Source organism: Caretta caretta, chromosome 4 (assembly GCF_965140235.1).
Source record: "Caretta caretta isolate rCarCar2 chromosome 4, rCarCar1.hap1, whole genome shotgun sequence".
Taxonomy (NCBI): domain Eukaryota; kingdom Metazoa; phylum Chordata; order Testudines; family Cheloniidae; genus Caretta; species Caretta caretta.
Genome location: NC_134209.1, coordinates 19,308,436 through 19,452,614, shown reverse-complemented (window position 1 = coordinate 19,452,614; position 144,179 = coordinate 19,308,436). Strand labels below are relative to the sequence as shown.

Here is a 144,179-nt window from a genome sequence, read left to right as displayed (position 1 = left end):
GGACAACTACAGAGAGGACTGTTGCATTTGCTTCAAGGACACTAAGTAATGCTGAGAGGAAATATTCTACAGTCGAAAAAGAAGCACTTGCTTGTGTCTGGGCTACTGAAAAATGGAGAACTTACCTGTGGGGCTGCACGTTCAAGTTGCGCACAGACCACAGCCCTTTGACGAAGTTGCTTACCACAAAAGGACTGGGAAGAGCAGGATATCATATTGCTATATTGTCTGCAAGACTACTCTCTTTCAATTATGAACTGGAATATAAGCCTGGAAACCAAAATGTGGTAGCTGATGGCCTTTCTCTCCTGCCTTTGCCTTCACCAGATGGTCCACTGGAGGATGAGGACGTAGTAGTTGCACTTATTACAAGCGCTCTCACTGCAGTTACAAAAAAACAATTTCAAGCCGCTTGTTCAGCATGCCCAATTCAACAAAAACTATGGGAATTTCTGACAAAGAGATGGCCTAGTAACCCTAAAAACCTTGACCCAGTTTCATTGCCTTATTTTAGAGTTCGGGGTGAACTTTCTTTGCTCAATGGCTGTGTGCTACAAGGTACACACACTTGTGCCAGAAGAATTACAGTCAAAACTCCTACACCTGGCACACGATACTCATCAAGGAATTGTCAGAACCAAACAGTGACTACGGGATCTGTATTGGTGGCCAGGGATGGACTCTCAAACTGAAGCACTCATAAAATCCTGTGTCACTTGCCAAATGCATGATAAGACAGCAGTGACATGTACCCCTCCATTACAGCCTGTTCCTCTTCCTGAATCTGCATGGGAAAAAGTGACAATTGACATTGTAGGACCCTTTGATACTGCTCCAAGTGACTGCCGTTATGTATCCGATGAAGTGAGCTGTAGCTCACGAAAGCTCATGCTCAAATAAATTGGTTAGTCTCTAAGGTGCCACAAGTACTCCTTTTCTTTTTGCGATTACAGACTAACACGGCTGTTACTCTGAAACCTGCCGTTATACCATCACTTTAATAGACTATTTCAGTAAATGGCCTGAGGGAGCGTTTACATCGCAAATCTCTTCTGCTACAGTAATTAAGTTCCTCTCTTCAGTTTTTAGCAGGAAGGTAACCCCAAAGAAGTGGTTTCAGATAATGGTAGTCAATTTACTTCCCTGAAGTTTGAAACTTTTCTCGCAGAGAGGGACATTTTACACAGAAGGTCATCCCTATATTACCCTCAAGCCAATGGGGAAATCGAACAGTTTAACAGAAGTTTGAAAGAGAGTTTGCAAACGGCTAAACTGGAAGGGCGATTGTGGATAACCTTCACTACTGATTTCTTGCAAGCATACCGGGCTACATGACATGCCACAATGCAAAGATCACCCGCAGTTACTGCATGAGAAACAGATGAATACTAAACTGAACATTGCTGGATTGTTAAAGGCACAACCTGATGCCCCAACCGATGTGAGGAAAAACAGTTGAACAGAACCAAGCAAAGTCTAAGGCTTTCACAGACAAGTGGCGGGGTGCTAAGGATGCAAAGTTTGAGTGTGGTTCCTTTGTTAGAATACGGAAACCTGGAATTTTATGCAAAGGGGACCATAAATTCACAGCTCCTCTTAAAATCATAGAGAAGAAGGGACCTTACACCTATCGACTTTGTGATGGGCGGGTATGGAATGCTTCTTATCTTGCACCTGCCGATGCATCAAGAGGAGATTATGCCAACTCCCAGTCTGCATTGGATGACTTCACTGTAGTATCAACACAACAAGATATTGCACTGGAATCGGGGCTTCAAAGACAGCCTGTCAGACCCAGACGACCACCTGTCTGGACTAGAGATTATGTTATATAGTATCTACAGTGTTTTCAGTGTAATATTTCTGCCAACAGTATAGTGTCTTGTTTCATATTTGTTCCTGTGGTTAGAACAACAATGTTTATTTTAATTAAAGTTTCTTAAGAGAGGAGGGAATGTGGTGTTTAGATGCTGCTTGTAATTATTAGAACTGGGAGCACTGGCTGTTGGGAGTCTGAAAGGACAGGAAACAGGAAGGGGGGGGGAAGTTGAGGAGGCGGAGTGAGAGCTACCGAGTGTGCAGCAGCAGCTTGGTAAAGAGGTTTCCACTCTAATTTAAAGTCCTGTTGAAGTTTGTTAGTACCTTGCCTGGTTGCTACAACACAAACAAAAAGGAATCCATTGCTTTATGGAACTCATCCTTTTTAGGACCTTATGAATTAAAATCACCACCTACATATTCCCATGGTTTTAAAGAACAGAAGGTAGGAAAAAACTTGACTGCATGGAATTCCAGGGCCAACAGCTAACTGAAAAGCCAGTATGAACAGGTGTATCTTGTAAGGGACTTTAAGGACCTGGATCCAGCAAAGCACTTAAGAACGTGAGTTGTTCTTTTTGTCAGTGGAACCACTTGCAGGCTTAAACCGAAGAATGTGCTTTGCTGGATCTGTGCCTTACTGTGCCCAGGTTTTGGCTTAGGCATACATAGAGCAGGAGTAGATCTTCTTGGAGCACCAGCTTCCAGGAGCTTTCCCTTTGGGACAGGGTGATGGAGTACACCCAGTGCCTGTAATTGTGGTGGTGGATAAGAGGAGAAGAGGGAGGTGATGTACAGGATGGTGGGAATTACATATTCTGAAGAGTGTAGTTGTAGCTGTGTCAGTCCCAGGATATTAGAGAGACAGGGTGGGTGAGGTCGTATCTTTTAGTGGACCAACTTCTGTTGGTGAGAGAGACAAACTTTCAAGCCACACAGAGCTCTCCTCCAGGTCTGGGAAAGGCACTCAGAGCTGAAGAAGAGCTCTCTGTGGCTCAAAAGTTTGTCTCTCTCACCAGCAGAAGTTGATCCAGTAAAAGATACGACCTCACCCACCCTGTCTCTCTAGTATTGGGAGGAGGGTATATGAGAGTCCAAAGGTGTCTGAACTAGAATAATTTACAGAGGAAGGAGGTCTAAGGAAGAGTGGAGTAAAGCAGAGGCCTACTTTACCATACGCCTGTTTGTACCCTCCTGCTACTGCTTGTCCTGATACAGCTCTTGCTTCCATCCCCTTAGTGGGTGAGTTACACCTGTGAGACCCAAACTGAGTTGGCCAAATTGTAAAACCAGCTACTGTGTGAGAGGGAGTAAATTACACATTGTGAAGTGGGCGTGAGTCTCAGCAAGCCTGGCTTGGTTTAATTTACATGTTGAAAGGGCTGGAAAAAGGTGTGAATTAGATGTGGTCTCTCCCGACCTAAACTCCCCTCTGAATATGACCCACTTTGCTAAAACTTGGGCTTAAGTCATTTCGGCCATTCTAGTTGGTGGCCAACATTTTGAACTTTACCTGGAAATGGATTTGCAGTGAGGGCAGGGTATGAGCCACTGGGGAAATATGCTTCCTCCATCTGCCTCACTCAGAAGGCAAGTATTGTAGCTACATTCTGCACTAGCCAAAGCTTTCAAAGGGCCATCAAGGCTAGTCCTAGGCAGGGGGTCTTGCAATATCAAGTCCCCAGCAATGTGGTGGTCCTATTTTTATCAAGTTTCATAAAGCAATGGGACGATATTTTTAAATATAGTTCCCTAAAGTTAGGTTCCTACGTCCTTATTTAGACAGGTGCTGGGTGCTCAGGTTACTTAGATATCTAAATGAGGACTTAGAAGTGGACTCAGTCAAAATGGTTTATTCAAAGATTTTTTTCCCTACTAACATGGTCTTTTTTTGTTTTGCTGAAGATTTGGGCTTTAAAAATATGTGCATATCCTGAAAACTTTCTAGCTTTATAAATAAAGGTTCTTTATTTTTTTTTAATTTAGGATTTTTTCCTTCTCCAGCCTTTCTTCCCTTTTGCCTCTTTTCCCTTTTACAATTGGAAAAACACTGCACATGTTAGTTTATATTTTTTCATTACACAAATAGAAGTTCTACTTCTTTCTTGGTGCCTAAATTTCAACAACAGCAAACATTTTTGTGGAGGGGAGGGGATTTCCCCCCTGAAATACACATACCATTTTTCGACAAGCTCTACTTAGGCACCCTAACGTTAACTAACTGAATAGTTCTTGTTTCTCTAAAAACATGGCTACTAATCTGTTCTGTCACAATGAGGGCTCCCTGTAGAGGTGAAAATGCTATTCTGCATGTTTCAGAGTAGCAGCCGTGTTAGTCTGTATCTGCAAAAAGAACAGGAGTACTTGCGGCACCTTAGAGACTAACAAATTTATTTGAGCATAAGCTTTCATGGCATGTGTTACTCAAATGTGACAAAAGAGTATCCTGTTGACCCCTGCACACAGCATGGAGCTAGACTGGAATTATAACCCCAAACAGCAAAACCAAATGCCTCCCTGCAGCTCAGCCACCCGGGGAAATGTGGCTGAACAATGGAGGAAGTTGGCATGATGATGACTGATTTATTTAGCTGTTGAGTTGGAGGTTTATAATACACTCAACTTTCAGTATAAAGCTGTAGGATATAACCGAGTTGTGGTTTTACAGAGACTTGATGCACACTGTACCCTAAGAAAGACAGTAACATGCAAAAGGCATCATTTCTTTATTTGTGTCTTAAGTTCATTCAGTATTTGGGAAAGTACTTGAATATATGCTTAAAGTTAAGCACATGCTTAAGTGTCATTGAAGTCCATGGAACATACACATCTGTTTAAAGTTAAGCATGTGTTAAGGTGCTTTTCTCAGATGAGATGCTGTACCGAATCAGGGCCTTAGTCAGTTACCTGTGTTTATATAGGTCTCTCACTTAGCAACAGGGGAGAGAAAAATAGTCACAAAAATCAGGGAAATGTAATTTAGGTCCCAGAGTTAGCAGATCCAGTGTGGTATCTGAAACTACTTATTAATCAATTTTTTTTTGTAGTTGCCATGATTTCAAGTTGACAGTGTTCCTTTAACTAAAGCAATACATATCTCCAGAACTGCAAATATACACCCAATAGTTGCCTTAGTTTACAGTTCTTTTCAATTTCTTCTTCTTCTTTTTTTTTAATGGAAAGTACTTTTCCTGATGACATCCATACCAGCTGCTTTTTCATTTTCCTCTTGGGTTATCAGGGAAACATTCCCTTGCATACAAGAGAGCCTGTGGAAAAGGTACCAGGAAGGATCTTTTTGCAAAAAAGGGCAAAAGCAGGTCATTTGCCTGCAGGTCTAATGGATGCCCCAAGTGCAGCCATTGGACTGTTCACTGGAGCAGGGTCCCAAGTCAGTAGTGAGAAGAGGAAAGACTAGAAAGAAACTTTTTGGAACTGACCTGAGGCTCTGTTCCAGACAAATTTGTTACAGGAGCCCCTGCAAATGTATGGCTAGAAAAGATGCACAAGAAACCCAGGTATAAGTGGAGACAGAAAATGTAAAATAAGCTAAATGGCATGAAGAGCAATTACCAATAAATTGGGATATCAGATCTGGAGTGTATGATTGAAATGGAATCTTATCTTGGTTACACAGCTGTAAATCCAGAGTCATTCCACTGACTTAAAGAAAATTAAATCAGTGGAATGACTCTGGATTTACACGGGTATAACTGAGATCAGAATCTGGCCCTCATAAAAGCCTTAAGCGGTCCATAGTTGATATCCCAAGAGGCAGTTGTTTAAAACATGCCATCAACTGGGGGGAGGGAAGAATCAAACAAAAAACTGTGCATGTGTGAATTATGATTTTTCAAACCCTCACAACTAGACTACATCAAAATGAATCTTCCCAGGGATACTGAAAACCACTCTTCTCCAGTGGGCTATTTCCCTCCCAAATTTCAGCTTCTCACCTGCACCTGCTCTGGAGCTTCGGCTGTTCAAAAAACAAAATGCAAAATGTTTTTATAAAGGGGAAAGTGCAGTTAAAAAAAAAAACAAACCCTCTCCTTGTTCCCCAAAGTGTCTGACCCATTTCTCTCGGAATTTGTGAAAACATGCATTGGCCCAGAAAACTTCAGCTGCAGGGTGAAAGTTTTAGAAAGTTAGTTTTGAACAACTGAAAGCAGGGAATAGGAATGGAAACACCTAGGTGACCTTAACAGTGGCTGCCACTAATCGTACTGCTGTCATGAAGCTATAATGCAATGAAGCGTCTGTCAAATTGGTTGCATTAGGGATAAAGATCGTGGTTGTTTAAATCCTGAAGTAAAATTCCCTCTTCAGGAACTAACATACTTGATTAGTGTTTTGTCCTCAATGGCTGACACACCAAGGAAGCATCCAGATGAACTCTCTACAGCAGTGCACAATCGGATTATACCTGATTATATTTCTTTGGGAGTCTCTTCCATTTGATTTCTGATGTGCTTGTGATCTCCTTTGTGCATAGTCTGAGTGAGGACTACTCTTTCCTGCCCTTTCAATTAGGAGAGGTGCAGGCCCCCGGTGGACCATCCTACACTAGTTGTGTTTATCTGAGTTCTGCTGAGGATGTTCTCTATTTCTGGGCTGCCTGAAGCCCACAAATTGTTGCTGTCACCCTCTTTCCCTCCATTTTGTTTGCTTAAGGCAAATGGTGTTGCTGTGGAGTCATTACTGGCTGGCATTAGCAGTGTCTCAATTAGTAAAGGGGGTGTATCTGCTTCCAGAAAGCATGCAGAGGTCCCTCCTCACTCAGGGATCCATCAGCTGATGCCAAAATGCTTTCCCATTACCACCCAGCCTCCATCTTCTCAAAGAGAAAGTGATTGAGGAGGCCACCAGCTCAGTCCTGGCTTAAGACGTTGCTTTGGAGTGGAGAACTCACTTGTCAAACTTCCAGATGATCTGCTCCTGGCTACAGCTCTTGAGCAGTTCCGCACTGAGACCTCTCAGCTGATTTTGATGCATCCGCCATGGTATGATGCCTTGGCAAATAAGAGGCCTTGCTGAGATGTCTGGAGCTGTTCTCTGAGATGGAAGCTAATCAATGGGGTTGGCCAACCATGTGTCAGCAATAAGGTATTTAAGATGGGATGTTCCTGAAGAACAGGTTTCTGTAGACATGCAACCTCTTGGGGCACGTCTACAGGGCAGTTGGGAAGCATGCTCCCAGCTGCAGTGTAGATACACTCTTGGGGAGATCATTTCTAAACAGAGGATAGATTGTCATCAGTACGATGATGGTGCCCAGCTACACTGTTTGCCCTGTCCATAGCCCATGGTGACTGTACAACATCAACACACACCCTTCTCACTATGGGAGCCTTTATTCCCTTCTCTTGTGATCCATTTTGTCCCCTTTATAAACTGGATCCATTTGTTTGTAAGTGTTTGTAAAATGTCACCCTCTTAAACTTTTTATTAAATTATGTTACATGGGTATATTCTCTTGTATGTAGTACACAGGGAAATGGAAGCTATCATGTGTAATTAATAACACTCATAATTGGTAATTAATATTTTAGTATTACTTTCAATTTAAAAGCTATAAAGAAAGCAATTGAACCAAATGATTAGTTACATTTTATAGTGATAGTAGGAAAAAAAGACTCAGAACAAGCTCTAGATCCAAAGGAACCAATAGGGTACAAAAGAAGAGCAGTTTCCGAACCCGAATGTGGAATAAATATATCTGACACTGGTTGGAGATATAGGACCAATGTTTGCAAGTCAATAGGACTTGTGCTCCTGAGTCATTTGGGTGCTTTTGAAAATCTCACCCACATAGTTAAGTGGGTTTTGGCAAACTTCCCAAAGGGAAGTTCCTAGCCTTTTGCCACATCCTTTGGTAGATCCTGCATCCTTAGGAATTTCCTTTAACACCTTTGTAGTGTTCCATTAGACATTAACAGAGTTATTAGAAGAAAGAACTAGTACTGATGTCTTGATGTAATTCTTAAAGGAGGAAAATTAGTGATAACATTCAATGTGTGGGGGAAAATGCCCTTTCACATTCAAGTGTGGAATTACACAAATGAGAGACAGAAATCCAGTACTGGCCTTACTTGCTTACACTGATTGCTCAGGTTTGAAATGTTCAGTGTCTGTCATAATTGGGAAAGGAACTAGGACATCCTGGGTATCTCTGGCTGGATCACCTGATCTCTTTTAGTCTGAAAACAAAGACTTTTTTCCAATGGTTGACTCATATTCAGGCTAGTTTGACTCTTCTGTATGATGCAAAACAATGATTCATCCTCTGTCTATATTGGCAAGTCACAGATTTCCTGATCGGTATTTTCAGATACTGCTCCAGAATGGGGTGTATGTAGGGAGGGTGGAGCTGAGCATGTTATGAGTCCAAATTACCCAAAACCAAATGAGTTGTCCAAGCTGTCAGAAACAGAGGCAAGAAAACAAAGGATAATAAGGAGGCGCCATATCTGGTGGTATCAACATGTAGAAGTGCTCTGAAAGGCTGATGAGGCTTTCCCAGTACAGTTAGCAGTGATTCTGCCAGCTGGGAGTTGATGGCTTTTAAATAGATGGACAAAAGCTGAGAGAAAATATCTATACATCTAAATGTTCTAGACATTTACACTGATGCGGGTGGGGATGTGTGTAAAGTCTTTGAACCCGATCCTCATCTGGCGTGAATCAGCACAGCTTCTTTGTCTTCAGTGGAGCGGTATTGATTTACACCAGCTGAGGATCTGGACCTAACTTCTGCAGCAAGGCTCCCAGGTGTCTGTGCAGCACATCAGTGCCGAATTCTGCATCCGCCTCAGACCAACTCAGGATGGAAGGGTTTATGGAATCTGATATGAAAGCAAGTAATCCAATGCGTGCAATTTCCCCTGCACCATTTATTGTGTCAAATTTGAGATATTCTGTGCTGACCCCAGGTTTTCAGTTGACAGCAGATGGCAGTTTTTGCTAATGACGGTGCAGAAATTCATGGTAGAAGGGGTCTAGGTGGAAACCTGGAGGTCTGGATAGCTACACAGGAGATAGTCATGGTACTGGGGCACTCGGAAGGAGTGGGGATGATTTAGGATTTGGACAGCCCAGAGGAGATTGAGGGCTCTGGCAGCAGGGAGGAGATGTTTTTCTCTTTTCTCATTGGCAGAAGAGATGATCTGACATATTTTGGAGGGATTAAATTCCTAGCTCCCTACCCCAGCAACACTTGACAGCATCTAGCCAACCCATTGCTATTAGTCACTGTATTATTGGTATTGCGTAGGCACCAAGAGATTGCACCCAAGACTGAAGCTCCATGGTGCAGGGCACTGTACAAACACTTAGCAAGAGAGGCCCTGCCCTACAGAGCTTCAAAGCGTAGGATCCACCATTACACGCAACAAAGCTGGCTCAGCACCTCAGCTGCCTGTTTCTACTAACATGATCAGCAATGAAGCAGTTAACATGTTAAAGGTTTTCTTTCCAACCATAAGGGCAAGAAACATAATTAGTCAAAAGTGAAGGTTTAGTTTATAGGGCCCAATTCTGCAGCAGTGGGATGGCTCTGTGGAAAAAAAAATCTCTGGCTGCAGAATTGCAGGAAATGCAGCCCCTTGCTATATATATGCAAATCCATCCTTCATTTAAACTGTGGTGATAAGCAGGTGATGAACTGCAGAGCTATGTGATAAAGTGCGTTTAGCATACACCTTCAATTGCCTCACCTGTGTGTACTAATCCATCTCCTGCTGAACTACTGCTAACATTCCAAACCCCTGAGCAACTTCCAACAGCTGCCACTAAAAAAATAAAACCACTAAAAAACCTGCCAGAAAGTATTCCTCGTCTTTCCCCCAAATGTGCAGTTTTCACCTCAAAATTATGCTGGCTGAGTACAGGCAATATTCAGGCCTGCACCAATGTCAGATTTAGTGTCTGATAGCTCATGACAATTCAGCTAGGAACAGGAGCTTTATATCCCTGAGTAGGAAAGATCCCCAGCTTTCCAGTGGGGCACATAGCACTTGTTTCTTGACCTGAACGGTTCCAAGATATCAGACCTTTAAATGTTCTTTTTGTTCATTGTTCTTTTTCTCTCCTTTGGCGGGCTGTACAGTTAGACATGGTTCCAAGCTAAGACATGGTTTAGCTTGGAAGGCTAAAAGATATGAAAAATCTTTAATAATACACAGTCTTAAAACTCTGTGAAGCATTTGTAAAGCAGTTTTTCTGTAATACATGTGGAGAATCCATAGTGGTATGAAGGCTTTATTGGTACTTGTGTGATGACCTGCATAGGTGAGTCGAGATGCTGGATTTATGGCTTATATTTATGGATTTATGGCTTATACAACCATCTATAACCCACTAACAACGCCCCCCAGCCAAGCTGTCTATCCCCCCTCCCTTCCTTTCCCCCCATGACGTGAGGGGTATTAACAGACCACTTCACCTAAATGAGCCCTTGAAATATGTGTTAACTGCATATGCTAAACAATCTGTTCCACCTTGCATTTTGCTGTGATGCTGGGAGTATCTTTCCCAGACCTGAAGGAGAGCTCTGTATGACTCGAAAGCTTGTTTCTCTCACCAACCAAAGTTGGTTCAATAAAAAATATTACCTCCCCCACTTTGTGTCTCTGATATCCTGGGACCAACATGGCTACGACAGCACTTCACAGCTGACTGATGGCTTTGCAACTTCTGAGTAATGCAGTGATCCTGAACTCATGCTGATCAGACTTTGTATCAGGCCACATTGTAATATATGTGCTTGCACTCTCTCGGGCCGGTCTTACGCTACTGCCCTTTTCAACCGCACAGGGCCCAAATGTAGGATGCAATGTGTGACAAACACCAGCAAACATCACATTTTGTGGGATTGTTTCCTTTAGTGTAAATAAACCTCTGATGTAAATAGTTTTTGACAATAAAAATGAAGGGGCAGCAGGTTGGTGTGGAAGGCAGGGACGTTGTGTGTGGGGAGGGCGTCTGACTGAAATCAATGGGACTTTGGCCACTGCCTTCAGTGGGAGCTGGAGAGGCTATTCTTTCAGGACAGTCACTTGTGTGTGTGGTCCTGTTGGGATCCAGGAAGCCTGCCCACTACTAAAGGACCTCCCCCAGCCTAAGGGGAGGATCCACAGGTCCAGGATTCCAAATAATTGCGGGGGACAACTAATGAGATAACAGGAACAGGAGTGAGGTCACAGGGCTAAACGAAGGGAACTGGACGGGGACACTGAACAGAGAACCCTGGACAGTGCCCACTGCTCCTCGAAGGTGTCAAGGGAGCCAGCGGACGCCGCCCAGAGGAACTCCGCCCGGATGCATGAACGGACCGAGGAGCGGAAATAGGCCCCACAGTCACAGGAAACCCCATCGGCCAGCCTTCTCTCCCTGGTTTTGTAGATGGCCATTTTGGCCAGGGCTAGGAGGAGGTTGACAAGGAGGTCCCTAGAATGCTGGAGGCCCTTTTCCCTCTGAGCTGAGAAGGGGTTACCTCAGGTCAACTAGAGACACCTGAGTCCAATTAAGGGCTGCCTGTGACCTTTACATCTGTCTTCTGGTGAGAGAGGAGGAGAGGTGGGGGACAAGGTGCAGCAGGGAGAAGAGGCTTCTCCTGAGGGGGAAGGCTGCTCTCCTCCCTTTAGAGGAAACAGCGGAACTAGGGACTGGCACCCAGAGGGCAGCATAATGGGATGACACCCCCGAAAAGGGGCAGGGAAAGATATTCCCTTGTTGTGTTCCAAGTTTGTTTCTTTGTTTGGCTGAAGAGTACAGCTTGGGCTTACCCTGAGGCCCCCCGGTACACACTGGAAAATAAAACCCGAGTGAGGAATAAAAACTCTCCGGAGTGGGACTGATTTATTCCAGGACCCCCACCGCCATGGCCAGAGCGGGAGCGTTGAGCCCAGCGAAGTAAAGGAGGGGCCTTGCCACACGTGCATGTTAAGGGTCAGGTAAGCACAGTTCAGTCCTTGTAAAGGCACTCTGTAGGGCAAACTGATCTTAGGAGGCAAGGCTTGCGTGGATTGCAGCACTGTGTGTGATGTAGGAGAGACTTGCATGTATCTAAGAGCCAGGGGATAGCAGTGGGATGGTACTGCAATCACTGGAAATTTTTAAATCAAGATCGGATGTTTTTCTAGAAGATCTGCTCTAGTCCAATCAGGAATTGGTTCCAGGAAGTCCTGTGGCCTGTGTTCTATGGAAAGGCAGATGAGATGATCGGAACTCTTGCTTCTGGTTTTTTATCTATGAATTTGTGAATTGTTACATGAGGAGGCAGCAGGCCTACAGCTGGATACTGTTATAACAGAGTGCCTTGTAAACACACACGCTCCGTTTACACTGAGTATTTTTAACTGGTTTTTTTCCTCCCCTTTCTTTCAACAGATAGACAAGACATTTCAGAATTCTGTTTTAAGAAAAAAATATATCCGGTCACGTGTTATCAGACTGAGGTATGTAAAATTACAGCCAGGAAATCCAGGAGAAGATGTAATGGGGTGTTCATCCTGCCCCAACATCCTGTTCCAGCTCAGACTATCCTGCTGAATAGCCAGTTGTGGGGCCCCCCAAACCTACGGTAATTGCTGTTGCCTGCTAACCCTTGCTCCAGTGGGGCTCCTTGCTGGTGCAGGGGTCTGGCCACACAGAGCTCATTGCAGGACTGTGGCCGTAGGAAGTATGGAGAACAGTCTGTCTAGCTGATAGTTCACCATTACTATGCCTGGAGTTTCCAAGCGTACGATCTGAGTTGCTGGAGGAATTGGAGGGATACACGCTTACATCTCTGGAAGTCGATCCTGAAAGCGCAGTTCATGATGGTCTTTTGACCTTCGGTTAAACAAGGCAGGAATGTAATCTGCTAACCACTAAACCTCATTTGAATTGGTTGGTTGTGGCCTGTAGATGACGGAGAAGATTGGTGAAATTTATGTACACCAAAACTAGGTGCATTGTTTTGCTGGGATCTGCAGTAGGCAGTAGCTCATACTGCAAGCACGCCACTGAGCTGTCCAAAACTGAAAGGGAGAGAGTCAAGCCTTTATTCCTTCATTATAATGTAGAATTTTATTTTTCATTTTCAGTTCTCTCCTTAAAGTGTACTATAAGGACTAGGTGCCTGGGCAGTCACAATATTACACTCACTCACATGTACTAAACCCTCAAGACAAACCAAAGCTACTTCATGATCGTATTGGTGTGGGTGGGTCCCTCCTTATATCTCCAGTCTTTGTTATTATCCTGCCTCAGGCCTTGATCCAGGAGACCGCATCAGCGGTTTGAACTCTAGTACTCGTTTATGTGTTTAGCCTGGAGGTTCTTTGGGACAGGGCAGTCATTTGTAATTTGGCCAGGAAGTGCCATGCCTCTCTGTGGTGCACTATAAATCATACCAATGCTCATCACTTACTGAGACAGGCGACACGTCCCCTGTCTCAAAGTGTTTGGCTCTGGATCTTTTAATGTACGTTTCCTGGAGTGTGAGGTGGAGCTGATAAGAACATAACATAAGAATGGCCATACTGTGTCAGACCAAAGGTCCATCCAGCCCAGTATCCTGTCTACCGACAGTGGCCAATGCCAGGTGCCCCAGAGGGGGTAAACTTAATAGGTAATGATCAAGTGATCTCTCTCCTGCCATCCATCTCCACTCTCTGACAAACAGAGGCTAGGGACACCATTCCTTACCCATCCTGGCTAATAGCCATTAATGGACTTAACCTCCATGAATTTATCCAGTTCTCTTTTAAATCCTGTTATAGTCCTAGCCTTCACAACCTCCTCAGGCAAGGAGTTCCACAGGTTGACTGTGCACTGTGTAAAGAAGAACTTCCTTTTATTTGTTTTAAACCTGCTACCCATTAATTTAATTTGGTGGCCCCTAGTTCTTATATTATGGGAACAAGTAAATAACTTTTCCTTATTCACTTTCTCCACACATGATTTTATATACCTCTATCATATCCGCCCTTAGTCTCCTCTTTTCCAAGCTAAAAAATCCTAGCCTCTTTAATCTCTCCTCATATGGGACCGGTTAATGCCAGTATATCTTTTTTGAGATGAGGGGACCACATCTGTATGCAGTATTCAAGATGTGGGCATACAATGGATTTATATAAGGGCAATAAGATATTCTACGTCTTATTCTCTATCCCTTTTCTAATGATTCCTAACATCCTGTTTGCTTTTTTGACTGCTGCTGCACACTGCGTGGACGTCTTCAGAGAACTATTCACGATGACTCCACGATCTTTCTCCTGATTAGTTGTGGCTAAATTAGCCCCCATCATATTGTATGTATAGTTGGGGTTATTTTTTCCAATGTGCATTACTTTACATTTATCCACATTAAATTTCATATGCCATTTTGTTGCCCAATCACTTAGTTTTGTGAGATCTTTTTGAAGTTCTTCACAGTCTACTTTGGTCTTAACTATCTTGAGCAGTTTAGTATTGTCTGCAACCTTTGCCACCTCACTGTTTACCCCTTTCTCCAGATTATTTATGAATAAGTTGAATAGGACTGGTCCTAGGACTGACCCTTGGGGAACACCACTAGTTACCCCTCTCCATTCTGAAAATTTACCATTTATTCCTACTCTTTGTTCCCTGTCTTTTAACCAGTTCTCAATCCATGAAAGGATCTTCCCTCTTATCCTATGACAACTTAATTTACGAAAGAGCCTTTGATGAGGGACCTTGTCAAAGGCTTTCTGGAAATCTAAGTACACTCTATCCACTGGATCCCCCTTGCCCACATGTTTGTTGACCCCCTCAAAGAACTCCAATAGATTAGTAAGACATGATCTCTCTTTTCAGAAACCATGTTGACTTTTGCGCAACAATTTATGTTGTTCTATGTGTCTGACAATTTTATTCTTTACTATTGTTTCAACTAATTTGCCCAGTACTGACGTTAGACTTACCAGTCTGTAATTGCCAGGATCACCTCTAGAGACTAATGGTACCCATCTCAGTGATTGGAGAGGTATGCCTGCAAGAATTTACCATAATTTCTGTGTGGTTCAGCACAGGAAGTAGGGGTGGGGAAGGAAGAGGAAAAACGCAGTGTGACACGTGTGATAAGATAATCACTTGATGATAATAATAACCTTGATGCTGATGCTAAACAAAACAGCTTGCTGGAAAGGACATTTATAGCTACGGGGTCTAGATTGTGGCAGGGACCATGTGACTGTAAAATGCCTGGTGCCTTTTGAGTGGTTACTGTAGTATAAAGTAATGGGGCTCTCCATTGCCCAGCACCAGCAGATAACAGGAAAACCCAATTCTGGTTTTGAGAAGTGTTCTGCTTGCTGCAGATTGTCATTGTGAGGCTGATTCAGTGAATTCTGTATAAGCCGTTTGAATCATGTTTTTTTTTTAATGTATTTCCCTTTTCTGTCTATTATTTATTTATATTAAAGTAGCACCTCGAAGCCCTAGTTTTGGACCAGGACCCCATTGTGCTGGGCACTGTGATGGCCAAGATGTCACAGAATTATCAGAAGCTCTCTGTTTCCAATCAGCTTCTCCTTGCAGTCTGAGTCATCCAGTGATACTAAAACACAAAGCTTGTGTATCACAATTCATGCACAGAATCCAATGTGAAGTAACTGATGTCACCAACTGTAGGTTGCGTCATCACTTAATGAATTGGGAAGGAAGAAGAGGCTGAGTGGAAAGGAGATAGTCTCTTGACACACCCTCTCTTTTTAATTGGTCAGCAGTCATGGGAAAGTATATACACAAAGAGATTGGTCAGCAGTCATGGGAAAGTATATACACAAAAAGAAAAGGAGTACTTGTGGCACCTTAGAGACTAACCAATTTTTTTGAGCATGAGCTTTCGTGAGCTACAGCTCACTTCATCGGATGCGGTATGCATCCGATGAAGTGAGCTGTAGCTCACAAAAGCTCATGCTCAAATCAATTGGTTAGTCTCTAAGGTGCCACAAGTACTCCTTTTCTTTTTGCAAATACAGACTAACACGGCTGTTACTCTGAAACCTGTCTATATACACAAAGAGCATGTAGGAATATAAGAGTTACCATACTGGATTAGACCTATGAGTTAGGTAGTTCAATACTCTGCCTCTAGCAATGGCTAGTAACTGATGCTGCTGAGAAAGTAATAAATAAATAATGATAATGAACAAATTCAGTCCTTGTATAACTTTCCTACTTTCAATGGAGTCTATACCTGGGATCCTTTGCTGTCAATTTAGCCTTCACCGTCATTCATATGTGGAGGAGTTTCTTCCTAATCCTCTCAAGTGATGAGTTTATACCCTGGGGAATAAGTTTTGAGTACCTTACTCAGTGAGCTAGTTTCCACACTAACAAAGATCATGTACATATCAGTTCAAAATTATCCTATTCATTCTAAAATCTAGCCACAGTATTAGTCTGGCAGAACACTGACGTTATTAAAGTTACATTACATGTCTAAATGTTGGCTGGATTAAACCTGTGGTTCTTTAGCATTAACTCATTACTCTTGCCTTTTCCCAGTCTTAAAAAGACCACTGCAATAGTCATTGCAAGTTACAGAGGTGTCTGTATGTGGAACCAGTTATCCACCCGTTCTTCTTAATGATACTGTTATGTTGTTAAAAGCCCCTTATGGGGAGTTGGGGGGAACTTTTCAGTTGTAACTAAAGTGGGCCCTTGATTTGTTGGAGAGTTTCAGTGATTACTATGTAGTTTCTGCAGTCCTACACTGCTCCAGGGTTCCCAGGCAGAGACACTGAACTCAGCCTTATCTCCATCCAAGTCTGGGGTGGCAGAATGGTTTTAGTCAGCCCCTCCTCTTCTGCACAGGTTTCCCCTTTGCTAAGGCCTGTAGATTCCTTTATTTGTGAGTTACTGTGGCCCGGACTTTCAAAGCTGGGTGCCTAAAATTAGCCCCCTAATACCATATATAGGCTGCTGGCACCTACACTAACTGTCTGATGTTTTCAGAATTGCTGAGTCTCCACGCATTGAAATCAAGGGGAGCTGCAGGTGACCAGGTTATTTGGGTGCCCAATACAGAATGACTGACCCGTCTCTAGGCACCCAGGGTTGGGAATTTTGGCCTGGCTGCCCATTCATAAGAAGGGCTGCTTCTCCCTGGGTGTAGCTTTCTTGCATAAATCTGTTTAGTCCTGGCACCTGCTTCTCCCTGGGTGTAGCTTTCTTGCATAAATCTGTTTAGTCCTGGCACCTGCTCAGATTTTTCAGCACTTCCCTCTCTCTTTACACAACCTATGGCAATCTACATAATCCCTTAAATTAATTTGAAATCACTGTAGGATCTAATGAAAAACCAGGATGTGTAGGAAGAGAGAAGCAGGTAAGTCACTTACCTGTGTCTTGTTGGTTTGCAGCCCTGACATTGGCGGAGTAATGGCACAGGTTGTGCTCACGTTCCTTTTCTCCGCCACTGATAACAAAGCAGCATTCCTGGGAAAAGTCGATAGTGTCCTACAGAAGAAACTGAATAAATATTCTGGGCCTGTGCGAATAGATCTTGCATCTTCTACAATCTCAGGTAAGTGTCTCATGGCTCTGTTTTGTTCTTGGTTTGTTCTTTGTGCTTTGCCTCTCTTTGTATAATGCACATTATTTTGCGTTGTAAATGTGAGTTGTTTCCTTTGTATATCTTTTCTCAGAGGAACTCTGGGTGAAAGTCATCCCTGTGCCTAGGGCTAGAATAAAGCTTGTGTGCCCTTAAGCCTTCTTATAGTGCTTAAGGGGGCCTTCAGTGGGCCATATGCTTTGTGCTGGCCTTTTCTGCACAGGGAGGATGAATTTCACCCCTAGGGCAATGCTGGTAGCTGTGGGAATGGACAGCCCTAGTTGGTACTGCTGAACTGCAGCCGGCAGCAAAACAAATAAGCACACTCCTTGGCTTCCAGGGCACTTTGCTTCTTCCCTTAACCTTAGAAACGTGACACGGTGAGAGCATCTGAAAACACATTCCAGCTGTGTCGCCATGCATGGGTCAGGCTCTAAAACATCCTTCCTGACCTCCTTTCTGGGGTTGTTTTTTTTTTGTTTTTTGGTGAGTTTCCCATCATTCCCCCATCAAACCCAGTGAATGTTTCCACTTATTTTAAAAGTTTCAGCACTGTCATTTTGGTACGGTAAAAGTTACAGAACTGTCGCTTTAAGGATCAGTTCCCTCTGTGTGCTGCTGCCCAGTTAGGAAACTTCCATGTAGATTTACGGCCTTTGTTTTGCATATGAATAGGCGAGCTTCACTTAGTCTCTCTTCCTTTGGAGGTGGGAGTTGGTTTAGACTATCCAAGGGTAAATAGCTGGACAGAAAGAAGTAAACACCTGCACCTTCCAGCACTGCAAGCTTTCTTCTTGCGCCACTTCTAAGTCACACAATCCTCCCTGAGACGATATAATATGCTCCTGGGCGTTGTACTGCCCTGTTTTCCCGTAACAGTGCATTTAGACTATCTGTTGCAGATAAGTGCAGGCCAGACGGATATGTTGAAATTTCAAGATCAGTGCTGACAGTGCAGGAGCATTTGGTCAGACTCCATGTTTGCTGGATCCAGGGTTTCTCCCAGTCACAGATGACAGCAAGCTGCCTCTCCTTCCTTCTCTCAGCTCTTGTAATGGATGGGCTGCCTTGCAGGAATGGAGTAAGACCTAAATGTGAGCTGGCTCATGCCAAGTGTTTCCTCAGGAACGAGCCATTTGTAACCTGTGATGTGGAGAAGTGGAAGACTCCACTGGTTTAAAAATCAGACCGATCACCCCCCTGCCAGTGAGCTTTGTAGCAAAAGTTCTGCTTTGTATTATTATTTATTATTATTCATATTCCAGCAATGCCTACAGATCCCATTCAGTGATCAGGGCTCCATTGTGCTAGAACATGTATAAACAAAAAAACTAAGGTCCCTGACCCAGAAAACTCACCATTTGGGATTTCAACCATATGCAGCAGGTGAACAATGCGACAGATGGTGGTGGAAGGGGATGAGGGCGGACTAGGTAACAGAGAGAGAGATTTGCATAAATTAGAAGTCTCTGTGGTCTCCGCAGTTGTGGGAGGCTGCCAGCCTATCTGACAGCAGGGAGGAGTCATTTGCAGGTTTAAGGCAGAGGTAGGTTCTAAGGAGGGATTTTAGACGAGCAAAAGGTGCTGGCTTTGTGAGTTTTGTTAGCGAGTTCTCACACTTCAGGAGCTGCAGAGGGGAAAGCACAGTGGTTGCCTGATCAGCTGCGTATAATCAGAATCTAGTAAATGATAGGAATTAGATAAAATGATGCAGAAGCTTTGTTTTTCTAATCGACAGATGCATCATGGCCAGGACTGTTAGGATACTATAATTGCTTGCAGTAACTCACTAGTTAAATGGAATCAGATTGTTCATTAAATACTCTATTACAGCAAGATGATGTCTCAGAATAGGTTTTATCAAGTTATCTGATTACTTATAGGATGAGAAGTACTGTGGCTAATCTTTGTGTTGCTTTTTCTTGTCTACCCTGATCTGAATGTGAAACAATGATGACAGCATAGTTCTAGTACTCCATACAATGTGCAGTTTACATATGTGATGCAAAGACAATGTAAACATAAAACAATGCCCTGCTCTTTCTGGGAAAGAATAATAAGAGTTTCCATTTGGGATCCACGCCTCGGCAAATAAATAGATTTTAAGCAGTTCTATCAATCCTTTAGAGTGTCAGATGGACTTATCCGAGCCTTCCAGACCTGAGTATCCCTGTGCTTTGGAGGGAGCTAGGTGATCTGGAATGTTTGCACCCAGATCCAAATGTTTTATGTTTCGGCATTATCCCTGCAACAGGCAGAAGTGAAATCCTTCAACTGAACTTTGGGGTGTCTGGGAGTCCCGAGGAAGATCTCAGGTTTGCAGTTTAGGCCTAACTATTTCAAACAATATGTAACACAAAGTGCCCTATCCAGCATCAACCTTTAGAACAAAAAGGACAAGTAAATTCTGAGGGCACCAAGCTTTTGCCCCGGTTATGAGGTATCCTTACCAACTTCTGCCTCATTCCATCTTATTTCTTGTGGCCCTTACAAAACATAAGGGTATTCCTACGCATATTCTTAATGGCTTCTTAAAGCCATCATAGACCCTTTCACTGTATGTCATTTACCAAAAGCCTGTGGGTTTGTGCCATAATATGTAAAAAAGCATCACTAACTGGCTGAACCCTTATTGAAAATCCAGGTCAGGTACTCATTTGCATGGCACACTAGGAGGTTCCAATAGGGAGAATGAGTAAACCTTCCTCCTAGTATCTAATCAACTTGTTGTTCAACACTATGTCTCAACTTGTACTTGGTTCAAAACTAGTGATGCTGTGGAGCAGCTGGAACAAAGTGCCCGTGAGTCTGGTGCCCCATCGGTGATCCTGCAGCCGTGATCAAGGGCAGCTTTGCAAAGCTGGGGTGAAAATTCACCAGCTCGGGCACAACATTTGGTTTGCCCTCCCATACCAGAGTGGTGGAGACAGATCTGTTGGGAAGACTGACAGTATTGTGCTAGTCTGTTGACAACAAAAACACCTTGCACCAAGTCAGCCAGGAAATAGGAATTTTGCAAAGCTGAAAAAAGGGACAAATACAGCAGGTGTCTATGTTTTTTCTCATCATTACACACTGGAAAGGAAATAGTATTGACAGAGAGATCTGCAGAAACAGATTAGATTTGATAGATAATATACTGAAGATACTACAGTTATACTTAATAATTTGTAATTGTATTTAATATTTCTGCAGCAGAAAGATAATGGTGTCTTTGTACACCAAACACAGTAGAAAATACAGAGATGTCTGGAATCTCTCATCTGCTTCTGTGAGCTCCTGGGAGATATTCCAAAGCTTCCTGTGTCTTCTCAATATTATGCCTGCTTCTGCAGGTGCAGCTGGAAGCCAGTCAAGCCCGTATTCTTTTGTGGGCTCCAGGTAGGCTGCAGTAGCTCATAGTACAAGTTCTCCTAGAAGAGAAAGTAGGTCCCATTTTCACCAGAAAAGTCCCATTTTCACCAGATAACAATAAGGCAGCAGGAGGGGAAGATAGCAATGATAGGTGCCTTAGAAACACCTGAGGTAATAGATTCATTCTCCTATTGACAATTGGTGTGGAGAGGGATGTGAATCATGGCCCAGTTTCTTCTTCCTTTGCAGAACTGGTACCAGAGGAGAAGGCGTACATGGCCTAATTTCTTTCCCTTCCTCCCACCCTTTCTCAGTCAGCAGGATTAGAAGGGGAAGCAATTCACAGCCTGATCCCTTCCCCACTCCAGCAAGGGGACCAAAAAAGGAAGGCAATAACCAACCCATTTTCCCCTCTCTGCCAGGTCGCAGGCCTTGCCAAGTGCAAAGCTGCCTATTTGCTTCTGTCTGAAAAAAAAACAACTAGTTGGAAGATCATTGGCGCCACACCAAAGTAAGCAGAACGTATTCTCATCTGTCCCAGAGCCAGAGGTTTTGACCATGAACAACATGGGTCACAAATTGGTTTCATATAAGAAGACATCTATTATTATTTTTATTTATTTATCTACCACCCAAAACTTGCTAGATGCTTTACAAGCACAGAGACCAGCATCTAGGAGGTAGATGGTCTCACTTGTCCTGATTGGACCCTCCTTTGTTACCATGCAGATGAGTATCTGACCTGGATTTTTCCTGAATACTTAATTGGGTTATGTCTCAAATAGTGTATTTGGCAGCCTGCATATTTCCACTTGGATACAAGTGACAACAACCTGGAGGAGAAAAGTAGATCATACATCCCCACTCTGAAAAAGCACAAGACCTGCTGCTCACATGCCCTTGATCTGGCATTGCTGATATGTTTCAGTATTGACCCCTGCACTGTTTAGAAAGGCTGGGTGGGCTGGAGTGTAGGAGTCTGAACAGAGGCAAATTTCTTTTAACATTTTATTCTGTAAGGATTTGCTGCATGGTTAAGGTGCTGTGCTGGAACTCAGGAAATCAATTGGGCAAGTCACTTAGGCACATTGACACTGCAATACGAGACCTGCGGCACAGCCGTGGCTAGCCTAGCTCAGCTGGTTCAAGCTTGCGTTGCTTGGGCGATGGGGCTAAAAGTCACTGTGTAGATGTGTGGGCTCAGTCTGAAGCCCAGGTGATGGGGATGGGTCTCAGAGCCCAGGCTCCAGCCCTAGCCCAAATGCCTAGACTGCTATTTTTAGCCCCGCAGCCCAAGGCGATTGACCCAGGCTCTGAGACTTGGTGCCACGGGTTGTTTTTACTGCAGTGCAGACATACCCTGAAGCTCTCTGTGTGCTTCCTGTCTCTGCCCTTTGTCTGTCTTGACTATTTACTTTGTAAGCTCGTTGGGATTACATGTTTGTGCAGTGCCTGGCACAATGGGGTCTTTAGATGCTTCTGTAATAATAATAATTGCCTGTTGGTTGCAGTCAGTAGTGGTCATAGAGCCTAAACTGGTGGTTAGTTTACCACACTGAATACCTATGCTCAAGTGGCCAGTCTCCCAGAGCAGTCTGAGTCAACACCAGAGTCGAGTGAAGTACAGGGCTCTGCTTGACACTCTGCTTTCTCCCTGTACCCTCCCTTCATAAACATGACGGACTGCTCTGGAAGTGTGTTGTTGTAGTACCCAGGCAAGGTACTAACAAACTTCAACAGGACTTTATTTTTTAAAGTGGAAACCTCTTTTCCAAGCTGCTGCTGCACCCTCAGTAGCTCTCCCTCAGCCTCTTCAACTCCTCCCCCCTCCTTCCTGTTTCCTGTCCTTTCAGACTCCCAACAGCCAGTGCTCCCAATTCTAATAATTACAAGCAACATCTAAACACCACACGTGTCTCATTTACTGATACTTTCACTTTGTCAATCAGACACGATGCCAGGAGATTCCATGTCTTAAATTACAGATTCACTGAGAGGAAAACACAATAGCTTGTATGACATGGATGGCAAATAGTACTTATGACCCAAATGCGAGACCAACGCATAGGTCCTAAAGTGATAGGTGTTTTAGACACACAGACAGATAGACGTATAAGAAAAACATGGGACAAAAATTGCACAAAGGATAAGTCAACTTTGAAATAATTCAAGGAACTTTTATTTAACCATAATTAAAGTTTCTACAGCCTCAATTTCAGATATACTTGACAAGAGTATATCTGATGTACACTATTTTCATTAATAGCCAGTGAAATAACACCCCATACTGGGTCAGACAAATGGTCCATCTAGCCCACTATTCTGGCTTCTGACAGTGCCAATGCCAGACGCTTCAAAAGGAATGAATATTACAGGGCAATCATCAAGTGATCCATCCCCCTGTCATCCCGTCCCAGCATCTGGCAGTCAGAGGCTTAGGGACACCCAGAACATGGGGTCGCATCCCTGACCATCTGTGCTAATAGGTATTGATGGACCTATCCTCCAGGAACTTATCTAAATACTTTTTTTGAACCCAGTTATAATTTTGGCCTTCACAATATCCCCTGGCAATGAGTTCCACAGGTTGACTGTGCATTGTGTAAAGAAGTACTTCCTTTTGTTTGTTTTAAACCTGCTGTCTATTAATTTCATTGCATGCCTCTGCTTCCTGTGTTACATGAAGGGGTAAATAACACTCCCCTATTCACTTTCTCCATACCATTCATGATTTTATAGACTTCTATCATATCTCCCCTTACTCATCTCTTTTCCAACCTGAACAGTTCCAGTCTTTTTAATCTCTCCTTATATGGAAGCGGTTCCATACCCCTCATCATTTTTGTTGCCCTTCTCTGTACCTTTCCATTTCTAATATATTTTCTGAGAGGGGGCAAACAACTGCACGCAGTCTTCGAGGTGTGGGTGTACCATGGATTTATATAGTGGCATTATGCTATTTACTGTCTTATTATCTATCCCTTTCCTAATGGTTCCTCACATTTATATTAGCTTTTTTTGACTGCTGCTGTGCATTGAGCCAATGTTTTCAGAGAACTATCCACAGTGACTCTAAGATCTCTTTCTTGAGTGGTAACAGCCAATTTATGTCCCATCATTTTGTACGTATAGTTGGGATTATGTTTTACAATGTGCATTACTTTCCATTAGTAACATTGAGTTCCAGCTGCCATTTTGTTTCCCAGTCACCCAGTTTTGTGTGATCCCTTTGTAGCTCTTCGCAGTCTGCCTGGGACTTAACTATTTTGAGTAGTTTTGTATCATCTGCAAATTTTGCCCCCTCACTTTTTCTAGATCATTTATGATTATGTTGAACAGCACAGGTCCCAGTACAGATCCTTGGGGGACCCTGCTATTTACCTCTCTCCATTGTGCAAACTGAACATTTACTCCTACCCTTTGTTTCTTGTCTTTTAACCAATTACTGATCCATGAGAGTACCTTCCCTCTTATCCCATGACTGCTTACTTTGCTTAATATTCTTTGGTGAGGGACCATGCGAAAGGCTTTCTGAAAGTCCAAGTACATTATATTCACTGGATCACTCTTGTCCACATGCTTGTTGACCCCCTCAAAGAATTCTAATAGATTGGTGAGGCATGATTTCCCTTTACAAAAGGGACTTTTGTTGACTCTTCCCCAGCAAATCGTGTTCATTTATGTGTCTGATAATTCTGTTCTTTACTATAGTTTCAACCAATTTGCCTGGTACTGAAGTTAGACTTACCAGCCTGTAACTGCCAGGATTGCTTCTGGAGTTGTTGTTTTTTTAAATTGATGTCACATTAGCTATCCTCCAGTCATCTGGTACAGAATTTGAGTTCCTTCAGAACTCTTGGATGAATACCATCTAGTCCTGGTGATGTATCACTATTTAATTTATCAACTTGTTCCAAACACATCCCAGTCTGGAACAGATGCAATTATAAACTACTTATTATGGGTGGTTTAATAATTAATAGATATTTCCAGTAAATGGTTAATTCATTGTTATAGAGTCTATCAGGTCAATAGATTGCTTATAACTATAACACCTTTTGATGTGCTTCTAACAATCTGTAACACGTGATACTCATGTAACATGCTTGTGAAATCTAGAAATCATTTAGTAACCCTTTATAAACCTTTCACACATGGAAGCTTAATATAAATTGTGACCGATAAATCTGAGTTAAAATAGGGACAGCCTTCCTAAATAAAAGTTGAGAGGGACAGGATTACAATTTTGTTGACAGAAAAAATCATAGGTCTGTGTGCAACTCCCACTGACATCGGTAGGGGAGTGAACGGGGCACCCAGAGAAGAAAAGCAGTGATATTTTGTCTTAACTTTCACACCATCCTCTGCCTGCCTCAGCCCTGCTCAGTGCAAGTGGGGCATGTGCTGAGAATTATATCATCTGCAGATAAATTCCCTCAGGCAATTGTCACAAAATTGCTCAACTTTCAGGAGGAAATTAAAATTCAAACATAGTCAGCAGAATCAGAAGTGTGTTTTCAGGAGAGAGTTTACTGTGTTTATTCCATAAGTATGCAGTGGGATGAATTTATCCCAGCTTTGTCCAGAGTCCCTGCCCACCCCCAGGAAGCTGGTCTCTGTGTTTTCTGGTACACTCCTAGAACACCACAGTAATGAGAGACCCCAACTTTCACGATACTTCCATGTACCTTTATTAATGTAGCTCCTGAGCAAGTCTCAATCTTTACTGTATTCATTCTCACAACCACCTGTGAGGCAGGGCAGTGCTGTTATCCCCATTGGGCAGATGGGGAACTGGGGCACAGAGAGACTAACAGGGGAACTTGCCCAAGTCCGTAGTGGAGCAAGGACTGGAACCCTAGTCTTCTGAGTGCCATGTCTACACTACCACTTATGCTGGTAAAATGTATGTCACTCAGGGGTGTGAAAAAACGTTTTGTTGATGTAGTTTTATTATGTTGACGGGAGAGCTCTCTCCCATTGGCATAGAGAGGCTACACAAGCGATCTTACAGTGGCACACCTGCATCAGTACAGCTGTGTTGCTGTAAGTTCACTCGTTTAGACATGGCCCCAGGCTAGCACCCTCACTACTGGCCCATCCTTCCTCCCTACTGATCTGCTGAGAAGAAAACGAGATGAGAGCTGATTTCTGAAGCATTGGTGAGAGATTGTTGCACCTCAACATGTCTCTGGATGGAACTGGAGTGCAAAAGCAGTGCGCCTGCAGAAAGAAACAACCAGACACTAGTCAACGTGTATGCAAAAGCTGGCTGGAAGATACATTAATAGACTGAATAATATTTAACTGTGTGATGGGGTGAACTCACACCGCACTGGACGGGGAAGGGTTAACTCCTCACTGTGGGCAGAGGAAGCCACACCCCCACATCCCTACTGGGCATGCTCCAGCTGTAGCAGCAGTATAAGAGGGAGCAGCCTGGCTGGGCTGACTGCCGGAAGCTCCTTGCCAGCTCCTGTCCAGGAACCACTGGGGACCTGGACCACAGAAGCCAGAGGTGCTGAGACGCACACAGATGCCCAGCTACCTGTGGACACCCCAGGGAGGTCAGAACTACAGGGAGTTGCACCGGCCGAAGAACCATTGTCCTGAGTGTTGCGGATGGATCCCCGCTGACCCAGTGACAGACACACTCGCCACTGCCAAGGCCCTGGGCTGGGACTCAGTGGAGCAGGGATGGCCCAGATCCCCCTACTTGGCCACCATGCCCCTGCTTGACCATACAGCCCCGCTCAGAGGGCAACTTTAGTGACTCCGGCCGCTGGGCCATACAACCCCGCCCAGAGAGCGACTTTATTGACTCTGGCCACTAGGCTATATAGCTGCGCCCAGAAGGTGGCTCCGGCTGTTAGGCTATACAGCCCTGCCTGGAGGGCAACTTTATTGACTCTAGCCAGTAGGCCATGCAGCCGTGCCCGGAGGGGTATCTTCGTCGACTCTGGCCACTAGACCTGGCTGCTGGTGAATCCAGAGTATCATTAATGACTCTGGCTGCTAGGCCTTACTGCCCTGTAGACCCAGGGTATCTCTGTTGACTTTGGCCATTGGGCCTTACTGCCTTGCAAACCCCGAGATACCCCTATGGACTCTGGCAGCTAGGCCTTACTGCCCGGCAGAGAAGGGCTGCCCCCCCCCCCCGGATGTGGGTCACGTGACCCTATTGCCCTTTGGAGCAAGGCGATTCCATAGATTCCAGCCATTGGGCCTTAAAACCCTACGGATCAAAGCATCTTACGGACTCCTGCCCTTAGGTCTCACGTCCTGGAGACAGAGGGCAGCTTGAAGGACAGGGTGAACTCACCCCGCGCTGGATGGGGTCTCCCTATCCTGTCACAAACTGTTATTAAAGACTGCAAGTTCTGGTCCCCTTAAGGCAAGGCTTAATGTTGCAAGGTATAGTTTGTGGTCCCCTTTTGAGGAGTTTATTGTGGAAATGGTTGGAAATCAGAGGTGTGCTGTTTGTTAGAAGAGGTAATGTATAGTGGGCCAGACCTTCCCCTACCCCCCCCCCCCCCCCCGTATAGAGGCCGTGTTGTACAGAGGATCTAAGAAGTATTGTAGAGCAGGAATCTTTCCACCTAAGCCAGTGGCTTGGCATGGACTGGTTGTGCAGTTACAACAGCGCATGCTGCGTTCTTCATGGCCTGTTTTCCTTGTGCTGCAAAACCACATACTCCTGCTACAGGTATGACATTTGCTTCCCTGCTTCTGCAGCCATGGCTAGACCCTGAGCTTGTTCTTCAGAAACACTCCTTCTCCTCACACTATAGTGACAGATTGGGCTTGGACTCGACTTTTCCTACGCAACACAAAGGTGAATAAATCTCTAGATGAACCTTGAGAGTTTGCCTAACTTTTTGTCTTTCTATTTTTAACTGATCACGAAAGGCAAAGATGAAGCTTTATTTCATTTCAGAGTTACAGCCTGTTAGTCTGTATTCGCAAAAAGAAAAGGAGTACTTCTGGCACCTTAGAGACTAACCAATTTATTTGAGCATAAATAAATAAATTGGTTAGTCTCTAAGGTGCCACAAGTACTCCTTTTCTTTATTTCATTGGGTGTCTGGGGCTTGCTCAGCATGACCAGACCTCAGTAGTGGTAATCAATTGTCTATTGCTTAGTGACAGGAGAAATTCTAAAAAGGGCAAGAGGGTTGGCTCAGTTAAGCACCTACAACACTGGATTTCTTATCACACCCTTTTAGAACTGTCCAAACTGTTTAAGGCCCTAATCCTGCAATGGGACTACTCACATACTTAAAGTTACCCAAGCGCTATAAAAGTTTGCAGGATTGGGATATACGCCTGTAAAACTGCATAGTCTGTCATGAGATTTCCAGTACTCTTTATTGTCCATCTGGATCATCCTAAATTTCAGGACCCTACACCCCAAGAGCTGTAGTGTGGGGTCAGTTTGAATACTTGGCAAAGATTCGGAGATTTGTTGTTTTACCCCCACTAGCTAGCCTATCCCTAGTGCCAATTTCACTTGCCAACAGAAATATGTGGTCTTTGTACAAATGTTTAACTGCATCTGTGCATCTTAAACAGTGAAGAATTTGCCACTTAAAGAAGGGCTGTTTTGATTGGAATTAATACCAATTTCACTTTTACAGTGCCAGAAAACTTAGCTTTTGAGGGGCTTACTTTTATTTCAGATAAAGAAGCACAAATATCTTTGATTCAGTCATATGCCCCAGATGGCTTAGTGATGGTTTGGGTGTCCATATTTTTCTTTCTTAATATTTTTCATTTTAATCGTCACTACCCTGCACGTTTGGGTGCAGTACCTGGAAACACTTTCGAATATACAGGAGCAAGCTATATTATTAGATTGCCTTTAAAAGCACCAGTTCTGTTCATATTTATGCAAAAATTGCATGCAGAAACTACTGGGGAAAATAAAAGTTCCTAGTGGAACTGAAATGGGAAATTCGTGTGCCTAGAAGATAATGCAGTTACCTGTGCAAAACTGTTGACATGCATGAGTCTTCCTAGTTATGCATACATTTGCACTGTGTAAACTACCTGAGTGAAATCCAGGCTTCATTTATGTTAATGGGGATCTTACACTTTATTTTTTCCTTCCTTCATACAAACAATGGCCCCTGCAACCAAAAAGAAAATCAGTAAGAGGTAAAAGACTAGCTTTTCTGATACTGACACTGAAATGTTGTTTAGCAACATGAAAATATGAATATATTTTTCTCTATATATCCTCTCTGGACATTCCTAGTGAGGAGCAAATCACATTCATTATACAGTGTTAGTTTATGAAACTTTAAATCTCTGAAACATTCATACCTCTGAAATTTTAAAAAGGTAGGCTGGAATGCACAAATACCCAACAGAAGGTGGGTACCCAGCTACCTTCAGCTCCTTGGAAAATTCCACCCTTCGTTGTTGGTCTGTAATACCCTATTAACAATCTAAACATATTCTTTCACTTTCGATATCTGCTTAAGTACATATACTTGCAATTAAAAATGAAATTTATACCTCAGTTATCTGATTTATAGGAGACTGAAACTAATAATTCACAAAGTGGCTTTCAAGATTTCTTAATTGGTTACATGTGAGGGCAACTGTATTACTTAAAGGTCTTTACACATTTAGGAAACTATTCCCAGTTCAGAAAGACTGAATGATATAAATAGTGTTGTTGTAGCCATGTCGGTCCCAGGACATTAGGAGACAGTGGTTTGGTCTTGGCCCAAGAAGACAGGACAGAACAGCACAGTTGGCCCTAATTGCTAGCCTGATCAGCAAGGTTACGGAATAAATAAGCACCCTTTGGAGACAGGGCTGAGGCATGTTGGCAGGGAACCATGCGGAAGTCCAGCTGTTGACGATGCTGTGGATTCACCTTGTGAGGCTATCCATCCAGTTCCTTTTAGGGCCTTAACTTCACTCAAAATACATTAAAAAAAACCACAGAGAAGGGGGAAAAACTAAGGCCAAACTTTTCAAATTATGCATGAAGCCAAGACACCTAAATCCATATGGAAGCACAACAATAAGGGCCGAGTACCCAGCAGCTCCCATTGTTTTGTTTTTTTGTTTTTTTTTTTTAAATGGGTGCTGCTCATGCTCATCACTTGTGAAAATCATGCCACGTATTTAAGGCTTCTGAATCCTCACAGATGCTCTAATTTTAGGCCCCTGGTTTTGGCCTTTGTCACCTAACTTTATAAACCCATGTTTGAAATTTTTGACCTGAGCTCCAATTCTCTACAGTGCAAAGCCTGCTTTGTGACACGCTAGTGGCTCAAAGCAGTCCTGACGCCAGTGATCTGATCACATGAGGGGTCCCTTTCCCAGTCCTAGAGGGACCTTTGGTGGGGATGAGCTCCTGCAGTGTTTCCTATGCACTGCACTTCACTCCCAGCCTTCAGTGTAGGGGGCATGGGCCAGGCCACTGTGCAGCTGTCCCCTCCCCCACAAAAAAGTAACACTCCTACCTTAGGACATACGCTCATGTACTTTGCAGGCACCTCCCATCATGCTGCCCGCCCCAGTGGAGGGTTGACATGACTTTGCATGATCTGCACACACCTAGTTTATATGGAATATCATAAAACATGCTAAAAATGAAGCTGTACAGACAGAGGGAACATACATTAGTTTCCTTGTAGACCTTTACACCTCCCCAAAAAGGCAAAAAGTAAGTGGCCAAATTCTCCTTTCAGTTACATCCATGCAACCCCCCTGAAGGCAACAAGTATAAGTCACAGCTGAATTTGGCCCAGTATAAGGTATGTGCCACTTCCAACATAAATAACCTAGGCAACTATCAGGTGCTAGAAGGGGAAGTAGAGAGAGAGAGAGACAGCTGCTTAGCAGTACAGATGCGAGACTCACAGCAAAACTCAGATCAGTGAAAACATACCAACTGAATTGCTTCTGGCACTGGCTGGAACAGGCTGGCTGATTCGTTTGTCTCCCCGATTGGTTTTGCAACCTAATGTAAGTGATGGTAATTAATTGCAGGCTTTATACTTAAGCTTTTAATAGTTACATGTCTTTCCATCCCAAGAGTGGCAAAAAGAAAAAGGAGTCCGTTGTCAATATTTGAGATTAACAAAGAGGGAATGCTGAAAGCTTCTTATATCTTGCAGCTGTAGAGAAGAGGTGCGGGCACTTCTTTGCTGTTAATTGCATCTGGCTGGAAATTAGTAAGAAATGAATACTCCCATTCTTCTCATTGCGTAACCCATGAAACAACATTTTCAGTGGGAGCTGCTGAGGGCTGAGCACTTGTGAAAATCTGGCTGTTAGTGTTTTAAATCAGTAAATTTTGAATGACTATATTTTGGAAATAAACATCAATGTTATCCCTCAAAATCCATAACGTTAAAATCAAACCCTTCCGAGCCTAGTTATGGATTTATCCTTTGCAGTGGAGTGTGTACAAGAGTGAACTCTTATACTGTGTTTGGAGCCCACAAGTGGCCACTTGATCACTGATCAAAATCATCTACCTTGATTATGCCAATAATCTTCCACTACAAAGAAGAACAGTGAATCATTGTTTAAATTCAGTCATAAATAATTTCCCCCATCCCTACAAAGTAACACAGCAGCTGCACAATGACAGCAGTCTATTTCTTTAACATTATCCTTCCCTCTGCTAATGCTCGCAGAAGTTAAGACGTGTGTGTGGACAGGTGGGTTTTGGTTTTTGTATCATAACATACCTTTTTTTAACTTAATGTAAAGAAATTAATTAGCCTAGATGCAGTAGTTGCTGACTGCAAACAAACTGAATTCACTGAACATATAGAAAGGAGTGTCAAGCCTAGAAGCAGAATGCCACTGATTATTAACACAACAGACAAGGCGTGTGATCCAAAGCCCATTGAATTCAGTGGAAAGATCCCCACTGATTGGTGTTGGTTTTCGATCAGAACCCAGATAGAGTAAGGTAAAGAGAAGGCAGAGGAGAGGGACATGGATGAGGATAGGCATCGGGTGATACTAGGTGACGGTAGAGAAGGCAGAGGAGAGGGACGTGGATGAGGATCGGTATCGGGTGATACTAGGTGTTGGTTGCTGTTCAAGAGTCACTGGACAACTTCAAAATTTTATTGAACAGGTGCGTTTTTCCACTGGCCTGCAAGTAACCAGGAATGGGGCTCCGGTTAGAAAGGGGGTGTTGTAGCCAGGGGACTATATTGATGTTTGTGGGCCTGACCCTGTGCCCATTAACATCACTGACAACCTTTACACAGACTTCAGCGAGTGCTGAATCACACCATAGATATGATGTAATGAATTGGGGGAGGAAAGTATTTCAACAGTGCCATCAATGCCCCACAATTACACACCAAATTATTAGTATTAATTTTATTTATTGATTTCCGCCTCCAAAATTGTGCCAGGCACCTCCCAGTCCAAATAAGAAGCTGTGGGAGCAGATCCTCAGGTGGGGGAAGTTGTCTTAGCTCCATTGAAGTCAGAGCCAACGCTGACGAACTACACCCACTGGGGAGCTGCGCCATGGTATCTGCCCTGAAGAGCTCACAGTCTCAGGGCCAGATTGTGTCTGACCCTTATGCTGCTGCAGAGTGTGGTGGGGGGAGCATACGGAGCCTTCTGCAGGGCCCGGGCAGAATTTCAGACCCTGTGCTCTGGTCCATAGGAGATGGCTGGCTCTTTCGAGAGAGACCAAGTTGTACCCCATCAGGGGATATAGTAGTGGATGCACAGCGGGAAATATTCCACCTCCAGATGATTCCTCTGTAGCAAAAAGAAAAGGAGTACTTGTGGCACCTTAGAGACTAACCAATTTATTTGAGCATGAGCTTTCGTGAGCTACAGCTCACTTCATCGGATGCATACCGTGGAAACTGCAGCAGACTTTATATATACACAGAGAATATGAAACAATACCTCCTCCCACCCCACTGTCCTGCTGGTAATAGCTTATCTAAAGTGATCATCAGATGGGCCATTTCCAGCACAAATCCAGGTTTTCTCACCCTCCACCCCCCCACACAAATTCACTCTCCTGCTGGTGCTAGCCCATCCAAAGTGACAACTCTTTACATAATCAAGTCGGGCTATTTCCTGCACAAATCCAGGTTTTCTCACATCCCCCCCACCCCCATACACATACAAACTCACTCTCCTGCTGGTAATAGCTCATCCAAACTGACCACTCTCCAAGTTTAAATCCAAGTTAAACCAGAACATCTGGGGGGGGGGGGGGGTAGGAGAAAACAAGAGGAAACAGGCTACCTTGCATAATGACTTAGCCACTCCCAGTCTCTATTTAAGCCTAAATTAATAGTATCCAATTTGCAAATGAATTCCAATTCAGCAGTTTCTCGCTGGAGTCTGGATTTGAAGTTTTTTTGTTTTAAGATAGCTACCTTCATGTCTGTGATTGCGTGACCAGAGAGATTGAAGTGTTCTCCGACTGGTTTATGAATGTTATAATTCTTGACATCTGATTTGTGTCCATTTATTCTTTTACGTAGAGACTGTCCAGTTTGACCAATGTACATGGCAGAGGGGCATTGCTGGCACCTGTCCTCTGTAGCAGTTCAGCTCCACCCCACCCTTTACTGTGGGCTGGGACTAATTTAAGCTGCATTAATAGGTTAAAAAGCCCTGGCTGTGCTGAACTCACTCTGTTTGTTTGTTTATTTCAGATCTGAGGAGAGAGAGAGCTGAAACCCTCTTCAATGACTGTAAGTGAAAGCACTGCATGGTTGGCAATTCCCTGACTATTTTAAAAAATAGTCTCTGAGCATTTTTCTGGCCCTTTAAAAGCTTCCTCTTTTTCTCTTGAATGATTTGACCTTACACTTGACACAGAGCCGCAGTGAACTTAGGAGCCTTGCACAGTCATGGGGGATGCATCTTCCCAATTCCTTCTGGTTTTACTAGGGTGACCATATTTCCCAAAGGGAAAACGGGACACCACACGGGGCTCACCTGAGCCTCCCACCCTGTGTGAGGCTTGCCCGAATGAGGCGTCCACATTCTCCAGAGTCTGGCGGATCTCAGCTGATGTGACTCCATTACACTGTTTTCTGCTGTGCCATTGATGAAGTTGGATGCCTTTAGAATTGCAGAGGGAGTCTTCTCACCTGTTCCAGGTACTCAGCCTTATGGCACAGAGCGCCAGCCTTCCCATTTCTGACTCCTGGGCAATAGGGAATTATGATGTCAAGCTGGATGAAGAAGAGGGACCAGTGGATCTGTTGTTGGTTGAAGTATCTGGCTGCTCGAAGATATTCCAGGTTCTTGTGGGCTGTGAGCACTTGGACAAGAAACCTGGCCACTTCCAGTAGAAACACCATTCCCCTCTCTCTACTACATGGGTTTCCAAGGACTAGGTGAACCAGACTCCTTTTCACAGAAGAGTGGTCAGAGGAGCAACTAGGGTGGAAAATCCCTCAATAAACTACCGGTAGAAGTTAGAAAAACCTAGGAACCATTGGACCCCACTGGTGTCCTTTGGTGCAGCACAGTCGGAGGTGACTACCACCTTGCATGCGTCCCTGGTTATTCCCTCAGAGGAGATAAGTAACCAAGGAATTCTATTGTATCCAGGTCAAAAATTTTGCATTTTTTGGGCTTTGGATATAGATGGCATTGGCAAAGTCTAGGATGCCATGGACATGCTGATCATGAGAAGCCTGATCGTCAGAAAAGATGAGTATGTCATCCAGATAAATGACTACATGGCAGTCTAACACATCTCTGAAGATATTGTTTATGAAGTACTGAAATGTTGCTGGGGCATTGCACAGGCTGAATGGCATGACCAGGCGCTCAGTGTCTGTACCAGATATGGAAGGAGGTCTTCCACTCATCTCCCTCTCTATTCGGGACAAAGTTATAGGCCCCGTGAAGGTCCAGCTTAGTAAAAACCATTGCAGAGCGGAGTCTTTTGTAAAAGCACGTTAATGAGAGGGAGAGGACATTGATTTAGAATTGTGACTTTGTTTAACACCTGATAGTCAACACACAATGCCTTATTGATTCATCTTCTTTCGTCTCAAAGAAAATTGGAGCCCCAGCTGGAGACATGGAAGGACGGATAAACCACTTTTGTAGATATTCCTGGAGGTAGTCGTGGAGAGCCTGAAGTTCTGGCTCCGAAAGGAAGCAGATGTGGACAAAGAGGATTGGAGTGGGCTGAAAGATGATGGGACAGTTATAGCTGTAATGGAGTGGCAAAACATCTGCATTCTGTTTCTCGAACACATCGGGAAAATCTTTACATTTAAGTGGTAACATGGAGGCAGTGTAGTGGACTGCAGTGGGTAATAAGACTCCCTGGGGATTAACTTGCTCAGACTCGGAATCTCAAGGAAGGCTCCCAGTCTACGATCCCCATATTTGGATTCCAGGGACAGAATTGTTGGCAATGTGGGGAGCCAAACTGTATTTTGCCTGCCCGCCAGTGAATGCGTGGATCATGAGTAGTGAGCCAGGGCATGCTGAGAACAACTGGAAAGTGTGGTGCTCAGATAAGTCCAAACTGAAGGGTTTCTTGGTGACCCTGGAGAGTCATTACATTCAGGGGTGTGGTCTGGGGGGTAACTGGGCCTGATGAAATGAGCGAGCCATCAATAGATTCTACCAAGTCTGGAGTGTCCTTGCGTTGGATGGGGATCTGATAGACTCATACAAAGTCCTGATCCATGAAGTTGCCAGAGGCATCAGAATCCACCAGTGCCTCCAGGTGGACCTTGGAGATGGAGAGGTGTGGGCTTGCAGAGGGAGTTGGAGATGTCAGTACACACCTAGTCATTCCCAATGTATCGGCAGACAGGTATGGATGCTGGGTACCAATAAGAGGCAGGTACCCTCTGGGGGCTGCAGCTTGGCATTCCCTGAGCAGGGTGCAGAGTGGACCTTCACAGGGCAGTCCAATGCGAAGTGCCCTGGTCTTCCACAGTACAGGTATAGTCCCGATGCTCGATGCTGCATTTTCTCTGTTGAGCTGCATGAGTTTGGGCTGTGGGGAAAGCACTGAAGGTTGGTGGGCTGGAGACAGGAGGACTGGCAGGAGCTGGGAAGCTGAACTACTTTCCTGGCTGCGTTCCATCAGGCAGTTGTCAATCTTTATACTGAGGTCAATAAGTAGGCGGGGAGTCCACTTGTGGGAGCTCATCTTTGATGTCATCATTTAGGCTGAAGCAGAAATGATAATACTGCGTGGCCTCATTCCATTCAATCTCTGCTACCAAGCAGCGGAGCTCTGGCATACTTAGCAACATGCTGAGGTCGCTGCCGTGATGCCCGAAGGGTGCTCTCGGCTCTACCCTCGAAGATCATGGCCGTGGTTTGAATGAAGTCTTCAAGCTGGCCCAGGAGTGGGCTTGCTTTCTTTAGGAATGGGAATGCCCAGGCCACAACTTCCCCAGTCAGCCGGCTAATAACGAGCCCCACTCTGCATTGGTCAGTGGGGAACAACTGCGGGCACAGCAGAAATAGGAGCAGGGAAAGATTGGCCAGGAGGGATCTGTACTAGCCACTGATCTGGAACCTTGTCAGCCTAGTTCCCCTGTTTTAGAATTTGGGCTGCTCGAACTGTCAGGAGACCAGGTCACAGGCAGTCAGGCCTAGCGGTTGGAGGCTGAATTCCAGAGCCTGGGGTCGAGACAGGGTCGGAGTCAGGAGCCAGAGCCGAGGATTGGAACCAGATTACCCCGAATCAGGGAACACAGGAGCGGGGCTGGGACAGGATGGGAACAAGGCTGGTCAGGATCTGGGCTGGAGCTGTGGCAGAGCAGAGCAGGAGCAGGGCTCGGAGAGATGAGCACAAAAAGGCAGAGAGTCCGTGGACATGTGTGTTGAGCAGCCAGCAAGCTACTGCCGCTGCTAGGTTTAAGAACTGGCCTTCTGGCTTTCTCAGCCAATCAGGCAGGGCAGCCCATCAGGCAGCCTAGCTGGCTCATTAAGGTATCAGGAGTACTGAGTAGGTGCAGCTGAGGGCCTTACACCTGACAGACTGTCAGCTACTCCTGGATTTCCAGGTAGTAGCAGAAACCAAGAATCTTGTCTTTGTTTCCTCTTGGCAAAGATCTTGTCATCTTTCTTGCTAGATGCACACCTCACTATGGTTATCCATGCCTTTGTCACTTCTGGCTTGGATTAGTGCAACGTGCTCTACTTGAGGCTACACTCAAGGACCATTTGGAAACTTCAGTTGGTGCAAATTGCAGCTGCCAGCTTCTATAGTAGTGTTTCACTGAGAGAGCGTTGCATGCACGCTCCATATGTTGCACTGCCTTCCACGTCCTGTCTGGCTGAAACTTAAGGTGCTGCTTTTTCTGTAAAATACTACATGGTATGGGTCCCGCCTATCTTAGAGAGATGCTTTATCCCAGCAACTGAGACCAGCTGCGACATTCAAACTGACAATCCCTGGGGGTGGGGTACAGGGTGAAGGGCTCCTGACTCTAGAATTTGCTCCCCTTAGTCATGCAATTGAGCCTGAGTTGGTTGACCTTCATGGCTCTCCACAAGACTCATCTGTTTTCTCAGACTTTTACTTGAAGGGGTGGGTGTGGACAGCCTCCATTTCAGGGAGCGTTTTGAGTTTGACATGTCATTACAGGGTCTAATTGCATTTTCTCTTATGGTACATTTTGTACATGTGCCTAGAGGCATCAACAAGCACAATTAGTACATTGAGAAATGACTTATTTTCTCTCTCCCCATTTTGACAGTCTGCGGGTTACAACAGAATAGATCAGCAAAATCAAAATCATCCTCAACATCAAAAAGAATAGTCGGAGGGGTGGCATCTGCAGAGCTTGGGGACTGGCCATGGCAAGCGAGTTTACAGCAGAACAACATCCACCGTTGTGGTGCAACACTGATCAGCAACACGTGGCTTCTGTCCGCAGCTCACTGCTTTAGAAAGTAAGTTCCCAGCTCTGAAAGAGGCTGCAGTAAGATGTGGTATGTACCGACCTTCACATCAAATGGTGCTCCATTCAGAACCAATGCCAAGCCTTGGAAGGGCTATATTAAAGTTTCAGGGTTTCAGGCAGAGAGCGGTGACCAATCTTTCTGAAGCTGGAGAAAATAGTCCCTGAGGAAAAGGCTCTGAAAGATGCTCCAAAGGAAGCTGCTCTGCCTAAGGTCAGGTAGAGCAAGAGGAATGTCTTCATGCTATCACAGCTTGGCTCAAATATACATGTTTTTTTGAGCCATTAGGCCACCTTATCCCTTTCCTTCTATGGACAGTGGTGTGAGTTGTTCCCTGGAGCAGAGGTTAGAATTTGATGGTTCCATCACTCCTTTTTTGAATAGCCAAGGAGATAGTGAAGACTGATTGCTTCTGAAGGGTGTGGCAATATAAAGACTGGAATAGATTAAGAGTCAGCAAACGACAAGGCAAACACCTCTGGTTACCTGCTGTAGTGTGCTGTATGCACTTTGTGTATTGGGAAGCTACCTGGCCACATTTATTATTTGGCTAATGAGTAATACAGATGGGATGGTGTAGGTCCAATTCCCCATTCCACCAAGATCTTCCAAGGATTCTGTGGGGAAGTATGGGTGAGGTTTTGAGCTACCTACACTGGACCAAGTTTAGAGACCTTTATCTCCATGGCTTAAATATATCTACAAAGTTCTTTCATCTTTTCCAGAGCAAATAACCCACGTGTATGGACCGTTACCTTTGGAACTCTTTTAAGACCTTCAAGAATGAAACACTTTGTCAAGGCTATTATTGTCCATGAAAAGTACCGTTATCCAGCACACAACTATGATATAGCGGTCGTGAAACTCTCGAAAAAAGTTGATTTTACAAATATCGTACATCGCGTCTGTCTGCCAGATCCATCTCAGATTTTCCCATATAATTCTGACGCTGTCATCACAGGCTGGGGAGCACTGAGCAACGATGGTGAGTGCGTCCATCTGCAAAAAACCCAAACATCTGACGTTTTACATTAATGATGAGTCCAACTAACTGTTTAATTGAGAGCAGCTGTGTGGTCACATCTTGTTTAATACTTGCAAAAAATGAATAGATTTGTGTAACTATTAGAAACACATTCCGCATTTACTTGCTCTCTAATGTTGGGTTGGAAAAAGACAAAGCTGCCAGCCACTGAAACAGAAACTAGGGAGGAGTCTGACATTCTGTTTCTGTCCATAACATTTTAGATTGCAAGCTCTTTTTTCCAGGCACTGTTTAGCAATGTGTTTGTACAGTGAATATGACAACAGAGTGCTGACCTTGACTGGGGTTTCCCAAAACCTTTGTGAGATATGTATTATAACCTATGTAGCAGAGGTGCAAACTGAGCTGGAGATAGGTGCTTACTCAGGTTCATGCAGTCAGAACAAAACTAGCCATAGAACTAGCCATCTTGGCTCCAGGTAACCTGCTGAAATTATTAGCCTGTGCTCCATTGTATGGTACTGTACTTAGAAGTAAATAGACTGGTAGGCCTCCTCTCGCACCTCAGTGATACTACCCTTACGTCCTCATATGAGAGTGTGTCATCTTCTCATAGCTCTTTACTGTGGAACCCTTCAAGCCCTTCCTATAAAATAATGTTGATTAGAAATTATGTACAACTCCTCCCGTATATTACTTCCATCTATGAAAAGTGGTACAAACTGGAGCAGCTCTTAACCCAGCTCAGCACTCTCACCCATGAACAGATGCTAAATGCTTCTTCCACATCTTAGCTAGTGCAAAGGATTTATATTTGTAGAGTCATTTTTTCCCTTCAGGCTCGAGTTCTAATGTTCTCCGGGAAGCAACAGTGAAACTCATAGACTCAAACACTTGCAATAGGAGAGAAGTGTACGATGGGGTCATCACACCTGGGATGTTGTGTGCTGGATACTTGGAAGGAGGAGTAGATGCCTGTCAGGTAGGTCAAAGCTCAATACTGAGAATTAGTAGGGAAAATGACTTCAAATGATTAAATATAGTGATCCCCAAATCTTAACTAATACTGTGTATGCTCCTTCCCTGGGTTTTTTGTTTATATGGGTTCTGATTCAACCAAGACTCTCTGGCTAATAGGTTTGTAAAATAAAACATTTATTACATGCAGTTTAGCACATAAAACTCATATTAACAGAACTAGGATAGTACTTGTAAAATTCCAAAAGTGCAAGATTGAACTGGAGCCCGGTAATTCAAAGTTGGCTTGTGCCTGATCTTTATCTCCCCTCAATGGCCTGCACAGTTTGTCACTCCCCATCAGCTCCCACAAGTATTGCCATCTCCTGGCTTCCCCGTGTTGGTGCTTCAGCCTTCCTCCATCCCTGCCATGCAGCTAGTGACTTCTTGTTGTCAAGTGATCTATTTTCTGTTAGAACGTGGGCCTGATTCTCATTTACACTCAGGCTCTGCTGAGGGGCCTTAATGTGGGCCTTAAAGGGGCCTTAATGTGAGAGTAAATTGTTATGCCAGAGCTAGTCATGACAGCATAGTTAAGATTAATTATAATTATGCCTATTTTAAGGCCCGTTTACACCGCTGGAGTGGCATAAAGTGGCCTTAGTATAAATGAGAATCTGTCCCATAAGGAATAAATTACTTTGTACTGTCTCTGCTAGATTTGACTCTGAGTGATACCTGGACCTGCTTTTTTTCAGGTGATAAAAATGGGGCATCCTCTGACACCGAAGTGTCAAACATTAAAAAATTCAGCAGCGGCAGGCAGCCAGGACCAGACAGTAACCATTCAAGAATTCTGAAGGAGTTTAGGGATGAAGTGGCTGAGCAATCGCTCATTAAAATGCAATCACTCATTAAAATCAATTTCTGGTCTGGAGAGCAGCAAACGTACCTATCTTTTTTAAAAGGTGCTAGGGCTGATCTTTGGCATTACGGAGCAGTAAGACAGCTTCAGGACCAGGAAAACTGGTTGAAACAATAATTAAAGATTGTTATAAAGCAACAAGATGTACATGGGATGCTGCAATGTTTGACATGCAATGACTGCCAGGAACATATACAGACAAAAACTGTCTCCATGGCACTATTTTTAAAATTTCTATTGAGGTTCTGAATAGTTTGTCTAAATGTTGGGTCTAACTACTTAACAACTCTCCACTATGGCCCCAATCCTGCAAAGAGTTTTGCATGTGCTTAACTTTATGCATGTGAGTATTCCCATTCAATTCAATGTGCACAAAATTATTATATGCAAAAGTCTTTGCAGGATTGGGGCCTAAATATCTTCAGTCCAGATAACCTAGTTCCTGTGTTCCCATTCTGCTCCACATAGAAAAGGGCTGAAGGGCTGTCATTTATATTTTTCGGTAAAGTTGGGGAGGGGACGGGAATATATTCACTGTTATACCAGCACTAACTTGCCTGAAATTCTGTAAGCTTCCCAGACCAATCTGATTTATGTGTGATGCTATTTACACAGTGTCTGAATTTAAAATCTGAGAGGGGCTAATGTGTTTAACATTTAAAGAAATGTCATCAACTTAAAAACTACAGTTCTGACTGAAAACTTAGTTTTAACCTATTATAGTTACAAGTAACACCTAGATTATTTAGAAGGAAAAGGATGGCAGGAAAAATATTGTTCTTGTTCCATTTGCTGTAAGCGTTTGACAGCACTTTGTGTACAGCTGTTTTACTGTTTCCCCTGAAAGACTCCCTCTGATTTCAGTGGGCTTGAGATCAAGCCCTTAGTCAGGTTCCCCTGTTCAGAGAGAGATTTAAACAATTATAATTGGGAAATGGGATTGTAAAACCACAGAAACTGGCAGGGGGACTCCATGGCTGGCAAAGAACCACAAACAGCTTATCATGTAGGGCAGTGGCTCTCAACCTTTCCAGACTACTGTACCCCTTTCAAGAGTCTGATTTGTCTTGTGTAACCCCAAGTTTCACCTCACTTCAAAACTACTTGCTTACAAAATCAGACATAAAAATACAAGTGTCACAGCACACCATTACTGACAAATTGCTGACTTTCTCATTTTTACCATAGAATTATAAAATAAATCAATTGGAATATAAATATTGTACTTACATGCCAGTAAAAAGAACAGGAGGACTTGTGGCACCTTAGAGACTAACAAATTTATTTGAGCATGAGCTTTCGTGAGCTACAGCTCACTTCATCCTCCCCACTGTATTTTCCACTGTATGCATCCGATGAAGTGAGCTGTAGCTCACGAAAGCTTATGCTCAAATAAATTTGTTAGTCTCTAAGGTGCCACAAGTACTCCTGTTCTTTTTGCGGATACAAACTAACATGGCTGCTACTCTGAAACCTGTTACATGTCAGTGTATCTTATATAGAGCAGGTTAAACAAGTCCTTGTCTGTAATAAATTTTAGTTTGTACTGACTTTGCTAGTGCTTTTTATGTAGCCTGCTGTAAAACTAGGCAAATATCTAATGAGTTGATGTACCCCCTGGAAGACCTCTGAGTACCCCCAGGGGTATGCGTACCTCTGGTTGAGAACCACTGCTGTAGGGCATATCTGCACTGCAAATGAAGGTGTGAGTGTAGCATAGGTAGACATGCCCATGGTAGCTTTAGTCTAGAATCATAGAATATTGGGGTGGGAAGGGACCTCAGGAGGTCATCTAGTCCAACCCCCAGCTCAAAGCAGGGCCAATCCCCAATTTTTGCCCCAGATCCCTAAATGCCCCCCTCAAGGATTGAACTCACAACCCTGGGTTTAGCAGACTAATGCTCAAACCACTGAACTATCCTTCCCCCCACCCAAGATGTGGTGGCATGGGCTTTGGCACAGGCTAGCCATTTCAGTGCAAGCCCACCAGGGACTCTGGATACCTACTCTGGTTGCTGGCACACACTGAAATTGGTGTCACCACATCTTCACTACTGTTGTTACCCATGCTAGCTAGATTAAAACTCACATGGGTATGCCTACCTGTGCTTCAATCACACCTTCGTTTGCGGTATAGCTGTACCCTTGGTTTTTGGAAAGTGACTAAATTCCAGGTTGATGGTGTTCCTTTAAATCATGCTCTCTTCCCATCTTTCATCAAAGGAAGCTGTCCCTTTCCATACTCTATTGCCTGTGAAAATAGCTATATTTTCCTTTCTGGTACACTAAATTTCTTTTTTCCTCCTCTCGTAGGGTGACTCTGGTGGCCCCCTGGTTAGTCCAGATTTGAGAGGAATGTGGTACCTCGCAGGAATAGTGAGCTGGGGAGATGAATGTGCTAAACCCAATAAGCCAGGAGTCTACACACGAGTGACGTACTATCGCGACTGGATCACCTCAAAAACTGGCCTCTAATGCAGCAGAAGTCACAACCAGACTAAGCTACACAGGCTGTATGCAGGTCATACTCGTCTGTAACTCTACAAGGTGTCATTTAATCCCTATATCCCTGTCCAAAGCAAGCACTAGCTTCACTGCTGCAGATGCCATAACCCCTCATGAATTTACACTGAATGTGTGAGATCACCTGCCTCCTCTCCGAATCACTCTAGCCTATTAGAGGAGAGGAAAGCAAAGCACCCCATCAAAATGCAAAAAGCTGCTGATTTATTTATTTTACTAGTTAAAAAGTGTATGTACTTTTCCCAGGAAGGGGGAGTTACCTGTCCCAAGGTCTGATGATTCCCCCAGCCTTGCTACCCTCCTCCTCCTCCATTGGGGCCCAAAGTCTTAGCTACTTTTATTCTAGCCAAGCAAGCCTGGACAGCTCCCCCTTTCAGAGCCTATCAGCACAGTTCATCAATCACAGGACACTGGCTGCAATTAAGACTTAGGGCATTTCCCTCCAGTTGCTGAGAGCCTGGCCTCCCTCTCTGCTCCAGAACATGGAATGAGGAGGACTGGAAATAAACCAGAGTACACAGCATGTAAGTGCAGGGTCCTGGTGCTAGGCCACCAGACTTAATCTTAAACTGCAACATCATTGCTGACCTCAGAACTCTGTTGGACTCAAAGGCAGGTAGCACTGTCTTCTCCTGCAACAGTAAGTAGCGCTGTGCCAGTGAGTACATAACTTTGATGTGACGCCACCTTCAGCTCTCTTGAGGAAGCCAGGGGCTACGGTGAGGGGTCATGGCTGCTGTGTAGAAACTTCAGAGGGAGTTTTGGAGCTCACAAGAGAATCTAACGGCCCCAGAGGCCACAGTCAGAGGTCCGAAGAGGTAGTCAGAGTCTGGGGAAGTCACAAGAATCAGGACTAAGGGCAGAGCCTAGCTAAGATGAGGGAGGATTTCAGTGACTCCAAAAGTAGGTTCCTGGGGGAAAAAATCTGTCCTGCGGCTATGAAGTATATTTTTAATAGCCACTCAATGGATTCAGTGAAGCACAGATTATCTTTAATTTTAAAAAAATCTTTATTACAGTTGTATGCTGCTTCTTCATTAATGTACCTCTAGACTGACTTCTCTCTGTCCGCACAATGTACTTGAATTGCCTCAAACACACAATGTATCCTATCTTGGTGTTTAATGTGCAATAGCAATGCAGTTTTTGTTGTTGTTGTTTTAACAGAACAGGAAGGAAAACTGGATAGCAGAAAAGAACCCACACCTTTTTGTTCAGGCTCTCATCTAGCTGTTTGTGAAAGGCGAACAAATGCTCACCATAAATTAGTGCTTTAAGTAAAGATATCATGGACATTTCTGAGCCTCCAGCTCACTGAAAAGAAAGACCTGGGTGGTTTGCTTCCTACTGCACTGGTGGATTTATTCCTGCCAAGGATGACCGTTATCCTGACTCACAAGGCTACAACTAAAGGGTAATTTTAAACATTAAAAATAGGCTAGAGGGGACATTCAAAAGGAAATTCCCTGGGGATGACCCCTCTGCTCCAGAAAGAGAACTTTACCACCCACCACTTCAAATGATAATACACTTTTTAAAAAATGCCATGATGAATAACATTGGTAGTAAAGGATCCCAGGCGCATAATGCTTACCCTCCCACTTCCAAATCCCTCTGGGACCCACCACTGCCGCACCAGTGTGAGACACCAAAGTAAGGCTGGTTGCTCCTCCTCCTGTCTCTGATTGGTCAGGAGAAGCAGCTGGTGGTGTAAATACAGAGGATCGGCATTAGGATTGGGAGAAATTGAAAATCTACTGCTGAAAAGCTCTTCAAAGTTCCCTGCTTCCTTTTCTGCCCACATCTTCTCACCCAAGCATCACAGTGGCCCTTGATGACAGAAGCTGATGGGAGTTTCAGAGTGCTCAGCGCTTTATGATAGGCCAAACCTCTCACTTGGGTGTCAAAATATGGATTTAGGAGCCTAATCCTAGGCCCCCATTTTTTTGAAAATCTTGGCTTATTTTCAGATATTTTGGTTTTCCTGTATCTTGAGCCATCGTACTTTGGGCTGAACAAAATGGGTCCAATGTCTGAGGTGAATCTCCACTTTTTAAATGGCGGCATTTCTATTCCAATGTTCCATGTCATTTTACATTATTTTTCTTCCTCTGCCAGTAAACTACAAAAGAGATCTTGGGATATTCAAGGTTGGGTCAAATCCAACAGGTCTGTTCCCTTCACTTATTGACAAAGGTTGCTAACCATGCACTTTTGTGTTGCTGCTGCTTTTCAGCGGAGATGTCGTTCTGGGCCAAATCCAGTACTCTGTGGAGAGATCCCAATGGGATTTTGATCAGGATCTCTATAAATAGTGTTCTCAGTCAGTGTGCCTTGACCCCATTATTGATAGGGAACAAGGGAGGGAAGCAGTTTCTCAGCTCCAGAAGGAACATCAGGTTATACAATAAAATAAGGTGGCTAAAAAAATCATTAATCACATTTTCCAAAGGGCAGCCTCCTTTGTCCTTTTTGTGCCTGCAAAATTTTCACCTGTTTTTCTGGGCCTGTAATTGAACTGCAGGTGCAAATCAGGGTACTTGTCCCTGTAACTACTGGAGTGGAAGTGAGAAGAAGGTGGTTAGAAGGGCAAGGGCTTTGACTTGTACCTGAATTTTTTTTTTTCTTCCTACAAAATGCGTGGCCAAGCTCAGCTTATATAACCCATAACGAACTGGTCCCAAACTTATACTGAAAGTGACATGTGCGTGTGTATCTATATCTATATATATTAGGGCTGTCAAGTGATTAAAAAATTAATTGTGATTAATTGCGCAATTAAAAAGATTAATTGCATGATTAAACAATAATAGAATACCATTTATTTAAATATTTTTGCATGTTTCTACATTTTCAAATATATTGATTTCAGTTACAACACAGAATACAAAGTGTACAATGCTCACTTTATATTTATTTTTATTACATGTAAAAAGCAAAAGAAATAGTATTTTTCAGTTCACCTAATACAAGTACTGTAGTGCAATCTCTTTATCATGAAAGTGCAACTTACAAATGTAGAATTATGTACAAAAAACCCCAGCATTCAAAAATAAAACAATGTAAAACTTTAGAGTCTACAAGTCTGCTCAGTCGTCCTACTTATTCAGCCAATCGCTCAGACAAACAAGTTTGTTTACAGTTGCAGAATATAATGCTGCCTGCTTCTTGTTTACAATGTCACCTGAAAATGAGAACAGGCATTTGCCTGGCACCCTTGTAGCTGGTGTCGCAAGATATTTACATGCCAGATGTGCTAAAGATTCATATGTCCCTTGATGCTTCAGCCACCATTCCAGAAGACATGCGTCTATGCTGATGACAGATTCTGCTCAATAATGATCCAAAGCAGAGTGGACTGATGCATGTTCATTTTCATCATCTGAGTCAGATGCAACCAGCAGAAGGTTGATTTTCTTTTTTGGTGGTTTGGGTTCTGTAGTTTCTGCATCACAGTGTTGCTCTTTTAAGACTTCTGAAAGCATGCTCCACACCTCATCCCTCTCAGATTTTGAAAGGCACTTCAGATTCTTAAACCTTGGGTTAAATGCGGTAGCTATCTTTAGAAATTTCACATTGGTATCTTCATTGAATTTTGTCAAATTTGCAGTGAAAGTGTTCTTAAAATGAACAACATGTGCTGGGTCATCATCTAAGACAGCTATAATATGAAAAATATGGCAGAATGTGGGTAAAACAGAGCAGGAGACATACAATTCTCTCCCAAAAAGTTCAGTCACAAATTTAATTAACACATTATTTTTTTAACGCGCATGGAAGCATGTCCTCTGGAATGATGGCCGAAGTATGAAGAGGCATATGAATCATTAGTGCATCTGGCACGTAAATATCCTGCAACGCCAGCTACAACAGTGCCATGCGAAAGCCAATTCTCACTTTCAGGGGACATTGTAATTAAGAAGTGGGCAACATTATTTCCCATAAACGTAACAAACTTGTTTCTCTTAGCGATTGGCTGAACAAGAAGTAGGACTGAGTGGACTTGCAGACTCTAAAGTTTTACATCATTTTGGTTTTGAGTGCAGTGATGTAACGAAAAAAATACATTTGTAAGTTGCACTTTCATACTAAAGAGATTGCACTACAGTACTTGTATGAGGTGAATTGAAAAATACTATTTATTTTATCATTTTTACAGTGCAAATATTTGTAATAAAAATAATATAAAGTGAGCACTGTATACTTTGTATTCTGTGTTGTAATTGAAACAGATATATTTGAAAATGTAGAAAAACATCAAAACTATTTAATACATTTCAATTTGTATTCTATTGTTTAACAGTGCAATTAATCGCGATTAATTTTTTTGAGTTAATTGCATGAGTTATCTGCGATTAACTGACAGCCCTAAAATATATATATACAAATATATATATCTCCCTTTGGAAGTAGGAAAGGCAGCATTTACTTCAGATTTTCCCTGTGAGAAACCAAAGCACCCGAGGGGAGCATGACTCTCCACCTTACTCAGGGACTTGCAAGCTAGACAGAAGCATTGTTCTTCACATGCTACTAGTGAACTGTCTGGCCTGGTTTTGTCTTTACTGCATGCCAGTGTTTGATTTATGAAAGCAGACTTTATTAGCTGCACTAGAACAGAACAAAGAGAACGTTGTATAAGTGAAGGAAAGTAGACAAGACCCCGTATAGTATTGTTAAAATTAAGCTATGTCAGAGATTTAAACATGGTAAAATTATTATATGTCAAGTGTGATTAAATATATTTTAAAAATTCTCTTTTGGTTATTGTCCATTTTTGGTTGAATAGTAACCAAGCCCAAGGTTTCCTGTTTCCAATATTTCACATTAATCTGGTTTAGTCTAGTTTTCCAACTCTTTGTGGCAAAACTAGAACCTTTGTTTTTCTCTCCCTGATCTCAGAACAGTTTGACTTGCATAATGGTTGTCCAACAGAGACTTCTGCAAAGACATAGCCACAAAGTCCACAACTCAGCTCAAAAACTAAGAGGTGGATTTGTGGGAGAGATTGAAGAACTACATAAACGGAGACTCCACCTGAGCTCCTGTCTGAATTTAGAACATTTTTAAGGTTTGAACAAGTTCAGGTTCGAAATGTCTTGCGTCTGGGCTTGGAAAAAGCTTGTCCTCGTATTTCCAGCTACTCTGCTGTAGGGAGTTCCATAAATTTCACAAGAGATTTCCCAGTTTTACAGTTCCAAGAGGTTTGGCTAAGCTTCCAAACTTTGTGTTGTCCTCTCTGGAATCAAGTACAGAATCCTCAAGCATGCACATTGGCCTCCAGCCAACTTGAAAGGCAGCTGCTTAAACACAGAATTTCACCCATGGTGATGTAAAGGATATTTGCGGCTCATCATCAAAAGTGCAGTATTCTTATAAACCAGCCTTCAGCTATCACAAAGCAGATTTGCTCAACCCCTAATGTGCTGTAAACAAGACTGTATAGTACCTTAAAGTTCTGTTATGTTACCTCAGCAGCTGCTTGATTGACTTTCCAGCCGATGTTTTTATTTACTTTCATGAAGCCAAGTACTCTGTTTTGTTGTGTTTTTAAATTGAAGCTTGTGCTAGCCTGTGAAACATTAGCACTTACATAACAGGATTTTTATGTCTATATCTGCAACAGGTTGCATCACCAAAAACTTCACATGTTCCACCCCACCCTGCCCCGGCCACCCCAATCCTTTCTGGCACGCCATCCAGGACAGGGCAGTGGTATATAAAGTAAAGGGAGGAAAGTCAGATGTGTACAGGGTTTTACTGGATCAGTATCAGAGAGCTATATGAAATACATGTACAATTGGGATGTAAAACAAAAATGATACAAATGAAGCAGTAAAATGTGTGATGTTTATATTTCAGGCCACACTTGATTAGTAAATTATTGCAAATGACAAAGGTTAGTGTAATATAATCTGACAAGGATTAGACCTAGATCTCTTTCTAAATAATCAAAGGAAGAAATTAAAGAATGCTGATATTAATGATCTGCTACTTGGTAAACATGCAATTGTCTCTACATGCCAGCTCAGTGTTGCTGTTATATTATTCTCCCATGTTCTTTTATTCCCCTTCCACTTAACCATCATCTCGTGCCTAAAGCACTCCCTTTGCACTCTCTTCCCATGCTTGCTTCACCATAGGCCTGAACCCTCCCTGAGGAGTGGCAAGCATCCCAGACTCTCCTCCTTTAAAAACCTCCTCCACTCCCACTTCTGTGAACTCCACCTGCACAAGTGCTCATATTATAACTTTAAAATCCTGCCTCTCTGGGTGAGGGTTCCCGCACTTTGTCACCCAGTGCTTTGTGTGTCTGAGTCATTCATCTTCGGTATGCCTGTTGCAGTTTGCACACGTTGCACACACAAATTGCACTGATGCAATTTACATCATTTTAAACCAGTGCAACCTTTGCGTGTGCACTTCCTTATATCAGTTTGGAATTGGTTATACCACTGTAGCTGTTGCCTGTAAAATTATAAATGCAAGCTAAACCACTACAAGCCAAGTTTAACCTCCTCTGAGTGGCCACGCACAAAGTTGCAGCCGTCTAATCAAACCAGTATAAAATCACACCTTCAGTTAAACTGGCACAACTTTGTGTGTAGACCTAGATTTCAATGTGCTCAGGAGAAGGACCGTGTCTCTTTCATTTTGTATATATAAATATATCTAAATATATTCACAGTGAGGAGGAGCACCCTGGTTCCAATCCAAGAACAAAATATTTTATCCTTGTATTTTCCGATTTTTAATATATGCTGTTTGAAGCAAGCAAACAAATATAATTCTTACGTGTACCTTTCATTTCTGAACCTCATCCTGAACAGCTGCATTGTTCTCTCACTTGCTCTCACCATCCAGTCACACAATTTAGAATTTTGGTGTCCTCCAGTGGTCACATAAAACTTCCTTTCATCTTCCCATTCATTTTGCCTCAGAAATAAAGGATTTGGTGGCAGGAACTCTGACCCTGAACGTGCAGACTTATTCATGTGCTTAACTGTCCCCATTGTGAGTAGAGCAGTTGCAGTCATGGGTATCACAGTGCATAAAGTAAAGAACATGTAAATCTTTGCAGGGTTGCAGCCCCGGTTTCCCCAGTGGCCCTCTTTGACACAACGTGGCACAGAGGACGTGGCTGCCATCCAGGCAACCCACTAGAGAAGAAGACACTTGATTTATTTGGGGTTGGTCCTGCTTTGAGCAAGGGGTTGGACTAGATGACTTCCTGAGGTCCCTTCCAACCCTGCCATTCTATGATAAGACGGCAACAACCCAGACAGGAAGGGCAGCAGGGGCTCCTGAGGCTCCAGTGAGAGGGCAGTACGAGGGTCCCACTGATTGGGGAAGGTGGACGCCCTGGCCTGCATCGGGGGTTGGGCTATTGGGTGTGTTGGGGGCTGCAGCACGCCCCTGCCCGCTCACATGACCGTGTTTGGCCTTGCTGAGCCTCGTAGCTGTCTGGGTTTTCAGACCCTTGGGTGGGCTGATGGTACAGCTTGGCCTCACTCGGCAGAGATATCGAACAGACGCCCCACCACAGGAAGAGCCGGGAGATCATGCAATGGGTCTCTGCATGGGCTTCATTGCAGCACAAGGGTCTTAGACTCTAAATTAGTCTATTTTTAAAAGTATTTACTATTCCTGCTGGTACATACTGTAAATTCCAACCTTGCATTTCGGTCATAAGTATCTTTAAAGGCTTACAGCTAGTATGTAACTTCACACTTTTATGCAATATATTCCTTAGATGTATATGTGCAAAACTAGTTCATGGGAGTTACGTGGCTCCATCAAGGGTGAACATACTTCTCAGATTCAGCCTCTTCATCTACACTGGCATTTTGGGCCTGATTCTCCAGTGCCTTACACCTTACACAATCATTTACACCTGTGCAAATGAAGTACAAAGTAGGGTTATTCAAAGGCTTTTTACACTCATTTTCCAAATTATGCCAGGCTACACAAAGGGCCAAACAGGGCAGAACATTATCCCTACATTTACAATACCCAACTGTAGCAGGATGTATTTCGTGCCCTGGAAATAGATCACAAAAGGAAGAACTATTTCAGTCAATAGAAAACTTAACAATACTTTAACTCATCGGCAAATAAGCTGTCATGCTTCAGAGCATACTCCAACCACTAATTGATGGGGTTTAGAAAGAACTTCTCCTATGGCAATTATTTCTAAATTATTTGCTACGTGGCATTTTGCACCTTCCGCTAAGCATCTGGTCACCATTAGACACAAAAAACAGACTAGAGTGACCACATGTCTGATATGGCAAAGCAATTCCTATAACCAGTAACTTCAAAGGGAACTCAAAGGGGTTTCTCTGCCAACATGGTGGAAGGGATGCAGTTGTCTCTTCGCAGAGGCTGAAGGGGCAGATGAGATGTGTGTGTCTAAAGAGAGGGTGCGGGAGATTGAGATCAGTGTGTCAGGTCAGGATAAGAGTGAATTTGTGGACAATGTAGGGGGGCTGAGCTGCCTGGGCATGGAGGGGTCTTTGTGGGAACATTGTAGTGGAGAGATGTAGAAGGTTTGAATATCTCTTCTACAGGATAGGGTAGCTGTGGGCAGAGGAGGGTGTCAGGGACTGTGTTGTTTATATAAGGGTGAAATGTATCTTTATGGGGAAAGGGAAAGACATAAAGTGTCCAGGATGCAGGTCTTTTCTAGGGGGTGTAGGGCTAAGGTGCTTTAGGAAGTAAAGGGCTGGTGGATGGGTAGGGCTGGGAGGAGAAGGGAGTGCTTCTACAGAGGATGAAGATAGGTGAAAGTACCTAGGGGCTCAATGGAGATTGGAAGGTAGGGTATCTCTATGGGGTGGGGAGGAGGTGAAATATGTAATGGTGAAGGCTGTAGGGCTGGGTGAAGGAGTCTCTCTGGGGGGTAACAGATGGGTGTCTATGAGGGATGGAAGAGATGAAAGTATTGGACAGGGCATTTCTATGGGGCAGGAAGGGTAAGGATAGTTCTGAGGAGGCAGGGCAGCTGTGTATTGTTATTGCAAAGCATAGCAGCTGGGGTGTATCTGTGAGGAGGAAACTGTGGGATTCAGGTGGCCGTGTAGCAGGTCAGGGGAGGTGTGGCTGGTTCTCTAGGGCAGTGGTTCTCAACCAGGGGTACGTATACCCCAGGGGTACTCAGAGGTCTTCCAGGGGTACATCAACTCATCTAAATATTTGCCTAATTTTACAACAGGCTACATAATAAGCACTAGCAAAGTCAGTACAAACTAAAATTTCATACAATGATTTGTTTATACTGCTCTATATACTATACACTGAAACGTAAGTACAATATTTATATTCCAATTGATTTATTTTATAATTTTATGGTAAAAATGAGAAAGTCCGCAATTTATCAATAATGGTGTGCTGTGACACTTTTGTATTTTTATGTTTGATTTTGTAAGCAAGTAGTTTTTAAGTGAGGTGAAACTTGGGGGAACACAAGACAAATCAAAGTCCTGAAAGGGGCACAGTAATCTAGAAACGCTGAGAGCCACTGCTCTAGGGAAAGGCTGATGAGAGGTGAGGGCAGCTGTGTATGATGAGATGGGGAGGTGAGGATGACTGTATAGGGGAGAAGCCGGGACAAGTGTGGCTCTGTGAGGTAGTAGGGAGGTGGGTGGTCCCTGTGGAATGTAGAGGCTGGACTTCATACACAGGGCTATGATGGAGCACAGGGACAGGGGTTAGGGTAGCCAACTCTCTGATTGCAGAAAACCGAACACCCTTCCCCTGCCTCCTGCCCTGAGGCCCTGCCCCTTCTCTGAGGCCCCGCCCTTTCTCACTCCATTCCTCCTCCCTCATTCACTCGCTTTCCTCCACTCTCGTCACTCGCTTATTTTCAGCAAGCTGGGGCAAAGGGAAGAGGTGTGGGGAGTTAGGGCTCCAGCTGGGGTTGTGGGCTCTGGGGTGGGGCTGGGGATGAGGGGTTTGTGGTGTAGGAGGGGACTCAGGGCTGGGGTTGGGGTGCAGGAGGGGGTTGGGGCATGGGCGGCACTTATCTCAGGCAGCTCCCGGAAGCAGCTGACATCTCCCTCTGGCTCCTAGGCGCAGCGGCAGCCAGGTGGCTCTGCGCGCTGGCCCCGTCTTGCTGGCACCACCCCTGCAGCTCCCATTGGCCCCGGTTCCCAGCCGATGGGAGCTGCGGGGGCAGCGCGTGGAGCCCCCCGACTAGAGTGACCAGATGTCCTGATAAAATCAGGACTGTCCTGATATTTAACTTTCCAGCGTCCTGACCGATGTACAATCGGGATGCCATTTCTCCTGATATTGTAGGGTTGCCAGGCCTCCGGTTGGCGTGGGGCTGGCAGGCTCCCTACCCAGCCAGCTCTGCGCAGGTCCTCGGAAGTGGTGACATCTCCCCCTGGGTCTGAGGTGCAGGGACGGTCGGGGGGCTCTGCGTGCTGCCCCTGCCACGAGCGCTGGCTCCACAGCTCCCATTGGCCGGGAACCTCCCTCCCGGAGCCAGCACCTTGAAATCCCTCTTGCGTGCCCCAGCCCTGAGACACCCTCCCCTTGCAGTGGAAGCCATAGCCATACGCCCCTGACCCGCGGCATGCGGTGGGGGCTGTAGCTGGGGCCGTGCGCCCCTGACCTGCACCTTCCCAGAGCTGTGAGCCCCCTCTCCCATTGGCTCCGGTGGGGGCTGTGAGCCTGTGGCTGTCTCCCCACCCCCCACATGGGTCCCGATATTTTACTCTTGCAGTCTGGTCACCCTACCCCTGGCCATCCCTGCGTGTGGAGCCAGAGGGACAGGCCGGCTGCTTCTGGGAGCCATTTAGAGCTGACCACTGAGGCCAACCGGACTTTTAGCGGCCTGGTCAGCAGTGCTGAGCGGAGCCACCACGATCCCTTTTCGACTGCAGGTTCCGGTCGAAAACCAGACACCTGGCAACCCTATGTGGGGTATCTCCCACTTAGGGAGGAGCCATAGACTATAGGTGTGGGAGGAAGATGACAATGGGGCTGTAGAGGACAGGCATGGCTGAATAGTGAATGGGAGAGGTAAGGGCAGTTCTGCAGGTGGGGCTGGTGGGAGATGAGGGTAGTTGGGCCGCAAAGGGCATCTGGGGGTGAGGATGGCTCTGTATGGGCTGGGGGGAGGCCAGGGGACTCTGTGGAGTACGGCTGGCTGTGTAGGGTAACGGGCTCTGTGGCTGGGCTTACATGGAGGGGCACCTCTATGGCGTGCAGCAGGCTGTGTGACATAGGGGGGCTTCTGTCGCCGGGGTTCTATGTGGGGTTGGGGAGGCAGGAGGGCTCTGGGAGATCCTACATGATGAAGTGTAGGGGCTGGGGGCCCTGTTGTATTGGGCTCTCTGTAGGAGTGGGGCTGCGCCAGGGGCTGAGGCTCTGTACTGGGCTGGGTGCAGGGCCAGGGGCTGAGGCTCGGTACTGGGCTGGGTGCAGGCCCGTGGCTCTGTACTGGGCAGGGGGCTGGGTGCAGGGCCTGGGGCTCTGTATTTCGCTGGGTGAAGGGGCTGGAGCGCTGTACTGGGCGGGGTGCAGGGACGGGGCTCTGTACTGGGCGAGGTGCAGGGCCCGGGGCTCTGTATTGCGCTGGGTGAAGGGGCTGGAGCGCTGTACTGGGCGGGGTGCAGGGCCCGGGGCTCTGTACCGGGCAGGGGCTGGAGCGCTGTACTGGGCGGGGGGCAGGGCCCGGGGCTCTGTATTGCGCTGGGTGAAGGGGCTGGAGCGCTGTACTGGGCGGGGTGCAGGGCCCGGGGCTCTGTACTGGGCGGGGTGCAGGGCCTGGGGCTCTGTATTGCGCTGGGTGAAGGGGCTGGAGCGCTGTACTGGGCGGGGGGCAGGGCCCGGGGCTCTGTACCGGGCAGGGGCTGGAGCGCTGTACTGGGCGGGGGGCAGGGCCCGGGGCTCTGTACTGGGCGGGGTGCAGGGACGGGGCTCTGTACTGGGCTGGGTGAAGGGGCTGGAGCGCTGTACTGGGCGGGGTGCAGGGCCCGGGGCTCTGTACTGGGTGGGGTGCAGGGCCTGGGGCTCTGTACTGGGCTGGGTGAAGGGGCTGGAGCGCTGTACTGGGCGGGGTGCAGGGCCCGGGGCTCTGTACTGGGCGGGGGGCAGGGCCCGGGGCTCTGTACCGGGCAGGGCCCGGGGCTCTGTACTGGGCGGGGGGCAGGGCCCGGGGCTCTGTACTGGGCGGGGTGAAGGGGCTGGAGCGCTGTACTGGGCGGGGGGCAGGGCCCGGGGCTCTGTACCGGGCAGGGGCTGGAGCGCTGTACTGGGCGGGGGGCAGGGCCCCCAGGGCTCTGGGCTGGGACTGGCTGCGGGGTGCAGGGGCTGCAGCTCTGTAGTGGGCCGGGGGCAGGGCCCGGGGCACTGCACAGAGCTGGCAGGGGCCGCGCAGCGCGGGGACGGATCCGGGGGCCGGGCCGGGCCGGGCCGGGGCGGCGGGGATTGGCGGCGGCGGGAGCCCGGCCCCTTTCTGTCGCGCAGGCGGGGAAGCGCTGGCTCAGGCACCGGCCCGGCTGCAGCTGCTGCTTCACCCCCCGGGCCGTTGGCGGCGCCCAGGCCTCGCAGCGGGAAGCTGGCAGCCGAACCCCGCCACGCGGTGAGCCCCGGGCCGGGCAGCGGGCCCCGTTGGCGGGCAGCTGCGGGCAGTGGGCCCGGCCGCGCCGGCGGGGTGAGGCGAGGCCCGGGCCGGTCGCATCCGTATCCTCTCCCCGCCGCGCTGCGGGCCTAGAGGAGGGCATGGGGGGGGCGGGGTATAGGTAGGTGGGTGGGGGTTGTGGGGGGAGGTTGGTGGAGTATGTGGGGCTTGTGGGGGGAGGTTGGTGGGGTATAGGGGAGTGGGGGTTGTGGGGGGAGGTTGGTGGGTATAGGGGGGTGGGGGGAGGTTGTGGGGGGAGGTAGGTGGAGTATGTGGGGCTTGTGGGGGGAGGTTGGTGGGGTATAGGGGAGTGGGGGTGGGAGGGGGTTGTGGGGGGAGGTTGGTGGGTATAGGGGGGTGGGGGAGGTTGTGGGGGGAGGTAGGTGGAGTATGTGGGGCTTGTGGGGGGAGGTTGGTGGGTATAGGGGGTGGGGGGAGGTTGTGGGGGGAGGTAGGTGGAGTATGTGGGGCTTGTGGGGGGAGGTTGGTGGGGTATAGGGGAGTGGGGGTGGGAGGGGGTTGTGGGGGGAGGTTGGTGGGGTGTGGGGGGTTGTGGGGGGAGGTTGGTGGGGTATAGGGGAGTGGGGGTGGGAGGGGGTTGTGGGGGGAGGTTGGTGGGTATAGGGGGGTGGGGGAGGTTGTGGGGGGAGGTAGGTGGAGTATGTGGGGCTTGTGGGGGGAGGTTGGTGGGTATAGGGGGGTGGGGGGAGGTTGTGGGGGGAGGTAGGTGGAGTATGTGGGGCTTGTGGGGGGAGGTTGGTGGGGTATAGGGGAGTGGGGGTGGGAGGGGGTTGTGGGGGGAGGTTGGTGGCGTATGGGAGGGGTTGTGGGGGGAGGTTGTGGGGGGAAGGGGGTGGGACATGCTTGACACCGTCCCCCATGGTGATTCAGGAGTGGCGTGTGGGTGCGGGATGGAGGTTCTGGAGGGTGTAAGAAGGGGTGTGTCTGGCGGAGGGACTCATGGCTGGAGTGTGTGAGGGGTTTTGGGGGGGTGAGTGTTGGGGTTGGTGTGTGGGGTGGATTCTGGCGGGTGGAGACGGGTGGAGATATGAGCGGAGAGGTATAAGAATGAATGGGTGGTAGTGGATGGACGGGGTTATAGGAATATGAGTATTGGGGATATAGAGAGGGATATGGTTGTATGAGGCACTTATTTAGGTCTCATTTTTTCCATATTGGATGTGTAGGATCCTTTATTTTCCATATAAAATATCACAACAGTTGTAGCCCTTTTTCCCTTTTCATTTCCCATATTTCCCTCCCTTTTCCCCTGTTTTACTGTCCTTACAGGTGTGTGCATTACCTTTACAGTCATTGGTCATCTCTGAGATTTTTCATATTCATACAAACCACTTTCCCCTTCATCCATCCTCTCCTTCAATTTCTTGCTGCAGGGAAGCCCTTCTGAACTCTTACCAGCAACCAGAAGTGGCTGAAACAGATCCTGCTGACCTCCCACTATATCTGAACTAACCAAATACCAGAATATTTGTGTGCTCTTCCTTTTGAGTAAGTGCCACAGTTTCATACCACAAATCTTACATATCATTTTCCCTACCAAATGATTAGGATTTCAATCTAATTTGTAGCACATATGTTCATATAGCAAGTGACAGCATAATTGTCTTTGCCTTGAAGTAAAATGGATACTTGCAGAAGTCTTTTAAACATTAGGCAAATAGTGCTGTTGGAGTGTGAGATTGTGAGCTTAATGGGGCACACATTTCAGTTGTGTAGGACAGCAAAAATCCTGTAACTGGAGCTGACTGGCACCCTTGGTGGTCTCAACAAAATGATCAGATTATTAGACATAGAGACTGAATTACCATCCTGCCCTGGATGTGATCTAGAATGGGATAAGGCAAACAGGATGTGTCTTGGCTGTAGTTTTTGTGAAGTGGTGTCATTGTTGGTGCATAGCACTGATGCTAGCAATGGTGGGGGCACTAGTGCAGACTAGCTGCAGGTGTTTTTATCAGTCAGGCCAGCCATACCTCTAGTATGTCTAGTCTAGATGATATGGTGATGGTAAACCTAGAAGTCAGTATGTGTTGTTGCTTCTACTGTTAGTGTTGGTGGAGCTCTCTTGTGCTGTAATGACTAAGGGAGATATTCACAGTGTAGAAAAAGCCTATTGGTGCAGAGTGAGGGGGAAACATACCAGAGGCAGAGCATTTGTGAGAAGTGCCATCTGCATTTATAGTTCTGTATAAATAATAAATGCTTTATGGATTAGATGACCCTAGTGTCTAGAGCTGATCACTTTAGATAAGCTATTACCAGCAGGACAGTGGGGTGGGAGGAGGTATTGTTTCATGGTCTCTGTGTGTATATAATGTCTTCTGCAGTTTCCACAGTATGCATCCGATGAAGTGAGCTGTAGCTCACGAAAGCTCATGCTCAAATAAATTGGTTAGTCTCTAAGGTGCCACAGGTACTCCTTTTCTTTTTGCGAATACAGACTAACACGGCTGTTACTCTAAAAGCAGCATTTTCTTTCTTTGCCTATCTGTCAATTTTGATTATTATAGATGGAAATATTTTTTGGCCGGTTTGTGTGTGTATATGGTTAAATCGATGTTCACCACCATTTACTGATAAAAATTGAATTCTTCCAAGCCTGGATATGTAAGAAGGTTCTCATGTCTAATTCAACCTTACTGTTCACACAAGACTGGGAATTTACAGGTGGTAGTACATTCTCAGCTGCATGGTGAGTGACAGGGAGGTGAGTCAGCCACCAGCAGCAGCACACCACTACAGTACAGGCAGCTGGGCTTTCTGTAAAGGAGGAGAATATGGATATATGTGACATCTTGTCCTTAAAAGCTGATACCTGCTGGCTCATGTATAAAGTTGCATGACATGGTCCTGTATGCATAAACTGTAGAAACACTTTAATTGGTAAAGTGTCGTAGTTCATTTTCCACTATAAACATATTTTTTACCTCTGCATTACACCTGCAATTTTTTTACTTTCAGTAAAAATTCATTCTGCCTGAAATGTGACATGAGTTGTAGCTGGCTATGGGAGACATTTTTTGGAAAGTTTGAATTGATCAGGCTATTGTTTTCTGGGATACTAGACTTTATTTTGCTGGTGTGAGGGAAGAAATGTTTTTTCATTTGAAAAGTCTTAACAATTTTTTTAAAAACAAATATCAAAAACGGCTTGGCCTAGAAAGTTCTTCTTTGCTCTATTCTTCAATGATATCTAGATTACAGTATCAGAGGTGAGGTAGACATCTTAAATGTTATTGACCACTGAACTAAAAGGCCAGATAAAATAGCATTAAAGTATGTTAGAAAAATAAAAACCATGAATCAAGAAATGTCTGGATGTTGCAAACAAATGTGGTGATGGGGAAAATAAAAATTCTGTTTACCTTTAAAGTATGGTGTGATGCTCATGTATTCTCAGCTGTTTGCTTGGGGGTTTGGAGCAGTTGCTTTGTTTTTTGAGCAATCTCTTTCTTTTTTAACAGGAGATATAAGACAGAGTATATGGTTTTGTTTATTTTACTTTTGTTAGATGTCATGTTAGGGTGCATTTCATGAATCGAATAAATAAAAAATTAACCTTTGAACCTAACAACCGTGACAGACATTTCTTTAAAATGAAGCTATTTCTGCAGCATTTGAATTCTCATCAGGAGAACTGTTCAGACCTTCTGGGTCTCTACCTTCAATCTGTTGATAGAAAGAGCTTGTAGCCTTTCTGTTGGACCTCTTATCACGATATTCACATCTTGCACTCTTAAGTGTAGTGCACTTTAAACACTCTCAGAGCTTAGGAAATTGGAATTGAATGTGTCATCTAATGACAACTATAGGAATTGCCATTTTGGATCACACCAGTGGTCTATCTAGTTAAGTACCATGTCTCTTATAGCAGTGGTTCTCAAAGCCGGTCCGCCGCTTGTTCAGGGAAAGCCCCTGGTGGGCCAGACCAGTTTGTTTACCTGCTGTGTCTGCAGGTTCGGCCGATCTCGGCTCCCACTGGCCACGGTTCGCCGCTCCAGGCCAATGGGGACCGCAGGAAGCGGCGCAGGCCAAGGGATGTGCTGGCTGCCGTTCCCGCAGCCCACATTGGCCTGGAGCGGCAAACCGCGGCCAGTGGGAGCCACGATCGGACGAACCTGCGGACTCAGCAGGTAAACAAACCGGTCTGGCCCGCCAGGGGCTTTCCCTGAACAAGCGGCAGACCGGCTTTGAGAACCACGGTCTTATAGGAACCACTACCAGATCTTTCATAGGAACATGCCTTGATTCCCAAACTGGACAATTATGGAATAACCTGCTCAGAGGGGAAGTTTCTTCTTAAATTCATCTCTTAGTGTTGAACTTATGCTCTGAATCCAGTGTATTTTTGTTCTATCTAATGTAACTACATGTTTATATTCATAAAAATGTCTAATCCTTTTTGAATCCTGCCAAGTTCTAGGCCTTTACCTTGTGGTTAAATGTGATTTTTTTAAAAAAAGCCCTGTCATAAACTTGAATTTAGGTAAAGGCATTCAATTTTCAGTATTTCCTATTCCATTCTTTACACATCCTAATATTTTGGGTTTTTTTAACTTCTGCTATGTATTGGCTTTCATGAAGTGGTACCAGTATCTTTTTCCCAGCCATGTAAATGAATGGTTCAAATAATTCTTTCCAGTTATTATTTCTTCAAATCCTTTGAACCTATTTGAATAACAAAAATAAAAATGTACAGCTGTTAATATATAGTGAAATTTTACATGCTCAAAGCCAGGAAATTCAAAATTTTGTGTCTCATCTGGCATAACTTGGACATGTTGCACTAAGTAAGTTCACATTTAATTCTGCATTATGAAGATGTCAGTTTCAGCTCCATAGTTAGGGTTGAGTTTTGCACTTACATCAGGGATTTCGTCTCTTTATTGTAACAGGACAGACTTAAAATGGCATTGAGATCCTTAACTTTTGGTTTCTTGAATCTTGTGTGTTTCAACTTTTGGGTATATAACACTGCATCAGTTCATAGATATATTTTTTTTAAAAGCTGGAAGGAACCATTATTATCTTGTTTGACCTTCAAATCAGTGTTGTTTTTTGTATTTCATCTATGCCTAATTTGTTTCTGATGAGACTAAGAAAACAATAGTAGGTATTTATAAAGTTGTTTCCTTTGTTAGCGTGCTCTATTCATTTTGTCATCTTTTTTTCCCCTCTAGCACAAACAAATTATATCACATCATGGCAACAGACTCTATGGAGATCGATGATGCTTTATACAGGTAAGGATGCTTTATACAGGTAAGAATGCCATACCCGATATATCGCTGTAAGATGTATCTTTGATATTACTGCAAGTAGATACACTTTGCTGCAGCATTAATACCGGATTTGAAATGTATTTGCTGCCTATTAGCCAGAGTGAAAATACCTGTGCTGCTGTGTCCCCTGCAGTTTAAAGGAATAAAACATTTAAAAGTACAGTACACACAAGTAACATTGTGATTCTACTTTCTATTTAATACAGTCTTTCAAAACGTGTGACTTGCTGTTGGCAGACTATTTTTTGTATACTTAATTAATTTTACTGGTACTTGCCATATAAAATATTTGTCCAGCTAAAGAACTGGTCAGCTACTGCAGAGTAAGTGCCAAATTATCTGAACAATACTAGTGAAAATTATTTAATACTATTTGTCAAATTACTGTATGGTCAGCCATACATAATTACACCCCTTATGTTTTGTATATTTTCTCTTCCTTCCTGATGTCAATCCACATTCACTGTTTTTCTTTCCTAAAATAGACTATAGTGTATCTTTTCTTCTATTGTTTTCTATTTATTTCCTCTTCTCCTTCTCTCTCCCTCCACCCCTTATCTTTCTTCTGGCCTTTTCCACACTGTATTCTGTGTTTTTCAAAACATAATTTCTGTCTCTCTTTATTTCTTCCCCCTCCAAACCTGTCTGTACTACACTTCTCTTTTCTAACTTACCCACTCAGTCACTGTGCTGAACCCTGCTTGGGGACTGCTGACTAGTTCAGGGTCTGATAAACTTGAAACTCCCTGCCCAGGCTGGCTTCTTCAGCTCATAGAGTTTTTTCATCATTCTTCCAGTAAAAATGTGGTCCCTTGGAACAGGCTGGGAATTCAGTGCACCATAAATCCTTGTGATCCTCTCATAAAAAGCTTCATAAGACATCTTAACAGGATGGTGTGCTGATGGGCTCATTGAATTTTGCTGTCCCCAAAAACCTCAGCTGTGCCCCTTCTTTCTTCCTTGGAAATGAGACTTCTATAACTCTACTACAGAGAGAGACAAAGCAAGATATTTGAATATGATATGTTAGAAGAGTGGGTTCAGCTCCACATATACTGTAGAAATTAAAATCCTTCTTCTTCATGTTTGAAAATCATGACAAATGTGTTTTAACTAAACAGTTGGTAGATTTTAGTATCTTATTGTTATACATTTTATTATTGTCTTTCACAATATTTGATGGAAGTTCTAAAAGTCAAACTTTGTCCTCAAATGGCAGAATTGGATCCTCAGACTTCCATTTGCAATTTGTAACCCCTAAATGACTCCTACAGTATGACCATAACAGGACCTGTCTATATTGGAACACAGTAACCCTGAAGATGGTGAAATAGGGAGAGAAGTTTCTTTTTTGGAAAGATGCGAGTTCTCAGTTAATAATGTTCCATGCACCAGACTTGATACTCTAAACATACTGAATTCCCTTACATTTTAGTGGCATGGTATTTTCACACATTGTATACACTTACATGTTTGCCTTTCTTGTGATCTCCTGCTGATCCCCTCTGCCCCAGGACTTCTTCCTCCTGTTCACCCTGCCAAAAAAAATGTACGCGACAAATCTTTGGGTAGACTAATTTCTATAGTACTGATATTCTTAGAAGCATATCAGACAAACCTAATTTCTCTCTCTCTCGCTTAATTATTTACAAAATAAGTCATTGCTCTTGATACAGTAAATGAAATTCAAAATGATTTAAATAATTTGATATACTGAGTTGAAACCAGATGGTTGGAAACTTTAGAGAGCTGAAGATCTTTAACAGTTCAGCAGTTGGATGTACATGAGCTGCTTTGAACTCTGATTTGGTGAAGAAAATTCCCAGTTCTGAGCATGCTTGTGCCTGCAAGAGATGTAGTTCCAAGTATACCCTGATGTATCCTGAAGAGATAAGTCTTGAACTACATTACAATGAATACAGGCCCCACAATGCTAGATTTTAGGGTAGAACCGCACTAATTTTTCTTTGTATCTCACAGATTTCCATATCAGTTATGCTGAGTTTGCAACTAAAAAATGTTTTCTAACTTGCCTTGGGGCCTCTGATCTTGCCTTGGCCTCTGAATCTCAGGAGAGCTTTTTTTTGTTAAGGAAAAGTTAGCACATGTGACTCCATTTTGGTTTGGGGCCCATCATTGTCTAAAAGTAAACACATCATGCACCAGGAGGAGTGTTCCTTAGATACTGCATCCCTGTGAAAATCCTCCTCCTTGTCTCCAGCCTGCCTTGACTCCCAGTATCTGTTTTTTGTCAGTCTCTAACTCCCTATCTCCTGGCCTTTGATGTGAGGCCTCCCATCCTGATAATAAAAGTTACTGATGCATGGCTTTAGGACCATGCTGTGTAATTAACATACTGGTTTAGCACGAGGAATGCACCAAGCAGCGATAGGTGGTAGATAAGAAAAGGGTTTGTTTATTGGCTACGGTTTCCGATGCATGAGGGCAACATGCTTTGCTAAAAAGTATATAACCTTTGTATAATCTGTATTCGGGGTCCCCTCCTGGCTAGCGGGGGGGGCATCATGCTCGAGTGTAATAAACTTGGTGTTTTTTGGGAACTCTGCAGTTGTGGACTTTGTTTATGTGCCTCAGCTTAGATTCGAACTGTGCGTGTCCTATCAGGTATAATTCGCAGCAGTTGTGTGCGTGTCCTATCAGGTATAATTCGTAACATTTTCAATTCATGCATCATAACTAATACTTTGACTTGCAGAATCTCTGTGTCCTTAAATTGCTCTGCAATCCCACTGTTTTTAGATTGTCCTTAGTTACATCTGTGCAAATCTTCGAATGGCTGATGGGGTTCTATATGTTTTACTAATGGCGTAATTTGGTCTGCAGAGCTTTTATTGTTGGTGACAGTCTGAGAGATGGAAAGAAGCTGGCTTGGCTATCAGAACCCAGGCTGAATTTGCAGGGCTGGCAATTTGCAAGTGAAAATACCTGCAAATTCTTGAAATAGCGTGTACTTATTTTGGAGGGAGTTCTATTTCTGTGTTTTTTTGTTTCTTGCTTGTAGTCGGCAGAGGTATGTTCTTGGAGACACAGCAATGCAGAAGATGGCCCAATCCAATGTATTCCTGAGTGGTCTGGGTGGACTTGGTGTGGAGATTGGTAAGTTTACTAAGTAGCACTGATATATAAATTTATTAAAGGTATATTTAAGAAAAAATAATTTAGTGTACATTGAGTGAATACATGTACAACATATGTACATAGAGCAGAACCACAATATGTAATATAGACATATTTTTATAGCTAGACGTTGTAAAGCATTTTGAAATACATTTGTATGGCTATTTATGCTGTTAAATTGATGCAGAAATTATTGGGTGAAATTCTTTGGCCTGTGTTATGCAGAAGGTCAGACTAGATCATAATGGTCCCTTCTGGCCTTAATCTGTGAATTTATACAATTAAATAATCTGAAACTACAGGCCGGATTTTCACTCGATGAGTGGGGGAAAGTTGTTAGAATTTAGCCCTAGCTGGTCATCTGAGAATGATGACCAGAGCTGGTCATCTGGCATAGGGGACCTCTGACCTGGGACTTCTGCTTTGGATGGGAAGGGACATGTCAGCAGAGTGCTCCTGTGCCCTGTCAATTTTTATCCGGCATACGGTCCCTTCTGCGGACTTTATTGGGACTTTTATCTGACACCACAGTTGTGTGCATAGTCTTTTTAAATGGTAATGATAGCCCTTTCTTCGATTAGAGTTCCTGTAATGGTGCTTGTTGGATATAGGGTTGCCAGAAAATGAATGCAGTTCACAGGTGAGGGATAAAAAGCTCCTTCTGCTTTCTCTGAGATTTCCACTAAGGAGCTGAACTGGCTTTAAAAAAAAGTTATTCAGAAAGATATGTGACTGCTGCCAGCTGTTAAATTTTTATGTAAATAGAAGGTATGAGCCATTTCACTACTGGCAGGTAACTTTTCAATCACTTAGAGCAGGGTTTTCAAACTTCAGTGCACTGCTACCCCCTTCTGATAACAAAATTACTACATGACCCTGGGGGTGAGGCATGGAGAGAAAGGGGGCCCAAGCCCGAGCCCCACTTCCCCGGCCAGAGCCTGAGCCCTGCCACCCCGGGTGCAGGGAGAGCTCAGGCTTCAGCTTCAGCCCTCCATCCCAGCAAGTCTAATACTGGCTCTGGCGACCCCATTAAAATGGGGTCATGACCGCTGACTAAGAGCTTTACGTTCAATCCTGTAAATGATGTTCGTTTTTTTTTTTTTTTCACTTTCAGCTAAGAATATAGTTCTAGCTGGAATAAAGGTATGTAAATTTTTTTTGTTGTAAAAGGAATTGGTATAAATTTCCTTTTAGTTAAGTAACATTTTCATTTTTGCAGTGACTGGGAATGTTCTTGTTCAGGGATCAAATGATTGAGGAATCTATAGTTTTATCACAAAGTGCTGATAAGACAGGCTATACTTGTTCCAGAAGAACATTCTGATTCTCTCGTTAGTCTTCTTCTCATAGAAGGACCCTTTTGAAAAAGAACTCTGAAATACATACTCCTGGGGGAATTCTGCACCAAAAAATTAAAAATTCTGCGCACAATATTTTAAAATTCTGCAAATTTTATTTGTCAAAATAACATTACATAATCACGCCAGTTTCAATTATGTTGGTAATTTATTTCAAAATACCTGTCAGTAAGTGTGTTTGTAACAATACAGACACACACAAAAATTCCCCCAGGAGTACAGAGTTAAAGAATCTCTTTGACAACCCAGTTCCTGTTTCTCTGCCCCCTTCGCCCCCCAGATCCCAGCCAGGGGCTGGACACTCACAACCCCTCCCCCTTCCCAGAGCCCAAGTGCAGGGCCCTCCCCAGCCCAGATACCCCCACCACCTCCTCTGCCAAAGCCCAGGTGCGGGGCCTCCGCTTTCCCAGACACCTGTCTCCTTCTCTTCTTTCCCCCCTGCCCTGCGAGCTCAAGGATCCAGAGGGAGAAACAGTCTGATGCTCAGTCCCCGGCTTGCACAGAGTTTCCTGTGCTCCGCCCTCTCCTCTCAGGGCATGCTGGGGACTGCAGCTGCCAGGAACTCTCTAGCTCCCTTTCTCTCCCCCCCGGAAGGGTCTTCTATGTGCAAGCTGGGTTCTGCTGAGTCCATTGACTCCTAGTGGTGGCTAGCAGCACTGCAGCCCATTTCTGGGTCAGAGAGGGAATCTTCCATTTTTGGTGAAAAAATATTGCAGTGACAGCTTTTAGTATTTTTTACCAGTTACAGTTAGTGGCTATGAATAATCAAGTTTCATACCTTAAACAAGCATTGTTGTTGTTATGTTATATACTGAGCAAAATGTTGAAATGCAGACATATTCTCTGATTGAATTATTTATTCAATAGCAGTAAGAAAAGGTGTGGAGTCTGATGTTTTTAATTAAAGCCGTACATCTAGCACTTCTATCTAGCTCGCTTAGTGTAACTGCAGTATAAGTTCTTCAGAATCTCAGTATTGAGCATGATACCTAGGCTGAAGTGTACCGTGACTATGTGAATTTCTTTCAATTCATGTTCCATGATTTGTTGGTTTTAACACTCTCGTCCTGAATGTCTTTAAAGGCTCTTACAGTTCATGATACCAAGCAGTGCAAGACATGGGATTTGGGAACCAACTTCTTCATCTGTGAAGATGATGTTATAAATCTAAGGAACAGGTCAGTACAGTTACTTAGATGTATTTGAGCAATCTACTGTCTGTCACTTTCGTGTAACAAGCATGTTAGTTTTTCCATTGGCTATGATGTATATTTTATGTAGTATATTTAGTGTGCATTACATCTTGTTCTATTGGAGTCATTGCCTTTGAGCACAGTGCCCAGGTATAAAGGGAGAGCATTCTAAAGTGGGATTGAGTCCTGTTTGCTCTGCACATCTGACTTCCCATAGCTAGCAGCGTGTAAGCAGTGATTGTTTCCTTCTAGATAATGAAAGAGCAGAAATGCATTTCTTTTCCATCTTTTCAATGTTGGCTGAAGAAAGCCAATAAACACCTTATTTGTAGTCTTCCACTCTTCCAAAGCAAATATTAAAAAGTGTTAGCGGTCAGACTCTAAATCTTGTTATCTGGTTGATGGAGCCAGAGATATGAGAGCACATATGGTAGATTATAAAGGTGAGGAAGCATGAATAGTCAGTTTCAGTAAGTGTTTATCCTAAAAGAAAACTCTCAAGAAATAAGCGTTCTGGGAATTGATTGGAGGATGCTATTGAACTTGTGGAATGAGCCATGTTAACAATACAGTTTATAAATGGATGCAAACCAGAAGGCTATTGTTTCAGAGCTGAGGCTACACTTCCTCACATCGCAGAGCTCAACCCATACGTCCATGTCTTATCATCCACTGCACCACTCGATGAAACCACAGACATCTCCTTTCTAAAAAAGTATCAGGTATGTAGTATTTATTTAAAGTAGCTGTGCAACATTCTGCCTGACCAGAGTGAGTCGCTTCTCCTTTTATCTGAAGTTAAACAAAACTCCCCAAACTAGGTTTTTTCATCATGTTCTAAAGAAGATGAATAGGTATTGTGCCTGGGCTGGTAAAAATTTTAACAATAATTTTGCAAGACTGAGCGAACGTGTTCCTGACATTGAAATTAAAGCTGTCAGTAAATAGCTAAATGTTTTCAGATTGTTTCACAATTTAAATTCAAAGACAGAGAATGGCAAAGATGAAGTTTCTACTGTAAAGCTGACCTGGCTGTATTGTACAACTTGTATTATATTGTATACACTTTATAACAAGCTGTGATATTATTGAGCTTTCACGTTTAACCTGAAAAACACAGGAATGGAACATGCTACATATATGCAATATGATCAAATTAATTATTTAGTGGCAACAAAGTCCTAAATTTTTAAAAGCGTGTTTGCATGTTGGTGTGAGTTTGCAGCTTGGAGCTGTACACGCTTCAAGTGTTGGTGCAAGTCATTTGCATTAGAACATACGAGACCATGCATATTTTCTTAACTTTATTTATTTATTAAGCCAATATTGTTTCTGTTTCCTAACTTTATGGCTTTGACCTTAAATATGGTATTCACATGGTTTACGTGAATTTAATGTCTTTTTTCCTTTAAAACGGATATTTCTTGTGACTAATACAAGCATTTAAATCGTCTGAGTTAGGCTTTGAACCTCACTACTCACGGGAGGGGTTATTTGACTGTGGAGGAGGAGTGAATTCTCATCTTTGTGGTCACTGTTTGTCTGGAGACACTTCTGTAAGACTGTGTTCATAGAACAGAAGCACATCTGTTCAAATTGTGATGGTTAAATCTGCACAATAGAGGCTTTCTTATACCCGCACTCTAAAAGGAAAGATGCATCTCTTTTTCTTACTGGCTTTCAGCAATGATAGACATTATTTCTTGTACCTTTTTGTCAACAGTGCGTCATATTGACTGAAACGAGGCTATCGCTGCAGAAGAAGATTAATGATTTTTGCCATGCTCAACACCCCCCTATTAAGGTAATGCTAAACAGTGGTGGGCTTATTGGTCCAGATCATCCTGTGTTGATCCATGTGTGGAGGATTCTTCCTTCATCCTCCTCTTTACACAGAAGTGTGAAGGGGGGAATGCTGCCTTCACAGCACGTTGACTTCCACAATCCCCTTTTGCTGTCATGCTATGGACGCCCCGGAGATGTTACTTTTAATGGTACCATTCCTTGTCCTGCTCCTGGATTTTTGGATAGATGTCCAAGTGGGAGGTAGAAGAACTTGTAGCTGTATTATCTCTTTCTGGGTATGTCATGGTGTGAGGGGGAGTCAGGGCCCTGCACCCCCCGGCTTCCTGCGATTCACCGTGACTTTCAGCCAGCCAGTAGAATAGAAGGATTGGCTATGGCTACCCTGGCACTTTACAGCGCTGCAACTTTCTCGCTCAGGGGTGTGAAAAAACACCCCCACCCCACCCCGAGCGCGGCAAGTTACAGCGCCCTAAAGTGCCAGTGTCAAGAGTGCCCCAGCGCTGGGAGCACCCTAAGCTGCTCCCCTCGTGGAGGTGGAGTACCAGGAGCGCTGGGAGAGCTCTCTCCCAGCGCTGCCACGGGGGCGCTTTGAAGTTATGAGTGTAGCCGTGCCCTTACTTAGGGAGGGTAGGAACACAGTTCAAACCAGAGCTCGCAGGCATAAACAAGATCCCTTAGTCAGGCCTTTCTGGGGGGCAGGGAGATTAGACCCCAGCCTTGGGGCTCCCTCCTCTTCTCCAGCCAACTCCCCAGAACTGGAAACCCGTCTAGCTGTCTCATCCAGCCTCCCCCCAGCTCCTCCTCCAGCCTTTGTTCAGTTTCCCCAGGCAGAAGGTATCATCTCGCCCCAACCCCCCTCCTGGCTCAGGTTACAGGTATCTTCCCTCAAGGGAAGTCTTCCATCCCTAATGAAACTCCCCTGCAACATTCCCAGGTCAAATGCGTTCCACTCCCTGCTGCGTCACAGGGTACACTCTACAGCTTGGTGGAGAGAGTTGCTAGAAAAGGAGTACAAGTGTTTTAGAGCTTTAAAGTGAAGTGGTGAATCTGATCCAGAATGCATGTGCTAAGACCAAGTACAAGTTATGGAAAACGTCCTTTTCATTAGTTTTGCTGTGTGCTGATGCCATCTCTGGTTCCAGTTGTATATGCTCATTTTGAAAGATTGATGGAGGGCCAAATTCTGTCTCTTGGCACAGTGTTTGTTGGATTCAATATAGTACACAGGGTGGAATTTGCACCTAAATTAACAACATTGGATAGTATCCTTAAGTGACAAGAACACTTCTGTTTTGTGCACAATTAAGAATGTTCATAGTTTTCCCTTTTATAGTTTATCAGTGCAGATGTGTATGGAATATGGTCACGTTTGTTTTGTGACTTTGGTGATGAATTTGAAGTCCTGGATACTACAGGAGAGGAACCAAAGGAAATCTTCATTTCAAACATAACACAAGTAAGAGCTAGTAATCATACTGCCGTGATTTGACTTCTTTTTTTATGACCTAGACTTAACTTGATGTCGTTTGTCTGTAACATGGTAACTTTTGGATGCTGCATCTGATCAGTTCCAGAATTTCAAGGAATGGTTTAGGCATCGGTAGGAATCCTAATTTGGTGAAAACTGGAAGGGAGAAGTAAGGGGCACATGGAGCCCCTGGCTGTGGTTGGCAGACTGAGCAGTTTCTGTAATTGTGTATAGATCACAGAACTGGTTGATGGCGGCCGCTAACAGCTTCCAGTATAATGATATCTCCCATCTCAGCTTTGCTCATCATTCCAATATAGTTTAAAATGCATGACTTTTCTCCCAAACAGAAAGAAAAGAAATAAAAGGGGTGGGGGTAAGAAATGGGAGGGGGAATGGCGGATCCTAGTATGGGGGTGGGAGGAAGGGGGTGCACAGAGCCCTTGGCATAGAGAAGAGGGTGGGCAGGGGTTGCAGGCAAACCCTGAAGTAGAGGGACATGGGAGGGTAGCATGCAGGGAGCTTATTTGGGTGGGGTGGGGGGTACAGGGATGTAAGGAGCGCCTGATGTGTGCAAAGGGCTCAGCCTACAGAATCTATGACCCCCGGTTGTTTGTTAGGTGTCTGTATTGTGGTATCACCTAGAATCCAGAGGGGCCTTATTGTGCTCCTAGGCGCTGTACAAACATACAATAGAAGACAGTCTCAGCCTAAGAAAACTTTCGCTCTCAATTGCCCAGGCAGACAAAGGGAAAGGAATATAACATATAAGCAGGATGATTGTTGTCAGTGTCATGTTAATGCCACAATTGTTTTCCTTTTGTTTTGTTTGTTTGTTACTTCTCAAACTCCAGTTACAGACTTGATCTGGCTGGAGTTCTGTTTTCCAAGTTTTGTTTTTACAACAAGCTTAAAGTACAGTGAACAATGATGTTAGTTATATAGTGCAACAGAGGTTCATATTGGTGTAATAGATATGTTAATACTAGTCCCTATCTTGCAGATGCACCCCTCTAAATAACATAAGGTTTCCTGGGGATATGTACAGGAGGAGGAATACAATGAACTTGGCCAAGGGAAAACTACATACATTTAAATAAAAACATTCTGTTTGACCTGGCCAGTGGTCTCTGTCATCTAGTGAGGGTGGAATAGATCCATAATTCTCCTTATATTGTCTGTCAGATTAATGCCTTCTTGGACAGGAATTGTTACTTACAAAGTAGAACAGGTAATTTATCTTTACATCTGAATGTTAAAAATGGTATGGGTGAGGAAACCAACTTCTTCAAGGAATCTTTCTGGTTTCAGGAGTGCAGAACTGAAGAAATGAATTAGGAGTGTAGTATGGAGAGGGCAAAGCCCAGGGATTTTTTTAAAATGGTGTATTGGTTCCCAGGGTTTATTGAACTCAACTTTCTGAAATACTGTACTTCTCCCCAGGGATCTCAAGAATTTTTTCCAGCATCTGTTAGGGAATAGTATTTTGATGAATTCAGATACGTGGTAGTAAGATCAGTTTTGGATACAGAATTCTGGAGTAAAGACTTTTTTTAGGGAAAGGAAGGAATATGTCAGTGGTGTCTTTCACGACCTGCTTTAAGACATGGCTCGCGCTCTGTAGCCAGCCCTCTTTGCAGTTTGTCTTTAGTAACAAAGATATTAGCAGTAAGGTGGTAAAGCCCTGCTCCTACCTCTTGTACATGTTTAGTTGCTTCTGAGGTTACACTTTCAGGACCGTTTCTTACTAACTTTGCAGTCGATTCCATTTTCAGTCAAACCCTGGGATTGTCACTTGCCTTGAAAATCATCCTCACAAGCTGGAAACAGGACAGTGCTTAATCTTTCGGGAAGTTCATGGAATGGCTTGTTTAAATGGATCCATGCAACAAATAACGGGTAAGCCTTGTATCTATTGTTTTACTTGTGCAAAAGGAACTCTTTTTGTTGGTAGATATGTGCATTTTCCCTCGCTACAATGCCAGTATGCTTGCAGCAGGAAGAACGTAGATAAACTGTTGTAGATCAATACTGAATTAAAGGATCTCCTGTTTGTGGAGTTCTGCTTGGTGGTCCGTTAGATTAGAACGTGCTGAGATGGTGTGAAAGGATTTTTTTATAAAATGAGTATGAAGAGGTCAGAACCACTGGGTTTGGGACCATCTACAGTGTTTGGACACCTGATATTTTTAGCATTCAGTCATTGATAGTATCCTAGAAACATGGACTCATATCACATGTAAATCTCAGCCAGTCTCTCAAATTTAATTACACTGTAAACTTGTTAAAGTAAATTTTGAGGTAAAATTTAAATTCTGAAGGGGAAATTTACTGCACAATTGTGCCAAATTATTTCAAGTCTGTTCTGTGTTCTTTAGCATGGACCTCCAAATGATAGTACTTAATTTTTGTGGTGACATCTGGCTACGTTAATATCATATGTAGGTTTTGTAGTGCAAAATTTCTTGTGTAACATCCTAACTGAGTTGGAGGTAGGAACTGTAAAGCTATAGCACAAAGTCCAATAATGCTAGTGATGAAATGTCTGGGTTATTTTGAGCTCTTCTGTTCTTTCCTCCTAACTTCCCTGGTTCTCCCCAAGTCCCTCTTCCTGCCTTTGTTTTCCAGTTCGCTAAAGTACCCTGACGCTTAGGGCTACAATTTTAGCATGGAGGTCATGGAAATCGTGCATTTGAATTAAGTCCTTGAAATCTTGGAAATGAATGTAAAACTACATTTGATTATGTCCCAAAGCTGAGTGGCATTGCTACCTCATGCATGGGGTCACAGCACCACTCAGGTTTGGCCCATCTGCCCCTATGGAGATGGAGGTGTGGACAGGCCAAACCCGAGTGGCTCTGTAACCCCATGTGCCTGGTCTCAAGGCCCCTAGCAGGGAGCCAGGCCCAGCCCTGCAGTGAATGCAGGATGGGTAGGTTTGCTGTTCAAACACCCCCCCACCCCACCCCCGCTTTACCTTTCAGCACACCCACTATGCTCTTGTGTGTGTTTGATGTAGCAAAAACTACATTATTTGCTGACTTTTCTGTGGTGTACTGATGTTTCCTCCCACACCTCCGTCATGACATTTAATAAAAATTTCTGTGCCAAAATCGTAGCCTTACTGATGCTTATTCCCTAACAATATTCTTCCATGACTAAATGGTGTTTTGACTAATTACTTTTTGAGAAAGGCCTTGTTTTTGCCCTTATGTGCTCCAGCTGCTTTGCAAAAGTTCCTGCCTCTATTTTCATGTTGTTCTGCTACAGTGCTGAGCTTTGTTGATAGTGCAAAATTAAGTGAGTATTGATTGGGCTAAATTTTGTTGCTCTAATTGTCCAGTCCCAGGGGAAACTAATACTTTATATTTCCTGTTCCTTTATGGCTAAACTGATGATAAAAGTTCCTTACACTTTAAAAGGTTGTGTGTGTGTGTCTATATAACAAATTATGTTAAACTAATGCTTTAGGCCCATACCTGGGAAAAGACATGAAATGTTGAAAAATGCGTAAACTACACTGACCATCATGGTTTTCTCATAAGGTTGAACTATAGCAATTGCAACCTGAAAGGAAGCAATGAGAGAGTAAAAGTATTAGCAGAAATAATGTATATTCCTGAGAAATGGAATAACGGTATGTACCTAAGCTGCTTATTATGTGACATTGTCACCAAAATAACAGTTAACTTTTTATCTTTTCAGTGGTGTCACCTTATTCTTTCAGCATTGGCGATACTTCAGATATGGAGCCTTACTTACATGGAGGAATAGCTGTCCAAGTAAAGACACCCAAAATATTTTGCTTTGTAAGTGTTCTCTTGGTGCAGCAAGTTTTTCTTCTAAATGGAAGCGTGTTTTTAGAAAAGTGAAATGAGAATTGAGTTCTTGGACATAAAGGTATATGTAGAACAGGGGTGGGCAAACTTTTTGGCCCAAGGGCCACATCAGGGTGCGAAACTGTATGGAGGGCTGGGTAGGGAAGACTGTGCCTCCCCAAACAGCCTGGCCCCTGCCCCCATCCGCCCCCTTCTACTTCCTGCCCCCTAACTGCCCCCTCAGAACTCCCCACCCTTCCAACACCTCCTGCTCCTTGTCCCCTAACCGCCCCCTCCTGGGATCCCTGCCCCTATCCAATGCCCCCCCCGCCCCCCCCTGAACCTCTGCCCTATCCAATCGCCCCCTGGCCCCTGACTGCCCCCCAGGACCCCCTGCCCCATATCCAACCCCCCAACCATGCCGCTCAGAGCAGCATGTCTGGAGCTGCGCCGCCCAGCTGGAGCCAGACACGCTGCTGCGTTGCCTTGCATGAGCGCGCAGCCCCGCCGCCCAGAGCGCTGGTGGCGTGGCGTGCTGAGGCTGCGGGGAGGCGCCGGGGGCTCAGGGGCCAGGCAGGACTGTCCCGCGGGCCATAGTTTGCCCACCTCTGATGTAGAAGGTATAAGTAGGATGAATGGACAGGTAACTTTTTGGCTAAAGTGGTACTCCCATATGCTCAGAAAAATAGTAATTTCATTATCCAACTGCAGAGAAGCCTGAAAACTTCAACTTAAATTTGTTATTCATCAGTCCAGTAAATCTGAATGTTCGATAATCCTCCTTCTAATGCTAGCAGAAGGGAATGCTGTAAGAATACATCTTGGCTGGGATGCTGGAGAATATGTAGTGCTTTCAGCGGCATACTGAGAGAACAAGACTATTGGATCACTTTTCACATATGTGAATATGTATAGCATTTTCACTGTTAACTCTGCATGTGGTCGCTTGTGTTGTGGCAAGCCCAAATTACTATCCCTCGTCTCTAGAGGTGAAAGGCTAGTGCCCTCTCCCCACTACACTGCCTTGCCACTCCCCCCTCATCCCCCCCCCCAGACATACACACACTTTTCCTTTAAATTGTTTGGTTAGTCTGGGTTGTACACCAGATTTTTTGCATATAATCTTAACTGCTCAGCTGTTCTCTGCTTTTATTGTTTCTGCTCTTATCATTAAGTGTGAAGTGGTAGCTAGATGGTGCAGTGGAACAGTGCACTGGCTTATCACCTCTGGAGACCTGAGTTCAAATTTTGGACTTTCCATTACTTTAAAGTGTTTGTTCCCAGAGGATTCCAAGAGCTTCTAATAGACAACCAGAAATAGCATTTCATGTGGTGGGAAGTCTATCCTGTAAGCCACCACTCAATGATATGCAATTGCATTTATCTAGTCTCTCCTTGTGCACTCACAAAACCACCACAGAACTGGTCACTGGTGTAGAATCACCAGTAACTGACAGACAGAAGTATTGCTGGAATAGGTACTGCCAATTGGATATCTAACGTGGCTGAAAATGTCAGTTGTAGGAAATCTTTGAGCAAAAGTAGACATTCATTAACTTCTGTAGCATTAGTGAAATGAAGAGTAATAGAGATGAGAACACTGAAAAGAAGGTATGTGCAGATTTCAGTTCTTCATGTGTGGGGTTAGAGATCAGTTACCATTGTTTGCTTTCTATTTTGTTGTCCCATTTCCCCACAATAGAACAGGATATGTATGTAAATAGGTGTAATACATTCTGTTCAGGAGATCTTGTTTTCTTCTAGGAACGGCTGGAGAAACAGTTAAAAAACCCAACTTACCTTCTTGCAGATTTTAGCAAACCTGAGGTAATTAGCATGTGGATTTTTTTTTAAACACTAAATTTTCCATAATTTTGCAATAGGAAGTTGCAGATCTATTTAATTTTGTATTGTTTGAATGTGAGTGTACTGGAAAGTATGGAGTAGGAACACGAAGGGGGTCTCAGTGTGAACATGGTCATGTAAAATGTATGTTTTGTCTTTTTGTTGTAAAAGCTCTGGACCCAGAAGCCGTGTTGGGGGCTTTGTGGGAAAATGTAAGCCAAATTCAGTAACCTGTTAAGAATTCTCATTTTTCATATATATGGCTAGGGCTACTAACCAATGATTTCTGCTGCTTGAAATCTGAGAGCTCCCTGGTGAAAATCTTTAATTTCTACCTAACCAAGATATTGAATGTTAAAAACTGCCTCACTAGTACTTGAATCTGGTGCTGTTGTCTTCCTACCACTGATTTAGTAACATACTATGGACCTCAGACTCACATAACTTTAATCCCATTGAAATGTTGAATCAAAATGTTTGCACAGGTGATTCCATCCCACACTTCTTTTTTTCCCTCTTTTCTTCTGGGGCTTTCCTTTCCTGACAATTAGTGTTTGGCGGTTACATTGCAGAATGTAACTATCATTTGCTTTATTAGGTATTGGAGAGCCATGCATTCAGACTCTTCTTGTTACAGCTGTATTGTTAACTTTGACCTGTGCTCCAGCAAGAAGATAACTAACAACACTTCCAGAACACTGTGGAAAAATGTTTGCCATCTTGGAAAAGGACCAAAATGGGGGGAAAGGAGACTTTTTAATCTTAACTATAAAAATTATTTGGCAGTGTCCTCTGAGGGTTTGTGTACACGGTGCGCACCAGAGAGGTGTAAATTCTAGAGTGCTTTAAAGTGTTGTGCTCTAACGGTTTTGGGTGAACCCTGCTGATGTGCTCTGAAAGGTTCCTAGTGCACGTTAACAGTAGTTTTTCAAATGGGACGACATCATCGTGCACGAGGTACATTTTAGAGCGTATCAGCAGGATCTACCCAGGGCAGTTAGCGTGCAACACTTCAGAGGATTGTACAATTTGCATCCATCTGGTGTGCATTGCCGCACTGTGTAGATGAACCCTGAGTTAGCCATGGATTAGTTCTGTGTAAATCAGACATCTCCTCTTCCTTAACAGGCACCTTTGCAAATTCACACTGCCATGCTTGCATTGAACCAGTTCCAGGAAAACTTTGGTCGCATGCCGAACATTGGGTAATGTCATTTTAATACTGTGTTTATCTTCTGTTGCTTAATTAGTTTCATTTCCAATATCACACTATTGCAGGGGAGTGTGATGGCTTGTGTTATTGGTAAGGTACCTGGAGTTTTTCATCTCTAGATCATGAGTTCAAAATAAGGCCAGTTAAGTAATGATAGAAAGTAACAATCTATGGATATGCCACTGAACAGCCATTAATGAGTTTGGTATTAGTCCATGACACACTCAAAAACCATCCTGCTATCTGGCACCCCATTGTCAGTCTCAACAGGAGAGGCCAGATATCTGACTACCTTTTCTTCAGTGGCCATGCCTGTATGTCACGGTGGTTTCACATTGATGGAGCAGTGTGGAGAAGCTTGCACTGCTACTGCACTATGTGATCCTGTAGCTCTTGCATGGGTAAAGAGAGAATGTTAATCTTCACCTTTCACCACCAATAAATTCATGTAATTAAGTCTCTGTACACAAACAAACATAAGTAGCCTTTAGGATAGGGGTGGGCAAACTGTGGGCTGGATACGACCTATCAAACCTTTTAATCCACCCCTCGAGCTCCCGCCGGGGAGCAGGGTCAGGAGCTTGCCCCGCTCTGTGAGTGCTGTGGCTCCACATGGCTCCTGGAAGCAGCGGCATGTCCCTCCTCCAGCTCCTATGCGTAAGGGCAGCCAGGGGGCTCCACACGCTGCCCCTGCCCCAGTCGCTGGCTCTGCTGCTCCCATTGGCCAGGAACTGTGGCCCATGGGAGTCATGGGGGCGGTGCTTGCAGACAGAATGGCATGCAGAGCTGCCTGGCCGGCGCCACAGCTCTGCATAGGAGCCAGAGGGGGGACATGCCGCTGCTTCCGGGAGCTGCAGGGATGGATGGGGTAGCGCGCAGAGCCGCCTGGCCGCGCCTCTGCATAGGAGCTGGAGTGGGGACATGCCGCTGCTTCCGGGAGCTGCTTGAGATAAGTGCCCGCGGTAGCCCACACCCCTGACCACCTCCCATGCTCCAACTGCTTGCCCGAGCCCTGATCCCCCTCCCGCCCTTCGAACCCCTCGGTACCAGCCCGGAGCACCCTCCTGTACCCCAAACTCCTCTTCCACAGTGTCCGCAGCCAGAGTCCCCTTCCACACTCTCAACCCCTCATTTCTGGTCCCACCCTGGAACCCGCACCCAGAGCTTGTATCCCCTCCCACACCCCAACCCTCTGCCCTAGCCCAGAGCCCCCTCCCACACCCTGAACTCCTTATTTCTGTCGTCCCCCCCCCCCACACCCCAAGCACCAATTTCGTGAGGGTGCATGGCCCCCCCATACAATTTCCATTCCCAGATGTGGCTCTCAGGCCAAAAACTTTGCCCACCCCTGCTTTAGGAGTTTGACTTCAGGTATTGTTCTAAGCTTATGTTGTCAGTTAAAATACCAACATTAAAACCTTTTGTGTAGAAATATCCAGTAAAGACACCTACTTTTGAACTAAATATTACACTTTTAAGCAGATTTTAAGATGTATTTTCAACACTTTTACGGTCAAAAGCTAGACACATTTCTTGAGTTTGGTTCTTGGCTTTTTGCATAGGGAATTGTTCTTCGATGTCTGTATTCATGGAGAAAATCCTTTACTATTAAGCGTTCATTGCTGTTTTTGTCCTGGGATTTAGATGCCTTCAAGATGCTGAGGAGATGTTGAAAATAGCAGTATCCATAAGTGAAACACTGGAAAGCAAAGTGAGTAGCTCTTAGCTAAGCTAATATCTTAGCCCAAGGTCCAGTAGACCATCTATCCATTACAGCTGCAACTTGGAGCAGAAAATAAAAGGAAAGCAAAGGAGCAGACAGACAAGCCCCTTTTCAAATTCTGTGCACTTTCTACTTTTCAGTCCCACGGAAAAGTTACCTCATTGTTCTATCCAGACACTTACACTAGACTTCTCAAAACCACTTTTAGCCCCAAGCAGTGCAGATTCCTTAGCCTTTGAACATATCAGCTAAAACAAAACTTCTAACATGTCATGTCCTTTCTTGATGTTGTCATGATTAAGAGTGGCAGGCTTTCTTCCAGGATTGTAGGGCATAGATCCTTAATCTGTAGGGCTTTAGCCACTTCAGTGTTGTCTCTTCCCCATAGGAAAACCACATCTGTTGGCTCCATTGTCAGAAGAGTTGGATGATGTTAAAAGCCAGAGGTTGAATGGGTATGGAGACTTGAAATACTGTCACTTCTAGAAGTGCTGGTACCTTTGGGTTAGGGTTGACTGTGCCGTTCCTGTTTTGTGGATAAAAAGTACATGTCCTTGCCTCATGGATAGCACTATCTCACAAGCACAGAATATTTTTAATTTTTGGGAGAAATTTGTAAAATTGTTTTTTATTGTGGATTATCTTTCAGCCCCAGGTGAATGAAGACATAGTGAAATGGCTCTCTAGGTCTGCTCAGGGATTTCTAGCTCCTCTTGCTGCAGCAGTAGGTGGTGTTGCTAGCCAAGAAGTCTTGAAAGCAGTAACGGGAAAATTTTCTCCTTTGCAGCAGTGGGTAAGTTTTTTCTCCTTTTTTGATGTTTAGCTTTATTATTACATGGCAGTGGGTATGGAGGTTGTTTCCACATGCTGAAATTGAAGGCAAGCATAGACACTTATTGTTGTCATTGTCTATGTGAAGTATAAAATATAATCTATGCTAACTTGAACGACTATAGATAAGAACAGTGCTGCCAAGGGTGCTGGGCCTGGCCTCTAGAATGCAATTAGATTAAAAACAGTCTGAGACTCATTGGGAACTACTTTCAAAAGGACTGGATAAGCGATGTAACTGTCATAGATCAAAAGAGATATATGAATGCTATGAATGTACCAGCTTTTTCTCTGGCATAAACGTTTATTTTCAAGTTCATTATATACTTTTAGTAGCTAGGAAAAATAACTCCCAAGTTAATGATGCTATTTAATTATATAATGACAGTCGAGATTTAGCCCATCTTTCATATTTAATTTTCCTAATTTTCATGGCTACATATTGTACACAGGAAGTGTGCATTCCTAATTGTCTCCTTCTAAATCAAATACATTTACACAGTAATCTGAAATATTTTCACATGATCAAATTATTTTTTTCCCCTTAGCTGTACATTGATGCATTGGACATCGCTATATCTCTAGACAAGACCAGTTGTGAAGAATTCCTCCCAAGGTAAAGCTGAAATTTTCTAAACGTAATAATGTTTTAGGTACTGAATCACTTGTGGGCATGCAATCCAATTTTTAAGATTTTAACCTAGTAATGCTTCAGTACATACTTTGACTGCATTTTTTTTTAATCTGTTAGAGGAAATGTTCCCTAGGTGGGTATATCTTATTTTTAGAATCATAGAACTGGAAGGGACCTCGAGAGGTCATGTGGTCCAGTCCCCTGCACTCAAGGCCAGGACTAAGTAATGAGTCCTGAGACAGTATGAGTTGAGGGGAAGTTTTCACCTTCTTATTTTAGCTAATATTGAAGCACAATATATGCCATTTTTCATACGTAGGTTAGTATCTCTCTTGCCAATTTACTGTTTTCCCTCTTTATCTGAATGTGTCTGCATAGGGGAGATAAATATGATGCCTTGAGGATTTGCATTGGAGAGACCCTGTGCCAAAAGCTGCATAAGTTGAATGTTTTCTTGGTAAGTTTGGATTATGATATGACGTCATGTGTTATGTGAACTGTCATATATTATGGTGCAAGTAATTATAATTGTCCTCAAATTAGCCAGATCTACAGTGGTTACATGAATAACTGGACAGATAACCATTCAAAGTAAAAGTAGATTCTCAGTAATACACACTAATGTCTAAAAAAACAGGAGTACTTGTGGCACCTTAGAGACTAACAAAGGTGCCGTAAGTACTCCTGTTGTTTTTGCGGATACAGACTAACACGGCTGCTACTCTGAAACTAATGTCTAAGAGACCCATTGTAAATTACTGAATTTGTAAATGATGCCTGGAACCTGCAAGGAGCTATGTACAATGAGACATTGCTCATGTGGATTTCCTTGAAGATCAGGGTCTTAGTGAGTAAAGGAATAAAAATAAAGTATGAAAAGAATGCAGTGTAAAATTATAATTTTTAGAATGACAGTTCAGTTCTTGCTGTGGTGCTTCATAATGTCCTAAATGTAAAGGAACTGTGTCTGTATATAGAAAACAAGTCTTATTTAAACAAGATGTATTAAATCTTCGGAGAAAATCTTGTAGTAAGAAGTGAAGAGTGATTTAGAGAAAATCTATTTGTAGTTGTCCAGAAAGGTCATCTAAACAGCCTAACTGGGTAAACTTTAATGGTAGTATTTATAAGATGTCCACTGCTTTGGTTTCTGGGCCTGCTTTTCATAAAACAGCTCTGAATATAATCTTTCCTGCTTTGCAGTCCATCAAAGCAGCCAACCTCATTTTCCTCAGAGAATCCATGGAAGTAGCTAGAAGCTAGTATAAAAAATGTCAGGGAAGTTAGTGAAAAGCCTGATCAAACAATGTCTTGGATCTTGCTCAGAGAGTGTCTTGGTTAGGGTTTAGTTGTATATTCGGCAGTGAGTTGATGGTGGCTTGTCACAAAGAACATTCTCCCCCTAGCTGCTGATGATTTCACACTTCATTTACATGGTTGGAGCATTCCTTCTGAGTGAAAGGGTTGTGGCAGGTCTTACGGTGTCTCCGATAACTAGGGCCTAGATCTTTCAGGACTTTTGTAGCTAAACATCTGAATTTTGAATTTCACCTCAAAGTTTACTGTAATTTATATACTTTTTCAGTTAATCTTATGTTATGATGAAGTCCCCTCCTGTTTTTTTGAAGTGGTAGAAATAAATGATGGCTGTGACTACTTTAAATGTATTTTCTTTAGGTTGGGTGTGGAGCAATAGGCTGTGAAATGTTAAAAAATTTTGCACTTCTTGGAGTTGGTAGTGGCCGAGACAAAGGCATGGTAAGTTTTATGCACACACTGGCTTGTCATTACGTATCTAAACAATAACACAAGACAGGGTTTATTGTAAATGTGGCATGATTTGGATGTATTGGAGACTATGAGGTGAAAGCGATGATGGTGTACAGAGAGGTGTGCTTGTCTCATATTTTCCCCTCTTTTAAAGAGGATTGTTTATTATGAAAACCAGTTTAAATACCCTCTTACACATACATTTTTTAAATAAAAATTGTATCCCACTGTAGTCTTATTAAGGAGTTAGTCTTGTTTTGGATTAAGTTCTTGGGTAGGAGGAAGAGAGCTATGTGTAAATTGGGATGTTCATGTGTAATTTGGAAGTAGAACTCATGAGCAGCATGCTTGGGAAATTGTTTTAAAATCTAAGATGTTAAAATAGATTCTTGTAACAGTCTTAATGCTCATGTTACCATCTGTCAGGCTTATTTTGACACTGGAAGCTAGATTTTACAAAAAGAGCAGTGCTGAACAGCACACTTGGTTTATAATTTCAGCTGTTCTTTTTTTCCTTCTTGTTGTAGGTCACAATTACAGATCCAGACTTGATAGAGAAATCCAACTTGAACAGGCAGTTTCTTTTTCGACCCCATCATATACAGGTAGACTTTCTTTTTGCATCATAGTGTCTCCTGGCCAGAGTATGTGCTGCTGCTTTTACCCACTGTGAGACCTTAGCTTAAGCATATAAATATTTGTGTACAAAGAAAGGAGTCTTTGAGAAGACGGGGGTGGGGAATGGACTTTAACAATACTAACTCTAATATTTAGACTTATTCATACATCTAAATTTAGTATTTATATTAACACTGGTTTAATAGACTCCAAGGGCCTGATTCTCCACTCATATACACCAGTGTCATTCCATTGACTTCAGTGAAGTTATTCCTCCTCTTCATAGCTGTGAGTGAAGAATCAGAACCAAGACCTTTTGCAGGCCACTGAGAGTGATGCGAATTACGAACTTACAAGCAGTAAACATCTTACATCAGGTTGCTGTGACTTGACAATTGAAATATGAGAATTACTTAACTGAAAAGTATGGTGAAGCAGTATACAAATAATCCAATGGCAGAAATATTAAAACAGAATTTATGATAAAATTTTAGTCTGCTTTAAACACTTCAGCCATGACTTTCTGAAATATTGGTATGGAGACCCTGGAGTTATGATACTAGATGTTTTAATTTGCAGTTCATAATAGTCAAATCAACTTGCTTGCCTGTGTGCACTGTTGTGTATATATATACACTGTCCTAACTATTATGTTTTTCATTAAGTAATTAAATACTTTGAAAAATGCATGTAATTAATTATTGGGCAACACAAAGCAATAGTTCATTCTTTGAAAGCTACTAAAAGGAGAAAGATGGTCGACTTTGCATTGTAACCTGCAGTAGTCTCAAGCTTTGGCAGATCAATGGGAGAAGCCAATTCCATAGCCTTCAGTTGTTCAGATGTAGCTGTTGCTAGCAAAGATGGAAATGGCAGCAAATCGGGGGAGAGACGGTGTCTTGCATGGCTAGAACCCAACCTATATAGGGCTTTACAGACCAATGTCAGCATTCAATTGCACTTATTTCCAGGTGCAAGTCTTTGGAAAATTGGAATAATATATTCCCCCAGTTAATGCTGTCAATTAGGTGGATAAGGGCATTTTACTGTGACCTTTGAGGTCAGCCTCATGTAGATGACATTTCAATAATTTTGTAGCCTCATGTAGATGACATTTCAAATAGTTTTGAAATCACAGTGTTATGGGTTATTGTTTGAGGTCTATTTTGGGTAAGCACTGGTCACATTTTCCTGCCTATATACAATTGTAGTACACTTTTAGCCACAGAAGCTACCTAGGAGCAATAGGGTATTCAAAAGCACCACAAGCAGAAAGTCTACTGGAGTAATAGGGGCAGATACCATCTCTACCCTATCCTATAGATCAGGGGTGGGAAAACTTTTTGACCCGAGGGCCACATCTGGGTATGGAAATTGTATGGCGGGCCATGAATGCTCACGAAATTGGGGGTTGGGGTATGGGAGGGGGTGAGGGCTCGGGCTGGGGATGAGGGGTTGGGGGTGCAGGGTGCTCTGGGCTGGGACCGTGAGATTTGGAGAGTGGGAGGGGGATCAGGGCAGAGGGTTGGGGCGCGGGAGGGGGTCAGTGGTGCAGACTTACCTCAAGCAGCTCCCAGTAGCAGCGGCATGTCCCCGCTCCAGCTCCTATGTGGAGGCGTGGCCAGGCAGTTCTGCGCACTGCCCCGTCCACAGGCACTGCCCCTGCAGCTCCCATTGGTTGCAGTTCCCAGCTAATGGGAGCTGTGGGGGCAGTGCTTGGGGCAGGGGCAGCGTGCAGAGTCCCCTGGCTGCCCCTACATGTAGGAGCTGGAGGAGGGACATGCCTCTGCTTCCAGGAGCCGTGTGGAGTGGGACACGCCTCCGACCCCGCTCCCTGGCTGGAGCTCAAGGGCTGGATTAAAATGTCTGGAGGGCTGGATGTGGCCCCCGGGCCATAGTTTGCCCTCCCCTGCTATAGATGCTTTCTCTCCAACTTCCCCGAACTACCAGTATTGCATCTTGTCTGGATTGGGTTTGTCCAGGCACTGAGAGCAGATCTTTCACAACTGTTTCGGATGAATAGGATGATTAAAGTTGAAGTGCTCATTTCTTGAGTAACCATAACTTGGTTTTCTGTCTAACTTTTTATTTCCTCATTTTTAGCAGTGGGGTTTCAGATTTTTACATTTTATACGCTGAATGGTTGTTTAATCTGCAATCCTGGAGGAACTTGCGTGACCTAAATCTATCCACCTTGTTTGACTCTTGGTTTTAGAATGAATATTGCAATAAAATAAACATATTTTTCATTTGTTTAGAAACCTAAAAGCTATACCGCAGCAGCAGCAACCCTGAACATCAATCCTCAGTTAAAGATCGATCCATATCTTAATAAAGTGTGTCCAGCCACTGAGAACATTTACAATGATGAATTCTACACCAAGCAAGACATCATTGTTACAGCTCTAGACAATGTGGAGGCAAGGCGATATATAGACAGGTAAGTGTGGTGAGATGAGAGTCATATCTGCTCTTCTGTTCTTCCCCCCGCCCCCCCCCGGTTTTTTTTCCCTCCAAATCTAGTGTGGGTGGGGGGTTAAAATGTGGCCTCAGTCTTGTCTTTCAGACCTTGAGAGAAATGTAGGCCACAAACTGGATTGCCTTTTTTTTTTTAAATGCAGCAAAATCCATCTCAGCTGATATAAACAGCAGTGGCAGCATGTAATAGGGATGGTCTCAGAATGTTTTTTCTGGGCATAAAATAGCAGTCAAGAACTATAAGGGAAGAGGTGGTGGGCAATACCTCAGAGGTGTTGAGAATTAATTATGTATTTCTGACGTGCTTTGAGATACTCGGATAGAAGATGCTGTGAGCACGAAGTATTAAGCATATGTTGTAGAATATCAGATCTCTGGAAGTGTTAGAAAGTATACCCTTTGGGGCAGGAACTATCTTTATGATCTGTTTGTACAGTGCCTAGCACAATGAGGTATTGGTCTATGCCTGGGGCTCCCAGGTCCTACAATAACACAAATAATAAGTAGTAAGAGACTAATCCTTTACGCAGAGCAGTGTGCTGCTGTTTGAGGGTATTATCTGTTTTACCGTCACAGTGTTCTAAAGCAAGGCATCTAAAAACTGAAATACTTCCCTGTTTGTCTGTCTGTAATTCTGTATGTCCTACACAGACAGTTCTGCATGCACATATTAAATCTAAGCAATGACCAAGCCAGTTGGGACAGTTTCAGCCATTACATTCTTTAATATCAGATAAACATAAGCATCGTTTTTAGTTTGATTGGAATTCATTTTTAAGTTATTTTCCAGTTTATTTAAAACCTGCCTGGAATCTGCATTTCAAAGCTCCTTGGGGACAGAGTGACACTGTAACTTGAAAGAAGTCCACGCTGGGGATTTGCTGTAGTTACAGCCATCTTTGGCCATCCATTAGTGTAGCTGCACTAATGGAAACACTTACTGTAGACAAGCAAGGCCTCAATAAACTGATTTGTTCTAGTGTGGCTTCCCTTTTTTAATCAGGAATAAGCTACTCCAGTGCAAATCAGTTCATAATGGCATTGCCTTTATGATGGCATAAGTGATTGAGATCCCCAGTGAGACAAGGCCCAAGACAAGTTCAGGAGCCAATTTGTCAGTCTTTTTTAAGTCTTTCCTATATCCTTAAAATCCATTTGGGCTTCCTGGTTACCTGTGACATCACTGGATAACGCATGACCTTGGAGTTCCTGAAAATGGAGGGAAGGGAGGTCCATTTCTAGTTGCACACTGAATGCTCATTCTAGCCTGGATAATGGAAACACTGAGCACAGATATTAGAAACTGATGTAAATTTTCAATATTCTTTGCAGTTTATCTTTAAAAATGCGATTTGATTCTGGTCTGAGAAGCGACTCTTCTTAAATGTTGCAGCATGAGGTTCCCCCTTTGTTGTGGCGCAGTGACTTCCATATTCAACTTTCTATGTATTATTACCGAGATTATGTAACTCACTGTTCAGCAAAGTATTTAGTGTTGGGATAATAAATACAACATAAAAATTTAAAATACAAAGGGTTTGAGGGTTGCAACTTTAAAAGGGAGTGTAATTGGGAGAGAATAGATAATAAAGGACCAAGAGTGGACCTTCTGAAAACACTTTTATGGGGAAAAAACATGGAAGTACTTTTGAAGCGTGTAGAGAGATACGAGGTAGGACATGAGTTCTATCATGAACGGTCCACCATAGGAAATATGAGACCTGCCAACTCCAGGAAACTGTGAAGAAAAACCCAACCAGTAGATGGTTTGCCAACACAGAATCCCAGCCAGCGAATGCTCAAAGGAGAGGTCTTGAATGCAGGTCCCTGAATGCAGTCAGGGAAAACACTGTCAAGGGCTAAAACATCAGGTTTGACAGCAAACCCTGTTTTTGACTTTGTATGAAACAATCCTTCACTTACGAAACATTCAGAAGCAAAGAAGAGTATCCATGAAGATTCTTTTTAAGGGCATTTGCCTTGATTTCAGATACTCCAGGGTCTTGCTGACCTCTCTGAATGATTTTTTCCCCTGATCTCTTTTGTGTTGTATTTCCATTTTAGTCGTTGTGTAGCAAACCTGCGTCCTCTCTTAGACTCTGGAACAATGGGAACTAAAGGACACACAGAAACTACTGTGCCTCATCTGACAGAGTCCTATAACAGCCACGTAAGTGCTCTCTTCGTAACAGTAACTTACCATGTGTGGTTGATCCCACAAGCTCCTTTTTTCTTATACTTTTTCTACTTCTTGTGTATTTTAAATACAAGTGACCCGCTTGAGTCACTGAAGATGCACCTCCTGTTGTTGGAAAGTCAGACTAAAAATGTGGCAAAAATGATTTTTCTAAAGACGTTCACAGAGGAGAACCAAAACTGATACGTTTTAAGGGTTTTGTTTCTTCTGTTTAACCAGCAGTTACAGTGGGATCAGGAATTAAAAATAATTCTGAAATAACTTTAAAATGTTGGCACCTGCTCTTATTTGAAAGTGGGGAAGTGATGCCCTTACATAAATGCAGTTCACCCCATTGTCAAATAGCATTTCATGGTTCAGTTTTGCTTTTGGAGCTCCTATCCTCTTGCCTTTTAGGTTTTGTTCTTAAGTTGTAGTGAAAACCGCTCAACTTATAATATCCCTCTTGCCTGTAAAGAGACGTCTAATGCCACTGTGGCAATTTAGCTTTGTTCTGGCAATCTAATTGTAATGCTTTTATAAACAACCCCCAACACCCTTTATGTTTATGTTTAATGTCCGTTGAAGTTCAACCTACAAATAATACAGACATTTACAATGCACCTGTAGTAATAGTGAGGAGGGCTTTAAACTAGGTTCACCGGGGGAAGGAGACCAAAGCCCTCAGGTAAGTGGAGAAATGGGATACCGGGAGGAAGCAGGAGTGCGCGAGAGGGCAGGGGTCCAACCTCATACTGAGAAAGAGGGACGATCAGCGAGTTATCTCAACTGCCTATACACAAATGCAAGAAGCCTGGGAAACAAGCAGGGAGAACTGGAAGTCCTGGCACAGTCAAGGAATTATGATGTGATTGGAATAACAGAGACTTGGTGGGATAACTCACATGACTGGAGTACTGTCATGGATGGATATAAACTGTTCAGGAAGGACAGGCAGGGCAGAAAAGGTGGAGGAGTTGCACTGTATGTAAGGGAGCAGTATGACTGCTCAGAGCTGCGGTATGAAACTACAGAAAAACCTGAGTGTCTCTGGATTAAGTTTAGAAGTGTGAGCAACAAGGGTGATGTCGTGGTGGGAGTCTGCTATAGACCACCGGACCAGGGGGATGAAGTGGATGAGGCTTTCTTCCGGCAACTCACGGAAGTTACTAGATCGAAGGCCCTGGTTCTCATGGGGGACTTCAATCACCCTGATATCTGCTGGGAGAGCAATACAGCGGTGCACGGACAATCCAGGAAGTTTTTGGAAAGTGTAGGGGACAATTTCCTGGTGCAAGTGCTGAAGGAACCAACTAGGGGCAGAACTCTTCTTGACCTGCTGCTCCCAAACCGGGAAGAATTAGTAGGGGAAGCTAAAGTGGATGGGAACCTGGGAGGGAGTGACCATGAGATGGTTGAGTTCAGGATCCTGACACAGGGGAGAAAGGAGAGCAGCAGAATACGGACCCTGGACTTCAGAAAAGCAGACTTTGACTCCCTCAGGGAACTGATGGGCAGGATCCCCTGGGAGAATAACATGAGGGGGAAAGGAGTCCAGGAGAGCTGGCTGTATTTTAAAGAATCTTTATTGAGGTTACAGAGACAAACCATCCCGATGTGTAGAAAGAATAGTAAATATGGCAGGCGACCAGCTTGGCTTAACAGTGAAATCGTTGCTGATCTTGAACACAAAAAAGAAGCTCACAAGAAGTGGAAGATTGGACAAATGACCAGGGAAGAGTATAAAAATATTGCTCGGGCATGCAGGAGTGAAATCAGGAAGGCCAAATCATACCTGGAGTTGCAGCTAGCAAGAGATGTTAAGAGTAACAAGAAGGGTTTCCTCAGGTATGTTAGCAACAAGAAGAAAGTCAAGGAAAGTGTGGGCCCCTTACTGAATAAGGGAGGCAACCTAGTGACAGAGGATGTGGAAAAAGCTAATGTACTCAATGCTTTTTTTGCCTCTGTCTTCACGAACAAGGTCAGCTCCCAGACTACTGCACTGGGCAGCACAGCACGGGGAGGACGTGACCAGCCCTCTGTGGAGAAAGAAGTGGTTTGGGACTATTTAGAAAAGCTGGACGAGCACAAGTCCATGGGGCCAGATGCGCTGCATCCGAGAGTGCTAAAGGAGTTGGTGGATGTGATTGCAGAGCCATTGGCCATTATCTTTGAAAACTCATGGCAATCCGGAGGTAGTCCTGGATGACTGGAAAAAGGCTAATGTAGTGCCCATCTTTAAAAAAGGGAAGAAGGAGGATCCTGGGAACTACAGGCCAGTCAGCCTCACCTCAGTTCCTGGAAAAATCATGGAGCAGGTCCTCAAGGAATCAATTCTGAAGCACTTAGAGGAGAGGAAAGTGATCAGGAACAGTCAGCATCGATTCACCAAGGGCAAGTCATACCTGACTAATCTAATTGCCTTCTATGACGAGATAACTGGCTCTGAGGATGAGGGGAAAGCGGTGGACGTGTTGTTCCTTGACTTTAGCAAAGCTTTTGACACGGTCTCCCACAGTATTCTTGCCAGCAAGTTAAAGTAGTATGGGCTGGATGAATGCACTATAAGGTGGGTAGAAAGTTGGCTAGATTGTCAGGCTCAAGGGGTAGTGATCAATGGCTCCATGTCTAGTTGGCAGCTGGTATCCAGTGGAGTGCCCCAAGGGTCGGTCCTGGGGCCGGTTTTGTTCAATATCTTCATAAATGATCTGGAGGATGGCGTGGATTGCACTCTCAGCAAGTTTGCAGATGACACTAAACTGGGAGGAGAGGTAGATACGCTGGAGGGTAGGGATAGGACACAGACGGTCCTAGACAAATTAGAGGATTGGGCCAAAAGAAATCTGAGAGGTTCAACAAGGACAAGTGCAGAGTCCTGCACTTAGGACGGAAGAATCCAATGTACCGCTACAGACTAGGGACCGAATGGCTCGGCAGCAGTTCTGCAGAAAAGGACCTAGGGGTTATAGTGGACGAGAAGCTGGATATGAGTCAACAGTGTGCCGTTGTTGCTAAGAAGGCCAATGGCATTTTGGGATGTATATGTAGGGGCATTGCCAGCAGATCGAGGGACGTGATCGTTCCCCTCTGTTCAACATTGGTGAGGCCTCATCTGGAGTACTGTGTCCAGTTTTGGGCCCCACACTACAAGAAGGATGTGGATAAATTGGAAAGAGTACAGCAGAGGGCAACAAAAATGATTAGGGGATTGGAACACATGACTTATGAGGAGAGGCTGAGGGAACTGGGATTGTTTAGTCTGCAGAAAAGAAGAATGAGGGGGGATTTGATAGCTGTTTTTCACTATCTGAAAAGGGGTTCCAAAGAGGATGGATCTAGACTGTTCTCAGTGGTAGCTGATGACAGAACGAGGAGTAATGGTCTCAAGTTGCAGTGGGGGAGGTTTAGGTTGGATATTGGGAAAAACTTTTTCACTAGGAGGGTGGTGAAGCACTGGAATGCGTTACCTAGGGAGGTGGTGGAATCTCCTTCCTTAGATATTTTTAAGGTCAGGCTTGACAAAGCCCTGGCTGGGATGACTTAACTGGGGATTGGTCCTGCTTTGAGCAGGGGGTTGGACTAGATGACCTCCTGAGGTCCCTTCCAACCCTGATATTCTATGATAATATACGTTAACATGTCTATCAGTATACACTGCTCTTTTTTTTTTTAATTTAGCGAGATCCACCAGAAGAAGAAATACCTTTTTGCACTTTAAAATCTTTCCCAGCTGCCATTGAGCACACAATACAGTGGGCAAGAGATAAGGTAAGTGTAGTGCCTGGCAACGTACACACATTCATTCTGTATTTAGAAGTGTGTGTGTGGGGAAATCAACTTAGAGAATAGTGACCTGCACAACACCATGTTTCTGCTTTTGTTTTTTAGTTTGAAAGTGCATTTGCTCACAAGCCTTCATTGTTTAACAAATTTTGGCAAACCTACCCATCCGCAGAAGAGGTCTTGCAGGTAGGAATAAATGTTGTGATTAAAATAAGGGGCTTGAAGCAATGGCCCTTACTTAAGATAAAGATTCAAGTTCAGTTCTGTTTTCATTCCTAATACAGAATCTGTGATGTGATGATAATTATTAAGGGTGCAGGTTTGTAACGGAAGTCACAGATTCCATGACTTCTGTGACTTCTGCAGCAGCCAGTGTGCCTGGCTCTGTGGCAGCTCAAGGAGCCCCTGTGCCAGGTGCACCGGCCGCTGCTGGGGCAGTCTCGGGCCACTGCACCTCTTCGCCCCTCCCGCCCCCCGCAGCAGCAGCAGAGTTTGGGTGTGGGGCAGGGGGTTGGGGCATAGGGTGGGGTGAGGTGGGTTGTGGGCAGCACTTACCTGGGAAGCTCCCCAGAAGCGACGACATCCCCCTTGCTCAGTTCCTAGGCGGAGGTGTGGCCAGGCAGCTCTGTGTACTTCCTCCGCCCAGAGCGCTGGCTTCGCAGCTCCCATTGGCCGGGAACCGCAGCCAATGGGAGCTGTGGGGGCGGTGCCTACAGGTGGAGGCAGCACGCAGAGCTGCCCGGCCATGCCTCTGCCTAGCAGCTGAGCAAGGGGGATGTCGCTGCTTCTGGGGAGCCCCCCAGGTAAGCACCACCCACAGCCCGCCTCACTCTGTCCCGTGCCTCTGCCCCGTCCCACACCCAAACTCTGCTGCTGTGGGGGCGCGGAGCCAGGTAGGGAGCCTACTGGCCCTGCCAACCCAACACCCCCCCCTGCTCTCCCCAGCACCAGCGGGGGTCCTGGGCCATGCACCACTACCTCCCCCTGACCCCAAGCAGCTGTGCTGCCCTCTCCCAGCACCCCCTCTCCCACCCCAAGTTTTATTCACTGGTATTTTTAGTAAAAGTTAATGGACAGGTCACGGGCCATGAATTTTTATTTACTTCTCGTGACCTGTCCGTGACTTTTACTAAAAATACCCGTGACTAAAACATAGCCTTAATAATCATTGGTCACCTTGGGTGCAAAATAAGGTTAGTTATAAATATCCACAATAGCCTTACCATCAGGAATACCCCTACCACTTTCTGAATTGCCACTGTGTCTCAGTTAGTAGCCCAAAGTTGAGTCAGTTGTGTGTAGAAAGCTGCTCTAGCTGATATGTACCTTTACACATGGGTGGGAGCAATGAGTTGTTATACTGCCCTCTGATAGTGGGCATCTTCCTGAGAACTGGTGTAACAACTAATCTGAAGAAACTAGAAAGAAACTAATTTGCTTCCAAGTTAATCATTTCATTTTTCTGCATGGTAAATTAACATGCAACTTCCAGTAAGAGGATTTGAATTTTCATTCTCTATACTGAGCATTGATTACCCCACGGTAACCAGGATTGAGGCCGATTGAAACAAAATGGGATAAACCTCTTAAAAGCAGGTAACTTCAGAACTGCTATGTTAGGCAATAGTGTTTGGAGAAATTGCAAAGCTGAAGTTGCAAAAAGGGTGGCATGAAGTGAAATAGTGAAGCCTAGAATAAAGAATATTTCATAAATGAGACTTCCACCTTCCCTTTTCTTAGTAAGGTAACAAAGTTTAATTTATTAAATGGTTGTAACAGAGCTTGTCCAGTCTAACACTGTTTTCCTATTCCCATTTTCTGTTCAGAGAATAAAGTCAGGAGAGAGTTTAGAAGGCTGTTTTCAAGCTATTAAATCACTCAGTAGAAGACCCCGAAATTGGTCGCAGTGTGTGGAACTTGCAAGAATAAAATTTGAGAAGTATTTTAAACATAAGGTTTGTATGTAAAACCTGTTAATGTTGAGAAATGGCTTTTGATTAATTGAGGCTTATAAAATAACTTTTTATTTATCTCATGGATAAAATACGAACATTATTTGCAAAAAGTTTTTCAGATCTGTTTCCTGTCACTTTCCTCCAGAATGACCAGATAGTGAATCTTTGCTACAAATGCTACAATTAAAAAAAACGCAAAACCCAGCTCATCTCTTCCGAAGATTTCACGTTGGGTATAGTCTTGCATAAATTATTAGAAATCCTCACATTATCTTAGTGTCTCTAGACTGAAACTTCGGGTGGAACTTACTTTATTTTTTGGCAGTGTATCTGCTGAATAAATACCATATTTCTCCAGTCCCACAAGGTTGCCCCTCTATTAAAATATTGCTAATGCTTTCAGTGAATTGACTTTGAAGAGTTCTGTGTAAGCTCAAAAGCTTGTCTCTTTCACCAATAGAAGATACTACCTCACCTACCTTGTCTCTCTTTTGTTCCAGTAGACTCTTTTAATATTGCACTAAGATTGGTGTCATCTTACTTCTTGTATTGGTGTACTTATTCAGTCTTCTCAAATATATAGCAGACAGGATGATTAAAACATGCCGACAGTGTTGACGTAGTTTTGAAGGTGTGATATGTAATGGGCTTAAATTATGTGTACACAAATGGGTGACTGTGTTGAAGAAAAAGTACTAATTGCATGCACAGTTCCTTGGTTGCTAGTGTGTACTTCACATGTTAAACAATATTTTTGGTTGAAGACTGGAGAGTGCCATAATCAGTTGGCACCTGTATCTTCTGATATGCACGAGTGCTTTCATTACTTCAACCCTGTGGTTCTGAACAACTGGAAAGGAGCTCCCTACATGAACATAAATTTCTTATATATTCATAACTGATTAGAAAACTTTCCCTCTATTAGAGGGAAATATGACAAAGCTGGATCAAGACTTTAGAGCACCACAATGACATCTCTTTTTTATTTCATTCATATTTTGAAGTGCTGATTTGTGTATGATGGAGTATTAATAGTACTCTGGCATTTCTTCTCTAGGCTCTTCAACTACTTCATTCTTTTCCCCTTGATACACGATTAAAAGATGGAAGTAAGTATAAATAGCCACTTATACCTCACTTTGATGTGACTTTATGTAGTAAATCATTGCTTTACTGTGTTACTATGTTAGTAACTACTTAGAATTTCACTTTAAATTCTTCCAACTACCAGGTTTGTTTTGGCAGTCACCAAAGAGGCCACCTTCTCCAATAAAGTTTGAATTCAATGATCCTTTGTAAGTATTGTACCTCTATTGATATTTTGTATAGACCTGGAGGGAGGGAGGGATATTATTTAATAGGCTTGTGTAGATATGGAACTCATCCCATGCTGGTGGAGTGCATAAGTGAATTATCAGAAAAATTGTCGTCTGTGGAACTTCAGTTTGTGTGGTCTTAGCTCAGTTCAAAACCTCAAGTGCCGCCCGCGCCTTCCCCTTAATAGCAACCTCAGTGTAACCAAGGGTAGACGTCAGTGTTGCAAATAACTAAACTGAAAGTTTTAATGCAAAAGAAGCATGTCAAAGTCTTGAGGTTTTTCAGATGAAATATCTGCTTCTCCTTTGAGAAATTGCTCCCCACTCTTGGGGAAACACTCACCTAGTTTGTGAACTCAAGCTCTTAAAAAGTGGGATCAAATGGGAATATATATGGCAGTGCGTTGGATGTAGTTATTATAAGACTGAATTCTTTTGAGCGTGTGAAACGTATGCATCTCCTGTAACAAGCGTTTCATTGAATTCTCTCTGGTGTGACACTGACAAGAATAAGGGGGAGACTAAAAGTCAGTCATACAGGCGTCTTTTGAAGTTGTGCAGTGTCAGGACTTGTCTTCACTACGCTGCTGCAATCAATGCAGAGGTGTCAATTTAGCAGGTCTAGTGAAGACCCACTGAATCAATGGCAGAGCGCGCTCTGGTCGACTCCAGTACTCCAGATCCCCGAGAAGATTAAGGTAAGTCGACTGGAGAGCGTCTCCCATTGACGCAGTGCCGTTATTCTCGTAGCTGGAGTAGCGTAATTTAGGTCGACTTGCCCCGGTAGTGAAGACAAGTCCTCAGTGAGGATTTCAACATTTTGACAAGATAGTTTTGATTATACTCAGCTGTGATTAGCTGAAATCCTCCTTTTCTCATGTGTTCCATCTACTTTCTTAATGATCCTGTAATGTAAGGAAAATTATTCTTGGGCAATAGTTCCCTGATGTGTAGAAGCGTCCAATGATTATGTTGTTGTTAGTACTTTGGTAACACATTCGCCTTCATTTTTAGATCATAAGTACTTCAGGGCAGGAACCTTACTGTCTTGTGTTTTCTCAGAGCCTGACCCACTGGGGCCCCAATCGTGATTGGAGCTACAGGGTGCTACTGAAACACAAATACTGTTTTAAAATCTGAATTTAGATTTTGATACAAAAATAACGGCCTTCTCTTTTTTTTTCCAACAGACACTACAGTTTCATAGTGAGTGGTGCAAAACTCTTTGCAAGAGTATACTGTGTCCCTGTCACAGAAAAGGTAGGTAATAATTCAATTATAATTAGAGCAGCGGTTAGATGTACTTGATACTCGGTATGCATTCAAATGCTACTGTTTCTGTTTGGTCTTCAGTGATAAATTGTTGAGAAACCAAATACTTTTAGAATTACAACTGATCCCTCTACTGTTTTAGTCTTCAGCATGATGGTCCAGTGCCACCATTGCTGCTCTTTATCCATATTAATCTTCAAGAAGCTGCTCTACTTTTTAGTTGTCCAAACTTTTTCTTTAATTCCGTCCTTAAGAAGAAGAAGAAACACTATACCAGTATCTCAGCCGCGTTCAATCCGGATTAATTTCATTTGCCCTCCTCACTTACTTATTAGTAGACCTGTTTCTTCCCTATAATTACTTACCTTGACAATATTTGTAAAGGTCTGTCTTGCTCCCCTTAACCTTTTTGGCCAGCATTAACTCATTTTTCTTCCTATATCCTTTTTCCTGTAAGCCGTAAGTGTATGTTTTTTGCCTTGCCTCCATGATCTTTATTTGCAGTTCAGATTTTTACCCTCAGATCTTTAAGCAGTCTCTCATGTAGCCACTTTTGGCCACTATTTGTTCTTTGCAGTCTCCTTTAGCAGATGAACTACAGTCAAGATGCAACACAGTATGTTGTCTCAGCCTTTCCCACCCTTCTCAGTAGTGCTGAGATGAAGGAAGAACAGGAATTTCAAATAAAGGAAATGCTGGGTTATTTTTCACTATTGTGCATTTAACTTAATGCACATTGCTAGCTGCAAGAATATATAAACATTATAGAGAAGCGGATGTAAACATAGTAGCGTTAACATATGACTGTTGTAACGTGTATAAGTACCTAGTTATGTGTAATACTGTGATTGCGTTTTATAATGTAGGTAAATGCCACTTTTACAAACTTAGACCTTATAGAACTGTTCAGTATAAAATACCTTTGTGTTCCCCAGCCGGATAGTTTATGATGTTTCTTCAGTTTTAAGTAAGTGCGGGGTACCTAGCCCATAAACCTGTAATTCTGCTATAAATGAAGTATAAATTACAAATATGTTTTTTAACTTTTTTCTTTGCCCTTTTTAAAAAGGGTAGTAGATATAATAAGGTTTTGTCTGTTTCTTATAAAAGTAAGCTGCAATTATGTTTATTTTAAAAAAAACAGGATATGTCAGAAGAAACTATTTTGAAGATAATTTCAGGAGTAAATATACAAGAGTTCAGACCTTCAAATAAAGTAGGTTTAATATTTTAATAAGCTCTAAGTTAAGCAAACACCTTTCTTGTGATCTTCCTTTTGTCGGTTGGTAATTCTCCCTTTCCTGTTATGTGGAGGAACTCCTGCTGAGAATATGGTTTGTGTAGCATATGTTCTTGCTTTGTTTCTCCAGGTTGTATATTCAAGATTTTGCATTTAAATATCCCAGCTAAATTGAGCCAAAATGAAGCTGACAATGATCTGAACTCTTCAAAATTATTTTTTGTTTTTAAATTGAATCATATAAGTGCAGTCCATGGCCTTAAGCCTCCAGGCTTTTTTTATACCTGCACATCAACGTTTTTTAGTTAACTTTTAATTACCGTTACCATCAATGCTCTGGGTTACATTATTGTAATACTAGGAAAGAAAATGGGATTGTTTTTCTCCATGACATAAAGCTAATGTTTTAGAGCTGTATTAACCAAAAAGATTTCAGTGGGTCAGATCAGGCTGCAGCTGCTGAAAATACGTGGCAACAAACTGTCTCTTGTAATTTTTTATGTTGCAGCTTTGTGGAGAATGGAGTTGTTGAGACTATAAATCCTGTTCATGTGTGGTGCTGTTACGTTGTCGGTGATCTTGATAGTTTGGCAGAAAGACGTATCTGACCCCTTCATATGTAAGGGCTTCTCTGTGTTTGAAATCCAACAGCAGCAGGGTTGCAGCTCTGCAGCTGTTGCGCTTCAGTGCAGACACTGCCTAAGCCAGTGGGAGGGTTTCTGTCCGCGCAGGTAATAACACCTCCCTGACAGGCAGTAGCTCGGTCGACAGAAGAATTCTTCCATTGATTTAGTGCTGCTTACACCGGGGGTTTGGTTGGCTTAACTGTGCCGCTCAGGGATGTGGATTTCTTCAGTTTTCCTAGCTGTTGAGAAAAGATCAGCTTTTTGGTTAGATGTTGGTGATAATGCAAGGCATGCCACATGTAATCTGTTTGGGCAACCGTGGCTCTGGAGCTAAGGGTAATACCATGCCACATACTCAGCTGCTGCATATATTCATAGGTTGTGCAGACAGATGAAACTGCAAGAAAACCAGACCATATTCCAGTAAGCAGTGAGGATGAGAGGAATGCTATTTTCCAGCTGGAAAAAGCCATATTATCCAATGAAGCTCTGAAAAGTGAGTAACTTCCTTTGTAAAGTACTCCACTACTTGTTGAGTTTTAGCTGCTACCGTAGTGCCATCTGTGTGCTGCTCAAGTCTTTGGAAAAATAGTTTAGTGCCTCGCCAGCTTTTCACTTTGGAGAGGGTTTTTAAAGCTTTCTTGTGTATCACCTAAAAAACTAAAAATTTCTTTTAAGAGATAATAGCTATCCGTAACAGGTTGTTTAAAAATATAAAAAAGCACAGACTGACTTCTAAGGGTTCCCTAAGAAATAAACATCTAAGTCCTAGTGGCTTTGCCATTATGACTGTTGTATCTCTTGAAGTACAGGTTCTCAACCTGGGAGTCACAAATGGGCGTTAGAGCATTGTGACCACCCTGCCCTTTTCCTGTTGCTATGCGTGTGTGGGTGGGTCCTGGCTAGATCCCAGCCAGACTGGGAGTGGTCTTGGTATGGAAAAAAGGTGAACTGCTGCCTTAAATTACTTTCTTAAGGGGAACTTGATTTGTAATTGCTCTAATAGTAAAAGAGTGCCTGGTCAGGTACTTCAGACATGTGAAAATATTGATGCTTAAAAAAGTAATAATTAGATGTAACTCTAGTCTTAGTGAAATGATTACACACTGCTAACACTTACACAAAGGGGATCCGTACAGTACAGGGTGGGGAGAAAAACCCCATGCCTGGGTGGGGAAGAATGCCCACAAAACAGTCCAACACTGGTTCCTGGCACTGCAAAGTAAATTAAGTGCTTGGTGTCTCCATTAATATTAAAAAACAAAACAAAAAACCCGCACCCAAATGCAATAAACTCAGTCCTCAAATATGGCAGCTGGTTTTCTTTGTAGCACAGATACCCCTGCACCAGGACCTAATACTCCCATATCTTTAAAAAGCATATAATTGAAACTGTATTAATCAAATAAATTACTGATGTTCTGGATCTATTTTAGAATTCATTCATCTTACTGGTCAACATTTGATTTTTGTTTCATGAACAGATGACTTGCAAATGAAGATGCTCTCCTTTGAAAAAGATGATGATGCAAACGGGCATATAGACTTCATAACAGCAGCATCTAATCTGCGAGCCAAGATGTACAACATTGAACCAGCGGATCGGCTCAAAACAAAGCGGATCGCTGGAAAGATTATTCCTGCCATTGCAACTGCTACTGCTGCCGTGTCTGGCTTGGTCAGTGAGTTTACATTTTGAGGAATCTTTATTTTGCGAAACCACCTCTGATCTGCGAGAAGCAAATCCCCTCTTTTCTGCCTGTTCTTCATTATTTGAGTGTTGGTTAATGCTAATACATCCCTGCTGCAAGACTTTTGGTAAAACTGATCCTAATCTAGGTTTAACTTTACAGTGGCCTCTTGCTTCTGTGATCCTGCAGCGTAGGCTTTATGGCATTCTGGAAAGATTGGGAAGGGGGTATTAATTACCAGTATAATATACTTATCTTTAAACAAGTAGAAAACTTTGAAAGGCAAGAAGCAGTGTTTTCTGTGGTATAGAATATGTGTGTTAAAACTCACCATTTTGAATGTGATACAGCATTTGGTGTTAGCAGTATGAGAATCCAATGGCATAGTTTATAAACCAATTTCATCATGCTTTTAATGCTAGTTTAGCAATTAGAAGGAAACTTTAATGTGCAAACATTAAGGGTAACTACTGTATTTACAAAAGATTTGATGAACTAGTATTAAAATAGGATAAACCTATTAATGTTAACACCAGTGTGAGTGTGACACGTATTAGCAAGAAGGTGTCAGCTACCAGACTTGAGGTAAAACGTCAGTTTGCAGTCCTTTATTTCACATACATTCTTCACTTTATATTTGAGAAATGTTTACTCCATTGAGATCAATACAGGCCATGTGCTGTCAAGGAGAGAAGCAGTTGCCACTGAGTTTAATCTTATGTAATGTAAGAGTAGGTGAGAGTCCCTTTAATTACTTGAAATTAAATGCATGCCCCTTCCTTTTTCTGTTGTGAAGAGGTCATGTATTTTTAGCAGTGGAATAGCAAAGAAATTGTTTATAGTCCAGGAGAATAAAGGCCTGGAGTGTGTCTTGGTGATCTGTGTATGGATCTCTGAATTTCCATGGTCACTTCCACACAGAGGGGTAGGTATTCTCTGCAGCACCATCCTTTGCTCTGTGCACCAATTTCTACGTAGTAATACAGGTGGAAGAGTCATATTCCCTCACCTTGGGTCCTTTCCACTGCTGTTGGGCAGCCAGTGTTGGCATGGCACAGGCAGGAGCAGTAATGCTGTGGGAGAGGGGGACTAGCAGAGCTAAGAGTGCCTTTCAGTCTGGTGGGTTTTGGGGGTGGTGTTTCAGCCTTCAGTGTATACAGTCTGTTAACCTCTTCCACCAGAGGGAACCTTTCCAGAGGAGGGTGTGAGCCAGCCCATGTTCATGATTGCTGCATACCTGGGTTCTGATGATAGAACTTCATTTGTAGCAGAATAAAAACACATTCATAGCTCAAAAAACTCCATTAATTTTGAATATAAAGCAACAAATAACTTACCAACGAAGTGGGGAAAAACCTGAACACAGTATTGGCGTTTTTGCAGAAAACCTCAATCTTAAACTGGAAAACCAACAGTAATGTCAATGCGGTCGAGGTTCAGCTATTTCTACGCAACTCCATTTTTGGCTGGGAATTTCCTCGGTTTCCAAAAATGATGACAAAGTTTCAGTGATGGGACTAGCTTTCATGCTATGCACTGACTGAGGAAGTTGCAACTTATGCAGGGATAGATTCCACTTCTTCCCCAGACCACCCCAAAGCCTGCTGCTCTCCATATCAGAGATGCTGCAAACTTTGCTGTATTGGAGTTCAGAACTCTTTGCAATACCAATAACCTAGCCTCTCTTCCTGTCTCCCACCAAAAAACAGTCAAAGCTCTTAGTCCTTGCCAAAACCAGCAGAATAAAACATACTTGGAGTTACTAGGCCAAGATGTTGGGTTATTACTAACCAAATTTTTAAAATGTTTGAGATCTGAGATCACTACCTTATTTTTTCTGAACCCATCTCTCCCAAGTTCCTTGTCTGGTTTGTCTCAAGCTTTCCAGAAAATTCTGCCCTAATGTAAGAACACATACGCCTGGACATAGAATTGGAGATATTAGGGAGGGGTTTGAAATTGGGCATACAGGAAGGTTAACCTTAATTATGCCCCGCCATGCTGACACTCTGTCCCCTTTCTCTGACAGTGATTTCTATTGTTCCTATTAATATTAATGGAAGACCATACCAAATGTCTTCCGCCTACCAGTCTTAGCCTGCTGTAAGTCCTTTACTTGAATTGGCGTGCTGCTGAGTACATCAAATTTTATGTACCAGCTTTATCCCAAGAAATTCTGTAATTTGTAAAGTATTAAGTAACTCTGTCTTTGTGTTTACCCTAGGTTGCCCTGGAACTGATCAAAATTGTGGGTGAACATCCATTTGAAGCATATAAGAACTGTTTTTTAAATCTAGCCATTCCAATAATAGTGTTCACAGAAGCTGCTGAAGTAAGAAAAACAGAAATAAGGTAAGGAGCACAATGATGGTGTGTTGTCTAGGAACTTATGTTTGATATTTGAGAGGGGTGTACTGTTACATCAGGATCTGGAGACACGCAGTATGTATGGGAATTGGAGGGAACCCATACAACCTGGCTACGTGTTGTCTTTTGGTCCTCATACAACAACAATATGAAGAAACTACAGTTGGGTTCCAAGTAACTATGTTAATTTTGTACAGACATACAAGGCCTCGCTACCTACTACAGCTCTAGCTGGTTTCTAAACCACAGAACACAGTGAGCACTTGGAGGGGTAGTATGCAATTCCTATCACTACACTTTTCAGAGGAACAGCCGTGTTAGTCTGTATTCGCAAAAAGAAAAGGAGTACTTGTGGCACCTTAGAGACTAACCAATTTATTTGAGCATGAGCTTTCGTGAGCCACAGCTCACTTCATCAGATGTGTACCGTGGAAACTGCAGCAGACTTTATATACACACAGAGAATATGAAACAATACCTCCTCCCACCCCACTGTCCTGCTGGTAATAGCTTATCTAAAGTGATCAACAGGTGGGCCATTTCCAGCACAAATCCAGGTTTTCTCACCCTCCACCCCCCCACACAAATTCACTCTCCTGCTGGTGCTAGCCCATCCAAAGTGACAACTCTTTACATAATCAAGTCGGGCTATTTCCTGCATAGATAGTGAGAAAACCTGGATCTATGCAGGAAATAGCCCGACTTGATTATGTAAAGAGTTGTCACTTTGGATGGGCTAGCACCAGCAGGAGAGTGAATTTGTGTGGGGGGGTGGAGGGTGAGAAAACCTGGATTTGTGCTGGAAATGGCCCACCTGTTGATCACTTTAGATAAGCTATTACCAGCAGGACAGTGGGGTGGGAGGAGGTATTGTTTCATATTCTCTGTGTGTATATAAAGTCTACTGCAGTTTCCACGGTATGCATCTGATGAAGTGAGCTGTGGCTCACGAAAGCTCATGCTCAAATAAATTGGTTAGTCTCTAAGGTGCCACAAGTACTCCTTTTCTTATCACTACACTAAGCATTACTAGTATTCTTAGATCTGGTGTGGCTGTTCTCAAATGTACAGTGCAAGGATTTGGAAAGCCAACATAAACATTCTGACCTATACAAACTGGAGACCAGATTTTCCAAAGTGCTCAGCCTTGTTCTCAATGGGAGCTGCTGATTATTGAACAATTTTGAATGTCTGGTCCCTGCTTACTGCCTTTTTAATTATTATTTCAGTTAATAAATGTATTAGTCAAACATTGTTCAGTCTGCATAGTCTTTGGTTGCAAATATACATATCTATGCAGTATAAAACTACAAGTTTGCCAGTATCTTTCTTCACCTTATTTGTTTTACAGTAATATCTAGAGGCCTAATCTGGGTTCAGGGCTTCATTGTACTAAGTAATGTGTACATGCATACTGAGGGATGGTCTCTACTTCAGAGAACTTAGTCTAAATAGACAAGACAGACAAAGGGAGGGAGGGGAAATAGGGGCAGAGAGAGGAGGAAAGTTAAACAGTAGGTTAATAGCAGAGCTACTGATAATGACAATATCAGTTTCTGAAGAAAAGACTTTGAATCCACACTTCCAGAGTGCAAGATAAATGAATGTTTAGCACTCTGTTCTTTTTCAAACAGAAATGGAATATCATTTACAATCTGGGACAGGTGGACTATTTATGGGAAAGAAGATTTCACTCTGCTGGACTTCATAAATGCTGTCAGAGTAAGACTTCACTTACTGTAATGGTTTAGTAGAGGTTGTGGGGAAAATGGCTTCATTTTTTTCTGGCTTGTGTCAAGCTCCAATTAATGCCAAAATAATTTTTAGGAATAAGTGCATGTTTGTGTGGCCCCTGATCAGTGCTGTCAATTGAGTATATAAAACGATTCAATCAAATCAATTTCAATAAACCATTGGTCAATTTTATATTTAATGCATGGACATTTTTCTTATCTGGGACGTTGCTTTTTAGAAATGGTTTCATCATTTGGAACTAACTGTCTGTCTGTCTGCAGTCTGCTAAAATGTTTGCATTCCTGAATTGTAGGAGAAATACGGAATAGAGCCAACAATGGTTGTACAGGGCGTCAAAATGCTGTATGTTCCTGTGATGCCTGGACACATCAAAAGATTAAAGCTGACGTAAGTACTAATAAGGTAGTAAAAACGAACTGTGGCTCCAGGGATGTGACCTGGTACGTTAATGATTCTTTTTACTTACTTAATGTGGCTGGCACCTAGATACCATGGTGATAGGCACAGCATAAATACATGAAAGCTCTTGATAGCTCCATTCCCTCAAGGGATTCTTGAGCAGCAACTTGGAGTTCTGTCACCCGTTCACCGTACGCTACGCTGTAACTCGAGCCAAAACTGCAGATGCAACTGCAGGGACGGCAGTACTACGAGCATCTCTGCTGACAGCTTCCCTACACCCTTCTCCACTCTGAACACGGCTTGCCAGTCACCCATATGTGGAATACACATAGGGACCATCACTCGAAGAAGAAATGGAGGTTACTTACTGTAACTGGAGGTTCTTTGAGATGGGTGGTCCCTATCTGTATTCCACTACCTGCCCTTCTTCCCTTCTGCTTTGGATACTGTTGGATTGTGCTAAGAGGAGGAACTGAAGAGGCATCAACCCGCACTGCCTCTAATACCCTTGGTCAGGAGCACAAGGGAAGCAACTGCGCATGTGTGCGTCAACGGATTCTGCTCTGGAAAATCTCTGGTCTTGGGCACATGGCATGCATGCGTACCCATGTGTAGAATACAGATAGGATCCACACATCTTGAAGGACCTCCAGTTACAGTAAGTAGCCTCCATTTCCAGAGTACTGAGTGCTGGGAGCACAAAGCTGCAGTTTATAGCTGTTTATCATGTAGCTGGCTGCCAGCAGGCGTTTCCACAGTGAAAATGGAGTCCCCTCACATAAGTTTGGTTATATTTTATTCACCCTACAAAGTGGTTTTCTTTGTTCTCTTGAAGTTTAGTTTTTAGGTGCACTGGTGACTGTAGTGCATTTTGAGTGACCTTATAAACCCTGATCGGTTTTTATTTCCGAGGCGCTGCATATTTTCATTCTTGCTCTAAAAATAATTGCAACCACCCAATGGCTCAGATTCGCCAATGTAGGCGTTTGTGTCATGCCCTTGCATTCAGAATGATGCTCTGCTGCATCAGTTTGTCATTCTGTCTTATGAAACTTGCTTTTAAGGATGGCTGGGTGGCTCCATTGAATTTACTGTCCACCTCTTGTGGAAGGGTAAGACCCTTAATTGTTCAGGTGAGAAGAGACTTACGCTTTCAGTGGTTCTTGTAATGTAGCAAATTTCAAAGAGAGCAAACTTCAACTAGATTCCAAATGAAGACTGCAAAACTCATAGACTCTCACTGCAGAGCACTGATCTGCTACGCCATCTCAATCAAAATAGTCAAAATATTTTTGGGTAACTAGTAAATGTGTAATCTAACAGTGTTAATTGGCTCTTGCAGATCAGAATGTTCTTATAAGTTTTATTTAAGAATAAGATGCTGTACAATGAGGCCACTCTTCCAGGGTGGTACTTCAATAATAAAACCACATACGGGGCATGTTTTAGTGCTATCTACTGCAATAAGCCTACTAGCATTGCAGCTGATATTCAGCAAGGGCTCAATCCTGGCTCTTTGCCACCACCACTATCCAACTCCAAAATCCCTGACAATAGAAGGCCCAAACTGCAGCAGAACAGTCCCATTGCAAGCGGACCCTATAACTTCCTGCACGCAGAGCTCCATGATGGCTTTCTCCAGAGAACCATGGAAAGAGCCATTGTCGGTGGACAGTGGAGGTTTTGGAAATGTGACCATTGGATTTGTTCATACACAGTACAAATCCATTGGTCAAAACTGCTTGTGGGGTGTACAAAGGGCCATGCCCATGACTACTGCCCATATGATCGGGGCAACAGCTCTTGCATGGATCTATCTGCCCTATTGGTGGATGATGGGGGAAAGAATTGTTGTTTTCCTCCAGACTCCCAGCCCTGCACAAAATCTTTTCTTTGCTTTTTATCACAAGCAACATAATCATTCAGAGGTTGACTGATCTCGGAGCAAAAGCAGAAATACACTAACTGAAATGTGACCTTCCACAACCAAGAGAGAGCAACTTTGGTATATCGCATTAATAGAAGTTTCATTGTCTTTAACCACACTTCTGATGGGTTGCACTTCATTCCTGGAAGAGCTGTCAAAATAAAACAACTTCCCATAACACAGGATAGCTCAGCCCAGCCGGCTCTTTGCTTCTTTTCATGCTCTTGTCTTCCTTTCTTTGCAGGATGCAAAAGCTAGTGAAACCATCAGCTGATAAAAAATATGTGGATCTCACGGTGTCGTTTGCTCCAGAAACAGATGGAGATGAAGACTTGCCAGGGCCACCAGTGAGATACTACTTCATCCATGAAGACAATTGATGGTAATGCTACTAAAGTCGCTCTAGGACCATTTGCTTTGAAGGGAGTGTGCTGATTTCGGCTTAAATCAAATAATACATATTTCTTTGGTGAAGCCTTAATTAAATCAGGAACAGTCAAAGTCAGTGAATTGCACTGAAGAGGTCTGTCAAACTGGATTTACTGTTCACCTGTCCCTATTCTCTGCATACATCTGCCCGTTCATAAAGAGGACTGGAGGTTTGCTGAAATGGAATGTCATGTATAATGCGTACCACAAAGAAGAGATTTATATTAATTTATGGGGGAAGGGGGAAAATGGCAAACTTAGCATCTTATTTCAATATGCAAGATAAACGTTAAATGGGGGGGGAAGCAAAAATTGGGGAAATTGTTTTATAACATGGTGGTCAATAATGTTTCATAATCCATTTCTCATGACTCTCTTCTAAAATTGGGGTGCCAACCACATAATCTGAGCACTAGGCCAAATTCATCCCAAGTGTAATTCTATTAAAAAAGCAAATGAATTTGCCTCACTTACATTGTCGGTGTTCTCTTCTGAGCCATTGCTATTACTGTATGTTGGAGCAGTTATTTTTAGGTCAGTCTGGATGTGGAAATGCAGGGGGCGGATTCTCAGCTGGTGTAAATTGTCATAACTCATTGAAATCAACCGAGTGATGACAGTTGAGTTCTGCCCCAAGATTGCAGTTTGGGAACAGTGAAGTACGGAGAAAGCTGAATTTTGTTGGAGAGTTATGCCCTTATTCTCCCAATTAAGCTCTTCTGCTTGATGAAGAGGCAGGTGAAGTTGTGGCTTAAATTTTCTGCTTCCAAATTAAGAGCACAGTAGCAAATTGTTACCTTTTGAAGGGGGAGGGTCAAGAGGCTATTCTGTGTATTTCATATCAAACATTTGGTTCTTGTTATCTCCTCTTGGTGCCGTAACTCTAGAAGGAAGCTTTATATAGCATATCTGTCTCTACAACACAAATCTGAGTTAATCTGAAAATTGAGTTTATATTGGCCTCAAACTATAATTTAGGTGTCTAAAGTCTGATAGATCCATTTAATTCAGTGGCAGTCAGGAAATCATTTTGGCAATTAGTAGAAAATGCTGGTGCAGTACGACAGCATCAGTGGCAGAATTCTTCAGCATCTACGCACTGGACAGGTGAGCTTGTGTGAATTGTTTCCCTGATTATGGAAAAACTAAAGCAAGTGAGATGGGAACAAAAATCTAATCTACTAACATCGCCCTAAACATTATTATTAGTTTTGCTTTGGAAATAGTTTGCATTTACTGTATCTCCTGCATATGATGCAAAACTTGTTCACCACTATAAAATCAGTGATGTCAATATATGATTCAGTTTATTAACCTTTAGGGATATTTTGGAGCCTAAAATATTGGATAATTGTGCTTGTTCTCATCCCCCCTTTCCTCCCAATTGGTTTATTCAAGAACAAAATATCCGGATGGTTCGGCATTTGGACACCAAATATGTATTGAATTTACAAGCTGGAATCCACTAAAATTATTCCAATATTTGGGAATAAGTCTTAAATGTAGTACCTCTTTTGTAAGGTGTATATATTTTTTACTCTCAACATAGTTTATAGATATTTTATAGTTTTAACAGATTTGGTTTGAAACCCAGCTGGTTTATTTAACTTTTTTTTTTTTTTTTTTTTTTTACAACTTATTCTTTAAAAAAAAAAAACACACAAAAACCGAACATTCTGTAAAACAGGCAAAGAGATGGCATTCGTAGAGATGGCAAAGTGCATAATAATTGACATAGGGCAAAAGGCAGACAGGGAAGACTATTTGAGAGTAAATATCTGTTTCTGAGTACTGACTGAAATGTGTGTTCCCCCCCCAGCAATAGCAGGGACTGCAAATCCCAAATGAAATCTGTGATATAGGTTTTATTTTTTATTTAAATGTTTGGGGCAAACGTAAAGCACTGTGAACTCTAAAAGTCAGGGGCTGGGAAACAATAAAATGTAATTTGAGTAACTAACTTCTTTGTTTATTTACTCAACATGAAAGCGGAGTCGGGTATGTTAGCTGGATGTTAATATCACATAGAACACCTTTGAAAATAAGGAGTCTATAAAAGTCTGTTAGTCTGGGTGCTTTCCTGACTTAGATCTGATGGTCTCTTCAGGGTTAAAAGTCAATATTCAAATGTAACATACCGAGTGGCCTTTATTAACAGCTTCCTATTTCCTGACAGCATGTAGTTACATGCTGTGTTGGCACTTGAAAACAGGGCTTGCTCCAGCATTGAACACTCATGCACTTTTGTGAACTCTCAATATACAGGTGGTGGGAATTGGGGGGCCAAAATTAGCGAAACACAGAGACATCTCCACATCTCACAAATAGTGGGTGCCCTTTGGGTGCCTTCTGTGGATGATTTCTGCCTAGCTGAACCAATGTATTTACAGTAGTATATATGCTAGGTCACTGCGCATTCTCAGTTTGATGTGTATTTCTCTGGATTTGTCTGAACAGAGGTTGACAGGAGTAGGTTTTTATTACCAAATGTAAAGAGAACGTAGCATGTGACAGAAATGTGTGTGGCCCTACCAGCCAGTAACAATTGCTGTTCATCTTTTCTCACATTAAAAATAACCTGAACTACTGACAAAGCGGATGAACATCTTTTTAAATGGAGGTGTCTGTAGTGACCTAATAGCTGCCAGGTGAGCACTGATTCATCTCAGTAATATATCAACCAGGAGCCCTAATTACAACATGAACCATGCTACTGCTAATCACTTCAGCAAAACCACAATTTGCACATGGAAAGTACAAGACACAAATGTAGTGAAGAAGAATAAAAATTCCCCATTATTTCAATTCACAGCAATGTGCAAATTTCAACTTGGGATATTGCAAACTGCTGCTAAGTGATGCTACTCAGAGAGATTACTTCAGCAGAATGGTCCTCCTCTGTATGCTCTGAAATAATCTGAAATGCTTTTTTTTTTATAAACATGAAGTTGCTCTCTAATACTTTGGAAAAATCGCTGTTCAGCAAAAAGGATACAACAATGTACGGTGTGAAAAGCCGTGTGCTCTCCCTTATTTCTCCATTTGAGTAAGACTGAAGAGGTGGTGGGGAAAGCACCTACGAGAGATGAAGATTATTTCTGCCATGTTGAGGGCATACATCCACCTCTTTTTGCTCCATTTGCAGTTTTGGGCTACTACTGAGCTGCTATTAGATGCTCATAGCAGCAGTGACCACCATGGCTCTCTGAGCTACAGGTTGTTTCCATTTCTTGCAGAATTAGGCACTGTCTATAGAAGCATGATCCATCACCACAAGATTTTGCTCTACAGCACGTTATCCCTTCAATCGATTCGGAACTCAAAGCTGGTGCAAAGTGCCCCAACTTCAACTTAAGTGGGGAAACTTCACTGATTGATTACCTGTTGATTTCTGAGTGGACCTTACGGTGTTTAGTTCTGAACTGTAAAGCTCTAAATGGACTGGAAGCTTCCTAGGTGAGGGACTGCTTTTCTCACCCGATATACAGTGCTGCTGCAGTTGCTGTTTACTGCTCAAGCTGGACCTACTCAATTAATACAAGTGGGGTTGCAGTACTGGTGGAAGCAAATCCTTTGGGAGGGCCTCTGAATTTCAAAATTCATTTTCCTCTTCCTTGGGCCACAGTAGCCCAAGCCTAGACTTTATGGGACTCTCTGAAGATCCATTTCTTTTGGCAGGGTACGGGGAGGGAAGGGCTGAAATGGGTTGCCCTCCCTCCCTGCTTTTGAGGAATATAAGAACATAAAAATGGCCAAACTGGGTCAGACTAAAGGTCCATCTAGCCCAGTAGCCTGTCTTCTGACAGTGGCCAATGCCAGGTGCCCCAGAGGGAATGAACAGAACAGGTCATCATCAAGTGATCCATCCCCTGACACTTATTCCCAGCTTCTGGCAAACAGAGGCTAGGGACACCATCCCTGCCCATCCTAGCTAATAGCCATCAATGGACCTATCCTCCATTAATTTATCTAGTTCTTTTTTGAACCCTGTTACAGTTTTGGCCTTCACAACATCCTCTGGCAAAGAGTTCCACAGGTTGACTGTGTTGTGTGAAAAAATACTTCCTTTTGTTTGTTTTAAATCTGCCTATTAATTTAATTTGGCGACCGCCCCTCCTCCCCCCGCCCCAGTGACTTACCTAGCAGCCTAAATTTGGCCTCCAGGACCTCTCACCTATCCTTCCCTATGTCATTAGTACCTACATGTACCACAACCACCAGCTCCTCCCCAGCACTACACATAAGTCTATCTCGATGTCTCAACCTTCACACCAGTCAGGCAAGTCACCATGCGGTTTTCGCGGTCATTGCAAATCCAGCGATCTATGTTTCTAATGATTGAATCCCCCATAACTATTACCTGTCTCTTCCTAATAACTGGGGTTCCTTCCCCTGGAGAGGTATCCTCAGTTCGAGAGGATACCACAACATCATCTAGAAGGAGGGTCCCAACCAATGTTCCCTTTAATTTTTGACAGGTCGTGTGTGCAAAAACTTTCTTCTGTGCAAATTTTTGTGCGCGTAGTATTTCGCCGTGTGCGCAGGGTTTAGGATCTGTGTGCGCACACAGCCTAGAGGGAACAGTGATCCCAACTATGGGATCGTTTCCCTCTGCTCCAGTTGAATGTTCCCCTTCCCTGAGACTTTCATCCTCCTCAACAGCGCAGAGGCTGTCAGATGGGGGGTGGGACCGTTCTATTGTGTCCCAGAAAATCTCATAAGGCTGCTGAGACAAATGTGCTTAAAGCCATGGAGATGGACTTTGTTTTGTACAAACTGGAAGCCTTAGGAAACAGACATCCAATTTCATGTCCCGTAATTTATTCCACCAGCTTCTGAGATTTGTTGATACAAGATGAGACTGTACTACTAAATTTAGGCCCCACTGGGATTTCCTGGTTTAGAATGTGACTTTTTTCCCCAAGAAAATGGCTGTCCCTCCTACAGTCTTCACTTCAAAGGGGTTGATTTGCACTTTGTCTGTCAGCCTCTTGTCTCTTCGCTCTTTCTTTCAGCTCTTTGCAAAGAGTTTCTGAAAGAATGGGAAAAACACTTGTTAACACTAGAGAGCAGAAGTGTCATGGCAGAGCCATTCCAGCTTCAGCAGCTTCCCAGCGGGGCTTGCGCGCTCCATTGTCACTACAACACGGTTTCTCAACTCTCACTCTGCTTATTTGCCTTATTTATATTGTAGGTAGAATCTACAGCCTCCACTGAGCTAGGCACTGTACATGTACGTATACACTTTTTTCATTTTCCGTACTAATTTGCCATAAACACTCCCTCCCTTCTGTGCTGCGCTAGCCCTTACTCCTGTCTTAACTCAAGGCAATAGGAGAAGCTGGAGGGAGATGATTTAAATATTCAAGCTGTTAAACTGTCCTGGTGGGAGAAGAGCACTTCCAGCTCAAGTGCCGCCCTTGCCAGCAGTAGCAGAACTGGACTTTGTCTACTCTGTCCAGCATAATCAGAGGCCCTTTCACATTATCTACTGTAAATAAGTTTGTCCTAGGCCAGTAAGAGCACCTTCGATTATTGCAACAGTTTTTATAACTCTCTTGCTTTTCACCATTTTTTTTCAATTTCTCTGAAAGTCCTTGAGTCATTTTCTCAGCACTGCACGGGTCTGGATTCCTCCCTCTGCAGAGGAATCAACTGGATTACTTTAATTCATGGAAGCATTTCCCTTGGCTCTAGGTTTTGATAAAGTTTGTTCTTACAAAATCTAAGTTTGGGGGCAAATTTTATCTCCGTATCCTCAAGCATAAGCAAGGTAAGTGTCCAGTGGAGGTGGCTAGGAGTAAATATTGTGATTGGGGCCCTAATGTACCAGGTGCTGTACAAACAGAGCTCCAGGCCCTGAAGAACTTCAGTCTAATGACATAAAGAGGATGACGATACACCATGCGAGCAAATCTGGTGAAGTGGCACAGGTTTGTCAATTCGAGGTGGTTTTTTTTAATGGGTCAGAGGAAGAGAATTGGAAAAGTGGAAGAGTCACAGCTTATCACCTGCCTGGCCATGATCAGAATGGTGGTTTTTGGAGGCATCGTGGCGAAGGTGAGGTTTAAAGAGGACATACAATTAGGAGCTGTTCAGATTTTAAGAGTTTTGCCCATGTATAAGGGGCAATATGGGGGAGAAACTGCGCAAAGGCCAGGGGTTGACAGTGGGGTCGGACAGTGCACATAGCCCATGCAGTCCTTGGCCTTGCTACTGAGACTGCCAACAAGTGTCAGTATCAACTACGGGCTCGTGTGCCACAAAAATGGAGAGACCACACCAATTCATTTAACACAGGGCGCTAAACAGGAGTCAGTCGCTGCAGTCATCATCTGGGTTGAACCAATACACTGAAGGCAAAAACCTCTTGTCTTCCATCTCTAATCCCTCCCTGTGGCCACTGACAATATCTACTTGCGTTTACCCCACATCCTGAGACGTCCTTGTCAGGGGGAGAAGCCATGCTGCTTTTGATACTGAGGTGTGCAGACTGATAGAGATGCTGCTGTAGCCCCCACTGCATGTGACTCTTCCTTCCCCAAAAAACTCACTTTCCCCTGACTTCAAACCTAACTTTCAAAGAGACAGAAGGCCCCCAAAGCTGTCCTGTCCTCACCATACATGTATCTGGCTACAGGATTCTCCTGAAGCGGTGCTGTTACTGTCTCAGGCATAGGGCTCCTGAGAGGCTTGGCTCCGGGATGAGGGACAATCGCCGGGTGCATCTCTCTTGGAGCATGCTCTAAAGGAAGTCCAGCTGCAGAAAAAGGACAGAAGATTTAATGCTCCCCTGAAGAACCTAGCCCCATTTATTAAGAATAAGGGTATGTCTACATAGCAAAGAAAACCCAATGACTGGCTGGTGCCAGTTGGCTTGGGCTGTGGGCCTTTTTCACTGCTGTGTAGACTTCTGGGCTCAGGCTGGAGCCCAAGCTCTGGGACCCTCCCAGCTCTGCTGAAAGAATAGGTGGCTTACTTCAGTTATTTTGTAATTAGAGTGATTTGATAGAATTAACTCCTCCTCTGTTTGTAACGTGAGATGTTTTTGTTCAAAATATTCAATCCATGTCTTATGCCCAAACGTTTCAGCCCATATGGCCTGCTTGCAAATTAGTTGCTGTGCTTACATGTAGAAACAAGCCGCATACCCGATTTGTTGTCATACGTGTGTGTGACAAATGGCTTCAAGCTCCCTTGAGTTTGATTCACAAAGTAATCAATGACATCATGAAGGCTCAGGAGCATAACCTAGGTAACAAAAAGGGGTGTGAAAAGTTACTGTGAGCCATGTTTTCAGTCTGAAATGTGTTAGCAGGTAGGTACATAAAGATATTGTCAAGTAGCTGAAACTGCAATGCACTGTGTTTTGAGAGCCACCTACTTACTATAAGTGCGGTGAAAATAGGAGCTTCCAGGAGCATGCAAATAGAAGGGCAAAATACTTGCTGAAAATCAGCATTGCATGTTAGGCACATTGTAGGAGCGGGCTTATGCACTGCACTGAGGGGGATGCACCGCAGGCTTGGGCCTTGAACAAGGCGGAAGCTTGGGCTTGCTTCCCAGAAACCCCTGCTGCTGCCTTTCTCTCCCTCAGTGCAAAGTGCAGCTCCAGCCAGGCTGGAAACAACCTGGTGTGGAGCTCCTTTTGGCCCCAAACAAAGGAAAGGTGCTAGTACAATACAGTGTGGGTTCCTCCCTTGTCCCCAAAGTAAAGCCTGGGTTGAGACATGACACAAACGACTAGAAAAACACTTGTCTCTTGAGGTCCTGCCCCTCTTCAGCTCAAAGTTTTTCTAGACAGGCTATCGGATCCTACAGGGGGAATTTGGGTTGAGTGAGAGCGCCTGGATTTGGCCTTGGATTTTAATCTTGTTGTCAGACAGGGATAAAATGAGCTGAAAGGTTTTAATAAAATGGCTCCACAGGATATTCCACCACCCCCATCATTGCACAGCTTCATTTTAGGATCCTCACCAAAGGCAGATGTTTGAATAGCAGGAGGAGATGCTAATACCCAAGAGATGCTTCCAGGACAACAGGGGAGTGGAGAGCTGGCCTGAAGTTTTGTGGGGTCCAATGCAAAGTAGAACATGTGCTCCCTTTCCAGATTTGTCCCCCTAGGCTTGCACACCTATGACACCCTTGTCTGTGATCCCCAGAAGCTGCTGCAACCTCTGCCATTGCCAGTTTGTGAGGCTCCATGGCTTTACTATTTGTCTGGTGTTCAAAATAATTTTCATTAGTGTTTCACAGTGCTTTTTATCAGTTGATCTCAATGTGCTTTACATAGGAGATCATGCTTAGTATCCCCATTTTACAGGTGAGGAAACTGAGGCAGAAAGTGACCTAGCGGGCCTCTGGCGGAGCCAGGAATACAGCCCAGGTCTTCTGAGTCCTAGTCCAGTGCCCTCACCACAAGGCAACATTGCCTCTCATTTGGTCTTTTGTTTTAGTTCAGCTTTTTAAACCAATTTCTGTACGTAACGTTTGGGCTCTGCTTCTGGGCACTTAGAGCAACCCACTGAACTAGTACCAGTTTATTTAACCATCTTTGGTTTAGTCCTTTTCCACTCTCCTTTCTGTACTAGGTCAGTAACATTTTCATTTGAGCTAACAGTCCCCACATCCAATTCCAGTTAAGCTGGGGCTATTCAGTGGCAGAGGCCTCAGAGAAAAGGAAACTTGTAGATTTCAGGAGACCGAGTTGCAGGGTGTGGTGTGGTAACACCCTTGAGTGCCCAGTCAAGGGCAACAGAGGTTACAATTTCCTACTTTGAGCAGTTCCACAAGGAAGCTGCCAGCATGAGCACAGAGATCTAACCAACCTGCAAATCCAAATGAAACCTTAGTCATCCTGTAGTGCCATGGTAATTTTGGGCGAGCAGTCTGTTTCTCAAGTTTCGATTTCTAAATTGTGATGGAAGACCCGGCATTTCAGAACTAGATAGAAGAGAAGGGTGAGCCACCCGGGAGAAAGTTGCACCGATTTAATTTAAGGTGTGAGTTTCAACACATCTAGTTAAACTGGTAAAAAGAAAAAAGGCTGTATGGACACTTATTTCTGGGTAAACCAGGGTAATTACTACAGGGTTACCTACTACAGGACAGGCCTAACAAAGAAAATAACAGAACGCCACTAGCGGTCACCTTCAGCCCCCAACTAAAACCCCTCCAACGCATTATTAAGGATCTACAACCTATCCTAAAGGATGACCCAACACTCTCTCAAGTCTTGGGAGACAGGCCAGTCCTTGCCTACAGACAGCCCCGCAACCTGAAGCAAATACTCACCAACAACCACATACCACACAACAGAACCACTAACCCAGGAACTTATCCTTGCAACAAAGCCCGTTGCCAATTGTGCCCACATATCTATTCAGGGGACACCATCACAGGGCCTAATAACATCAGCCACACTATCAGAGGCTCGTTCACCTGCACATCCACCAATGTGATATATGCCATCATGTGCCAGCAATGCCCCTCTGCCATGTACATTGGTCAAACTGGACAGTCTCTACGTAAAAGAATAAATGGACACAAATCAGATGTCAAGAATTATAACATTCATAAACCAGTCGGAGAACACTTCAATCTCTCTGGTCACGCAATCACAGACATGAAGGTCGCTATCTTAAAACAAAAAAACTTCAAATCCAGACTCCAGCGAGAAACTGCTGAATTGGAATTCATTTGCAAATTGGATACTGTTAATTTAGGCTTAAATAGAGACTGGGAGTGGCTAAGTCATTATGCAAGGTAGCCTGTTTCCTCTTGTTTTTTCCTACCCCCCCCCCCCAGATGTTCTGGTTTACCTTGGGTTTAAACTTGGAGAGTGGTCAGTTTAGATGAGCTATTACCAGCAAGAGAGTGAGTTTGTGTGTGTGTGGGGGTGGGGGGGATGTGAGAAAACCTGGATTTATGCAGGAAATAGCCCGACTTGATTATGTAAAGAGTTGTCACTTTGGATGGGCTAGCACCAGCAGGAGAGTGAATTTGTGTGGGGGGGTGGAGGGTGAGAAAACCTGGATTTGTGCTGGAAATGGCCCACCTGATGATCACTTTAGATAAGCTATTACCAGCAGGACAGTGGGGTGGGAGGAGGTATTGTTTCATATTCTCTGTGTATATATAAAGTCTGCTGCAGTTTCCACGGTATGCATCTGATGAAGTGAGCTGTAGCTCACGAAAGCTCATGCTCAAATAAATTGGTTAGTCTCTAAGGTGCCACAAGTACTCCTTTTCTTTCAGGGTAATTTCAGTTTAGGTTAAACCTGTTCTTAATTGGTTTAACTGAAACAAGCCTGGCGAAAAGCCAAATAAGAGAGTCCACACAGATTTTGCACTGTTTGATCTAAATTGGTGTTAATTCACACTTTTAGTTAAACTGGTACTGGTAAATGGGTACAACTCTGCATGTAGACAAGTTCAGATACGAGTTCAGTTTACAGGCTGGTCACAGACATAGAATTAACTTCTCAAAGGTATAATAACATGATCCAATTTTTAACTGAGTAATTAACCACTGGAAAAATTTACCAAGGGTTGTGGTGGATTCTTGGTCACTGACAATTTTTAAATCAAGATTGGATGTTTCTTTAAAAGTTCTGCCCTAGGAATTATTTTGCGGAAGTTCATTGGCCTGTGCTACACAGGTCAGACTAGATGATTACAATTGTCCCTTCTAGCCTTAGAATCTATGAATCAGACAAATCCCTGCTTTTTTTGTTCTACTTTTCCATACTCTTTCCAGCTTTCTAACACAGACCCAATATATGGTTTTATATCGCCAACAAGGAAACACCCACTTACTGGTCTTGCCAGTTCAACTGTGTAACCTTTGCCCATGTTCACCACTCTGTAGTGCTTTATGCATGGCCCACTGAAACAAAAAGAAAGTACAGTATTAATACACTGCTGTTAATAAAATAGTGTAAATGAAAATGAAGGGTGATGGCTGCAAGTTTCCTATCTTTTATTTAAGATGTTCATTTGATGGAAAGTTTCAATACACTAATGTTATCAATCTCTTTTTGAAACAGTTCATTTAAAGGTGACCAGCTAAGGGGGAAAAATTGGTTTGTTTGCCTTTTTGCTGCTTTGTGATGTATCAAGAAGAAGCTGGAAAGGTATTTTTTAGGTCTTTGTTTTACTTTAGAAATACCAGGAATAGCAAGTTTTGTCTTCCTTGAGCATAACCTGGGATGCTGGAAACAGCAGCAGGGCCTAGGAGCGTGGGGTCTCTTGAAATAGTTTTCTGGTTCTACGTGAAAATCTCATAGAAAGAATGCCAGAAACTTTACTGATTTCAGATTTCAGACTCAGTTATATAAATGTTCTACATCATGTTTCAAAACAGCACAGGAATTCCCTTGACTGGTGCAGAGGGGACCCTTCTGTGCACCCAGCTGCCAAAACCCTCTGTGTCATGGACCATCCCAATCTCCAACCACTGGCGCCAGAAGGACTGCAAAACTGTGTGTGTGGCGGGGGCAGCAACCAAACGGGCCAAATTTGAGTGATGGTGCAACCCTATGTACCAGGTCACAACACCCCTCACTCGAATTTGGCCTACCCACTCCTCTGTCATGCCAGTGGGGAAGGGCTCTGTTATAGTCAGTCAGCTTCAGACAGGGGCCAAGGTGGGAGGGTTTGGGCCCCGTCTCTACTGTGCCGAGTTCAGGTTCTCAAACATGGAGCCACATGGGTACCCCCCCCCATTTAAAAATGGTGAGCAATGGCCATTTGCCCCCCACCCTCCCAAACCAGTGCCCATGTCACAACCCAAACCCTTCCTGGGACTTCTCTATGCTTTGGGGTCCTGACTGAAAGTCTGGTCCCCCTAGGGAAGGAGGCAGAAAAGGTTAGTCCCTGAGGTAAGTGAGGCCAGGAAGAGGAGAGCAAGAGTAGTGTGTTTGCTACCTACAGGCCCAGTACTTTGTTTTGGGTCTCAGCTGCCTCTGGTTCTGAAGCTCTCCAAACGCTGAAATGTAACAAGTCTTGTGTGGTTTGATGCTGAGTTCAATTTTATTAGCCTTAACGCTGATCATTTGTTCTAGTGTTAGGTATGGCTCCAGAGTGTGCACGTTGGTTGGTGCTTGCTCTGGGGTTTGAAAGTCTAAGATTCCATGACGTAGGATACGACATTTCAAGGACCAGGCACATGCCCTCCGCCTCATCAGGCCAGCACTCTTTGACTGATTTGTGTCTCCTTTGTCGTGTCAATCCTCTCCTCCTCCGTAAGCCAAATCACACTGTCTCTTGAGCCTATGCTCAATGCCTGAATTACCTTCTCCCCATTATTCTCACAATACGGGACAGATTTCACAAGCGATCCCTGGAAATTCTAAATTAGGCATCATAACGCAGTACATATCAATTAGCAGTTAGATAATATCTTGTGGATTCAACCTACTCTATCACCTGTCTGATAGTGACTGAGTAGTTCTTATTGTCACTACCAGGCCGCAGGATCAAGTTCCCCCAAGAAGGATTCGTCTCTAACATCTCAATCGCTTTTTGCCGTGACACTGCATAGAAGCACCTGCAAAGAAGGGAGGAGAGAAGCAGCGTGAACACATTGAGTTCCACTAGCAGAAGCCGATCGTTCTACAGTGGGCAAGTAGCATGAAGACTAGACCTGCCCTACCAGCCTATTCGTAGAGTATCCTGTACCTTAGGTATCTGGGGCTGCCATTTGCCTTTGTTGCTCCAAGAAGTTTCACACATGAAAAGGTCATTCCATAGAGTGATGCCACCGTATCAGCCAATTGGCAGAACTCCAGATAGCTACGATTCATCCCTTTCAGCGTGTGACACGGGGCACAGCTCAGAGGGTAGGCTGTGTAACCAACAAGGCTTAATACCCAAAGTAAAGCGAGTAACGTAAACTGACCCATTTTGCTCACCTTATATGGAATACTTTGAATATCCATCACCAGCAAATATATTACTTAGTACAGTATAATTTTCCTAGAAAGACAAACATGTGACAGTCTAAGGCATGGTTAAAAAAAATAAAGCTTCCACGAAAGCTGCATATGGCCCATTTGTACTTTCTCAAAACAAAACACATTGAAACAGCAAGGCCTAAAATCTCTGGCGAGTGGAGAGAGACAAGATGAGTGCAGTGAAACGCTGCTACAGTAGCAGGAGTGACGGGGCTGAAATGCCAGAATTCTCCAGTGTTGTTAGAGTAATTTAAGTGATTACTCAATTACAGAGATGAGCCTGAACCAAACCCCTATATCCAAATAACCCAAACTCTGTGTACTGAAACCCACAGCTGAATCCAGAGCTAAACTTTGCAAATAATCCCTATCTCTACAATGGGCTAAAACAAAATCTCAGATCCAAACACCCTTGCCTGAATTTTGATGTGTTCAGAATCCGGATCCTGACATGGTGTCTTTGGCCCATCACCGTGGAAAAACCTGCAGTTTATCATGGCTCCTATTGTTTATCAGGGATTTTTTGAAGATAATGAGGTGATAGTTCCCGAAACCAAGAATGCACCCATCAAATACACACATACATACATATAAACATATGCTACAAGGAAACAAGCTAGCAACAGTTGTTCTCAGACCTCTGTGTCCCTCTTCTTTTTATGCAATAGGTATTTTCAAGCACTGCTTCAATAAACGAAAAGGGACAAGTGTAGTACAGTGTTCAATGGAAGAACAAATAATACATAAAATTCCATGCTACTCATGACAAAGTCAAACTTAGACCCCTTAATGTATAATGATTAAGGCTATGAGTCTCTCACAGAGGTCACAGATTCTGGGACCTCCATGACTTCTGCAGCAGCTGGTGCAGCTGGCCCGGGGGCTGCCAACCGCTGCTGGGGCAATCTCGGGCCACCTCACCATGAGCAGCAGCAAGGGTTTGGGAGTGGGAGGGGACTCAGGGGTGAGGACTCTGGGCAGCGCTTACCTTGGGTGGGGGGGCTCCCCAGAATCTGTAACATGTCACTTCCTAGGAGGAGGCGTGGCCAGGCGGCTCTGTGCGCTGCGTCCACCTGCTGGCAATGCTCCCACAGCTCTCATTGGCTGTGGTTCCTGGCCAATGGGAGCTGCGGAGCGGGTGCTCGGGGTTGGGGCAGCACGCGAAGACACCCCTGGCTGTGCCTTTGTCTAGGGGCTGCAGGGACATGCTGGCCACTTCTGGGAGCTGCACAGAGCTGGGTAGGGAGCCTGCCAGCCCTCCCCGCAGCACCAGTGGGGGTCCTTGGCCACGCCCCCCAGAGCACCTGCAGCGCCCATGGAGCCCCCAGACCACTCCCTTCCCCAGGGCACCCAAGTTTTAATCAGTTTTAATAGTACAAGTCATGGACTAGTTACGGACTATGAATTTTTGTTTACTCCCAGTGACTTGTCCATGACTTTTATTAAAAATACCTGTGACTAAAATGTAGTCTTAATAATGATTGATATAAATAATTGGTTTTGTTTGTAAGAAAAGCCATACTGGGTCAGACCAAAGATCCATCTAGCCCCGTATCGTGTCTTCCGACAGTGGCCAATGCCAGGTGCCCAGAGGGAATGAACAGAACAGGTAATCATCAAGTGATCCATCCTGTCACCCATTCCCAGCTTCTGACAAACAGAGGCTAGGGACATCATCCCTGTCCATCCTGTGATTGATGGACTGAACCTCCATGAACTTATCTAGTTCTTTTTTGATCCCTGTTAAAGTTCTGGCCTTCACAACATCCCCTGGCAAGGAGTTCCACAGGTTGACTGTGCGTTGGGTGAAAAAATACTTCCTTTTGTTTGTTTTAAATCCGCTGCCTGTTAATTTCATTTGGTGACCTCTAGTTCTTGTGTTATGAGAAGGAGTAAATAACACTCATTTAATTTCTCCACACCAGTCATGATTTTATAGACCTCTATCATACCCCCCTTAGTCGTCTCTTTTCTAAGCTGAAAAGTCCCAGTTTTATAATCTCTCCTCAAATAGCAGCCATTCAATACCCCTAATAAATTTTGTTGCCCTTTTCTGAACCTTTTCCAATTCCAATATATCTTTTTTGAGATGGGGCAACCACATCTGCATGCAGTATTCAAGATGTGGGTGTACCATGAATTTATACAGCGGCAATAGGATATTTTCTGTCTTATTATCTATCCCTTTCTTAATGATTCCTAACATTGTGTGCTTTTTTGACTGCCACTGCACACTGTGTGGATGTTTTCAGAGAACTATCCACAATGACTCCAAGATCTCTTTCTTGAGTGGTAACAGCTAATTTAGACCCCATCATTTTACATGTCTAGTTGGGATTATGTTTTCAAATGTGCATTACTTTGCATTTATCAGCATTGAATTTCATCATCCATTTTGTTGCCCAGTCACCTAGTTTTGAGAGATCCTTTAATAGCTCTTCGCAGTCTGCCTGGGACTTAACTTTCTTGAGTAGTTTTGTATCGTCTGAAAAATTTGCCACCTCACTGTTCACCCCTTTTTCCAGATCATTTATGAATATGTTGAATAGGTCTGGGGCCAGTATAGACCCCTGTATGCTTATATATAGGAAAATGAAAATGCTCTGAAAGAAAAGAGAAAATTCTGATCAGACTTGTATTGACATAGTTCAGTCTGAACTTACTCTGGCATAGTGTTCATTTTGTTAACGTAGTCTCCCTTGTTTGTCTGCTCCGTGCTCAAAGATGCACTGGGTGACTGTTCCATTGCAGTCCTCCTTTTCTTTTCTTTCTCTAGCACGTCATGCAGCTTAATAAGTTGTCCAGGTAGCAGTGATATACACGCTGGAACTGACAACTGAGAATTAACAAAAAATAAAGTTGTAAAAGAAATGGAATGGGGAGAATAACGTTGGTGGGTGTTAACAGTGGTGAATCCCAACACCACCACCACGCTCTACTAAAAGACAACTACAAAGCAGAAATCTTTTTTTAATGGCTGGATTTAGTAGATGAGCACTGGCTGGTAAATGGAACTGTCTTGTGTCCAAGTCTACCGTGGAATAAAAACTCCAAAGTGATTCTTAGCAAGTGTAGCTAGACGTTCGTAGCAGTGTTGGTGATGGTAATATAATATTTAGGCCTGTTTATTAGCCTGAGATAGAATTTTGGGTTTTGTTTGCCCGTTTGACTTTTGATATTCTTATATCCTTACTAACGTGTGAACAAAGGCACTGTGTGTTGCATCTGCCCACAGCCAGCTGGGGTTTATAGCAAAATGAGAAAAGATAAGGAATAGAGTTAAAGTGTTGCTGGGTAGTGTGGGAGTTTAATATATGAGCGTACACTTGAAGGCTGCCCAACTCCTCTCCCACGCCAAAGTCAAGCAACCAGGCGGGAGGGGTGAGGGAGTTGGGGGGAAGGTATAAGAAACATAAAAACTAAAGAAATGGTGACCCTGGCTGAAACACAATCTCACTCCCTACCCGTCCCATGGGGTACAAAAGAGGTGGTACTAAAGCCCCCAGACTCAAGACCCTCCACAATGGAATATGACCATAAATTGTAAGGGGTGGTACCAGGGGCGAGCACTACAGGTATAATTAACCCCACTAAAAAGGAGAAGGGGGAAACAGGCAAGCTCTACTGGTGTAAAGAGCTGCGATATGCTTGCTTGTTAACCCCATTAAACATTGCATTACCTGCGCTTTGGACTCTGGTCTTTTGCTTTCTGTCTGCGTGATAAGAACCAAGAGAGGGCAGGGGAGTCTTAACAAGCAAATGCAGCTGTGGCCTGACTTTCTGAAATGCTGAGCACCCACAACGCCATTGATTTCAATGGGAATTGTGGATACTTAGCCCTTCTGAAAATCAGTCATATGGAGGGTGTCTACACTGTAATAAAAAACCCAGAGCACTGAGCCTCAGAGCCCAGGTCAATTGACTCGTGGTCACAGGACTGGGGCTGTGAGGCTAAAAACTGCAGTGTAGACTTTCAGGCTTGGGCTGAAGCCTGGGCTCTGAGACCCTCCTGCCTCACGGGGTTCCTGAGCCCGGACTCCAGCCCAAATGTCAGCCCCGTGAGCTCAAATCAGCTGGCCTGGGCCAGCCATAGCCATGCCATGGATATTTTATTGCAGTGTCGATGAACCCTTAATGGCTGGCCTACATATGAAATTTGCACATTTAACTAAAATCAAGTTTTAAATCAATTTAATTAAGGCAATGTAAACTCCCATGTGGACATACTCAAATCACTTTACAACTGGCTTAAATCACTAACCAATCATTATCCACCAATTTGGTCTTTTAAGCAAAACTGATATAAGCCAATTGTGAACAGACAGAAATATGTCCACATAGGGGTTTGCACCATTTTAACTGAATTGATTTTAAAATTTATTTTAATTAAACTGGTGTAAATTTTGTGTTTAGATGTGGCTTAAGTCTCAGCCTGGGGCTGTGAAGAACAATCCCTGGTAAATTGGCTAGAACAAAGTGGTTTTCAACCTTTTTTCATTTGCAAAAAATAATAAATAAATAATTCTGAATGGAGGTAGAGACCCCTTTCGAAATATTAGACATAGTCTGAGGACCCCCAGGGGTCTGTTGAAAACCACTGGGTTGGAAGAAGGAAAGGGAGAAGGCTGTATACGTCAGGCTGTTGTAGTTAAGACATTTCAAACAGCTTATTTCAGGTCTTTTCTACCAGCCCGATAGCATTTGACAAGGCTTGTGTTCTGATCAAAGCAGAATCACGCTCCAGTGATTTGGTGTGAGCACAATGGTAGATTATTTGCAAAGAAGCATCTTGTCCACAGAAAAACTGCAAGTGAAGCAGAAGTTATATTTAATAATGACAATTAAATAAAACTAAATGGAACAGCCCAGACTTTGTCACCAAGTGAAGAAACTTCAAATTAAGCTAAAAGAAACCACCCTTCTTGCAGCCTTTCTGAAGGTTCTTTTTACAAGAGACAGGCATTGCGGCTGTTTCAATTTTAAACTCTGAAGAGAACAGCACAAGAGATAATGCATGGGTTGTCCTGGACCCTGGGGAGAAACCAGTCTGCCAACAGGGGTAAATCCCTTTTTGTGCAATATTGAACTATTGCATTTAAAAAAAATCTAGTATTTTACAAAAGGTGCATATGGCAAACACTGCAACTGCTCAAAATTGTAAAAAACGAACGCAAGCCCACAATCCTGCAAACAAATAGGCACATGCTTAATGTTATGGTAGCCTGAAACAAGGTGGTCCTCCCCCTCAGGCCTGGGGCCAGCCAGGTCTGTTCAATCAGCCCACCTGTGCCATAATTAGCTGCATCTTAGCGAGAGAGTATATTTCATACAAACCAACATGTGATCAAGCAATTGAAGATACAATTTACCATCTGCTAAGAACCAGCACTAAAGAGCTTCCTTACCTGTGTGACTGTGAAGATAAAGCCTTTCCATTCCTCCCCACTGTCATAGTCCTCGACCTGAGAGAATAAAAAGTAGAAACCTAAGAGTGACTCCAAAACCAAGTATTTCCTGGTCTCTGCTGTATGTGTCCCTCTCACAGTCCCCTCTGAGTCTGCATTTTTAAGTTGACTTAAAAAGGAAACCAGCTGGAACTTGTCAGGTTTCCTCACTGTCACCTCTTATCTACCGCCTTTTTGTGCTGAGTGTTCAATCTGTACTCTGACTAGGGTGACCATATTTCCCAAAGGGAAAACAGGACACCACGCAGCACTGGCCCAAGCCCTGCCTGCCCCCCTGGACAGGGCTTAAAGGGACTGTCCAGGCCAAAACGGGACATATGGTCACCTAACTCTGACCTCCTCTGGCAGCTCCCCTTCTGATTTAATGCACACGATGCCATAGTGACTACCTACCTTGAGACTGAAGACAGGTACAATCCCTCTGTATGACACCCTCAAACCCCTTCTCACATAATGTGGAGGGGGTGATAGGCTATGGAAAACTGATTCCCTTTGCCCAATACTTAGCAGGGGTGGAGGGTGAGAGCAGGCGCTCTAGAGAGAGGCAAAGGGACCAGCACCTCATCACTACACATCTGCCTCTCAGCGTGTATGGGACGGGGCACAGTAGGGGATGAAGACCCCCATGTAACTATTTTGGAGGGGGAAGAGAGTAGAATTCCCCCTCATGTACTCCGTGCCCCACATTCATCTTCACCACTCCCTCTTGCTTTTTTATCCCATCTTTCCTATTCTTCCTCTCCTCATCCCATACCTCCTCACCCTCACTGTATGTGAGAGAGAAGGGAAGTGGAAGTGAGCACTGCACCAGAGGCAGACCTGGGTTCCCTAACTGGCCCTGCCACCAACTTGGTGTGTGACCTTGAGCAAGTCACTTCTTAGCTCTGCGCCTCTGTTTCATCTCACATCCTGTCTTGCCTAGCTAGACTGTAAGCTCTTCAGGGCAGGGAGGTTCTCTCTAAGTATGTACAATGCCTAGCACAATGGGGTGCCACTCTTGCTTGGAGTGCTATGGAATGCATATAAGTGAAAGAGATGACATGGGAGGAAGAGAAGGTAGAAACAGGCAGAAGTTGAGCCCTGACACAGAAGGAGTGGGGGGAGGAGAAGGAGGAGCCCCCTTGCTTCAGCAGGGAGCAACAGTGACTGCATGTGCAAAGGAAGCCCTGAAACTGCCTCCCAGGGCTGGAAAGAGGGGAGTGCCATGGTCCCAGAAGATGGAGAAGCCCTGGAGACCCCTCCCCAGGCCAGGAGTGGCAGTGTTCTCTTCCAGAGGTTCCACTGTGTGTGCATTTGTTATTTAAACAAACTAGAATGATTCCAAAATGCCCCTTCCCACCCCCAAAAGGCAGTGGGTATCATGCACCAAGCTTTGAAAAATAACAGCCCTGCCACTGCTTTTTGCTATGTTATGGGGATCAAGAACAGCTTGGGTCAAACACGGCAAATGTGCATAAGTCATGCCTTACTGGGTTCACTCACCTTCAGCTCCACTTCCTCATTTCTCAGCATCAGGATGAACTGTGCACCGCACTTTTCATCTGGATAAACGTTCACTACTGATGTCAAATTCGTCAGCTCTAGTTTCTCTAAATACTGAGAAAGGAAAGAAAGATGGGCATGCATTAGAGCACATCTAAACAAGTCAGCTGTTCCCAGCAGACGCTAACTGAAACAAGAAAACACCAGGGTTTTCTTAAATTTCAGATTGGTGCCATTAACATACATGGCAATACACAGTCCTTTATTTCTTCTTTGAGAAGCTGTTTTCAGCCACAATATACATTTTTGGGCAAACTTCTCACCACTCTTCAGTGTGGGTGTGCAGCACGGATCCCAGAATTCAACAACATTCCCAGACCGATTACAAATTATGCTAGATTCAGCTCTGGGTTACACTGATGTGTCCCATGTGGAGATACATAGTTATTTTATTGATTCACCCTGGCAGCCAAATATGGTGGGTCCCATTAGCTGCAATAGAGGAGCTTAAAAAGTTGAGTCTCTCTGAGGCAAGAGATAACTAGATGGTGAGACGGAGGTTGTCCTGCATGGAGAAACTCTAGGAAGAGCCCACTCAGCAGAGAGGGCAGGGTAAAATATATGGGCCCTATCGTGCCAATAAACACACAACGTGACTAAATGTTATTTATTGGCAGGATAGGGCCCTTTCATGGGGTGGCTTGCCCCTTTACCCACTGTACCCATGACAGGTATCTTTAAGGAGAATGAGCCCAGCTCACCTGTAAGCAGTCAACTCCTTAGGTGGCTGGTTGGTGGCTAATGAGCACCTGCCTCTGATTAAAAGGCAACCAGATGTCATTTATAGGAGACTACTCCTAAGAAGAGGAGTTCCCAGGGAAAGGAAATAGCTCCTCACAGGCTGAGCTCCCTACAGCCATGTGCCCTCGGGAGAAGAGTTGCAGTTAGCAGGAAAGCCATGGCTCCAGGGAAAAAATCAAGGTTGAGAGTTAGCAAAGGGCTTGGCTGTGGGATTGATAAACTCAGAAGTCGTCTGTCTCCTGGCTGACAAGCCTGGGTGTAGTTCAGTCATGCATTCCCACTAGTAAATCAGACCCTTGGTTATGGGGATGCTGTGTGACATGTTAAAGCCACTCAGGGAAATCGAGGAAGGGTGCACCTCCACTCCTGGACCTGGCAGCAAGAGGTGCATATGGATGGCACATACATACTGTTGATAGGCTCATAAACTTTAGTTTGAGCTCCCCCCATCTGTGCTCTCCCTTCCCAGGCTGCCCCTTCTCCAGGGGGCGTCTGTTGTGGACATCTGACTGCTCTGAGGCCACTTCACTGTGGCTACTTTATACTGACATGGAGTGGTAAAACTCTTCTCTCTACCCTAAGGTTCCCCCAAGCAAGCCACTGGCAAGAGCATTAGAGCTACAATTGAAAAACAAATAACAAATGTTAAAAGCTGGGAAATGCAGCTTTAAAGTGACACTTCTTACACAAAACACCCACACAACTTTTTAGCTTCGAGCCCTGTAGACTAACAACAGGAGTTACAGTACTTCACTAAATGTTCCCTCTGGAAGTTCTCTTGTTATGGTTGGTTTCAGAGTAACAGCCGTGTTAGTCTGTATTCGCAAAAAGAAAAGGAGGACTTGTGGCACCTTAGAGACTAACCAATTTATTTGAGCATAAGCTTTCGTGAGCTACAGCTCACTTCATCGGATGCATACTGTGGAAAGTACAGAAGATCTTTTTATACACACAAACCATGAAGAGTGGGGTGGGGGGAGAGAAAACCTTTTATAGTGGTAAACACCCATTTTTTCACCATTTGTGTGTATAAAAAGATTTTCTGTACTTTCCACAGTATGCATCCGATGAAGTGAGCTGTAGCTCACGAAAGCTTATGCTCAAATAAATTGGTTAGTCTCTAAGGTGCCACAAGTACTCCTTTTCTTCTTGTTACCGTTGACTTTTGGGTGAGTAGGAGGTGTCTGTGACTATGCATGGATCTGTTGGAGAAAAAAATAAGGTAGAAAACATCTTTCTCCCATCACAAGTCCATCTCAGTATGTACATCCTGTGATGGGGAACATTTTGGGGATGTTACTTGAGTTCTGTGGAAATGTACAGTAAAAGTATGTTAATTCTTTAGGGTAATTACCTGGGAATTGCTCATGTGAGCATCTTGCTCAGTTACCTTCTGATTTGAATTGAACAGCACTTACAGCTCCATTCATTGAACAGAGTTGTTGCTAATATAACTGAAGTAGTTTCACTGAGCAAAGGCACCGACTTCCACTGGTGCCAGAAGGTGCTCGCTCCCCGTCTGCCCCCAGCCCCACCATGACTCCACCCCTGCCTCGCCCCCTCCCACGCGTGCCCTGCCCCCATTCCAACCCCTTCCCCAAATCTCCGCCCCGGCTCCACCTCTTCCCCGAATGTGCCGCATTCCCGCTCCTCCCCCCTCCCTTCTGGAGCTTGTTACGCCATGAAACAGCTGTTTTGCGGCAGCATGCGCTGGGAGGTAGGGGGAGAGGCGGGGATGCGGCGCGCTCAGGGGAGGAGGCGGAGGTGAGGTGGGGCAGGGAGGGGAGTTTGGCTGCCAGTGGGAGCAGAGCACCCACTAATTTTTCCCTGCAGGTGCTCCACCCCTGAGCACCCACGGAGTCGGCTCCTATGTCACTGAGCAACATGGATTGGAGTTTTTCGTTTAAGAATCATGTTATAAACCATGCTATAAAGACTGCCTAAAGCAACAGAGCTGATATGTTCTTCATTTGCACAAGTGTAACCAAGAATAAACCCAGTGAAGTCAATGGACCCTCAACAGGGTATATCGTATGTGAGAGAAGAACTGGATCTCTTATCTATAAAATGGTATCAGAAAAATATCCCTGCCACACTGCTCTGAGAAGCTGTACATAAACAACATGTGGTTGTTGCGAGCAGAGTTTCAACCACAGTTCAAATGAGACAGACTATGTCCACGTGGGATATGAAAGAACTTTTGCTTTGTATTGGCCCTCATTTCTGAGGTGCAGAAAGGCAGAAGCTCTGTGTTGGAGCAGTTTATTGGACGGACTGGTTTAAGTACCCATATGCAAGATGCAGAAGATGTGCATATTATAACTATACCGCACCTTTCAACCTGACTGGTCTCCAAACAATTAAAAAAGTGTATACACACATACAGCAGCTGCTTCTGAGGTAAAACATGAGGGAGGGAAAGTCTTAGTCAAGGACTGAGCAACCTCCCTGCTCTCATAAGTGCCATGTGCAACATGTTCGTGAATGACCCTGTATAGTAAATGGGCAGGAGTTAATGGGTGATCAGGATATTTTGAACTGAGGTTTGTAAAGCACATTGAAGATCTAAAGAGCTGCATATGTGCCAAGCAAAAGGCTAAAATCATTGAGTTAATATCAAAATGTTGTGTTGCTTGCAGTGTGCTCCCCACTAGCCATTGGTTCTCATCTCAAAAGTGAATATATAGAATAGCCTGAATGACTAAGAATCTTCCTTTTGTTAGGAGTAGACACACACTATTTTTATTATGTGTATCACTTTCTACACTGTAACTCAGGCTCTCTGTTGCAGTGCTTGATACATGTTCCATGGGCTTCAAAGATGCGAGAACAGGGATGGGAGAGACACTTGCAGTAAATGAGTATATACTCACTTGGTGAAAATGGCTACTAAAAATAATCATATATACATACACACAAGCATGTTGCACTACTCACGGTTGGGGTTTTCTTATCACTATAAAAGAAAAGTGTAATCCCTCTGAGTTCTGTCCAGTACTGTTCAAAATCCTGTTGGAAAAGGGCAAGAGTCAGTTTACCTGGAAAATCTTTTTAGCCCCCAAAGAAAAGTGAATGAAATATGGATAAGAAAAGTACCATAACCCAGGTGGGTTTATTTCAGTGCTTTATAGTTTGGTAAAGGTCAAAGACCTTCTGTTTTATAACTTCCAGCAAATGAAACAATTTGTAAAATTATTTCATTCCAGGTCAGGAGTTCCGATATATAGACTTGGGGGCTGATTCATTACTTTGCTACTCCAGTTTATGCCAGTGTAACTCTATTGGCTTCACTGGAGTTATTTAAGTTTAAAACTAGAGTAGCATCGTAGTGATCCACATTCAATATCTTGGTTATGGTAACTGACCAAGTATTGGTATCAGTATGGATTATCAATAGCACTGACAATATCTCAGTACTGATGACCAAGTAGTTTATATTTTTTGACATTTTTGCCCCTCATTTAAAACGTGAACTCCAGCCTGGGGGAGAGAACTGTTTAATAGCTTTTATTTTTCATATTGCTCTCCCTAAGTTGCATAAAAAGCAGACTCCGTACTGAAAACAGATGAAAAGGGGGGCTGGAATTTGTATTAATTCAGACTATAATGACTGTGAACTAGGGTGGGAAACGGGATTTGGGTCATCTAGGGCAAACAGCAAACTAGACAAAATGCAGACTTTCCTCTCACCCCTGTCATCAGTCAGTTTGTTTTAATTATTTAAAGTAGTTAGGGATCAGGAGAAAACCAGTCACTTATTGTTCATCAGAGATACTTTCTTTGTACACCTCTTTATTTATTCCATGATTTCTACTATAAAACTGGAATCCTTACATCTTCCTCTGTTGACTGGGAGTCTATGATTACTACTTTTTCCCTCAAATCCATCAGCTAATTTCTGTTAAAGCTTTAGGCAGTGAATATCTGTCTAGACACTTTCTGAACACACGCATGGGCCAAGATTAAAAAAAAAAGTGTGTGTAAAGTTAGGCAGGCTATTAAGTCCATTTCTAGATGTGACGGGTTACCCCCCACTCTGGAGTGCCACCTGATGTCCTGGGGTACCACTGAGCCCGCCTGTTCCAGCAGCCGAGCTACCTTACCCTGTCCTGCTAAGCCAGGCCCTCAAGCCTCCTCTAGCACACACACAGGTAGGGACACACCCAGCTGCAGAAAGACACAGACACTGAAATCAGTACTGCATGGGAAAGCTTTCGGCTAAGGAATTGCCCAGCACTCAAGTGCATGCCCACTCTGGAGAGTAGACCCAAAATTGTATTGTCTTGCACAGAGAACTGTACAGTGTAAGCTAACTGAAATTTGCCTTCTCCCTCAATACGGAGAGAGATATGCACAGCTTTTTGCACCCCCCCCCCTCCTGTGTTGTGAATTACACAAACTGGGTTTAAAACAAAAACAAGTTCATTACATACAAGAGATATATTTTTAAGTGATTATAAGGGATAGCCAACAGATCAAAGCAGATCACCTTAGTAAATAACCCTCCTCCCCCGCCCGCAAACTGAGTTTAACACACTAGCTAGGTAGGATATAAATTAGCAAATTCTCACCCTGAGTGATAAACAGGCTGGCAGATTCTTAAGGCACAAGTTGCTTTGGCTTTCTCAGGTTTTCATACACAGGCTAAAGATCCTTTTAGCCTGGGACCATCACTTCCCACAGTTCAGTCCTTGCCTCTCAGGTGTTGGAGAGTGAGAACCCCTTTGATGTCATTGTCCCCCTTTTTATATCTTCCTCTCACTCGCTGGAAAGCTCTTTTGCTGTGACCTAGGTCAAACAGTTCCCATTGCGTAGTGATACCTCTGAGATGTTTCTATTGTACACAGTTCCTGGGGTAATCCTTGTGCTTGTGTGCATTTCCTCAATAAGCCATTCACATTGTTTGGCCTTTTTACTGTCGTACCTGGCAGGCTGCTTGTGGGTGTTTTCAACCTCACAACATGTTTCAGTAACACATAGCCAAACTTTATAACTTCACATACAACGATAGCACATGCAATCCAATGAGATATTAATGTCTAGCAGAGCGAGCCTTTCAGAATACCTCAGAAGACATACTTTGTACAAAACTCGTCCTAATTACATGACAGTGGTGAATATTGGGGTGTCACACTAGGTACCTAACTAAGTGGGGTCTGATTTTTTTTTTCAAAAGTGCTGATCACCCAGAAGCAATCATGTGGAATCCCCATCATTAGAGGTTTTTAAAAACAGGTTGGATAAACACCTGTCAGGGACGATCTAGGTTTACTTGGTCCTGCCACAGCACAAGGGGCTGGACTTGATCTACACATCCTGCCATTGTTCCTCTGAACAATCTAGTCCCACAAAGATTAATATTAACTGTACTGGTTTGTTTGTTCACCAATATCTCCCTCTAACGTAAAGCTAGATTGTTACGCTCACAGTGACACTTTATCTACTTCTCCTTTCAATGATGATAGACTATCGATTTGCAACCAGCTATTGCCTTATTGTTGTAAATCTTCCCTGTAATGAACATGCTAGTTAGTGATGGGAAAGGCTGTAAGACAATCGCAATAAAAAACACTCTGCTCTCTTGTCTGAGGATGCATGAGAAGCATATATTGTGGGCAAAGCCTTTCATTTTGGGATTTTATTTGTTTAAAATTGCCCAAGTATTTATCAGTGTTCATTACAAAAATTAAAAAATAAGTGAAAATCAGTGCATAAAATTAACGTAATAGTTTTCTGGGTAAATACGAGGATGGTTAATACTGAGAGGCAGGAGGACAGAAAAAAGCAACAAAGAGAAAAGGAAGAGTATTGAATGTAAAAGCAGCTTCAGGCTGTGGTGTATTTCATGAACTCTACATTAACAGTATGTATACATGTACCCATGCATGTATCTCTTCCACTACCTTGCCTTACTTTAACAGACAACCTTATATTTACACTGAGACTAATTTATTATTAACCTAAACACATCCACCTGTTTGTCACATACTTGAGTGCTCCAAAATTCAGGTGAAAATCAGTAAAACCTTTTGTAAAACCTGGGGCTTTTTTGGTAAAAGTTGGTTTAAAAAGAAAAACAAAAAAGAAGGGCCTTACTCATGGACTAGTAAATGAAGATAGCAAAACTGTAAAATGTACTTTTGAAAAAGTACTATTTTGGCAAAAAAGTGAGCGTTTCTCACACAAGGGTAAAAACTGCACATCTGCTAGGCCTGACAAACTAAGGCATGCAGGATATTTCCCCCCAAACCTCTACCTGGTGACCTCTCCCCCATAGACTTCAGTCTCATAATAATTCTTTTCAGTTCTCCAGAACCACTTGTGGACTAGGGTGGTTCTCCCCTCAGCATCCTTGTAAGCCCTGAACTGTCTAGAATGGGGTTATGCTTTCTGGACTGAGGGCCTTCTTCCAGCTTCAGCCCCAAAAGAACTAACGAAGGCTGCTAGGCCCCGTCCTTGGTTAGTAATTTTGGCCAAGAACAGAGAAGTGCAGGACGACAGGCGAAGTTTCACCTTTTGTTGTCATGAATGAGTGATACTTTGCTTTACTGAAAATGCACTAGCTGACTGGAGGAATTCCTGCTATCTGCTTACTGGGAAAAGCTGGTAAAGACGTTGCTCTGCATGGCTATATAGGGTGCAAGGCACCCTCTCATGCTCCTCCTGTATGGCAGGGAAGCAGCATCCCAGGGACTGACTCCATCCCTCCCCCAATGCTGGCTGATAAACTGAGGGACGTACACTGCACCAAGCATGGACCTGATACACGGTATGTTCCTCTCCAGTCCCATTGCAAAGGAGACCCAGATTGTGAATCTTGATCTGCTTCTCAAAGCACGAAAGGCAGCCCAACCTGGTGCTGCCTTATACAATGACCTTGTGGCAAAGCTACAATTTAGACCAATGAAATTGGCAACATTTAACGAGAAGAATATTTACTTTTGAAAATGAGTACTCAGGTGACTGACCCTCTCACACAGCTATAGTTGTCAGGCTCCCCACTTTGGATAACGTGTAAAAGAAGAGGGATCTGATTCTCCACATGCCACTGTAGCTCCGCTGAAGTCAGTGAATCCCCCACCCCACACACAAGCATGAGCTGACACAAGGGCTATACACCAATTTAGTCTCTCATAACCCCCTGTTCTGAAGGCTTAAGAAGTGCATAGTTTTTATACAGACACTCTGCATAGGCATGAATTTCACCCTAATAAGAATGAGCAAAACCAGTCACTCTGCAAGCTCTATGCATTCAGGAATGTCTTTGGGTCACGGGTAAACAAACTCAACACTGCCTATAAATAAGGTGCACAGACTTGGTCACCTTTATTCCAACTAAAATTAATAGAATTGTGAACCCATGCTGCCTTCTCAGCATAGCACCTGCTCTGTAACAGGCTGTCCAGAACTGCCATTTCAATTGCATGTAATGCTAGTTTTCCCTTTTCCGATTTGTTGTGTGATAATGCTGTGGCCCGAGGAATAATGGCCACGTTCTACTCAAGGCGTTATTGCATTTCAGAGGTGGGTAAAGTGATTTCTATTTGTAAAATGCTTGGGGATTAAGAGCAGAGGCATTATATAAATGCACATTTATTACTATTAAAGCTATTGGGGGGAAAGTGTTACTAAACATGGCTATTTCCATCATGCTAGATAAAATAAAGAAATGTTTTAGAATAAGTCTGATTGCTGCTAGCTATTTGAATAGCAAGAGTAGTAGTTTATTTGGGGTTTCTTGGTGTTTCAGTTTACTGTGCGACCTATTACTATGGATGTGAATTACTCTGCTATTTTTGTCTTTCAACTGAGTCCATCCTTAGTAGCATGTAACTCCTGTGTGCTCTCCGGCTTCATCTACACTGCAGTTTCCTCCATGTTATGAAACTTTTCTTGAACGAATTTTTAATTTAAATAATTCTGGTGGCTGGTGCCTCAATTTTTAAATAGGTATTTTTTAAAAAATTATCTTTAAAAAGTAGCTTTGGCAAAATTATGTTCTGTTCATGCCAGCTAGCATACCAGTGTCAACAGAAGTCATTCTTTAGACATGGATATAAACTGTAGGCAGATGGGGGATCCTTATTTCTCTAACTGATTTTCATGGCTCTGCCAATTATGACATCAACATTGGCATTTATCTGGAGCTGAAAGAAAGAAGAGCAGGGAGAGACAGGCAAGGTTGCCTTTAAGGACCCGATTCTGCAAAAAGAACTGTGCAAGTTGACTTTTTGGTTGTGCAGAGCCCTATAGAAATCAATGGGGAATCCACATGGGCACAGAGATCTGCTCATGCAGTTCTCTTTATCACATTCAAATAGACTTTGAAGGACAAGTAATGAATGTGCATTATCTAATTTGTTTATTATAAATAGGCCCTGACCGAGAACCATAGATCCAAGCCACATACTGTCTTTAGGGAAATCTGACTCCAGATCCAACTACAAACTTCACAGCTTGGTTCTGGCTCTACTTTTTATTCATAGCAGATACACATTTGAGCTGATCCCTCAAACACAGAGTTCCTGGCGCTCTGCTTGATCGTAAAAGATTGCATGTTGAAGTTTGGAAGAGCGATGTCCTGTCCTGGTCTTCCTAGCAATGTTTTCCCCTCCTCAGTCGGTTATATTGCGTACTGTGTGCCAGTGGGTCATTTTCTTCTGTGCCTACAGCTGGCTGTCTTTCAGTATGTGAAGTTTTGGAGACTATTTCAGGATGAAAGGTCCTACATAAATGTTATATTATTTTATAGTATGCTCCATATACAAGCATACATTGTTAATGATGGGTCATATCTCAGATTGAAGTTTTTATTTTTCTAATCACTGGTCCAAGATGAGAGCTTCAGTCATGTATTGGTCCTCAAACGCCAAGATTTTCAAAGATGAGAGTCTAAAAGTTAGGCTCCTAAACTCATATTTAGGCCTAACTAAGTGACCTGATTTTCAGAGGAGCTGAGCAATGCCATCTCCCCTGGACTGCAACAGCTGACACCATTTATAATATTTCTAGCCATGATGGTTTCTGAGGTATTGCACCTTAAATGTAATGCTGATCCCTTAGTGTAGCCGCGGGGTTTTTGCATTAGTCTAGGACCATCTGTAATAACCTCAGTACACATTTGGTCAGTGGCTTAGTTTATTTTTATTTTATCCCTTTCACTGCTACACATATTAGGTTTCACATACTATCAGCAATCCCCACTATGTTTATCAGCAACGCATACCCCTAGGGGAGCTTGGGGAGACCTGCTACAGTTTTAAACCCTGCGGAAACAACATTCTAGGGAAAGGTTTCAGAGTGGTAGCCGTGTTAGTCTGTATCAGCAAAAAGAATGAGGAGTTCTTGTGGCACCTTAGAGACTAACAAATTTATTTGGGCATAAGCTTTCATGGGATAAAACCCACTTCATCAGATGCATGCAGTGGAAAGTACAGTAGGAAGATATATATATACAGAGAACATGGAAAAAATGGGTGTTGCCATACCAACTCTAATGAGACAAATCAATTAAGGTGGGCTATTATCAGCAGGAGGAAAAAAAACATTTGTAGTGATAATTAGGATGGCCCATTTCAAACAGTTGACAAGAAGGTGTGAGTAACAGTAGGGGAAAAGTTTCAGAGGAACAGCCGTGTTAGTCTGTATCCGTAAAAAGAAGAGCAGTACTTGTGGCACGTTAGAGACTAACCAATTTATTAGAGCATAAGCTTTTGTGAGCTACAGCTCACTTCATCGGATGCATGGGGGCAATTAGATGGAGTGTAATGGGTAATTAGATGGAGTGTAAACCTCTGCAAAAGCCAAACTTTTGGTAATATCTATTGTTATACCCCTGCTCCTGGACACTTTTGACCTAACCTTGATAGCAGTCCCTCCATTTATTAAAATTTCGTAAGGAAATGCAGTTCTGTAACAGACCACTCCCGTTCCTGAAATTAATAGTCTCAATACAATCTTCCATGGCCTTTTCTGATGCCCAAGAAAATCCTATTGCAGTGCTGAAAAATTATCAGTTACATGTATGATTCACAGATACTAAGGTCAGAAGGGACCATTATGATCATCTAGTCCGACCTCCTGCACAACGCAGGCCACAGAATCTCACCCACCCACTCCTGCGAAAAACCTCTCAGTGATCTTGGAGTTGTGCAGTGAACTGCCAGTATGTGAGCTAGTGACTCTGGAGAGAGAGTGGCTTTTAAAAGATTCCACATATGGGAGAAATTGAAAAATATCTGCTGTTTATTTATGGACTGTTACGCAGCATAATGAAACTTCAACCAATCTTCCATGTTGGAATACATCATTAATAGTGATGTTCAAAAATATCACTGTTCTGAACTTCCTCTTGCTATACTGTAGTTAAAAAAAAAAAAAAGGGTAGTAGTTACTTTTCTCTTTGTGAATAGTCTAACCACCGCACTCTACTAAAATAAAAAAATAATGGGGAAATACAAGTTTACCTTCAAACTTATTTTTGAAAAAATTCATATTTGCGCAGTGATCAAGCACAGAAAATATTAAATCTTTTATAGCCATGACTGGGTCGGGGAAAGGATTATAACGGAAACTGTTTTGCCGTCTTAACTATAATGATCACTATCATCAGGAGCTAAAACAGAGAAATCTATACTAAAAAGCAATCAGCATGTTCAAGGACCTGGTCTGTAAATACTTACTAATAATGTTCACACATGCATACAAGATCAGGATCAGGGCATAAATTATTATCCTGCCTCATAAAAATTCCACTGGACTGTGTTTCCAAAGTAGTCCATAAATAAAAGTTAAATGATTTCAGCATTATATATTTTTAATTATTGTAAGTCATCACCATGCTCATTTTAAATGCTCCATGACTGAGAATTTCAGGCTTAAGACTAGTATGGGATATTTCAGAACAAGATAAACAAATCAAACTTTGCTCTTGTGTCTTAAAGTGTAACCTAAGTGTCTCATCATTATTGCAGCTCTGAAATCAGTCTCAATCAACTTTCCTGTAGATTATAAAAAAAATATGATGGGGTACTGAATAATTATTATGGTGTGTAATGCAGTTCTTTTGATTATATACATTTATAGAATAAAACTGAAATGGAGTAAGAGTCCATTGGAAAACCCAAAATAAACTACAGCTTCAGAAATCAACATCTTTCTCCATCTTTGCTTGTTATAATATTGTCTACCGAAAAGGAAATGCACGTCTATAAATATGGAGACTTTTATGGTACATTTTATATTTATATTATTTTGTTAAAGAGTCTATTTAGTTGAATATATATATACATATACATATATATAAATAAGAATCTGAAAGCAAAAAAAAAATAGTAGTTTCAAGTATGGGAAATATTAGTCTCTGATGCAACAGCAGAAAGTGCCAAGAGATACGCAGGTTTTGTTTACACACAAACTTGACTGAAATAACTAAATCTGTTTTAATTCATGCCTTTAGTTATTTCAGTGCAAATCTGTGTGTGGATACTTACTTCAGAATAAGAGTTTCTTATTTTGATTTTGCTTACATTGGTAAAAAATTGACTTCAACTAAATTGTAATGGGACACTTTCATTCTGAAATATGTGTGCACAGGACTTTCACTAAAATAACTAAAGGTGTGAATTAAAACAGATTTAATTATTTCAGTGCGAGCTGGGGTGCAGACCAGCCCTAAGGAACAGGTCTCAACACCTGTAATGAGTTACAACACATTTCTCAGAAAAAGTTTAATTGAATGTAGCTGCTCGGATTGTGCACCTTACCTGGTTCCGTGCCCGTCTGACAGATAGAAACCCTTCAAAGTACAGGGGCAGAGCAGTAATCGTCTGTCTCGCTTGGAAGATTCGTCGTGGGGCTGGTACAGGGATTTTCTCAGGCTTAGCCATCCTGCTCCCTCCCTATCCGCTGAATCTTGGCTGTGTTCTTTTCCTCTGTGTATTCTTGTCTGCTTATCTTTAGCCTCTGGCAAAGGAAAGGTCGCCCCGGTTTGAGAGAACAAGTTGACGGTACAAAGAGGAAGTCTTGGTGGTTATTTTAAAATAAACAACACACCGCACAGACCCCTTTCTCACTGTATAATCCGAAGAGGAACAAGATTAAATGGATTAAAGGAAACTTTCCTAGCATGCTATTTGTATGTTTCCATCCTGCAGACCAAGGTTCACAATCACAAATGATAATTATGCCATTTCTTACCGGGATTATCATTATTGGATTTAGTCGGGGATCTGTCAGAGAAACCTCCCTCTTACAGTTCACAGACTCTGGAATCTTTACAGGTGACCTGCAAAGAAAGAGAGATTGTGCCCGTTTGCTTCTGAAATGTTTGTTTTGGCTTTTTAAAATTCCACTTGGCTTTTTACATTAAGAATGTCTGACGATTGCTTTTGCTGGAGATCTGGTGGAATTCTGACATAAGAGTGATTGAGAGAAGAAGGTATTTTTAGTGAAAACTGCTGTTTTTGTTGTTGATACATGTGTAACTCAGATTTCTGATAAACACTTGGGGGGGAAAACTTTCTTTGTGAAAAATCCATCATCCCCAAAAGTTCAGATAAGGTGTGGGAGAGATCCCTTTCCCAGGGTGAAATTCTGGCCCTACTGAAGTCAATGGCAAAACTCTTGTTGACTTCAACAGGGCCAGGATTTATCTTCAGGTTTGCGTCCCTTCCAGAAATCCTCAAGAAAGAACAGGGACAGCAAGACATTGTGATATTTCTATAGGTAACAAACAAACAAAAAGTATTTGAGAGCGTGCTCTAGAAAAAGGGAACACATTTTCCCCCGTTATTCTTGTGTGTTACCTTCAAGGCTCCTTTTCTGCTTCCCTGCAACCTTCACGCAGATCCAATAGGGCTTTAATATATGTGACCTGCTTGCGAGGCAACTTTTAGACTGTGCAATTGCTAGGCAAGGATAACAGAAAATCTGGTACTTCCCAGAACTACGTGAAAGTAAAATATCGATTTTTACTCCGCAAGTAATGACTTCTTGGAAAAATCCATATTATTAACTTTTTCTAAGAATTTATTAGATGGCAAATTTTTTCCAATTGTGCTACTTTTGGCATATTTTTGTAGTAAAATGGCAGAACTTGACTCTACTGGGGAAATTCAGCAATGGGGCAAGATATGCACCATTTTTGTGACATTCAGTAGCTGAAGAGCGGCACTTACTGAACTCCCAGCCTTGGAAAGCCAGCACAATCTAAAACCACCATCAGTTCAAAGCAGAAATTAACATGTAATAACTGATGCATTCTTACTATATTTTGACAGATTACAGCATGATTTAGTGAAGGTTTTGACCCCCAAAATTTTTATATTTCAACTCAGAGGTAGACCCTTGAGGTCTAAAGCATTACTATCTAAATAATACTAGACCTGACTGACAACTGTGCTGCAATTTATGTGGGTGTTTGTCTGTACATCATGAATGCAAAACGGGCGTAAAATGCTAGTAAATCAGAATGGTAGCATTATACGCACATTGCAGGCATGTGAATGACTATATAAATTTGTTAGTCTCTAAGGTGCCACAAGTACTCCTTTTCTTTTTATAAAAAGTGTAGGGTGTTGGAGAATCAGTTCCTCTGTTTAACTCTTAAGAATGCTTCTTTTTAATAAAATCACCAGAAACAGCATGTCACGTGTAGTGTAAAGATTCTCATACTTTAATCACCACTTTTCTGTAACAGTGTTACCATATTAATGTACATCACTGTGTGATGTTTCTCTAAACAGAAGCTTGCTGTAGTAATCTTGTTTTGTCACTGATATTTAAATAGCAAGGATCTGTAAACCTCTTAACTATTCCTAAATAAATAAGGTTTCTTTTTTTTAAATACTTTTTTGGTTGTATTTTAAAGTGACTGTTTGTTCTCAGGGAGTTGCCTTCTCTGCTCTACAGCAGTGTGTGAGATAGCTTCCCTTTTGAATTTTTCATGATTTTTTGTTTGTTTTTTGTTTGTTTGTTTTTTTGAACACAAACTGTAGGATACGTTGTACCATTTAAGAGGTAACATTTAGACCTGTTTGAAGCTTCCCTTTCTTTTGAGACGTGCCATTTATGATGAAATGTCATCCATTATACCTTCCCTAGTGGAAAAGGTAATTTTCACAGTGAAAGAACTCCAACCTGTTCCCCCAAACTTCTTGTAACTTTGTTTTTATAAAACTAAACAAAACAGCAACCAAACAAACCCAAAATAAATTCCAGGCACATCTGCAATATTGTTTTATATTTTCATAAAACTTAGATTTTTCACTTGAGGCATCTGGCTCTAGAGGATCTCCTCAAAACCTCTGTTAAGATGCTAACCTATTCTGCATTGCCCTATGGCCTTTTTACTCTACTCCAGTGGAGCAAACGTACCATAAAGACAGCAGAGCTTTTTACCAGGGAATATCACTAGTACAGATGTTTTATGGATGGCGCTGAACTGACTATAATGGCTCTCTGCTGCTCCCTTTGAACTCCAGTTTAGAAGGAATGCCAGGGCTACCACCACAGTGCCATTGAACTCCAGCTATTTTTGGCTGCCAGAAGAACCCCAACGGGCTACTCCAGCCTCAGACAAGTTAGAGCATCTCCGAGGCTGCAATTAGAAGACTCCAAAAGGTCTTTACTTTTAAATGTTTGCAGAGTCTAGTGTGTCTCTATGTACCTATGCAAATCCCATTACAACACACATTTTAAGCAAAGGCAGATGCAATTTTCTGGGACAAGAAAAGTAAAATGTTTGAGAAATTGCTCTTATCTGAATACTTGAAGTGATTGTGGGTCAGTTATGCCAATGGAGAAAGATGGTAGAAACTGCCAGAGCCATAGGGCTGATGTCTGGTTGATGTTTGTGGTGCTGGAAATGGCCCACCTTGATTATCACTACAAATCCCCCCCCCCCGGCGCCCCGCTCTCCTGCTGGTAATAGCTCACCTTAAGTGATCACTCTGGTTACAGTGTGTATGGTAACACCCATTGTTTCATGTTCTCTATGTATATAAATCTCCTCACTGTATTTTCCACTGAATGCATCCAATGAAATGAGCTGTAGCTCACGAAAGCTTATGCTCAAATAAATTTGTTAGTCTCCAAGGTGCCACAAGTCCTCCTTTTCTTTTTTAAAATAGTCATGGACAGTTAGACTGTGAATTTAAAAATAAGCTAGGCCTGACCACAAGAGAGGAACACTAGTAAAGAGGATATACTTAGCAGCACACAGGCTGGAACGGATGAAGAGCTGGAGCATGTGGCTTCTGCCAAAAGCAGACTTTGCAGCTTGTTGCCGAAAAGGGACCAGAATGATCAAATGACAGATTTTCCCTGTCCTTCTATGGGACAAATTTTCAAAAATGGCCTCTGATTCTTCAATTTTTAGGTGCTCACCTCTGGCACCAACAGCCTAGATTTTAGCAGAGCTAAGCACCAGCAGCTTCTATGAATCTCAATTTGAGTGATGGGTGCTCAGTGCTGCTAAAACATCAGGCCTTTGTATCCAGAGCTGGGCAGCCACAAAATGAGACACACATTTTACAGCACTTCACAAAACAAAGCCCCCAACATGGCCTTTTAGCTGTGAAAGGCATAATAAAAAAAATGTGGGCCTCAAAGCTAGAATAGCACCTGTCCCATGTTAGGCAGCCAATATGCAGGAGTGAGAATCTTGCACAGCGAGTACTGTATCTTAAGAGATTAATGTTACCCACCCTTGTGAATTGCTTTGGGTTCTGCAGCTGAAAACCACAGTTTATTGACCACATTTCTCCAGGGGGGCTGACTCAACCACCCAGAGATTCTACAGCTGGTCTGTAAACCACTGACTGAGGGGGTGTAGGCATTGGCTGTGGGTCTCAGAAGCTGGGATTCTAGCCTTGGATCTGCCCCTTTTCTTGCTGCGACAGTTTACTATTTACCACACTGTTCAGCGTGAAAGCATGAGGGGCTGCGAGTTCAGGACAGACTAGCTTAGCATGGGTGGTGCAACAAGAGGGTGAGTGGGGTGTATGTCTAGGAGCTTGCAAAGGGATGGTATATGAATGCACAATGGTGCGGGGACAGCACTGGGTGCAAAAGTGGCCACGTGTGAGTAAGAATGGGTGGCTGAGAGCAGGCAAGGCAGGGGTCTGTGTTTGAAAGGATGGGCACAGGACAGTGAGGGCTATGTGGTAGGACGATGGAGTGGGGGGGGGAGGCTGGTGTCTATGTGAGGCAGCAAAGCGTGGGGGGAGGTGACAGCATGCATGGGGCAATGGGGGGTAAAGGGGTAGTTCGGGGGGGAAGGGCGCGGGTACGCAGTGAAACAAAGCCAAGGGGGGGGCGATGGGGCTGGGTGTGAGGGAGACGGGGGAGGGCGCGCGGGGTCTGCCCAGACGGCAGGGCTGGGGGTAGCAGGGGGCGAGGCGGGTGTGCGCAGGCCGGGCACAATGGGGACCTGCGGGGTGGAGGGATGCGCGGGGGGCGGGAGTACGGGCGCGTGCGCGTGGGGGGCGGGGCCGGGGGTACGGGCGCGTGCGCGTGGGGGGCGGGGCCGGGGGTACGGGCGCGTGTGCCTGGGGGTGGGTGCGCGCGCGCGGCGGGCGGGGATACGGGCGCGTGTGCCTGGGGGGGCGGGGCCGGGTGTACGGGCGCCTGTGCCTGGGGGGCGGGAGTACGGGCGCGTGTGCCTGGGGGGCGGGGCGGGGGTACGGGCGCGTGTGCCTGGGGGGCGGGGCCGGGTGTACGGGCGCCTGTGCCTGGGGGGCGGGAGTACGGGCGCGTGTGCCTGGGGGGGCGGGGCCGGGGGTACGGGCGCGTGTGCCTGGGGGGCGGGGCCGGGGTACGGGCGCGTGTGCCTGGGGGCGGGGCGGGAGTACGGGCGCGTGTGCCTGGGGGCGGGGCGGGAGTACGGGCGCGTGTGCCTGGGGGGGCGGGGCCGGGGTACGGGCGCCTGTGCCTGGGGGGGCGGGGCCGGGTGTACGGGCGCGTGTGCCTGGGGGGCGGGGCGGGTGTACGGGCGCGTGTGCCTGGGGGGCGGGTGTACGGGCGCGTGTGCCTGGGGGTGGGTGCGCGCGCGCGGTGGGCGGGGGTACGGGCGCGTGTGCCTGGGGGGGCGGGGCCGGGGTACGGGCGCGTGTGCCTGGGGGGCGGGGCGGGTGTACGGGCGCGTGTGTCTGGGGGGCGGGGGTACGGGCGCGTGTGCCTGGGGGGGCGGGGCCGGGGTACGGGCGCGTGTGCCTGGGGGGGCGGGGCCGGGGTACGGGCGCCTGTGCCTGGGGGGCGGGAGTACGGGCGCCTGTGCCTGGGGGGCGGGGCGGGTGTACGGGCGCGTGTGTCTGGGGGGCGGGGGTACGGGCGCGTGTGCCTGGGGGGGCGGGGCCGGGGTACGGGCGCGTGTGCCTGGGGGGCGGGAGTACGGGCGCGTGTGCCTGGGGGGCGGGGCGGGGTGTACGGGCGCGTGTGCCTGGGGGGCGGGGCCGGGTGTACGGGCGCGTGTGCCTGGGGGGGCGGGGCCGGGGGTACGGGCGCGTGTGCCTAGGGGGCGGGGCCGGGGTACGGGCGCGTGTGCCTGGGGGGCGGGGCGGGGGTACGGGCGCGTGTGCCGGGGGGGCGGGGCGGGGGTACGGGCGCGTGTGCCGGGGGGGCGGGGCGGGTGTACGGGCGCGTGTGCCTGGGGGGGCGGGGC

The 144,179-nt window shown here is 43.8% G+C and overlaps 3 protein-coding genes across 7 annotated transcripts in view; 2 read left to right on the top strand and 1 right to left on the bottom strand.

Moving 5' to 3' along the window:
• The window catches only part of LOC125635420 (transmembrane protease serine 11C-like), a 63,107-nt gene extending 19,822 nt beyond the window's left edge, over positions 1 to 43,285 (top strand). The window contains exons 3-6 of the mRNA XM_075127369.1: positions 37,453 to 37,648; positions 38,383 to 38,642; positions 39,482 to 39,624; positions 42,838 to 43,285. Of these exons, the coding sequence (XP_074983470.1) occupies positions 37,453 to 37,648; positions 38,383 to 38,642; positions 39,482 to 39,624; positions 42,838 to 42,999 (761 nt within the window). The 3' untranslated portion in view covers positions 43,000 to 43,285. The remainder of the gene's footprint in view (positions 1 to 37,452; positions 37,649 to 38,382; positions 38,643 to 39,481; positions 39,625 to 42,837) is intronic.
• A 12,218-nt stretch (positions 43,286 to 55,503) lies between these two features.
• UBA6 (ubiquitin like modifier activating enzyme 6) lies at positions 55,504 to 107,773 on the top strand. Of its 4 annotated transcripts, none has more exons than XM_048846897.2 (34): positions 55,504 to 55,639; positions 57,073 to 57,187; positions 60,880 to 60,942; positions 64,004 to 64,098; positions 65,234 to 65,262; positions 66,561 to 66,655; positions 67,281 to 67,392; positions 68,394 to 68,474; positions 69,810 to 69,932; positions 71,720 to 71,843; positions 73,650 to 73,753; positions 75,527 to 75,589; positions 76,736 to 76,812; positions 78,465 to 78,531; positions 79,193 to 79,336; positions 79,923 to 79,990; positions 80,387 to 80,465; positions 81,686 to 81,766; positions 82,306 to 82,383; positions 84,655 to 84,836; positions 86,939 to 87,044; positions 90,729 to 90,818; positions 90,939 to 91,019; positions 92,660 to 92,788; positions 93,846 to 93,897; positions 94,020 to 94,083; positions 95,295 to 95,364; positions 96,521 to 96,592; positions 97,621 to 97,738; positions 98,727 to 98,920; positions 101,158 to 101,285; positions 102,935 to 103,022; positions 103,348 to 103,442; positions 105,629 to 107,773. In XM_048846897.2, the coding sequence occupies exons 3-34, from the start codon at positions 60,902 to 60,904 to the stop codon at positions 105,762 to 105,764; spliced, it is 3,066 nt and encodes a 1,021-aa protein (XP_048702854.2). In that variant the 5' UTR covers positions 55,504 to 55,639; positions 57,073 to 57,187; positions 60,880 to 60,901; the 3' UTR covers positions 105,765 to 107,773. The 4 variants fall into 4 exon arrangements, with proteins under 4 accessions (XP_048702854.2, XP_048702855.2, XP_048702857.2 ...); XM_048846898.2 differs by having other exon boundaries at positions 55,504 to 55,711; XM_048846899.2 differs by lacking the exon at positions 55,504 to 55,639 and adding an exon at positions 56,734 to 56,968.
• A 2,839-nt stretch (positions 107,774 to 110,612) lies between these two features.
• On the bottom strand, positions 110,613 to 138,518 carry STAP1 (signal transducing adaptor family member 1). Of its 2 annotated transcripts, none has more exons than XM_075127428.1 (10): positions 138,283 to 138,518; positions 129,455 to 129,526; positions 125,717 to 125,830; positions 124,175 to 124,231; positions 121,433 to 121,605; positions 118,235 to 118,363; positions 116,632 to 116,701; positions 112,944 to 113,064; positions 112,433 to 112,573; positions 110,613 to 110,845 (listed from the first exon to the last, which is right to left on the bottom strand). In XM_075127428.1, exons 1-10 carry the CDS (start codon positions 138,403 to 138,405, stop codon positions 110,769 to 110,771), a joined length of 1,077 nt encoding a protein of 358 aa, XP_074983529.1. In that variant the 5' UTR covers positions 138,406 to 138,518; the 3' UTR covers positions 110,613 to 110,768. The 2 variants fall into 2 exon arrangements, with proteins under 2 accessions (XP_074983529.1, XP_048702860.2); XM_048846903.2 differs by having other exon boundaries at positions 112,965 to 113,064.
• Between the last annotated feature and the right edge of the window lie 5,661 nt (positions 138,519 to 144,179).

Coding starts and splice junctions, on each gene's coding strand:
- UBA6 (XM_048846900.2), top strand. CDS start 60,902: ATGGCAACAGACTCTATGGAGATCGATGATGCTTTATACAG. Junction 71,844..73,649: donor ATCCATGCAACAAATAACGG/GTAAGCCTTGTA, acceptor TTATCTTTTCAG/TGGTGTCACCTTATTCTTTC. Junction 84,837..86,938: donor GCAAGGCGATATATAGACAG/GTAAGTGTGGTG, acceptor TTTCCATTTTAG/TCGTTGTGTAGCAAACCTGC.
- STAP1 (XM_075127428.1), bottom strand. CDS start 138,405: ATGGCTAAGCCTGAGAAAATCCCTGTACCAGCCCCACGACGAATCTTC. Junction 129,527..138,282: donor TCAGACGGGCACGGAACCAG/GTAAGGTGCACA, acceptor CTTTTCCAACAG/GATTTTGAACAGTACTGGAC. Junction 116,702..118,234: donor ACTATCAGACAGGTGATAGA/GTAGGTTGAATC, acceptor TTTTTGTTTCAG/TGGGCCATGCATAAAGCACT.